The 101,868-nt window shown below is 40.6% G+C and overlaps 3 protein-coding genes and 1 long non-coding RNA gene across 5 annotated transcripts; 1 reads left to right on the top strand and 3 right to left on the bottom strand.

Moving 5' to 3' along the window:
• Positions 1–2,440: 2,440 nt before the first annotated feature.
• Positions 2,441–37,504, bottom strand: pld7 (phospholipase D family, member 7). The gene is made up of 12 exons (XM_034181054.1): positions 37,263–37,504; positions 36,779–36,889; positions 34,976–35,956; positions 34,595–34,782; positions 30,393–30,573; positions 30,158–30,272; positions 29,562–29,689; positions 24,985–25,188; positions 17,524–17,663; positions 16,275–16,440; positions 16,039–16,138; positions 2,441–3,833 (listed from the first exon to the last, which is right to left on the bottom strand). The coding sequence occupies exons 1-12, from the start codon at positions 37,374–37,376 to the stop codon at positions 3,631–3,633; spliced, it is 2,631 nt and encodes an 876-aa protein (XP_034036945.1). The 5' UTR covers positions 37,377–37,504; the 3' UTR covers positions 2,441–3,630.
• Positions 37,505–37,653: 149 nt separating this feature from the next.
• Positions 37,654–58,569, top strand: gpr137 (G protein-coupled receptor 137). The gene is made up of 8 exons (XM_034181057.1): positions 37,654–37,900; positions 45,316–45,747; positions 48,377–48,426; positions 48,516–48,753; positions 48,849–48,998; positions 53,248–53,373; positions 53,464–53,576; positions 57,543–58,569. The coding sequence occupies exons 2-8, from the start codon at positions 45,343–45,345 to the stop codon at positions 57,637–57,639; spliced, it is 1,179 nt and encodes a 392-aa protein (XP_034036948.1). The 5' UTR covers positions 37,654–37,900; positions 45,316–45,342; the 3' UTR covers positions 57,640–58,569.
• A 3,090-nt stretch (positions 58,570–61,659) lies between these two features.
• On the bottom strand, positions 61,660–68,638 carry LOC117519814. Its single transcript, XR_004563435.1, has 3 exons — positions 68,628–68,638; positions 67,632–67,634; positions 61,660–61,803 (listed from the first exon to the last, which is right to left on the bottom strand). It is a non-coding gene; the product is annotated as an uncharacterized LOC117519814 (long non-coding RNA).
• A 2,407-nt stretch (positions 68,639–71,045) lies between these two features.
• Positions 71,046–97,343, bottom strand: syvn1 (synovial apoptosis inhibitor 1, synoviolin). 2 transcript variants are annotated; one of them, XM_034181055.1, is made up of 16 exons: positions 97,166–97,343; positions 95,530–95,681; positions 94,204–94,296; positions 93,884–94,036; positions 92,714–92,762; positions 89,947–90,050; positions 84,293–84,419; positions 84,083–84,182; positions 81,875–81,940; positions 81,547–81,663; positions 79,212–79,369; positions 78,466–78,612; positions 78,081–78,236; positions 76,001–76,184; positions 72,184–72,296; positions 71,046–72,047 (listed from the first exon to the last, which is right to left on the bottom strand). In XM_034181055.1, exons 2-16 carry the CDS (start codon positions 95,659–95,661, stop codon positions 71,851–71,853), a joined length of 1,896 nt encoding a protein of 631 aa, XP_034036946.1. In that variant the 5' UTR covers positions 95,662–95,681; positions 97,166–97,343; the 3' UTR covers positions 71,046–71,850. The 2 variants fall into 2 exon arrangements, with proteins under 2 accessions (XP_034036946.1, XP_034036947.1); XM_034181056.1 differs by having other exon boundaries at positions 78,466–78,609.
• Positions 97,344–101,868: the final 4,525 nt, after the last annotated feature.

The following is a 101,868-nucleotide window of genomic DNA, read 5'->3' as shown; positions in this document are numbered from 1 at the left end:
ATGAGTGATTGCGTGACCCTTTTGGCTGCTCCAGGTCACCACAGTGGATGCAGTCTGAATAAACATGATTTGGCACAAGTTTTATGCTGGATGTGCTTCCTGGTGCAGCACCAACTGTACAGGAGAGTTGAGGAACAGGTGGGCACCTCTGGTTTAAAGCAACCACTGGTGCCTCACTATGCTCATAGGGCTTAAAAAAAAAAAAACAAACAAAAAACAAAACAGCAGCAAATCCAAGATCACCAAGCAGCCTGCAATCCACAGAGGATTCATTTATGCTGAAGCAGTAACTGCTGTTTGTCACAGTTCACAGACACGTTTCCACACAGACTGTAAATAAAGCTGGAGAAGTGAAGCTTTCAGTTTCTGACCCGTCTCCCCCGTGCACGTCAGGGAGACGTGGCTCAAAAACACTGTTTGGTGAGGTGTTTTTTTCTGAGAACTGACAGCTGCTCTGTTTGCTGCACCTGTGTGTTCTGTTACTGTCCCACCTCAGATTTTGATAAAACTAACTAGGACTAAAAATGAAAGTTTGACAGACATTTGCACAAATTCTATGAATTTCATATTTTGTCAGTCATCTTTTGTTCTAAGGACTTTATTCAAAATATGTTTTCCTGAGGATAGCGTAGTTGACTCCATCTTCGCTGCCGACACCACAATGTTTGATTTTGGACAAACTTATGGACCTGAGCAGCGACAGACTGAGATGTAACAAGTACAGCAAACCACTGTTTACCAGAAGTGGAAATAAACAAAAAGAAAATAGTGAAGAGAAAAGAAAACCCAGCAAAACCCTCGGACTGATCCTGCTTGCAGTTTTTTTTCCCCTCTCCAAATACTCCATGAATTGTACTACCTGATAGATTCAGAGATCTATTTTTCCCTCCCTCCATTTACACTCAACAAAAATATAAACGCAACACTTTTGGTTTTGCTCCCATTTTGTATGAGATGAACTCAAAGATCTAAAACTTTTTCCACATACACAATATCACCATTTCCCTCAAATATTGTTCACAAACCAGTCGAAATCTGTGATAGTGAGCACTTCTCCTTTGCTGAGATAATCCATCCCACCTCACAGGTGTGCCATATCAAGATGCTGATTAGACACCATGATTAGTGCACAGGTGTGCCTTAGACTGCCCACAATAAAAGGCCACTCTGAAAGGTGCAGTTTTGTTTTATTGGGGGGGGGGGGGGGGGGATACCAGTCAGTATCTGGTCTGACCACCATTTGCCTCATGCAGTGCAACACATCTCCTTTGCATCATCCGTGAAGAGAACACCTCTCCAACGTGCCAAACGCCAGCGAATGTGAGCATTTGCCCACTCAAGTCGGTTACGACAACGAACTGGAGTCAGGTTGAGACCCCGATGAGGATGACGAGCATGCAGATGAGCTTCCCTGAGATGGTTTCTGACAGTTTGTGCAGAAATTCTTTGGTTATGCAAACTGATTGTTTCAGCAGCTGTCCGAGTGGCTGGTCTCAGACGATCTTGGAGGTGAACATGCTGGATGTGGAGGTCCTGGGCTGGTGTGGTTACACGTGGTCTGCGGTTGTGAGGCTGGTTGGATGTACTGCCAAATTCTGTGAAACGCCTTTGGAGACGGCTTATGGTAGAGACATGAACATTCAATACACGAGCAACAGCTCTGGTTGACATTCCTGCTGTCAGCATGCCAATTGCACGCTCCCTCAAATCTTGTGACATCTGTGGCATTGTGCTGTGTGATAAAACTGCACCTTTCAGAGTGGCCTTTTATTGTGGGCAGTCTAAGGCACACCTGTGCACTAATCATGGTGTCTAATCAGCATCTTGATATGGCACACCTGTGAGGTGGGATGGATTATCTCAGCAAAGGAGAAGTGCTCACTATCACAGATTTAGACTGGTTTGTGAACAATATTTGAGGGAAATGGTGATATTGTGTATGTGGAAAAAGTTTTAGATCTTTTGAGTTCATCTCATACAAAATGGGAGCAAAACCAAAAGTGTTGCATTTATATTTTTGTTGAGTATACTATTGAGGCCACATCAAGATGAACACCGACAGCTTCCAGTTGATTCTGGATTGATTTTTCCTTAGTGTCCATTTTATTTATGTCCCACTTTAAAAGCAGTTTGAGCAAACAGACATAAACACATGAAGAATGAAGATTTATGAGAATGAAGCCCTCACAATATCATCCTTTAGATAAAACCGCTCACGAAAATGTTCAGCAAACACCACTCACATGACGATGGTGAGCTTTCCCGGAATTAACACTTTGACAGTTAAAGGAGTTCTCGTGACGTTACAGCAACATTTTAAATCATTTGTGAATCTGCAATGGTGTTTACTGTAAAACAAATGAACACATTTGATTGTTTCAGACACACCAACTTCACCTCCTGCCCGAGACTTTGGTCAAGCTCTGTAAAATCAACTATCGGAAATCATACAAAACGCTCCAAGTAAAGCATAAAACTGACTATACAACGCATCAGCTCATGTCAGAAAACGCCAAAATATCCCCAAAAGAGAAAGATTAACTCGGGTGGGTAATCCCAGCTTCCATGAGTAAAATCATACGATGCATAGTTTCTACGACAGATGATGTCACTGATCAGCTCTCGAGCTGGCTGGGCAGCGCCTCCTCCGATAGGGCAGAAAAGGAGGCAGGCACACAAAACCTGGCACAAGTTTTACACTGGATGCCCTTCTTGACACAACTCCACATTACATGGAGAAATGTGGCGGGGGTGGGGTTTGAACCGAGAACCTTCCGCACTGAAGCCAAGTGCACCAACAACTTGGCCACCACCTCTGCCTGAGTGGGGACATTTATTTATTATTATTTTTGCTTATTTCGGCTTCATTTTCCACATCTTATCTGTACAATACAGACCTCTGTTGCCCATTTTGATCCAAGTCAGACCGATTATAGATCAAAGTATGCACTTTATACATGTTATGTTGCCTAAAATGTTTGTATTGCAATTCAAGTTTAGTGAAATCATACGTTTATTATTATTATAGCTGCACTTTCTAAATTAGTTTTTCTTAACAGCTGCCAAATTCAAGATGATGTATATTACTTGCCTTCAATTACAATGGAGTCACACTTTTATTGCAACAAATGTTTTTTTGTGTGTCAGTGAAAAAACACTTAACACTTGGGCTAAAAAACTGTTTCTGAATAGAATTTTATGCAATGAAAAATAAACATGCATAAAAACGAGTACAGTGGCAAACTAAATAATTCCACCAGAGGAGGAGGCAAGAAGCAGCCACTGAAATGAAGCAACTCGCTGCTGATTACCAGCCTCCTGTTTCACCCTGCAGGCAGGAACCAGTCAGCCTCAGGAGTTGAACTAATTAGAATTAGCTGGTAAAGGGGGTGGACGGAACAAATAAGTAGTAGGATTTTTACTCACTGAGGCTGAGATTACCCAGCTCTGGATTAAGTGCATCTGTACACAAAAACTTTATATACAGAAAAATGGCTGCTGCAGTCCAGAAACCAACAAAACACACTGTGTAAAAAAAAATATTTCTGCACACAAAAGATAAACTTCAAGTAGCAACAGCAGCAAGCAAGATGCCTATCTACCACATAATATCTGTTACATGACAAACCATCAGTGCCGTCCACGAGGGCAGATGTCCAGGTCGTCAGCCGTCAGCAGGCGGGCATACTCAGACGTCCAGTCCCTGAGGAACAGCTCCTCTGCTTGGCCCTGCAGAGTCCTCTGGTCTTTTCCAACCACAGATCCAGTCTGATTCACCACCAAACCCACACCAGCTGTCTGGGTGAAGTAGTTCTCAGACCAGTTTGACGTCCCTGAGGAGAGAGAAACACATACTTCACAGGAACTGATGCCAACATCCTATCAAGAGCCTAGAAGCTCAAAATTCCCATCAGTCACAAGATGAAAAGGTACATGTTGTCCCATTAATCCAGTGGTGTCCAAAGACATTCCAGAAAGGGCCAAGAGGCTCCATATTTCCTCTGCAGCCACGGACTCCAGCAGGTGATTTCACTGATGAACTCATCTCACCTGCTCAAAGTGATGTTAGGAAACATGGAGCCTCTTGGCCCTTTCTGGAATGTCTTTGGACACAACTGCTTAACCAGTCACAGCCTGGTTCACATTCTCACCATCACAGTTCCAAGTGGATAAAGGTAATGGATCGTGTTGAGCTGTGGGACTTAAAGCTTATAACACCAGAATTACTCAAGTGTTTTGGTTCTGTGACATTATGAGAAGACTACTTCAGTTCCACCATTATGTACAGATCTGCCGCTCAAACCCTGGAATATTTGTTTTCAGTTGAACTGATGTAAACTGTTTCATCCCATCAGCTGATTTTAAAGTCCAACTGAAAGAACAACCTTCATTTTGTGATATCAAAGACAATACTCCTCCTAAACTGTACCCAGAGCCTAACCACAGAACCTTTACAGCAAGTCTTAGCACAATCCATCAATACTTTGTGAAGTTCTCGCATATAGTCCTAGGTTTCAGATATGGTGTCTTGTGGACCATGTTTCATCTTGATACACAAAGGCTTTTTCAAGATATTGTGTTGACAACATTTCAGAGATTCTGTTCCCCGATGGCCAAAATTTTAATCAAAATGCACATTTTAAACTTGTCCAAAGTCTTAGTGAGGTGACACTGTATTCCCAGTTTAACTTTGTTATATGAAGCCTTTAATAAACACATCACAGACAAGGTTTCTCAGACTCAGGCCCCTGGTGGCCACAATGACATTTGAAACACGCCCAATCCAACAATCGTAAATTGCACACTTGTATTTGCCACAACCTCTTTGGCAGTAAACTGTGCTCCTGGTATGTAATTTTAGGGTAAAGTTACAACCCGAAATCAGAAAAAGTCAGGACAGTATGGAAAATGGAATTTAAAAAAGAAAGAAAGAAAAGAAACCCTGACATGTTTCACTGCAGAGACAGTATGTACCCAAGAGATTTCATGTTTTGTTGTCAACTTAATGTCATTTGTTAATATACAACCATAAACTGTATTTCAGAGGTGCAACACATTCCAAAAATGGAACACGAAAGCATTGTTTTGTCCCATTGTTCTCATAAACATGTCTTTAAGGCAGTGCTTACCAGAGTTCTTCGGGGGGGGCGGGCGGGCGGGCGAGGGATGGGTATCATGAACCGATTCTTTTTGAGAATTAAGTTAAGAAATTATTCGATCCACCAACATCAATAGCCTTTTTGCTTAATGATTCCCTAATCGGTCCTTCAGAACAGCTGTTGTTTTTGAGGGTGTTTTATCGGGAAAATGATCATTTCTTTAAGCTGATTACAGACCCTGCAGCGGGTCTGTAATCAACCACTTCTGTAACGGCTCTGCTTTGAAGCTTGAAACAATGACGCAGTGCTTTGATCCACTGCTTCGTTGGTTCATTGCTTAGCTGCTTTCAGAAGCGACAAGTCCGCTCCTTATCCCCTCTCAAAGTCATTTAAAAATGTCAGTCCTGAGTCACTTCTGTGTGGATTAAAGTCAGTAACTGGGACTCTTGTCTTGTTGCAGGCAAGAAACCAGAATCATCCTCTGTTCCATTCACACAGTTCCAAACACTGCTCCGCTATCTGCCGAGTAAAGTTAGAGACTGGCCGGAATTAATAACTTCAAAGTGAATCACCGTTTTAAATCGAATGACATCTCTTTCCAAACAACAGACTAAAACTTTTTCCCCCCTCCCAAAATGAGACGTCCTGCGTTCTTTATGAATGACATTGATGGTGACGTGCAGCTGGCTGTAAGAGCTCAGTTCAGACGTATGGATTTGTGCCATTAATGTCTGAAAGGAAATGCTTTTGAGAAAAACAACAGATTTTGTTTATTTTTATTTATGTCCAGAGATCAAGGATCCAGTGACCAATTTCATATTTATTTACTTTAAGACTCAATAAAATGTTGTTTATATAGAAAACCTGTAAAGCCTACATTTAGTACACAGAAAATTCACAAGAGGCATCGATAAGGGAATTGATAATGGCATAGATAAAATCTTATCCCATCCCTTATTATTTATGTAAAAATGTTAGTTATGCCAAAGACGTTTAAAAACAGATGTTTAAATGTTTAAAAAAATGTTTAGAATATGACAAAAGATAAAAATAGAATAGAACGTTCTTTAAAAATAAGTTTAAAATGTTTACAAAGGCTGTAAAATGTGTAAATGCATAGAGTTCCTTAAAAACAGATACTTTTAAAATGTGTTTAAGACGTGTAAAAGAATAAAAAGAAACACACGAAGATATTGAAATTGTGTGTACGAGGGTAGGCTGAAAAGTTCTAAGGCTCACTATAATGCAGTTAATCAAATCAAATCAATTTTATTTATATAGCGCCAAATCACAACAAACAGTTGCCCCAAGGCGCTTTATATTGTTAAGGCAAGGCCATACAATAATTACAGAAAAAACCCCCAACTGTCAAAACGACCCCCTGTGAGCAAGCACTTGGCGACAGTGGGAAGGAAAAACTCCCTTTTAACAGGAAGAAACCTCCAGCAGAACCAGGCTCAGCGAGGGGCAGTCTTCTGCTGGGACTGGTTGGGGCTGAGGGAGAGAACCAGGAAAAAGACATGCTGTGGAGGGGAGCAGAGATCAATCACTAATGATTAAATGCAGAGTGGTGCATACAGAGCAAAAAGAGAAAGAAACACTCAGTGCATCATGGGAACCCCCCAGCAGTCTAAGTCTATAGCAGCATAACTAAGGGATGGTTCAGGGTCACCTGATCCAGCCCTAACTATAAGCTTTAGCAAAAAGGAAAGTTTTAAGCCTAATCTTAAAAGTAGAGAGGGTGTCTGTCTCCCTGATCTGAATTGGGAGCTGGTTCCACAGGAGAGGAGCCTGAAAGCTGAAGGCTCTGCCTCCCATTCTACTCTTACAAACCCTAGGAACTACAAGTAAGCCTGCAGTCTGAGAACGAAGCGCTCTATTGGGGTGATATGGTACTATGAGGTCCCTAAGATAAGATGGGACCTGATTATTCAAAACCTTATAAGTAAGAAGAAGAATTTTAAATTCTATTCTAGAATTAACAGGAAGCCAATGAAGAGAGGCCAATATGGGTGAGATATGCTCTCTCCTTCTATTCCCTGTCAGTACTCTAGCTGCAGCATTTTGAATTAACTGAAGGCTTTTCAGGGAACTTTTAGGACAACCTGATAATAATGAATTACAATAGTCCAGCCTAGAGGAAATAAATGCATGAATAAGTTTTTCAGCATCACTCTGAGACAAGACCTTTCTAATTTTAGAGATATTGCGCAAATGCAAAAAAGCAGTTCTACATATTTGTTTAATATGCGCATTGAAGGACATATCCTGATCAAAAATGACTCCAAGATTTCTCACAGTATTACTAGAGGTCAGGGTAATGCCATCCAGAGTAAGGATCTGGTTAGACACCATGTTTCTAAGATTTGTGGGGCCAAGTACAATAACTTCAGTTTTATCTGAGTTTAAAAGCAGGAAATTAGAGGTCATCCATGTCTATGTCTGTAAGACAATCCTGCAGTTTAGCTAATTGTTGTGTGTCCTCTGGCTTCATGGATAGATAAAGCTGGGTATCATCTGCGTAACAATGAAAATTTAAGCAACACCGTCTAATAATACTGCCTAAGGGAAGATGTATAAAGTGAATAAAATTGGTCCTAGCACAGAACCTTGTGGAACTCCATAATTAACTTTAGTCTGTGAAGAAGATTCCCCATTTACATGAACAAATTGCAATCTATTAGATAAATATGATTCAAACCACCGCAGTGCAGTGCCTTTAATACCTATGGCATGCTCTAATCTCTGTAATAAAATTTTATGGTCAACAGTATCAAAAGCAGCACTGAGATCTAACAGAACAAGCACAGAGATGAGTCCACTGTCCGAGGCCATAAGAAGATCATTTGTAACCTTCACTAATGCTGTTTCTGTACTATGATGAATTCTAAAACCTGACTGAAACTCTTCAAATAGACCATTCCTCTGCAGATGATCAGTTAGCTGTTTTACAACTACCCTTTCAAGAATTTTTGAGAGAAAAGGAAGGTTGGAGATTGGCCTATAATTAGCTAAGATAGCTGGGTCAAGTGATGGCTTTTTAAGTAATGGTTTAATTACTGCCACCTTAAAAGCCTGTGGTACATAGCCAACTAACAAAGATAGATTGATCATATTTAAGATCGAAGCATTAAATAATGGTAGGGCTTCCTTGAGCAGCCTGGTAGGAATGGGGTCTAATAAACATGTTGATGGTTTGGATGAAGTAACTAATGAAAATAACTCAGACAGAACAATCGGAGAGAAAGAGTCCAACCAAATACCGGCATCACTGAAAGCAGCCAAAGATAACGATACGTCTTTGGGATGGTTATGAGTAATTTTTTCTCTAATAGTTAAAATTTTGTTAGCAAAGAAAGTCATGAACTCATTACTAGTTAAAGATAATGGAATACTCAGCTCAATAGAGCTCTGACTCTTTGTCAGCCTGGCTACAGTGCTGAAAAGAAACCTGGGGTTGTTCTTATTTTCTTCAATTAGTGATGAGTAGAAAGATGTCCTAGCTTTACGGAGGGCTTTTTTATAGAGCAACAGACTCTTTTTCCAGGCTAAGTGAAGATCTTCTAAATTAGTGAGACGCCATTTCCTCTCCAACTTACGGGTTATCTGCTTTAAGCTACGAGTTTGAGAGTTATACCATGGAGCTACAGCATCCAAAGTTGTCTTCAATGAGGATGTAAAACTATTGACGAGATACTCTATCTCCCTTACAGAGTTTAGGTAGCTACTCTGCACTGTGTTGTTATATGGCATTAGAGAACATAAAGAAGGAATCATATCCTTAAACCTAGTTACAGCGCTTTCTGAAAGACTTCTAGTGTAATGAAACTTATTCCCTACTGCTGGGTAGTCCATCAGAGTAAATGTAAATGTTATTAAAAAATGATCAGACAGAAGGGAGTTTTCAGGGAATACTGTTAAGTCTTCTATTTCCATACCATAAGTCAGAACAAGATCTAAGATATGATTAAAGTGGTGGGTGGACTCATTTACTTTTTGAGCAAAGCCAATAGAGTCTAATAATAGATTAAATGCAGTGTTGAGGCTGTCATTCTCAGCATCTGTGTGGATGTTAAAATCGCCCACTATAATTATCTTATCTGAGCTAAGCACTAAGTCAGACAAAAGGTCTGAAAATTCACAGAGAAACTCACAGTAACGACCAGGTGGACGATAGATAATAACAAATAAAACTGGTTTTTGGGACTTCCAATTTGGATGGACAAGACTAAGAGACAAGCTTTCAAATGAATTAAAGCTCTGTCTGGGTTTTTGATTAATTAATAAGCTGGAATGGAAGATTGCTGCTAATCCACCGCCCCGGCCCGTGCTACGAGCATTCTGACAGTTAGTGTGACTCGGGGGTGTTGACTCATTTAAACTAACATATTCATCCTGCTGTAACCAGGTTTCTGTTAGGCAGAATAAATCAATATGTTGATCAATTATTATATCATTTACCAACAGGGACTTAGAAGAGAGAGACCTAATGTTTAATAGACCACATTAACTGTTTTAGTCTGTGGTGCAGTAGAAGGTGCTATATTATTTTTCTTTTTGAATTTTTATGCTTAAATAGATTTTTGCTGGTTATTGGTAGTCTGGGAGCAGGCACCGTCTCTACGGGGATGGGGTAATGAGGGGATGGCAGGGGGAGAGAAGCTGCAGAGAGGTGTGTAAGACTACAACTCTGCTTCCTGGTCCCAACCCTGGATAGTCACGGTTTGGAGGATTTAAGAAAATTAGCCAGATTTCTAGAAATGAGAGCTGCTCCATCCAAAGTGGGATGGATGCCGTCTCTCCTAACAAGACCAGGTTTTCCCCAGAAGCTTTGCCAATTATCTATGAAGCCCACCTCATTTTTTGAAGCATGTATAAAGTGAATAAAATTGGTCCTAGCACAGAACCTTGTGGAACTCCATAATTAACTTTAGTCTGTGAAGAAGATTCCCCATTTACATGAACAAACTGTAATCTATTAGACAAATATGATTCAAACCAACGCAGCGCAATGCCTTTAATACCTATGACATGCTCTAATCTCTGTAATAAAATTTTATGGTCAACAGTATCAAAAGCAGCACTGAGGTCCAACAGAACAAGCACAGAGATAAGTCCACTGTCCGAAGCCATAAGAAGATCATTTGTAACCTTCACTAATGCTGTTTCTGTACTATGATGAATTCTAAAACCTGACTGAAACTCTTCAAATAGACCATTCCTCTGCAGGTGATCAGTTAGCTGTTTTACAACTACCCTCTCAAGAATCTTTGAGAGAAAAGGAAGGTTGGAGATTGGCCTATAATTAGCTAAGATAGCTGGGTCAAGTGATGGCTTTTTAAGTAATGGTTTAATTACTGCCACCTTAAAGGCCTGTGGTACATAACCAACTAACAAAGATAGATTGATCATATTTAAGATTGAAGCATTAAATAATGGTAGGACTTCCTTGAGCAGCCTGGCAGGAATGGGGTCTAATAAGCATGTTGATGGTTTGGATGAAGTAACTAATGAAAATAACTCAGACAGAACAATCGGAGAGAAAGAGTCTAACCAAATACCGGCATCACTGAAAGCAGCCAAAGATAACAATACATCTTTGGGATGGTTATGAGTAATTTTTTCTCTAATAGTCAAAATTTTGTTAGCAAAGAAAGTCATGAAGTCATTACTAGTTAAAGTTAATGGAATACTCAGCTCAATAGAGCTCTGACTCTTTGTCAGCCTGGCTACAGTGCTGAAAAGAAACCTGGGGTTGTTCTTATTTTCTTCAATTAGTGATGAGTAGAAAGATGTCCTAGCTTCACGAAGGGCTTTCTTATAGAGCAACAAACTCTTTTTCCAGGCTAAGTGAAGATCTTCTAAATTAGTGAGACGCCATTTCCTCTCCAACTTACGGGTTATCAGCTTTAAGCTACGAGTTTGTGAGTTATACCACGGAGTCAGACACTTCTGATTTAAAGCTCTCTTTTTCAGAGGAGCTACAGCATCCAAAGTTGTCTTCAATGAGGATGTAAAACTATTGACAAGATACTCTAACTCCCTTACAGAGTTTAGGTAGCTACTCTGCTCTGTGTTGGTATATGACATTAGAGAACATAAAGAAGGAATCATATCCTTAAACCTAGTTACAGCGCTTTCTGAAAGACTTCTAGTGTAATGAAACTTATTCCCCACTGCTGGGTAGTCCATCAGGGTAAATGTAAATGTTATTAAAAAATGATCAGACAAAAGGGAGTTTTCAGGGAATACTGTTAAGTCTTCTATTTCCATACCATAAGTCAGAACAAGATCTAAAATATGATTAAAGTGGTGGGTGGACTCATTTACTTTTTGAGCAAAGCCGATAGAGTCTAATAATAGATTAAATGCAGTGTTGAGGCTGTCATTCTCAGCATCTGTGTGGATGTTAAAATCGCCCACTATAATTATCTTATCTGAGCTAAGCACTAAGTCAGACAAAAGGTCTGAAAATTCACAGAGAAACTCACAGTAACGACCAGGTGGACGATAGATAATAACAAATAAAACTGGTTTTTGGGACTTCCAATTTGGATGGACAAGACTAAGAGACAAGCTTTCAAATGAATTAAAGCTCTGTCTAGGTTTTTGATTAATTAATAAGCTGGAATGGAAGATTGCTGCTAATCCTCCGCCCCGGCCCGTGCTACGAGCATTCTGACAGTTAGTGTGACTCGGGGGTGTTGACTCATTTAAACTAACATATTCATCCTGCTGTAACCAAGTTTCTGTTAGGCAGAATAAATCAATACGTTGATCAATTATTATATCATTTACCAACAGGGACTTAGAAGAAAGAGACCTAATGTTTAATAGACCACATTTAACTGTTTTAGTCTGTGGTGCAATTGAAGGTGCTATATTATTTTTTCTTTTTGAATTTTTATGCTTAAATAGATTTTTGCTGGTTATTGGTGGTCTGGGAGCAGGCACCGTCTCTACGGGGATGGGGTAATAGGGGGATGGCAGGGGGAGAGAAGCTGCAGAGAGGTGTATAAGACCACAGCTCTGCCTCCTGGTCCCAACGCTAGACAGTCACAGTTTGGAGGATCCCAAAAAATTGGCCAGATTTCTAGAAATGAGAGCTGCTCCCTCTAAAGTGGGATGGATGCCGTCTCTCCTAACAAGACCAGGTTTTCCCCAGAAGCTTTGCCAATTATCAATGAAGCCCACCTCATTTTTTGGACACCACTCAGACAGCCAGCAATTCAAGGAGAACATGCGGCTAAACATGTCACTCCCGGTCTGATTGGGGAGGGGCCCAGAGAAAACAACAGAGTCCGACATTGTTTTTGCAAAGTTACACACCGATTCAATGTTAATTTTAGTGACCTCCGATTGGCGTAACCGAGTGTCATTACTGCCGACGTGAATTACAATCTTACCAAATTTACGCTTAGCCTTAGCCAGCAATTTCAAATGTCCTTCGATGTCGCCTGCTCTGGCCCCCGGAAGACAATTGACAATGGTTGCTGGTGTCGCTAACTTCACATTTCTCAAAACAGAGTCGCCAATAACCAGAGTTTGATCCTCGGCGAGTGTATCGTCGAGTGGGGAAAAACGGTTAGAGATGTGAACGGGTTGACGGTGTACACGGGGCTTCTGTTTAGGGCTACGCTTCCTCCTCACAGTCACCCAGTCAGCCTGCCTTCCCGACTGCACGGGGTCTGCCAGGGGGGAACTAACGGCGGCTAAGCTACCTTGGTCCGCACCGACTACAGGGGCCTGGCTAGCTGTAGAATTTTCCACGGTGCGGAGCCGAGCCTCCAATTCGCCCAGCCTGGCCTCCAAAGCTACGAATAAGCTGCACTTATTACAAGTACCGTTACTGCTAAAAGAGGCCGAGGAATAACTAAACATTTCACACCCAGAGCAGAAAAGTACGGGAGAGACAGGAGAAGCCGCCATGCTAAAACGGCTAAGAGCTAGTAGCTACGCTAAGCTAGCGGATTCCCAAACAGGGAATCCGACACTAGACAGGCTGTGGAGCAGCACAGGTAACGCACGACAACAGTGGTAAAATAAAATAAAAATCCACTAGACAGGCTGTGGAGCAGCACAGGTAACGCACAACAACAGTGCTAAAAAATAAAATAAAATAAAAATAAAAATCCACAGGACAGGCTGTGGAGCAGCACAGGCAACGCACGACAACAGTGCTAAAACAAAATAAAAATCCACTAGACAGGCTGTGGAGCAGCACAGGTAACGCACAACAACAGTGCTAAAAAATAAAATAAAAATAAAAATCCACTGGACAGGCTGTGGAGCAGCACAGGCAACGCACGACAACAGTGCTAAAACAAAATAAAAATCCACTAGACAGGCTGTGGAGCAGCACAGGTAACGCACGACAACAGCGCTAAATAAAAATCCACTGGACAGGCTGTGGAGCAGCACAGGTAACACACGACAACAGTGGTAAAAAATAAAATAAAAATCCACTGGACAGGCTGTGGAGCAGCACAGGTAACGCACGACAACAGTGCTAAAACAAAATAAAAATCCACTAGACAGGCTGTGGAGCAGCACAGGTAACGCACAACAACAGTGCTAAAAAATAAAATAAAAATAAAAATCCACTGGTCAGGCTGTGGAGCAGCACAGGCAACGCACGACAACAGTGCTAAAACAAAATAAAAATCCACTAGACAGGCTGTGGAGCAGCACAGGTAACGCACGACAACAGCGCTAAATAAAAATCCACTGGACAGGCTGTGGAGCAGCACAGGTAACACACGACAACAGTGGTAAAAAATAAAATAAAAATCCACTAGACAGGCTGTGGAGCAGCACAGGTAACACACGACAACAGTGCTAAAAAAAATAAAATAAAAAATAAAATAAAATAAAAATCAAAATCCACTGGACAGGCTGTGGAGCAGCACAGGTAACGCACGACAACAGTGCCAAAAAATAAAATAAAAATCCACTGGACAGGCTGTGGAGCAGCACAGGTAACGCACGACAACAGTGCCAAAAAACAAAACAAAAATCCACTGAACAGGCTGTGGAGCAGCGCAGGTAACACACGACAACAGTGCCAAAAAATAAAACAAAAATCCACTGGACAGGCTGTGGAGCAGCACAGGTAACACACGACAACAGTGGTAAAAAATAAAATAAAAATCCACTGGACAGGCTGTGGAACAGCACAGGTAACACACGACAACAGTGCTAAAAAATAAAATAAAAATCCACTGGACAGGCTGTGGAACAGCACAGGTAACACACGACAACAGTGCTAAAAAATAAAATAAAAATCCACTGGACAGGCTGTGGAGCAGCACAGGTAACGCACGACAACAGTGCTAAAAAATAAAATAAAAATCCACTGAACAGGCTGTGGAGCAGCACAGGTAACGCACGACAACAGTGCTAAAAATAAAATAAAAATCCACTGGACAGGCTGTGGAGCAGCACAGGTAACACACGACAACAGTGCCAAAAAATAAAATAAAAATCCACTGGACAGGCTGTGGAGCAGCACAGGTAACGCACGACAACAGTGGTAAAAAATAAAATAAAAATCCACTGAACAGGCTGTGGAGCAGCACAGGTAACGCACGACAACAGTGCTAAAAATAAAATAAAAATCCACTGAACAGGCTGTGGAGCAGCACAGGTAACGCACGACAACAGTGCTAAAAATAAAATAAAAATCCACTGGACAGGCTGTGGAGCAGCACAGGCAACGCACGACAACAGCGCTAAAATAAAATAAGAGATCACCTGCTCTGCATGTTTTCAAACTCTCTATGCTCCAGCCACTAACTACACTGTGAAACCTAACACTCCATTTTAATACAATAATTAAGTTAATGTAACTCAAACTTTGAAAAAAATTTGAGTCACTCATTTCCATGAATTAAACTAACTCAAAAATGAATTGTTGTCATAACAACTCAGTTCCTTTAAGTGCATTTAAGGTTTTGGGGCATTTAAGTGTTGGTGATGTATTTCCAGTGCATTCCATTCACACATTTTAACTGAGTTTATGTAACGGAGGCCAGCAGGTGTCGCTGTGTAGATGTAGTTAGTAAACCTTACTCCCAACAGCTCAAAAGGATTCTCTGGTCACAAGACCAGAACCCTGGGTTTTAGCCTTCTGAGTTCGCGTCCCGAGGGGAGCGAATGGGTGGAGTCACAACAACTCAACGCAGAGTCAACAAGTAAACAAAGAATGCATTTAAAAAAAAAAAAAAAAAAAAAAAAAAAAAATCCAAAATATAATGCAAATTTTTTAGGCAGAAATTTGTCACTTTTTTACTGAAAAACAAACTAGATTTACATAAGTTTAATTAACTATAAATTGTTAAGTTACTAAAACTGTAACAATTAAATTTTTGAAAATTATTTTATTTAAATTGGCAAACTCAAATGGTTTAAGGCAATCGGTTTCCTTAAATGGTTTGAGTTCAACTAACTCACTGAGTTTTACAGTGTACTTTAGGCATGTCGAGCCAATCAAGAGGTAGGAAACAACAGACTTGACTAATCAGCGGTGGCTGCAGGACGTACACGAGAAACATGCAGGTCTGATGCTTGTCCGGATGACTGCACAGTTCCAACTGCAAAATTATGATGAATAAGCCCAAAGAGATGTGGTGCTAAAGCCCCTTTCACACCGGGCCTACTTTGAGTTGAACAGCTGTACTTCCATTATCAATGCCATAAAAGTCTTTCAACCTAAGGGCCCCAGTGACCTCCCCCTTGGTGCTGATTGCTTATTTACCGTGGCTGTGCATAGCGAACACACACACACACAGCTTTAGATATTAGATGATGTTTGGCCATGTATAAAACTTTCAGAGCAACATCATGACGCCAACTGATTTTTAGGCAGGTGGAAAACACAGAACCATCCAAATCTAGCTGGATCGCCCTGAAAAGTCAGCAGGAATGACAAAGACATTACCTATGTAGAGCACTCGGTCTGTGACCATGTACTTGGCATGACTGACTCGTGCAAAGGGAATCTTCTTCTGCTCTGCTGTTGATGGTACTGTAAACACTTTCTGCACAGAAACACAAAAAAACCAAACACCAGTTATCACTAAATTTGTGGGAGACGCTTTATAGCTCTGCTGGATCTATTTTTAGTGAAGCAGGACACTATAGTACAGTTTGACCATTCAGAAAAGCTCAACATACTATTTGCACATCACAGCTCAGCGGATGCCTGTTGAGCACCACCAGGGACTGCAGGAAGATGAACATGGAGGCTGGAGAGTGCTCCCAGCAGCTCACCAGGAGCTTGACCTGCACACCTCTGGTGCAGGCTGCAGCACGCAGAGCCGAGTCGATAGCAGGCCAGAACCTGAGACCAGGAACCAAAACGCACCCTTAACATTACTAAACAGAACTCATTACAAAACCAATCACCAGTGTCACTGTCACAGTGTTAAATGGTGTAGGTGAGTGGAGGACAAAGAAGATGCATGCGTGCCATTGCAAATAAAACAGCTTCCTAATCCAGCAACTTAATTAGAAAGTCTACAGTCAGCAAGTGTACCTCATCTCAGCATCAGACAAATCATGTGGTATAGTTTTCATCATGATCAGAAATGATCGGAACATGTTAAAATTTTGACCCCTGTGTAATTCTTTATTGACCCCTGTAGCTCATTAGAGGTCAGCGCCAGTATGGCCCTATAGCTGAAAATAAATATTAGTTAATTTAGAATGTGTGTGCCACATTTTATGCTTTTATCACAAAATGCACAGTTGTTATGGAAATTTTAGTTAAGCTGCTCCACTACAAGAGCCCGAGACACTTAAACTCCTCCACTGGGGACAATAATTCTCGTGACCCAAAGGGGATAGTCCACCGTTTCCTGACAGGGGACCAAGCTCTCAGATGTGGAGATGCATTTTCACCCAAAGAACCACAGCGGCTCACTGAATGTTTCTTTTTTTTTGGACCATTCTCTGTAGACCCTCGGCATGGTTGTGTGTGAAAATCCCAGTTGTTTCTGAAATACTCAAACCAGCCTGCCTGGCACCAGCAACCACAACATGTTAACAGTCAGTCACCTTTCTTCCACATTCTGATATTTGCATTGAACTCGAGCAGATCCTCTTGACCCAGTCTACATGGCTAAATACACTGTTTGCCTACCACGTGACGGGTTTAATATTTTCATTAATGAGCACCCCGCCTCACACCCCATGACTTTTGGGATCGACTCCAGCCCTCGTGACCCTTAACTGGAATAAGTGGGTATAGAAAATGGATGGACCGATGAACAGTGGAACATGTGTAGCTAATCAAGTGCAAATGCAAATGTGTGCTGTTGTGACTGTAGGTAACGGTGGTCAAACACCATGCAGAATGAGAACAACATGCAAGAAACAGAAGTTCTCAAACAGTGGAGTGTGGAAACAGAGTGTGGCCACTCACCTGAGCGGCTCAACAAACTGTGATAGAGGAAGATAGTCCATAACGGAGACGTAAATGAATTTCTGGGCATCTGCGATTACAGACAAGATGGTGGTGAGATCATCCGAGCGGCCACGTGCTGAAATCTCAGGAGGAGCGCTCTGTGGCAGAGACACAAAGACCGACACTTACGGGTTATCAGCTTTAAGCCGCGTGTTTGTGAGTTATACCACGGAGTCAGGCACTTCAGATTTAAGGCTCTCTTTTTCAGAGGAGCTACAGCATCCAAAGTTGTCCTCAATAAGGATATAAAACTATTGACGAGATAATCTATCTCATTCACAGAGTTTAGGTAGCTACTCTGCCCTGTGTTGGTATATGGCATTGGAGAACATAACAAAGGAATCTTATCCTTAAACCTAGTTACAGCGGTTTCTGAAAGACTTCTACTGTAATGAAACTTATTCCCCACTACTGGGTAGTCCATCAGAGTAAATGTTATTAAGAAATGATCAGACAGAAGGGGGTTTTCAGGGAATACTGTTAAGTCTTCAATTTCCATACCATAAGTCAGAACAAGATCTAAGGTATGATTAAAGTGGTGGGTGGACTCATTTACATTTTGAGCAAAGCCAATCAAGTCTAACAATAGATTAAATGCAGTGTTGAGGCTGTCATTCTCAGCTTCTGTGTGGATGTTAAAATCGCCCACTATAATTATCTTATCTGAGCTAAGCACTAAGTCAGACAAAAGGTCCGAAAATTCATAGAGAAACTCACAGTAACGACCAGGAGGACGATAGATAACAACAAATAAAACTGGTTTTTGGGACTTCCAATTTGGATGGACAAGACTAAGAGTCAAGCTTTCAAATGAATTAAAGCTCTGTCTGGGTTTTTGATTAATTAATAAGCTGGAGTGGAAGATTGCTGCTAGTCCTCCTCCTCCTCGGCCCGTGCTACGAGCATTCTGGCAGTTAGTGTGACTCAGGGGTGTTGACTCATTTAAACTAACATATTCATCCTGCTGTAACCAGGTTTCTGTAAGGCAGAATAAATCAATATGTTGATCCATTATTATATCATTTACCAACAGGGACTTAGAAGAGAGAGACCTAATGTTTAATAGACCACATTTAACTGTTTTCGTCTGTGGTGCAGTTGAAGGTGCTATATTATTTTTTCTTTTTGAATTTTTATGCTTAAATAGATTTTTACTGGTTGTTGGTGGTCTGGGAGCAGGCACCGTCTCTACGGGGATGGGGTAATGAGGGGATGGCAGGGGGAGAGAAGCTGCAGAGAGGTGTGTAAGACTACAACTCTGCTTCCTGGTCCCAACCCTGGATAGTCACGGTTTGGAGGATTTAAGAAAATTGGCCAGATTTCTAGAAATGAGAGCTGCTCCATCCAAAGTGGGATGGATGCCGTCTCTCCTAATAAGACCAGGTTTTCCCCAGAAGCTTTGCCAATTATCTATGAAGCCCACCTCATTTTTTGGACACCACTCAGACAGCCAGCAATTCAAGGAGAACATGCGGCTAAACATGTCACTCCCGGTCTGATTGGGGAGGGGCCCAGAGAAAACTAGAGTCCGACATTGTTTTTGCAAAGTTACACACTGATTCAATGTTAATTTTAGTGACCTCCGATTGGCGTAACCGGGTGTCATTACTGCCGACGTGAATTACAATCTTACCAAATTTATGCTTAGCCTTAGCCAGCAGTTTCAAATTTCCTTCAATGTCGCCTGCTCTGGCCCCCAGAAGACAATTGACTATGGTTGCTGGTTTTGCTAACTTCACATTTCTCAAAACAGTCGCCAATAACCAGAGTTTGATCCTCAGCGGGTGTGTCGCCGAGTGGGGAAAAACGGTTAGAAATGTGAATGGGTTGGCGGTGTACACGGGGCTTCTGTTTAGGACTACGCTTCCTCCTCACAGTCACCCAGTCAGCCTGCTTTCCCGGCTGCTCGGGATCTAACCTAACAACAAACCCTGGGTCACAAAGTCTGTGAGAACCAGTTTACAATCTAAGAGAGAGGCTCATAGATCTGGGTCAGTCATGGAATTACACAACGCTACTAAAGAAGTGAAAATTGTGCTGGAAAAGGCCAAGAGAAATTATGTGGGAAATTAGAGGAAAACATGGCAAATAAAAATCTTGGATCTGCTTGATCGTGTATGAAAACGATAGCTGGGCTTCAGGAGCCCAAGTCCAGATCCATCACCTTGTTGAAGGACTTTCAGACAGATGTTGAATTTGCAAATGCTGTGAGTAGTTTTTACACTAGGTTTGATATCTTAGATCATAGTTCAGAGATTGAGGAAATAAAACAAAGTGAAAGACAGCCAGCACTTTTTTATTTCCCAAAAAGGTGTCAAAAAATCTTTTTGTGCCCTCAAACCAAAAAGTCATGGCCCTGATAATGTTTGCAGTCACCTCTTAAAAAATTGTGCTAAAGAGCTGAGTCCTATTTTCCAATTTATCTTTAATACGTCTCTGAAAATGCAAACTGTGCCAAAAGTGTGGAAAGATGCTGCTGTTGTCACTGCCACCAAAAATTGTACTCCAAAAGTTCTAAATGACTTTAGGCCTATAGCTTTGACGTCCATTGTCATGAAAACCTTTGAGAAATTGGTGAGAACTGAAATTATTAACCAAGTAGGTGCCAACTTGGACCCTATGCAATTTGCCTATAGGCCAAATAGAGGGGTCGAGGATGCCACAGTCACTTTAATGAACTTACTTTTCAGACATCTTGAAGGGAAAGGTGCACATGCCAGACTTTTATTCATTGACTTTTCTTCTGCTTTTAACACAATTCAGCCCCACATTTTAGCCTCAAGACTTTTAGAACATTTTAATCTAAGTTGCAATCTTGTGGGCTGGATTCTGAGCTTCCTCACTAACAGGACACAAAAAGTGAGAGTAAATGGGGTCTTTTCTGATCAGACCCAGTCCTCCACCGGGTCACCACAAGGTAGTGATATCTCTCCACTTTTGAACATTTTATACACTGATCTCTGCAGACGTTGGAGGGATGGGAGGACTATTCTTAAGTATGCAGATGACACTGTTATTGTCAGCCTGTTACAGGACAATGAGGTTTGCCACGGTCCTGTTGTAGATGATTTCTTGGACTGGTGTGAGAAGTCTTTTCTACAGATGAATGTATTGAAGACTAAAAGATCAATTCAATCAATTTCAATTTTTTTTATATAGCGCCAAATCACAACAAACAGTTGCCCCAAGGCGCCTTATATTGTAAGGCAAGGCCATACAATAATTATGTAAAACCCCAAAGGTCAAAACGACCCCCTGTGAGCAAGCACTTGGCTACAGTGGGAAGGAAAAACTCCCTTTTAACAGGAAGAAACCTCCAGCAGAACCAGGCTGAGGGAGGGGCAGTCTTCTGCTGGGACAGTTTGGGGCTGAGGGAGAGAACCAGGAAAAAGACATGCTGTGGAGGGGAGCAGAGATCAATCACTAATGATTAAATGCAGAGTGGTGCATACAGAGCAAAAGAGAAAGAAACAGTGCATCGTGGGAACCCCCCAGCAGTCTACGTCTATAGCAGCATACCTAAGGGATGGTTCAGGGTCACCTGATCCAGCCCTAACTATAAGCTTTAGCAAAAAGGAAAGTTTTAAGCCTAATCTTAAAAGTAGAGAGGGTGTCTGTCTCCCTGATCTGAATTGGGAGCTGGTTCCACAGGAGAGGAGCCTGAAAGCTGAAGGCTCTGCCTCCCATTCTACTCTTACAAACCCTAGGAACTACAAGTAAGCCTGCAGTCTGAGAGCGAAGCGCTCTATTGGGGTGATATGGTACTACGAGGTCCCTAAGATAAGATGGGACCTGATTATTCAAAACCTTATAAGTAAGAAGAAGAATTTTAAATTCTATTCTAGAGTTAACAGGAAGCCAATGAAGAGAGGCCAATATGGGTGAGATATGCTCTCTCCTTCTAGTCCCTGTCAGTACTCTAGCTGCAGCATTTTGAATTAACTGAAGACTTTTTAGGGAACTTTTAGGACAACCTGATAATAATGAATTACAATAGTCCAGCCTAGAGGAAATAAATGCATGAATTAGTTTTTCAGCATCACTCTGAGACAAGACCTTTCTAATTTTAGAGATATTGCGTAAATGCAAAAAAGCAGTCCTACATATTTGTTTAATATGCGCTTTGAATGACATATCCTGATCAAAAATGACTCCAAGATTTCTCACAGTATTACTAGAGGTCAGGGTAATGCCATCCAGAGTAAGGATCTGATTAGACACCATGTTTCTAAGATTTGTGGGGCCAAGTACAATAACTTCAGTTTTATCTGAGTTTAAAAGCAGGAAATTAGAGGTCATCCATGTCTTTATGTCTGTAAGACAATCCTGCAGTTTAGCTAATTGGTGTGTGTCCTCTGGCTTCATGGATAGATAAAGCTGGGTATCATCTGCGTAACAATGAAAATTTAAACAATACCGTCTAATAATACTGCCTAAGGGAAGCATGTATAAAGTGAATAAAATTGGTCCTAGCACAGAACCTTGTGGAACTCCATAATTAACTTTAGTCTGTGAAGAAGATTCCCCATTTACATGAACAAACTGTAATCTATTAGACAAATATGATTCAAACCACCGCAGCGCAGTGCCTTTAATACCTATGGCATGCTCTAATCTCTGTAATAAAATTTTATGGTCAACAGTATCAAAAGCAGCACTGAGGTCTAACAGAACAAGCACAGAGATGAGTCCACTGTCCGAGGCCATAAGAAGATCATTTGTAACCTTCACTAATGCTGTTTCTGTACTATGATGAATTCTAAAACCTGACTGAAACTCTTCAAATAGACCATTCCTCTGCAGATGATCAGTTAGCTGTTTTACAACTACCCTTTCAAGAATTTTCAGAGAGAAAAGGAAGGTTGGAGATTGGCCTATAATTAGCTAAGATAGCTGGGTCAAGTGATGGCTTTTTAAGTAATGGTTTAATTACTGCCACCTTAAAAGCCTGTGGTACATAGCCAACTAACAAAGATAGATTGATCATATTTAAGATCGAAGCATTAAATAATGGTAGGGCTTCCTTGAGCAGCCTGGTAGGAATGGGGTCTAATAAACATGTTGATGGTTTGGATGAAGTAACTAATGAAAATAACTCAGACAGAACAATCGGAGAGAAAGAGTCTAACCAAATACGGGCATCACTGAAAGCAGCCAAAGATAACGATACATCTTTGGGATGGTTATGAGTAATTTTTTCTCTAATAGTTAAAATTTTGTTAGCAAAGAAAGTCATGAAGTCATTACTAGTTAAAGTTAATGGAATACTCAGCTCAATAGAGCTCTGACTCTTTGTCAGCCTGGCTACAGTGCTGAAAAGAAACCTGGGGTTGTTCTTATTTTCTTCAATTAGTGATGAGTAGAAAGATGTCCTAGCTTTACGGAGGGCTTTTGTATAGAGCAACAGACTCTTTTTCCAGGCTAAGTGAAGATCTTCTAAATTAGTGAGACGCCATTTCCTCTCCAACTTACGGGTTATCTGCTTTAAGCTAAGAGTTTGTGAGTTATACCACGGAGTCAGGCACTTCTGATTTAAAGCTCTCTTTTTTAGAGGAGCTACAGCATCCAAAGTTGTCTTCAATGAGGATGTAAAACTATTGACGAGATACTCTATCTCACTTACAGAGTTTAGGTAGCTACTCTGCACTGTGTTGTTATATGGCGTTAGAGAACATAAAGAAGGAATCATATCCTTAAACCTAGTTACAGCGCTTTCTGAAAGACTTCTAGTGTAATGAAACTTATTCCCCACTGCTGGGTAGTCCATCAGAGTAAATGTAAATGTTATTAAGAAATGATCAGACAGAAGGGAGTTTTCAGGGAATACTGTTAAGTCTTCCATTTCCATACCATAAGTCAGAACAAGATCTAAGATATGATTAAAGTGGTGGGTGGACTCATTTACATTTTGAGCAAAGCCAATTGAGTCTAATAATAGATTAAATGCAGTGTTGAGGCTGTCATTCTCAGCATCTGTGTGGATGTTAAAATCGCCCACTATAATTATCTTATCTGAGCTAAGCACTAAGTCAGACAAAAGGTCTGAAAATTCACAGAGAAACTCACAGTAACGACCAGGTGGACGATAGATAATAACAAATAAAACTGGTTTTGGGGACTTCCAATTTGGATGGACAAGACTAAGAGTCAAGCTTTCAAATGAATTAAAGCTCTGTCTGGGTTTTTGATTAATTAATAAGCTGGAATGGAAGATTGCTGCTAATCCTCCGCCCCGGCCCGTGCTACGAGCATTCTGACAGTTAGTGTGACTCGGGGGTGTTGACTCATTTAAACTAACATATTCATCCTGCTGTAACCAGGTTTCTGTAAGGCAGAATAAATCAATATGTTGATCAATTATTATATCATTTACCAACAGGGACTTAGAAGAGAGAGACCTAATGTTTAATAGACCACATTTAACTGTTTTAGTCTGTGGTGCAGTTGAAGGTGCTATATTATTTTTTCTTTTTGAATTTTTATGCTTAAATAGATTTTTGCTGGTTATTGGTGGTCTGGGAGCAGGCACCGTCTCTACGGGGATGGGGTAATGAGGGGATGGCAGGGGGAGAGAAGCTGCAGAGAGGTGTGTAAGACTACAACTCTGCTATGGTCATTGACTTTAGGAAGGGTGCCCACAAACATGGAGCAACTCTCCTAAAAGGTCAGGCTGGAGAAACTGTGAGCACCTATAAATATCTGGGTAGTCATTGATGACAAACTCACCTTTGAGTCTAATTGTGAAGTGGTGTGAGGATACCAGCGCTTGTTCTGTCTTAGAAAACTGGCATCCTTTCGAATTGACAAATCACTGTTAACTATGGTTTATCGTTGTTATATCGAATCTGTTCTATCTTTCTGTCTGGTGTCATGGTTTGGAAATTTGTCAGTTAAAAACAAAAACAGTCTGAATCAGATTGTAAAATGGGTGGGCAAAATCAATGGTGGAGAATCTCAGTTATATCCAGCCTCTCTGTACATGAGGCAGGTCCAGAGATTGGCTGAGGCAGTTCTAAAGGATGCCTCACATCCTCTTTATGATCAGTTTGAACTGCTCCCTTCAGGATGGAGGTATAAAGCTCCTTTCTGCAGAACTAAGCGCTACAAGAGCACTTTTATTCCTGCTGCTATTAGTGCTGTTAACAGATGACTTTGAATGTATATTTAATTAATTTATTTGCTACTTTGCATTGAGATGGCAGGCACATTGTGACTTTCTTCTGGGTGCCATGTTATTGGCCTGTACTTGCATTGCTCACTGCGTTTTTATTATATTTTTTATCGGTATTTATGTATTTATGTGATTGTTATGAATGTAGTGACTCACTGCCAAACCAAATTTACCTTTTGACTGTGAACCTTTAGAAACCCACAGTGATTACCAACAGTTTTAAAAACACTTTTCAGTGCTGAACATACAGACAGGTAGACTTGAGCTGGCACTCCATTGAACTTCAGGTGCAGGGGATGATGGGCGCTGGACAGGGCAGAGAATCGAGCAGGCCAGTAGGGTGGCAGGGAACCGTTCTTTCCCCCACCGATGCTCCAGTACACACCAAAGATTCGAAAGGCATCCTGAGCCAGGCAGCTGCAGTCCTCCACCGACAGACCGACCTCTTTGACCTGATTCAACAAACACCAGGATGTGAAGGTTATTTCCATCCTCACCACTTCATGTTTACATGAAGCAAACACTGAGATCATCTGCTGCCCACTCAACTAGAAACACTTAGTCAGCTGCAACAAAGTATCACACAGAATTGTTTTCATGCATTCGATACTGAAAACTGAAGTGTTTGTCATGTAAAATCAGTATAAACGCCCACTTCACAAAGCTCCAGTCTGAGCACATCACCTGGACTGAAACCACTGTTAGGTATGGTAACATTTGTAAATTCAGTACTGGGTATATGAAGACACACGTTTTGCCCTCAACAATCTCTATTAGTGGTGAACTGATTCATCAATCCACCCTGCCTCCTAAAATTCTGTTATAGTTTATGTAATAGTGTGAAATGCAGATTTATCATCAGGGTGACTTGTTTTTAAAGTAATGACAGCGACATCAAAATGGTTCTTTGGGGGACACAAAAACAACAACTACTGTGCATTCACAAGAATGGAGCCCGACAAAAGCAGCTTCTGACACCCACAGACTCCATATGTACGCTGCTGCTTTGAGGCAATCAAGTTGAAGTGTGATGTACAGTAGTGTTCAGAATAATAGTAGTGCTATGTGACTTAAAAGATTAATCCAGGTTTTGAGTATATTTCTTATTGTTACATGGGAAACATGGTACCAGTAGATTCTCACAAATCCAACAAGACCAAGCGTTCATGATATGCACACTCTTAAGGCTATGAAATTGGGCTATTAGTAAAAAAAAAAGGTAGAAAAGGGGGTGTTCACAATAATAGTAGTGTGGCATTCAGTCAGTGACTTCGTCAGTTTTGTGGAACAAACAGGTGTGAATCAGGTGTCCCCTATTTAAGGATGAAGCCAGCACCTGTTGAACATGCTTTTCTCTTTGAAAGCCTGAGGAAAATGGGACGTTCAAGAAGTTCAGAAGAACAGCATAGTTTGATTAAAAAGTTGACTGGAGAGGGGAAAACTTATACGCAGGTGCAAAATTTATAGGCTGTTCATCTACAATGATCTACAATGCTTTAAAATGGACAAAAAAACAGAGATGCGTGGAAGAAAATGGAAAACAACCATCAAAATGGATAGAAGAATAACCAGAATGGCAAAGGCTCACCCACTAATCAGCTCCAGGATGATCAAAGACAGTCTGGAGTTACCTGTAAGTGCTGTGACAGTTAGAAGACGCCTGTGTGAAACTAATTTATTTGCAAGAATCCCCGCAAAGTCCCTCTGTTAAATAAAAGACATGTGCAGAAGAGGTTACAGTTTGTCAAAGAACACATCAACTGGCCTAAAGAGAAATGGAGGAATATTTTGTGGACTGATGAAAGTAAAATTGTTCTTTTTGGGTCCAAGGGCTGCAGACAGTTTGTGAGACGACCCCCAAACTCTGAATTCAAGCCACAGTTAACATTGAAGACAGTGAAGCATGGTGGTGCAAGCATCATGATATGGGCATGTTTCTCCTACTATGGTGTTGGGCCTATATATCGCATACCAGGTATCATGGATCAGTTTGGATATGTCAAAATACTTGAAGAGGTCATGTTGCCTTATGCTGAAGAGGACATGCCCTTGAAATGGGTGTTTCAACAAGACAATGACCCCAAGCACACTAGTAAACAAGCAAAATCTTGGTTCCAACCCAACAAAATTAATGTTTTGGAGTGGCCTGCCCAATCCCTGGACCTAAATCCAATTGAAAACTTGTGGGGTGACATCAAAAAAGCTGTTTCTGAAGCAAAACCAAGAAATGTGAATGAATTGTGCAATGTTGTTAAAGAATCTTGGAGTGGAATAACAGCTGAAAGGTGCCACAAGTTGGTTGACTCCATGCCTCGCAGATGTGAAGAAATCATGAAAAACTGTGATTATACAACTAAATATTACTTTAGTGATTCACAGGCTTGCTAAAAAAAAGCAGTTTGAACATAACAGTTTAGAGTTTGTAGCTTCAACAGCAGATGCTACTATTATTGTCAACACCCCCTTTTCTACTTTTTTTTTTTTACTAATAGCCCAATTTCATAGCCTTAAGAGTGTGCATATCATGAATGCTTGGTCTTGTTGGATTTGTGAGAATCTACTGGTACCTTGTTTCCAATGTAACAATAAGAAATATACTCAAAACCTGGATTAATCTTTTTAGTCACATAGCACACTATTATTCTGAACACTACTTTACTTCCTCCCAACCACAGAAATAATTGCTCCTAAATATCAGAGGCAAATGACGGAGTGTTTGCACTTATCTCATTGAGATCATTCAGATCAGTGAGCTTGAGTTGTGTCTTTCTTGTGCCATCCTGATACAATGGTTAGGGTGGGGAAAAGGTGGATTTATCCAATGTTTGCAAGTGCTGTGATTGTTTTGGGAATTATTAATGGATCATGAAAGTGGTACATAAAGTTATTATTTTGGTCTTCCTGCAGCACTTCTGTAGGAATGTACCTAAAGAGGGAACTAGGAGATGTCATGGCATGATTTTAGACCAAAGTACAGTTTTCAGTGTCTTCCCTAAAGGCGGCAGCCAACAGATTCACCATGTGTGCACATAAAGCCATCAGCTATTATGTCTAAAGTGTTGAAAATAAATAAGCAAACAAATAAATAAATAATAGTCATAATTGGCTGTTGTCCTGTGTGTGTGTGTGTGTGTGCGCGCAGCATCCATACTCTCTGCGTCTCAGTGCACTCTCATGGTCACTGTTACCCCTGTCTGATGTAATTCCCTGAAAATTATCGCACACTTGTGTTCCAGTTACTTTCTGTGTACTTTGTGAATGTCACATTATAGAAGCAAAGGTCAAGAAGCATTCAACTCTTCAAAGTCTACTTCAGAGCTTTGAATCATCCTTACCGGAAACCAACTTCAACAGCGTCTAAGCATGCTGCGATACCTAGCAATTAATTGATAATGTAGTGGTAACGTCAGATAATCCACTGTGTTAGTACACATCTACAGTGGTGGGCACAGATAACCAAAAAATTAACTTTGATAATAGATAATCAGATAACTGAAAAGTTATCTTTGATAAAGATAAAATGATAAACCTCCCAAAAATGTATCGGAAGTTACAGATAAGCGATAAATTCCAGTACGGTTTCTTCTTGAAGCAGCTCTTCTCTGTTTTGCAGAGGGTAGAACTACACATCCGCTACGAAACATTTAACAGGTAGGTGCTCAACTGATTTAAAATTTTATAAATGTTTGTAGCTGTTCAGCTTTATTTACCACGTTATCGGGCTAAAAATTATCGGACAAAAATGTATCGCAAGATAATTAGTCCGATAATGGTTTTTAAAGTTATCTAAAAAGATAATCCGATAATGAAAACATTATCTTCGATAATTATCGGTTGATGGATTATTGTAACTGTGCCCACCACTGCACATCTGTGCTTTAAAGTGAAAACAGAACAGTGGTAGTCTTCTACTGCGAAGCACTCTTCGAAGCAAGTATTGCAGACTGAAATCAAATCAAGAAGCAGTCCAAAGTTGGATACAATACCTAGTTACTGATTGATAACGTTCGATATCAAGAGAACATTAGGTAATCTACTGTGTTAGAAGACAGCTGTGCTTAAATCGTGCTGCTAACCAGCAAGTAAACTTTGTCAAACAGTAATTTTTTGGGAGGGGTGGGGGCTGTCCCCAAATACCCTAAATTTGATGTATGTTCGTTGCACCTGTCACCACTTACTCATTTCAAATTTCTACCTATTATGTAATTTGTGGAGCGACCTGTAATTTAACAATGAATGACATTAAAAATGGTCTAAAATCTATACTGAACTTCAGATACACATTGATTAAATTAACTGATTTCAGATTCATTTGTGTCCTTTTTGAGTGAATAAATCAGCTACTGAATCTCCTATATTTTAATTTAGTTCATCATTAAATCCAGAAGTATGCTTAAAAAAAAAAAAAAAAAAAAATACAAAAAACCTATTTCATTCATACACCTACAGAAATAAAGTCATAATGTGAATACAGGTTTTCAGGATTGGGATTAGAAAGTTTTGACTGGGCGAGCATTTACATATATAATATATATACACATATAAAAGTAAAAATTACAGCACTAGATTCTTGGTAATAAGAGCAACACAATATTTTTGTAATTCATAAGTACAATATAATAGCATTCATTCTTATTTTTGTCCTGAAAAGGCACCAGAAGCGATCTCCAAACACATAAAAATTCTAAATTTTCCTCACCTATTCACCCTGGTGACAAGACAAAGTGTGCAACTGTTAGGGTTTTCATTTCAACTTCTACTTCCTTCCTTAATGAAACCCATGATGTTGTCATACAGGAGGTGTGCTTCTGTGGAACAGCCATACCTGAGTCAGAGAGCGCCAGTCCATGTTGGCACTGCCCAAATAGAGGTGTTTTTGATCAACCACCCACAGTTTAGTGTGGATGATACCACCAGTTACAGAGTGGAGATCAACCTCTTTGACATCAGCACCTGTAACACACACACACACACACACACACACACACACACACACACACACACACACACACACACACACACACACACACACACACACACACTATAAATGGACTGCAGTTACATAGCTTTGCCCCAAGTCTTTATTCCTTTGATCTTGGTGATTTTGTGGTCTGACATGGATATGAACAGAAAGTGTGCATAGTCTGCCATCTGTCAGAAATTCTACTTGAAAATTCTGATATAGATTCCCAATGGTGAAGAATGGACGTGCTTTGTAACTTCATGTGGAGGTGACAAACTTGGCATTCAGGTCAAACCCATGGCTAATTGTTAAAGGGGAATTATGCAAGATTTTTAGCTTAACTGTACAGTTTGGCAGTAACTGTAATCTCCAAATTGCTTACTTTGGGTAGAATGGGGCTTGGTTTATAGTGCAGCACAAAGCCTGTGTACTCCATGTGATCGAATCATGTACAGTACCTGTTGCAGCCAATTCTGCTGTGTCTTGAGTTGAAGTCTGAGGGGCGTTGACAGCAATCTGGAGAGTCACGCCTTTGGACTCAAGTTGCTTTAACTGCTCAAAGACCTTTCTTCCCTACAAAAAGCATGTAGGAACAATATGATACATATAGTGGAAAAATATAAAATAATTATTTCAAGAGAATAATCAAGAGAAATCCAAATCAATGACAGCAGGATGTATCCCTGCATGCACCTGAGAGTCTGAGGACTCAGAGAAACCTAGATCAGTGGCCCGCAGCGTCAAGTAGAAGGCAGAAATATGGACAGAGTTGTGGGCCTTGTCCAGCAGACTAAGCCAGCGGTCTGCAATACTTTGCAGGTACGGAGGACCAGATGGATGGAGACCATCAGGGATGCTCTCCACCAGCTGCACTCTGAACAAGTGAGAGGAAACTTAAAAAAAACTACTTAAACAACATTCAACACAGCAAACATCTCAAATTATAATGCGTCATGAATTTAAAATTAAGATTGGATCCAACACTATTCCACAGTGCACCTAAGAGCCATAAACAGAACACAATAGAAGAATAGATTAAATATCCATGACCTGGAAATCACTAAATAATAAGCATGTCCCATGTCAGTTTATGAAATACAACAGCAAAACAAAGTTCAGTTTCTCTATTCAACTTCAAATCACCCGTTTCGAAAGACTCACACATATTCAGTGTTTTGACTAAATTTATGCCATACAATAATCAAACCATGTTCAAATGCTAAACCCAATTAAGAATGGAGTCAACAATTAATACTTTGGTTATCTGATCTAGAAATAATAGTCATTACTTATAACAATAATTTTTAAACCTTATATTCTGGCATTTTCTCATAATTTCTCTCATATTTTACAAATAAAAAAAATTCCCAACATAAAAAGAACAAATTGTTAAAAATTACACAGCTATCATGTATGGAGAAATAACAACTTGCATCCAACTTGGCTTCATCATGAGGCATTTCTCAACTCTGGTTAAGAGACCATGCAGGAAGACCCAACACTTTCAGTGAGGTTAGGTCTGGTAGCATCCAGTCAAGATGTTCAATCCCATACCCATCCCCTCACAGAAATACTTTGGGTCTCAACTGCCAAACACTTGGACAGACCTGCAGCTCAGTCAGATGTTACATGAGGACACTTATACCCCCCGTCACACATAGCCAGAATGAGGCCGAATGGCATCAGAATGACGGTGCTGACAGCCATCTGCGACAGTCCACACAGTTGGTCCCAATCGGCCGGCGGCCCCGAGTGCGTTGCACATGTTCAAAATCCTCTGGGCGCCATCGAGATGGGACACCTATCCGACGGCGGTGCATGTGCAATCTGAGCACCGCCTGACCGCAATTTACATAGTCTGATGGCAGTAAAACAGGAACCAAAACAATCTGAGCGCGTATGAGGGAACCTCTAGATGGATCTGGCACGGCAAAGCCTGTCAGTATGACCTGCATGTGCCATGTATAATAATGTCTACCTCCAATGCCCCCCCCGGATTGCAAAGGAACTGTTGATATATACAGTGAGGAAAATAAGTATTTGAACACCCTGGGATTTTGCAAGTTCTCCCACTTAGAAATCATGGAGGGGTCTGAAACTTTCATCTTAGGTGTATGTCCACTGTGAGAGACATAATCTAAAAAAATCCGGAAATCACAATGTATGATTTTTTAATAATTTATTTGTATGTTACTGCTGCAAATAAGTATTTGAACACCTGTGAAAATCAATGTTAATATTTGGTACAGTAGCCTTTGTTTGCAGTTACAGAGGTCAACTGTTTCCTGTAGTTTTTCACCAGGTTTGCACACTGCAGCAGGGATTTTGGTCCACTCCTTCATACAGATCTTCTCTAGATCTTTCAGGTTTGGAGTTTCAGGTCCCTCCAAAGATTTTCTATTGAGTTCAGGTCTGGAGACTGGCCAGGCCACTCCAGGACCTTGAAATGCTTCTTATGGAGCCCATCTTTAGTTGCCCTGGCTGTGTGTTTGGGGTCATTGTCATGCTGGAAGACCCAGCCATGACCCATCTTCAATGCTCTTACTGAGGGAAGGAGGTTGTTTGCCAAAATCTCATGATACATGACCCCATCCATCCTCCCTTCAATACGGTGCAGTCGCCCTGTCCCCTTTGCAGAAGAGCACCGCCAGAGTATGATGTTTCCACCCCCATGCTTCACGGTTGGGATGGTTTTCTTGGGGTTGTTCTCATCCTCTAAACATGGTAGGTGGAGTTGATTCCAAAAAGCTCTATTCTGGTCTCATCTGACCACATGACCGTTCTCCCATGCCTCCTCTGGATCATCCAGATGGTCACTGGTGAACTTCAAACGGGCCTGGACATGTGCTGGCTTGAGCAGGGGGACCTTGCTGTCCTGCAGGATTTTAAACCATGACAGCATCATGTGTTACTAATGTAATCTTTGTGACTGTGGTCCCAACTCTCTTCAGGTCATCGACCAGGTCCTCCTGTGTAGTTCTGAGCTTTCTCAGAATCATCCTTACCCCACAAAGTGAGATCTTGCATGGAATCCCAGACCGAGGGAGATTGACAGTCATCTTGTGTTTCTTCCACTTTCTAATAAATAATCATAACAGTTGTTGTCTTCTACCAAGCTGCTTGCCTGTTGTCCTGTAGTCCATCCCAGCCTTGTGCAGGTCTAGTTTTGTCCCTGGTGTCCTTAGACAGCTCTGTGGTCTTGGCTATGGTAGACAGGTTGGAGTGTGATTGACTGAGTGTGTGAACAGGTGTCTTTTATACAGGTTCAAACAGGTGCAATTAATACAGGTAAAGAGTGCAGAATAAGAGGGTTTCTTAAAGAAAAATTAACAGGTCTGTGTGAGCCAGAATTCTTGCTGGTTGGTAGGTGTTCAAATACTTATTTGCAGCAGTAACATACAATTAAATTATTAAAAAAAATAAATAAATAAATCATACATTGTGATTTCCGGATTTTTTTTTTTAGTTTATGTCTCTCACAGTGGACATGCACCTAAGATGAAAATTTCAGACCCCTCCATGATTTCTAAGTGGGAGAACTTGCAAAATTGCAGGGTGTTCAAATACTTATTTTCCTCACTGTATGTGGCTCGCCTTCATTATGTACAGTGAAAGTGAACAGCGGCTATCAAAACGAAACCACCCTGCTCTACTGTGTGCATGCCACCACAAATCTGAACAGACCAGTACAGATATTTGTCCATTCCTTCCCATGGGCGACTTAAATAATGTGAACTATATATTACGGGCAGCTGCGACTCTGTGCTGTGCAATAACACATCATTGCACGTGTCAGGCTTGGAGCTGAACACATCTCACCACTGTAATATAGGATCACTTTCTAACTCTGTAGGAGATATGACATGGAACTGTTGTGTCAGGCTGTGACAACATTAATAAATATGAATCTCACCTCCAGCAGCAGCCCAGGAGTGTTTCACAGCACAGGGTGGACATGGAGCCGGAACACAGCCTGTGGTTAAAATCCTCTCACTCTGCTGCTGTGTGCTGGAATCAACCACGCAAAAATAAATCCCATGTGATAATCCAACCATCGCACTGTCCAGAGTTGCATTGTACTGCTGAAGTGAGCCAAAACACACACACACAAAAAAGAAACAAAAGTTCCCTGGAAAGGCTGCGTCTGAGGCATGGGACGGCATGGCTCACTGCCAGCAGTGTCCAGCAGCAGGCAATGGCGTGCACATGCCCCCCCCCCGCACACATAGGAGCTCATTCAGCTTTTATAAACACACACATACACCCAGCGATCATGTCATCAGTCCAGCACCTACTCTACGCACACGCACATGAGGTCAGTAGCACTGTGAAGGGGAGGACAAGCGCAGATGTGACTGCATGACTGAGTGACTGCACCATGCCGTCTTTGACACATGTGGCGTGAGTCCGGTCCATACGTTGGTTATACTGCGATGTTCAGTACCAGCAGGGACTGTGCAAAGGGAGGAACACAGCGCTCCAGTCCCGTGTTTACCATCCAGACATCTGGACATCGGGTAGTCTTCAGCACCTTTAATGGCCGTATGACCACAGTCTGTGTCATCTACCTGTTGTCTACATACGCTTTGGATGCCATCGTGCAGGTGTGGACAAGGTAATCTTGTTGCGTTCTGACACTGCTGACCACACCTCTTTCCCTCCCAACTGTGTCTGATTATGGCAATATTTGCCGTGTCGGGCCGATTCCTACTCGCTATGTGTGACGGGAGCTTTAACCTCAAGCAGCTCATGCAGATAGACAACTGGAATCCTGTCTCTCACTTGTAAAAACAACGGTTTTAAAATGACCCATCTCACAATCTACAATAATGTTTAATGGCACCTCCATGTTTCGTAGGCATGCCACAAAACGTACCGATGTATCAAATTCTTACCGACAATCCGAGCTGCAAGGCTCCATTACAAAGCCAAATCCCTCCAGCCAGTGCAGCTGCAGGTGATCTGTGAACTGGGCCACAGACAGCGGAAGACCATAGTGCCAAACATGCTGACCAAACCCACCTAAAAGCAGAAAGGTGGTGGGCAAGAACCAGAAGTAGGCAAAACTCCAGCATGATGATCTCTGCAAAACAATGACAAAAATCTCTACAAGCCCATGTGACAAATGACAGACTGAGAAACAAGTCGGGCATAGCATCACATTCCAAAGCTGCTACTGTATGAGGTGGAGAAATTCCATCACAATTCACAAAGTCAGACAGAAAACAGGAGTCAGTAAAATGTACTATCAGCTAAGCAGGGAGAACATAACTGACCTTTGTAGATTTGGCTTCAAGAGGTGTCATTGGTCTTGCGGGTGAGGTGGATTCCTCCATGCTGGTACTTTCTTCTACAGGATCTGAGAAATCTGACTGAATTTTTCCTTTACTTGCATGAGGTTCAAGAAGGTGACAACCACCTGAATCAACACCAGACTGTTCAACCATCAAATCATCTTCTGACTGAGAATCTGATGACGATCCATTGTCCTCCTTAAGCTCGGGTTCATTTAATGGATCAGTCTTCCAAGGTGGTTCCTCATCCATAATGGCCTTCAACTGGAAAGGCTCCTCATTCTTCTCAACAATCTCAAGAAACTCTGTTTTCCCACCTGCTCCTGAGCCACCGAGGCTGATGCCGCAGTCAACATCGGCATCAAACTTTTCTCCTGCATCGTCATGTGGCTTCTGCCAAATAGATCCATCAACTGAATGATGAGATATGGGGTCATCTAGTGTTTTATCAACTTCTCTTTGTGTAGAACTGCTTTGGTGTTTCTCTGTTAAATATTGGTCTGATCCTTGCTCTGGTCTGAGGGCAGGTCTGGGTGTTACTGCCATAAAATAGTGCTGTGCAGACTCTGACTCATCGGACTTGCTTTTAGGTGTAGAAGCGAGGCCATAGGCCGTCATACCAGTTTGCTCCATAATACTGAAGGGTGAGGAAGCATCAAAGCTAATTTTGGGGACACGTACTGATGGCAGAGGAAGAGCAGTTTCTCTGACTGACGGTTTGGACTTCAAAACATCTTCACTTCCACCCATTTCAGGAGGCTGACCTGCTGTGAGGAGGGCATCTCTTTTGAAAACGGGTATCTCTGAGGTGTGGGTTCCAAGTGGAATTCGTTTTTGAAAAGTAGGAATTCGAGAGACAGATTTCCCTCCTTTATGACTCATGTCTTCTTTGTCCTCAAGCTCTTTTGATGTATCCTCTTTAGATTCCAGACAGTGTAGCACAACTGTACAATCCTTCAGTTCCTGTGGAAAACAGACTTTTAAAGTTACACAATTTTTTTTTAGTAAAAAAACATCTCTTGAATCTGTCTGCATGCATCTCAGATATATACGTATTTCAAAACAATAATTTCCTTCAAGGTAACACTTGAAGGTACCGTAATCACTTTTGGGGCACATAAGAACTGCAACAACTCAAATGCTACAAACTAAAGCTCATGGGACATTTTCAAATCCCTAGATTTTAGCAGTTTAGTCTTGATACTAGTCATCACACACTAGAAAGTGCAACAACAGGCCAACTACATGAACACAAAGCGTACAGCAACAAGGTAAAGACAGCCATCCCCTCCCATTACAGAAATTCACTGCATGTCAAACTCTATCAACGGCCAACAAACAGAGGATGGTTTGCTGGCCACTGACAGAATTTGACATGCAGTGAATTTCTGTAATTGGAGTGATTGCTGTCTTTGCCTTGTTGTTGCAGGCTAAATTGCCGTGTGCCACCCAAGACACTATCTGGTTTTGACCATCTTGGATGGGTGGTTGGAGAGCCATCTTGTCTAGGGTGGAACAGCGGATGGTTTGTTGGCCATTGACACAGTTTGACATGCAGTGAATTTCTGTAATTCGAGCGATTGCCGTCTTTGCATTGTTGTTGCAGGCTAAGCTGCCACTATGCCACCCAAGACACAGCTGTACTTTATGTCACCTGAGGACCTACTGCTGCACAGAGCCATAAAGAATTCATTGTGCCACGCGGCTGCCACACCCAGGGAGGCTTCTTATGTGGTATCTAATCTAATAAAGACAGGCTGCTGTTGCAGGTGGATTATATCTTACCGGGACACGTATCTCAGCCACGTCCTCCTCCTCTTGCTGCTCAGCCGGGAGGCTCCGAAGTGTCTCCATCACGGTGCTTTGCGCAACCTCAGAATCCGACCCATCTGTGTCCTGGCAGGGTCAAATCAATAACGTCAGTAATAAGGAAGCATCGGTTCCCGATTACGAACACGGTGCGAGCGCACGGCAGACCAGAGCCGAATTTACCATGACATAGCAAAAAAAAAAACAAACAAAAAAAAACACAACAAAACTTACTGCAATGCCGCAAAGAACACGACAAGGTTACCGCAAGAAATACGCTTTAAAATATCTAAAACGATTTAAGATAACAATAACACACCGCAGCTAAAAGCAAGCGGGTTTCGAAGTGTTATTTTCTTTGAGGTTTGTTTCTCTTCGGGCTCAGCCAGCTAATGGTGCTAACGTTAGCGAGCTACGTGGCTGCGGAGGAAGAGGAGGCGGAAAAACTGAGCAAACCCACCTCAGCCTCGTATTCTACTTTCCCGTGCGGGCGGTGTGTCCTGCTCCGTGGCCGTGGCTCCTCGGCGCTCTCGCCCGCAGTTCGGGATTTTCTGGAGCGCAGCACCATGGGCATTTTGGCTCACTTTAAGACGAACTCAGCTGCTTCGGCTCACAAAAGATTGACGTTTTAATGCGGACTGTCCACTGTGTCGAACCGGGAACATCTACAAAAGTAACACTAATACTCCGTGTCGGTTATAAATCGTCTATTTGCGTTTCCATGTTCGTGTCTTCTCAAAATTAGTAAACAACAAATTGAAGAAACCGCGATTTCCTGCCGTCGCTGATTGGCGGGTGGAATCAAAGTTGTGGCTCCGCCTATCAGGTGTTACGCAGCAGGTCACGCAACGCGGAAGTGGAGGAGATTATCATCAAAACACTGCTAATCCCGAAAATTCTCTCAAAATAAATCTGTTTTCAGTGTCGAGTCGTTATAAACGCCGCCGATATTTCATGTTTTTTTTCCCCCCCGGGAAATCCTTGTATTACCGAGTGGTTTTGTGATGTAGTCGTTGTAAACGAAAGAAAAACTGAGTGTTTATTTGTTGTTCCCACCGTAGAGTCTGGTTATATTTTTCAGAGCTGCTTCTCATACAGGTATGTACAGATTCAGCCACAATCGGTTAAATATGAGATTATATGCGCCTGTATCGCTGTTTGAAGTATTTATGTATTTTTATCTGGCAGCAAATGGAAGATTTACGTTAAAAGGGAACTGACATTTTCTCCCATTTCTGTCAAGTTTTCCGGCATTGCAGTTATGTCTTCAATGTTTTGTAACTGAGAATGTTTTTGTTTGATTTAATTTTATCCAGAATATTATGAATAATACAAATAAAATTGGGCACATGAGCACGTGATTTAATATTTACCCATGAATATTTTTAATTTCCAGTGATAAGGCTTTGCTTTCTGTTGTGTAGAAAATCTGATAACCAGTTTAATAATGTGCCACATATACTGTAGGATTTAATTCAGTCTTTCTGAATATCAATAGTTTCTGCTTATCAAATAGGGATGGACATTTGCTTGGCAAAAATTATGGAATCACTGGCCTCGGAGGATGTTCATTCAGTTGTTTAATTTTATAGAAAAAAAGCAGATCACAGACATGACACAAAACTAAAGTCATTTCAAATGGCAACTTTCTGGCTTTAAGAAACACTGTAAGAAATCAGGAAAAAAAATTGTGGCAGTTAGTAACAGTTACTTTTTTAGACCAAGCAGAGGGAAAAAAAATATGGAATCACTCAATTCTGAGGAAAAAATTATGGAATCATGAAAAACAAAAGAATGCTCCAACACATCACTAGTATTTTATTGCACCACCTCTGGCTTTTATAACAGCTTGCAGTCTCTGAGGCATGGACTTAATGAGTGACAAACAGTACTCTTAATCAATCTGGCTCCAACTTTCTCTGATTGCTGTTGCCAGATCAGCTTTGCAGGTTGGAGCCTTGGCATGGACCATTTTCTTCAACTTCCACCAAAGAGTTTCAATTGGATTAAGATCCGGACTATTTGCAGGCCATGACATTGACCCTATGTGTCTTTTTGCAAGGAATGTTTTCACAGTTTTTGCTCTATGGCAAGATGCATTATCATCTTGAAAAATGATTTCATCATCCCCAAACATCCTTTCAATTGATGGGATAAGAAAAGTGTTCAAAATATCAACGTAAACTTGTGCATTTATTGATGATGTAATGACAGCCATCTCCCCAGTGCCTTTACCTGACATGCAGCCCCATATCATCAATGACGGTGGAAATTTACATGTTCTCTTCAGGCAGTCATCTTTATAAATCTCATTGGAACGGCACCAAACAAAAGTTCCAGCATCATCACCTTGCCCAATGCAGATTTGAGATTCATATGACTTTCATCCAGTCATCCACAGTCCACGATTGCTTTTCCTTAACCCATTGTAATGTTGTTTTTTTTCTGTTTAGGTGTTAATGATGGCTTTCGTTTAGCTTTTCTGTATGTAAATCCCATTTCCTTTAGGCGGTTTCTTACAGTTCGGTCACAGACGTTGACTCCAGTTTCCTCCCATTCATTCCTCATTTCTTTTTTTGTGCATTTTCGATTTTTGCGACATATTGCTTTACGTTTTCTGTCTTGACGCTTTGATGTCTTCCTTGGTCTACCAGTATGTTTGCCTTTAACAACCCTCCCATGTTGTTTGTATTTGGTCCAGAGTTTAGACACAGCTGACTGTGAACAACCAACATCTTTTGCAACATTGCGTGATGATTTACCCTCTTTTAAGAGTTTGATAATCCTCTCCTTTGTTTCAATTGACATCTCTCGTGTTGGAGCCATGATTCATGTCAGTCCACTTGGTGCAACAGCTCTCCAAGGTGTGATCACTCCTTTTTAGATGCAGACTAATGAGCAGATCTGATTTGATGCAGGTGTTAGTTTTGGGGATGAAAATTTACAGGGTGATTCCATAATTTATTCCTCAGAATTGAGTGAGTCCATATTTTTTTCCCTCTGCTTGGTCTAAAAAAGTAACCGTTACTGACTGCCACAATTTTTTTTCTTGATTACTTATAGTGTTTCTTAAAGCCAGAAAGTTGCCATTTGAAATGACTTTAGTTTTGTGTCATGTCTGTGATCTGCTTTTTTTTCTACAAAATTAAACAACTGTATGAACATCCTCCGAGGCTGGTGATTCCATAATTATTGCCAGGGGTTGTAGATCCTATAGACCGGATTCCAGGAAGGGCCGACAGGGTGCAGGTTTCTTGGGGCCTAGTTCAAAAATAATGAAGCCTAACTGCTGATTTGCATTGCATTTGTCATGAACAAGCCATTATTTTATTTAGCACCATCCAGATTTATCTGTGAGTTGCCTATAGTCTCTTTGACAGGTACTGAAAATTTCATGGAAAAATTCTGCACGGTTCCAGAGATATGCACGAAATTTACCCAAAAAATAGCACTTTTTTTCATCAATTTTGTGTGACATTGATATTTAGCATTATCGTTTAAAGTTGAATGTTAAAGAAATAACCTTGTATTGTTGTATTGTTTGTTTGTGCTTCATACTAACACACAGTAATACATTTTTGTAAAGGTAGAAATGTCATTTCCTAGAAAAAAACATCATGCTTCTAAAGCAAGGTAAAACTGTCGCAAGCGTAACGCTGAGAATAAGTCCTTGATTTATTTGTGTCAAAACCTTAGCTATATCTCCTACTCTGCTTCAATAGAATAATTATATTACTTGTTCAATAATACCAGGAACTAATGGACACACTTTGGCTTCATTATTTTTGAACTAGGCCTCGGGTGTTACTTCAGTCCAACGTATGTTACTTCCTCAGGCAAGACCGGTACCCATTTACATCTTGGTGGACTGAGACAATGTGTCCTGGTCCTAGGATATAGAAAACATGAGTGGGATTCAAACCCAGGTCAACATATTGGTAGGCTAGCTCCTTATCTACTGAGTTGCCAACTCTGCTTTCATGGGAATGGCTGCAAAATTGTTCTTTCTTGAACAAACATGCACTTAATGTTCAATAAAATGAATTATGTGCAGGAGAGGAAAATTTATTTTACAACTTTTTAGCCACGGTTGTATGTAAACGTATGTCCACAACTGTAGCCACCATCTAATGTATTATTATTTTTATATAACTATATATGGAAATAAAGTAGACATTATAGCTAACATATTGTTTGACAAAATGTAATATGTGCCCTCGGAGAAAATTCAGTTTGAATTTTAATTTATTTTTTCCTTTATATAGCGCCAAATCAAATCGATTTTATTTATGTAACGCCAAATCAAATCGATTTTATTTATGTAGTGCCAAATCAAATCGATTTTATTTATGTAGCGCCAAATCACAACAAACAGTCGCCCCAAGGCGCTTTATATTGTAAGGCAAAAGCCATACAATAATTACAGAAAAACCCCAACGGTCAAAACGACCCCCTATGAGCAAGCACTTGGCGACAGTGGGAAGGAAACCTCCAGCAGAACCAGGCTCAGGGAGGGGCAGTCTTCTGCTGGGACTGGTTGGGGCTGAGGGGAGAGAGTCAGGAAAAAGACATGCAGTGGAAGAGAGCAGCGATCAATCACTAATGATTAAATGCAGAGTTGCCTCAAGGCGCTTCACACAGGTAAGGTCTAACCTTACCAACCCCCAGAGCAACAGTGGTAAGGAAAAACTCCTTCTGAGGAAGAAACCTCAAGTAGACCAGACTCAAATGGGTGACCCTCTGCTTGGGCCATGCTACAAACATAAATTACAGAACAATTCACGGACGAATTGCTGTTGGTGCACAGGACAGGAGGGTCACCAACACAAATACAACAGACAAAAAATACTGTATAATTTGCCAGTATTAAACAACAAGAAGAACAGAAGAAATACTAAGGTGATCGCCGAATGTTTTTAGCAAAGGTGTACGTAAACATATGTCTGCGACTGTATAACTTATGTATGACTGTATATCAACATATTGATTTATTCTGCCTTACAGAAACATGGTTACAGCAGGACGAATATGTTAGTTTAAATGAGTCACCACCCCTGAGTCACACTAACTGCCAGAACGCTCGTAGCACGGGCCGAGGCGGTGGATTAGCAGCAATCTTCCACTCCAGCTTATTAATTAATCAAAAACCCAGACAGAGCTTTAATTCATTTGAAAGCTTGACTCTTAGTCTTGTCCATCCAAATTGGAAGTCCCAAAAACCAGTTTTATTTGTTGTTATCTATCGTCCACCTGGTCGTTACTGTGAGTTTCTCTGTGAATTTTCGGACCTTTTGTCTGACTTAGTGCTTAGCTCAGATAAGATAATTATAGTGGGCGATTTTAACATCCACACAGATGCTGAGAATGACAGCCTCAACACTGCATTTAATCTATTGTTAGATTCGATTGGCTTTGCTCAAAATGTAAATGAGTCCACCCACCACTTTAATCATACCTTAGATCTTGTTCTGACTTATGGTATGGAAATTGAAGACTTGACAGTATTCCCTGAAAACCCCCTTCTGTCTGATCATTTCTTAATAACATTTACATTTACTCTGATGGACTACCCAGCAGTGGGGAATAAGTTTCATTACAGTAGAAGTCTTTCGATTCTGACCTCTACTGGTGGTTGGCTCTCACTGCGGTATTGTATCACTTCCTGTTCCGGAGCACAGTGGTGTTTTGCTGTATCTGTTAGCTATTTAATCTGCGCAGTTAGATTGATCTAGATAACGATTTGTTTCACAGTGTAATCTTCACGTGCCTTAACTAAAGCACTCCCTCTGCTGAATCACCTCTAAATTATTTACACATTATTCACTTTGTGTGTTTTTAGGAATCCGCTAGCATAGCACAGCTACTAGCTCTTAGCCGATTTAGCATGGCGGCTTCTCCTTTCTCTCCCGCACTTTTCTGCTCTGGGTGTGAAATGTTTAGTTATTCCTCGGCCTCCTTTAGCAGTAATGGTACTTGTAATAAGTGTAGCTTATTCGTAGCTTTGGAGGCCAGGCTGGGCGAATTGGAGACTCGGCTCCGCACCGTGGAAAATTCTACAGCTAGCCAGGCCCCTGAAGTCGGTGCGGACCAAGGTAGCTTAGCCGCCGTTAGTTCCCTTCCAGCAGATCCCGAGCAGCCGGGAAAGCAGGCTGACTGGGTGACTGTGAGGAGGAAGCGTAGCCCTAAACAGAAGCCCTGTGTACACCGCCAACCCGTTCACATCTCTAATCGTTTTTCTCCACTTGGCGACACACCTGCCGAGGAAAAACAAATGCAAATGCAAAAACAATGTCGGACTCTGTAGTTTTCTCTGGGCCCCTCCCCAGTCGGACCGGGAGTGACGTGTTTAGCCGCATGTTCTCCTTGAATTGCTGGCTGTCTGAGTGGTGTCCAAAAAATGAGGTGGGATTCATAGATAATTTGCAAAGCTTCTGGGGAAAACCTGGTCTTGTTTTGGAGAGACGGCATCCATCCCACTTTGGATGGAGCAGCTCTCATTTCTAGGAATCTGGCCAATTTTCTTAAATCCTCCAAACCGTGACTATCCAGGGTTGGGACCAGGAAGCAGAGTTGTAGTCTTACACACCTCTCTGCAGCTTCTCTCCCCCTGCCATCCCCTCATTACCCCATCCCTGTAGAGACGGTGCCTGCTCCCAGACCACCAATAACCAGCAAAAATCTATTTAAGCATAAAAATTCAAAAAGAAAAAATAATATAGCACCTTCAACTGCACCACAGACTAAAACAGTTAAATGTGGTCTATTAAACATTAGGTCTCTCTCTCCTAAGTCCCTGTTAGTAAATTATATAATAATTGATCAACATATTGATTTATTCTGCCTTACAGAAACCTGGTTACAGCAGGATGAATATGTTAGTTTAAATGAGTCAACACCCCCGAGTCACACTAACTGCCAGAACGCTCGTAGCATGGGCCGAGGCGGAGGATTAGCAGCAATCTTCCATTCCAGCTTATTAATTAATCAAAAACCCAGACAGAGCTTTAATTAATTTGAAAGCTTGACTCTTAGTCTTGTCCATCCAAATTGGAAGTCCCAAAAAACAGTTTTATTTGTTATTATCTATCGTCCACCTGGTCGTTACTGTGAGTTTCTCTGTGAATTTTCAGACCTTTTGTCTGACTTAGTGCTTAGCTCAGATAAGATAATTATAGTGGGCGATTTTAACATCCACACAGATGCTGAGAATGACAGCCTCAACACTGCATTTAATCTATTATTAGACTCAATTGGCTTTGCTCAAAATGTAAATGAGTCCACCCACCACTTTAATCATATCTTAGAGCTTGTTCTGACTTATGGTATGGAAATTGAAGACTTAACAGTATTCCCTGAAAACTCCCTTCTGTCTGATCATTTCTTAATAACATTTACATTTACTCTGATGGACTACCCAGCAGTGGGGAATACGTTTCATTACACTAGAAGTCTTTCAGAAAGCACTGTAACTAGGTTTAAGGATATGATTCAGTTAATTCAAAATGCTGCAGCTAGAGTACTGACGGGGACTAGAAGGAGAGAGCATATCTCACCCATATTGGCCTCTCTTCATTGGCTTCCTGTTAATTCTAGAATAGAATTTAAAATTCTTCTTCTTACTTATAAGGTCTTGAATAATCAGGTCCCATCTTATCTTAGGGACCTCATAGTACTATATCACCCCAATAGAGCGCTTCGCTCTCAGACTGCAGGCTTACTTGTAGTTCCTAGGGTTTGAAGAGTAGAATGGGAGGCAGAGCCTTCAGCTTTCAGGCTCCTCTCCTGTGGAACCAGCTCCCAATTCAGATCAGGGAGACAGACACCCTCTCTACTTTTAAGATTAGGCTTAAAACTTTCCTTTTTGTTAAAGCTTATAGTTAGGGCTGGATCAGGTGACCCTGAACCATCCCTTAGTTATGCTGCTATAGATTTAGACTGCTGGGGGGTTCCCATGATGCACTGAGTGTTTCTTTCTCTTTTTGCTCTGTATGCACCACTCTGCATTTAATCATTAGTGATTGATCTCTGCTCCCCTCCACAGCATGTCTTTTTCCTGGTTCTCTCCCTCAGCCCCAACCAGTCCCAGCAGAAGACTGCCCCTCCCTGAGCCTGTTTCTGCTGGAGGTTTCTTCCTGTTAAAAGGGAGTTTTTCCTTCACACTGTCGCCAAGTGCTTGCTCACAGGGGGTCGTTTTGACCGTTGGAGTTTTTACATAATTATTGTATGGCTTTGCCTTACAATATAAAGCGTCTTGGGGCAACTGTTTGTTGTGATTTGGCGCTATATAAATAAAATTGATTTGATTTGATTTGATAACTTAAATTAGTTACACAATCATATGAGCACTGGGGAGTATTCCAGTATGAAGTATGGGAGATTTTAGGACTTTTTGGGACATGTTGAGATTAATCTTTGGTAATTTTACAAGAGTATTTAGCCCTTTTTTTTTTACCTCAAGCTCAGAATGTTTTGTAGATAACCTGCTGACCTTGTGGATTTGTTGTGATCTTCAGGTTTCTCAGGCTGTAAACAGACTATGGATGTTTATTCACATTGACACCCCAATGGAAGCTCCAGTCGCAGCTGCAGCTCCTTCCAACTTCTCTGCTGGTGCTACTCCGGTTCCCCTGCACCCAGCTGTTGCTCCATCTGTCCAAGTTGGCTTCACTATCCTTTACACCTGCCTCTACGCTGGCCTGTTCCTCGTGGTGTATCTCCAGCTCTGGCTTCTGTTCATTTACCGACACAAAAGATGGAGTTACCAAAGTGTGTTTCTGTTCCTCTGTCTGCTCTGGGCCGGCCTCCGCACCACATTGTTCTCCTTTTACTTCCATAATGCTCTGGAAGCCAACCACTTGCCTGTGGCCATCTACTGGCTGTTGTACTGTTTCCCCGTGTGTCTGCAGTTCTTCACCTTCAGCCTTATTAACCTGTATTTCACTCAGGTAAAACCACCAACAATGATACACGGCTTATTTTATGATCAGAAATGTGGATTATGTGGAAACACTTGAGTCAGCAGCAACAGGAATTGAGGGAACAGTTAGTCAGGTACATAAGTATTTGGACAGAGCACAGTTGTTTGTAATTTTGCCTCTGTACACCACAACAATAGAGTTGAAATGACACTGTGAAGATGAGCAAGTAGTGTAGACTATTCAGTTTTAATTCAAGGGGTTTAATAAAAATAACAAACATTTTTCTTTTGACATGTTAACAGATGGATACATGAACATTTTAAAGTCACTGCAGTCTTTGCCTTTATTTCCAGCAATCATTAAGAATAAATTTGCAAAACAAAAAAATTATGGGGTTTTTATGAGTAGAATTTTGAGGGGAAAAATTAATTTATTCCATTTTGAAATAAGGCTATAACCAGTGGTGGGCACACTTCCGATAACAGATAATTATCGAAGATAATGTTTTCATTATTGGATTATCTTTTTAGATAAATTTAAAAACCATCATCGGACTAATTATCTTCCGATGAATTACCGTCTGATAACTTTTAGACCGATAACATACTAAACTAAGATGAACAGTGAAAAACATTTTTAAAACTGTTAAAGCTGTTGAGACTTACCTGTTAAAAGTTTCCTAATAAGCATGTTGTTCTACCCTCTGCAATCAGAAACCACTCTATCATCTGTAAGCAAAGGAGAACTGGTGACCAAAAAAAAAGTCATTTCTTTTAACACCACACTAATATAATCGCAATGTCACCAAGTCATCCAGAGGCATACATGTTTAACTTATGGTTCAAATTTTGACCACTCATTTTAGACAAGTTATTTAAAATTATTGTCATGTCTGAAGTTTATAAAGTGAAAATATCAGATATATGTTTTCGTTTTAAAGTAATGTGCTAATTTTTAAGGTTTTGTGAGCACATGCTGTGCCAGGCAGCAATGCATTATGGGTAGCATAAGGTAATCTCAGACGTTCACGACAGGACAAATGCATTTCAGACACTCTGTTCAGGGTCCACAGATAACAACATTAAACTCTAGTGCCTAAAACTCTCGTGAATATATTCTCTGGGTTTATAGACCTTAGTGTATTTGCGTTTGTTAAATTCCACGCATCTTAAATGTAGCAGACAGGGATTATCTGGAATTTTGTTTGACATTTTTTCAAGGCCGCTACTGCCATCTACTGGCCAGGAGTGTTCATGGCAGTATTAAACGTCTGGGTACATGGCTGCTCTCTCAAAGTGTTGGTATTGTCCATTGTCCAGGCGCTTTTTGTGTGCATATATGTTAACTTTGTATTCTAAAACTACGGTTAGAAGTAATTCCGACTCCTTATCGGTCCACACGAACGAGGTTGGCGCCGTTTTTAGTTTTTGTGGAAGTGACGACAAGAGAATAAGGCTCCTGATTGGATAGAATTTTAATCAGTACCGCCACCCAAAGGTTTGGCAGACTAATTACAACACATTTATACGGTTCGATGTGGATGGATTTTTTTTTTTTAAACGACATAGTGGGATGAAGTTTTTTCCCCAAACTGAAAGGGTAAGATATTCGGTTTTACAAATACCCGACAACGTGTGTACATGGCCTTATGTCTGTGAAAGGCACTATATAAATAAATTTACTTACTTACTTACTAATATTGAGTGCACGTTTTACAACATCATAAAAGTTTTAAAACATGCAATTGCGATGACACTTCCAGGGCTCCGTAAAAATGCCTGTTTTTACAAATAAAAATGGAATATTTTACAAAAGCACATTTATCTTCAAACCAACACATGACACACGTCACATTAACGTGTTGGTTTACATAATGGATTACTGAACCAATCACTGTTTAGCACTTTTACCCAGAATGCTTTGCGGTCTGTGTTTGTTACAAAACCTCAGAATTAGTGCCTTATTCAACATTAAAAGATATATGTTATATTTTAACTTTGTACAAATGGCAGAATTGACATTAATGGAGTTATTCTATCAGTATTTTCAAAAAAACCATAAGTTAGTATGACTTTATTTTCAAGACCTCTGCCTGACCGGAGTTTTGAAATTGATAGAGAGCTGGCCTTATAGCTGCTCTCGGTGTGTCTCTGTGGTGGGAGCGCTGTTGTAAACAAGAGCTTCCAGCAGGAGCAGAATGTTGAAAGAAAAATGATTATGATTAGTAAAGAGTTGATTTCGTGGGTGCTTTCAGGATTTGTCTGTGCTGCTTCCTGCAGGGGGCAGCATGGTCAAACATTCTTGCTTATTCTTTAGGTTTTTTACCGCTTTTGATGCTTTCAAAAGCGATTGTGTTAAAAATCAGTTTCAGCTCTTTAGTAACTGCAAATGTCCCATAGACAACACCGGAATTTATCGGTTATTGATTATCTGTAACTTCCGATACATTTTTTTGGTGGTTTATCGGTTTATCTTTATCAAAGATAACTTTTCAGTTATCTTATTATCTGTTATCGAAGTTAATTTTTTGGTTATCTGTGCTATAACACAAAATGTGGAAAAAGTGAAGCGCTGTGAATACATTCAGGATACACTGTATTTTTATTCTCTGATTGTTGTTTTTAATCTCTCCTATTATTTCTAATTTCTGTCACAGGTGTTGCTTAAAGTAAAAGAGATCTACAGCACCAATGTGGACAGAGGATTGTATGTTTCACTTTTTGTTTTGTTTTTTATATCAATTTTGAACCTTGGTTTTGTTAATATTGTCTCATTGTTTTCTCTCTTCCGGTAAGGTGGCTGGCACGCTGCACGTATGCAGTGTTGAGCTCCATCTTCCTCTGTGTCAATGTGGTTTGTGCAGTTCTTGGGGACCTAGATGACAGCAGGTCAGGGGAACGAACCTGGAATCTGGTCCTGGTTCGAGTTCTAGTCAACGACTTGCTTTTCATCCTGAATGCAGTGTTCCTGGCCGCCTTGCTTTTGCTTCTTGCCCGTCACTCGCGCTCCATTAGCCCCTACCTGAACAGTAAGGTGTGGTGTTTAATTCATTCTGCAGTGGAAGCACGGCACAGCTTCACCTGTTTCAGCTACTAATGAAACTAACTGTGTGGTTTGTTCCTGACCAGGGCACCACAGTGTGCCGTACAGCAGCACTGGGAGCAGCAGTGATCCTTTTGTTTACCAGTCGGGCCTGTTACAACCTGGCCGTTCTGGTTCTGTCCCAGAGCCAGCGGGTGGAGTCGTTCAACTTCAGCTGGTACAATGTCTCTGATCAGGTATGTCAGCGGTTGGATTAGTGAAAAATATCTGCTGTCATGTTTTGACATCAAGCCACGACCATAGTGAGACCGATCTCTCTCTCTCTCTCTCCAACTTTTTTCTGCATCGCTGAAGGCAGAGCAGCTGTAGGAACTGACGCGTGTCTGTGTGATAGATTTGTCAGCCATGTGAAATTCTGTACAAAAGGTCACCTCTCTCAAACCTCACATAAGTTCTGCATTAAGCACGTTTCGATCCTAAAGGCACCTTGACACGTGCACAAATTTGATCCCTGCACTGCCGTGCAATTCATCGTGCCAATGCATCTTGCTTTGTCCCGCTTGATGCCCCTATTGATGTCCCTTATTGCTCCCGGTGTGTAGTGAGCGCCTTGTATGGCAGCACCCTGACATCGGGGTGAATGTGAGGCATTATTGTAAAGCGCTTTGAGCGTCTGATGCAGATGGAAAAGCGCGATATAAATGTAGTCCATTTTTACCATGATGCCACTCTATATAAAATAATCATTTCGTGGCCGATGACAAATTTGCTCTCAGAACTTGGCTGATGAAACCATTCTCTCATTGCTCCCAGAATCACAGAGAAATTTTCTACAGCTGCAGGTTGTCTCGTGCGTGTTGTGCGGTGGAGAACGCGTTTGGAATCTTGTCTCAAAGTTAATTATTTCTAATGTATATTTTGTCATGGATTGGTAAAACAGTTGCATTTTCCTTCTTATGAGTTATATAATGTATCTGTAAAATTATGTTTATTAAAGATCTAACATCCTGTCATAATCGTTCAGATGCATTGTGTGCCATGAAACCCATTGGCGTGCAGGGAGAAGAGTGTCTGCAACCTTGTATATGTAATATCTTGACATGGTTTCAGACCCCTGTGATAGACTGGTGTCCTGTCCAGGGGGTACCCTGCCTCATGTCCTATGACTGCTGGGATAGGCTCAGGAATCCCCCCACACACCCCCGGCTCTTAATTGGTGTAAGTGGCTGTATAGCAAATGGATGGATGGTTTGAGATACTCTGCACTCTGGTGGCTGCAACACACCAGATGTTGAACTCTTAGGTCTAAGTGAATAATAATGCAGTATCTTGACAAGGACTTCATGTATCAATGTGAAACACAGTACTCAAGGTTATCCACTTGGCTTATTTATCTTGCCACTAGCAAGTTCAATGTTGGGAGTGTTCCAATTGTAGCCAGAAGGTGACAGAGACTCTGAAACCTTGTGCACACTATATCCTGAAATTTTGTGCAAAAGATCAGTTCATTAAGACCTCATGGAAGTTTGATGTTGGACTCAGTCATGTAGATGAAGGTACTAGTAAGTATTGCCCTTTTTTTTTTGTTTGTTTGATTGTTTGTTTTTTTTTTAAGTTCTGAGCAACACCCACTTACACATCTCAGATCCCCTCTCTAGTATTCCTGAAACGGCTGCTCCCTTGTTTGCACTCGGGGTCGCCACAGCAAATCCAAGGCGGATCTGCATGTTGAATTGGCACAAGTTTTACGCCGGATGCCCTTCCTGAGGCAACTCCACATTACATAGAGAAATGTGGCAGGGGTGGGATTTGAACCTGGAACCTTCCGCACTGAAACCAAGCGCACTAACCACTTGGCCACCACCTCCTTATCCTGAAACGCTTTGCTTAAACAGTTTGGGCAAGTATCTGGTTACAAAGTTAATCTTCAGAAAAGCGAGCTTATGTCTGTGACTTCTTCAAATGCAAAACTTGAGGGTAATAAAAATTACAATTAGCCCCCAAAAATTTAAATACCTTGGCATTTGGGTAACACATGATTTTAGCAAGCTTTATAAGGCTAACTATTTACCTCTGTTAGCAAATCTCAAACATGACATTACCAGGTGAAAACTCTTGCTCTTTCTCTTGGGGGTAGAATGAATTAAATTAAAATTACAATATTACCTACATTTTTGTATTTGTTTCATAGTTTGCCAATATTTTTGGCAAAATCGTTCTTTTCTAATTTGAATAGCCAGCTGTCCACTTTCATTTGGATCAAAAAACACCCCTGAATTGGTAAAAAGATGTTACAGCTGCCTCTGTGGCGTGTCACTGCCTAGTTTCATATTTTATGACTCGATAATAGAGCCTGACTATGTTGATTAAAAACAGACAGTCTCCCCAGTTGGGTGGCTCTGGAAAAGACCTCGATTACATCCAGCTCTTCATCTGCTTTACTCTGCTCTCACTTACCATTTACAAATCCACTTTCAAGCTGTAGCTATGACCCTGTTGTTACTCACACACTGAAGATCTGGAGTCAGTTTAGGAGCTTATGTCATTTTGCAGATCTACTGTTTTCTGCTCCAGTGTCAAATAATCACGTTTGTCCCTTCCTGGACTGACAGCCTTTAATATTTGGGCTCTTAAAGGTGTACATTCTTAGATAATACTTTTGCTTCAGATGAACAGCTCATACAGAAATTTGTTCTCCAGTCTTCACATTTTTTTCAAATATCTCCAGGTTAGACATTTCGTGAGGTCAAACTCTGCTAGCTTTCCTCTGTGCCCCTCTAAAAACCTGGTGGATTTGATTCTGGAGTGTAAAACGTCTTCAAAACGGACACTCAGCAGGATTTCAGCTTTCAGGCTCCTCTCCTGTGGAACCAGCTCCCAATTCAGATCAGGGAGACAGACACCCTCTCTACTTTTAAGATTAGGCTTAAAACTTTCCTTTTTGCTAAAGCTTATAGTTAGGGCTGGATCAGGTGACCCTGAACCATCCCTTAGTTATGCTGCTATAGACGTAGACTGCTGGGGGATTCCCATGATGCACTGAGTGTTTCTTTCTCTTTTGCTCTGTATGCACCACTCTGTATTTAATCATTAGTGATCGATCTCTGCTCCCCTCCACAGCATGTCTTTTTCCTGGTTCTCTCCCTCAGCCCCAACCAGTCCCAGCAGAAGACTGCCCCTCCCTGAGCCTGGTTCTGCTGGAGGTTTCTTCCTGTTAAAAGGGAGTTTTTCCTTCCCACTGTAGCCAAGTGCTTGCTCACAGGGGGTCGTTTTGACCGTTGGGGTTTTACATAATTATTGTATGGCCTTGCCTTGCAGTATAAGGCGCCTTGGGGCAACTGTTTGTTGTGATTTGGCGCTATATACAAAAAAAATTGATTGAATTGATTGATTGATTTACTCACTACTGAGCCGTCGCCATGAGAGAAGTTTGGACTCCCTCAAACACAAATGGGAACTGGATATGGATGAATCCATATCAGACTCATTGTGGGGAAACATCATCAAGAACATTTATTCATCTTCGGTATTGATTCAATATGGGACGTAAATTGTTCTTTATTTTCGTCAGTGTCCCACACACACTCCTCAAAACTGAATAATGAACAAAATATAACACAGGAAATACTGAGGGCTGCCAGTGTCATCTGTGTACCTTGCGTCAGGTCCTTGGTACAGCGGATAGACCTCAGACTTTCACATCTGCATCTCCATGTGCCCACCTTTCTGGGTTGCCTGGTTGCCTGGCATGTCTACACCCGAAACTGCACCACATCCAAAGAAGCAAAAACATTTGCAAATGTGCAGATGTGAGTGAGAAGAGTCGAACCCCTGGCTTGACAGCGTTTGTGGCGATGGTTACAAGGCAAACTGTAGGCAAACAAGTATTTTTATTTTTTATTTCCTCTTACAGTAAACATGTCCTGACTTTAAAGATTAAAATTATTGGTCTGTTTTCCTTCATATTTATGTTTATTGTTGCACACTTCAGTGCCTGTACAGTTTATCATTAATAGTTTTGTGTTAATAAAGCACTTAAAGCTTTAAGTATGACTAAATTCTTTTTTCAAAATGAAATGTATCACTTCTTGGGTGGTGGTGTCGTGGCCCCAAGGAGCCGTGGTGGCATCCTTTATTTTTATTTCTGAAAGGTGGGAATCCTAACTCAGTTTGACAGTGCTGTCAAAGGGCTGATTATTGTTATATCTTCAGGGAGGCACAGTTTGCTAAATATGACATACAAATTAAAAAGTTATTGTTTAATCTTCTCATTTTGCCAGAAAATGAGAATATATAAATAGTTAAATTTTCAACCAAATTTAATAATAAACATGGAATTATGAAATGATCTGTCATGGGTTCATAGCTTGAGCTTCCTGCTGTTGATCAGGATTGTGTTTTGTGTTGGTTTGTTTCTCTGCGTTCTGGGGTGATTGACAGGTGAGTCTGTCCACCAGTGACAACCTTAACTGATGCTGTTTGCAGGCTGACCTGCGTAACGAGCTGGGTGACAGCGGGTACCTGGCCTTTGGTGCCATCCTCTTCATATGGGAGCTGCTCCCAACCAGTCTGCTAATCCTCATATTCAGGGTTCGCCGGCCTACTCAAGAGGTGGTTAGCATGACACTGAACTCAAATCTATAAAAGAAATATTGTTACTCGGACTGTCACGTCAACCTGTGCTGTGTGTGGTTGTCACAGGTCAGCAGCGGAGCCGTCAACAACAGAATTCTACCTCGTCCATATTTCTTCGATGACCCTCAGGGGAGCGAGGAGGACTCACCTGTCCCGTGGGCCCACAGTTCATTTTCAAGGTACTATATATATACACTCAACAAAAATATAAATGCAACACTTTTGGTTTTGCTCCCATTTTGTATGAGATGAACTCAAAGATCTAAAACTTTTTCCACATACACAATATCACCATTTCCCTCAAATATTGTTCACAAACCAGTCGAAATCTGTGATAGTGAGCACTTCTCCTTTGCTGAGATAATCCATCCCACCTCACAGGTGTGCCATATCAAGATGCTGATTAGACACCATGATTAGTGCACAGGTGTGCCTTAGACTGCCCACAATAAAAGGCCACTCTGAAAGGTGCAGTTTTGTTTTATTGGGGGGGATACCAGTCAGTATCTGGTGTGACCACCATTTGCCTCATGCAGTGCAACACATCTCCTTCACATAGAGTTGATCAGGTTGTCAATTGTGGCCTGTGGAATGTTGGTCCACTCCTCTTCAATGGCTGTGTGAAGTTGCTGGATATTGGCAGGAACTGGTACACACTGTCGTATACGCCGGTCCAGAGCAACCCAAACATGCTCATTGGGTGACATGTCCGGTGAGTATGCCGGCCATGCAAGAACTGGGACATTTTCAGCTTCCAAGAATTGTGTACAGATCCTTGCAACATGGGGCCGTGCATTATCCTGCTGCAACATGAGGTGCTGTTCTTGGATGTATGGCACAACAATGGGCCTCAGGATCTCGTCACGGTATCTCTGTGCATTCAAAATGCCATCAGTAAAATGCACCTGTGTTCTTCGTCCATAACAGACGCCTACCCATACCATAACCCCACCGCCACCATGGGCCACTCGATCCACAACACTGACATCAGAAAACCGCTCACCCACACGACGCCACACACGCTGTCTGCCATCTGCCCTGAACAGTGTGAACCGGGATTCATCCGTGAAGAGAACACCTCTCCAACGTGCCAAACGCCAGCAAATGTGAGCATTTGCCCACTCAAGTCGGTTACGACGAACTGTAGTCAGGTCGAGACCCCAATGAGGACGACGAGCATGCAGATGAGCTTCCCTGAGACGGTTTCTGACAGTTTGTGCAGAAATTCTTTGGTTATGTAAACCGATTGTTTCAGCAGCTGTCCGAGTGGCTGGTCTCAGACGATCTTGGAGGTGAACATGCTGGATGTGGAGGTCCTGGGCTGGTGTGGTTACACGTGGTCTGCGGTTGTGAAGCTGATTGGATGTACTGCCAAATTTTCTGAAATGCCTTTGGAGACGGCTTATGGTAGAGATGTTTCTGTGTAGGCTCTCAGTTGTCCAGGTGGTTTCCATAGTAGAGAAGCTTGAATCTTCGACTGGACTGGGTTGCTTGACGCGAGGACGTTTCGCTTCAAATCGCAGAAGCTTCCTCAGCTAAAATTCTTGCTCTGGTGGTCTGACTTCTGTCTTGACTCTTGTAGAGAAGAATAATCAAGAAGTCACAAAAGCTGGAGTTTTAAACCTAACCAGACCCCTCCTACCAAGAGGCAGACTGCTATAGGCTGGTGACTAAACAATAGCTCTAATTAGCACCTATTGTGCTCTAGTTAACACCCTCCTAATGACAGGGCAGCTGTCCCTCTCCTGATGGCTCCCTTGACGACTCTGCTGATGACGTGAATGACTCATTACCATGAACAAAAGACTGAAACTGCTTTGACCTGAGTACCCCATTGTAAACAGGGGATAAAGCGTGTCTCAGACCCCCTCCCCGGTTAAGGCTAGGTTTCAAACGTTTCACAAAGAATGCCTCCTTGACCCCTCTCTCAAACCATTTCTTCTCTCTGGCTAATATTTTAACTTCCTTGTCCTCAAATGTGTGGTTAGTGTCTTTAAGGTGGAGATGAACTGCAGACTGAGGTCCACTGGCGCCCTATATATATATAGGTGATTCTTAGACTATGGGCACTTATTATGTCCTTTGATCATATTGTATGAAAAACAGAAAAAAGGGGAAATTTCACACTTTTATAGTTATCTTTACAATGAAAGTGTGTTAAGAAATTTGTTCTAGTAGTCTATGATGACTTTTTCACCTTTTTTCAACATCGTTATATGCAAATATTGCTGTTTTGTGCTTGTCCCACACCCAGACTTTTGATCTTCAATGATAAAAATGAATGGTAAAGAAATGTTTTTTTCTAATGTTTTAAAATATCTCTGAATAAAATATCAGTAAAATAATCAAAACATAATTGGGGTATTCAATGTCATACAACTGTTGTGATTTTTTTAAACAAAATGTAGTTGTCCCACACTATTGCCGTAATTTCCACCACAACACTGTAATGTCCCTTTAAACAGTTTGTATGAAAGATTGTTTGGGTAGTTTCTATGGAGATAAACAGTGACATCAGAGCACATGTATATAGCACCAAATCACAACAAACAGTTGCCTCAAGGTGCTTTATATTGTAAGGCAATGATGTGGTGGAAATTACATTTACAAGGCCAATAGTGGCCGTAGTTAAAGAATCACCTATATATATATATTTACTATTATTTTGGGTGTTTTCTTATCAAACTGTGTTGGTTTTATACAGTAAGTCTGACACATGAGCTGATGAGCTGCATTGTGTTTTTGTTTACTTAATATTTTGCCTCTTTGACTACTGAATTTTTTCAGTGAGTAATAATTGAAAAATATCAAGTTATTTCCCTCAATTAATTTTGAGGTTGTCAAAATTAGACGTGCACATTTAAAATATATAATTAAATGTTAAAATTTTATAATTATAAAAACAAACGAGAATGGATTTGGGGTGTGTGTGTGTGTTGGAGGGGCTGCTCAGCCATTCCTACATACAAGCAGGGGAATTTCAGTCAAAAAAGGTTGGCAGCCAAAACTCTCAGGCACAGGTGCCTCAGTGTTGAGGACCCCAACAACAGGAACAGGCCAGGAGTGACCCACGTATCACCTGGCAGATATATGGCTATTTTTCAGGGGGATGGACGTGGTGATGGACCAGTTGCCTGCCTGAGTGGTTGCCACCCGGGACCTGGGGTGGTTGTGTACTGTGGTGGATACGAGGATGTGTTGACCTGATGTTAGATCTTGCCTTTTTTCTGAAGTAACTTCCTTTGTTTGGCTTTACATGAGAGATTCAAAGTGGGAGCAGCGAGAAGCTGCAGAGTGTGTTCGAGTCAACAGCAGGAAGTCACAAATCAAGTCATTGCAAAGCAGCACAGTAACGTGCTTTGAAACTGTGCTCTAGTATTCAGAGGTACTGGCTGAAATTGAGCTGTGGGCATGTTGGTTAACCCACTCGTATTTCCCCAATCAAGCTTTTCAGTCCTCTATATTTATGGATCTTCTCTTAATCAACTGGTCTGCACCTGCCACCCGTGACAGAATAAGCTCAGGCACTGATGGATTCCTGGAATTCCGGAGTGTGAAGCATTTAGAGTTTGCAAGGTGCAGGTTTTCTTTGCAGCCACTGTGGCTGCAAAAGAAAACCTGCACCCTCTTGGCCCTTTCTGGAATACTTTGGACACCAGTGTGTCCGACTCCCCCTGGACGGAACACCAGTCTAACGCAGCCAGGACTGGAACCCATTTACAGCTGGGTGAACTGGGAGGATTCAGATGAAGTGTTTTGTCCAAAAACACACATAGGTAGTGTGATTGGGAATTGAACCTACGTATTGTTAGCCTGACTCATTATCCCACTGACCTACCTGCTGTTTCCACTCATCATGTAGCAGGAAGTCTCACTAAATACCTCGGAGATGTTTTGTCTAAGGAAGGTCGTGTCTCCCACACGCAGCCACAACCGTTGTGTTGTTGTCGTGCTGCCGGTGGATGTCTTTTGTCCACAGTTCCTCGTAATGTGATGTTTTTGCTTTAACATAGTTTACTGTTTCTTATCTGTCAGGACCCTCAATGGGCTCACTGAAGGAAGTTAGAAGGATTTTTATTATGAAGGCATCACAAGACGGTAGAGTTGATATTTGTGTTGTTTCTGGTGTTCACTTTGTCTTCCAGCTGGTACAGATCCGAGACAACTCCTCTCCTGTTTGCCAACAATCCTCAGGACCAGAATCACCTGCACCACTCCTTCTACTCCACACCACAGAACTGACCCCGTGTCCGAACCGCCGTCCTCGAGGACAAACGGCAGCCAGTCAGGAGTGCCTCCCTCTGTGGACACAGTTTTTGCACTGCAAACCTCAGGAAATCACCTGTACATTGTCATTTTTTAATAGAACTACAGATATTATATTTTCAGTGAGCTGACTTTTCAAAGATCAAAGGGAAGATGCGCTGCAGGTCATGAGCGCTGCACTCGGTGACGTCTTTAAGAGGTGAAGCTGAGGTTTTCTTAAAGTTTGTCTAGGATGTGTTTAATCAGTTCTCCTTATACACACAACTGCTGCATAAACAGTAACATGTTGGGGTTCTCCAGCACACAGTCTGAAGTTAGTCAGCGCACATCCAGCTAGGGGGGTGTCCGCATCCTTGCCTTCATCTCATGGGATACATAAACAGTGCAAAGGTGGGAGCTGTGCACCAACAGGTTGGATTTATTTGGTCCATTATTCATGGATTTTCTTCTAATTATAGCTTGAAACCAACCAATCAGAGCATGACCTGGAAAACTCGGGTGCAAGGTGCACGGGACTGTGCTATAGAAAGATATAAGTGAAAGGCCTGGAGAGGTTTCTGTTGAGGAAAGAGTTCCGAGTGCATTGGGTGAGTGAGAATCATCTGGCAGAAAGACACAATGCTGGAAGTTGCCATGACAGTTGGATTACCACCTTTTAGGCCACGGGCCAAGCAGGCTTTCTTTCAGTACCATTTAAGGGGACTAAGCAACACGTTCAATCCAGCCTCAGTGTGTCATGGCCTACACAAAAATGTACAGTGACCATCCCAATGTGGCAGCTATAACCAGTGAGGGGTCAGTGAAGTATCACACAGGGGTCACCATTTAAAAAAAAAAAAAATGCTACAGACATTTTGAAAAAGTATACCACCTTATCTGACTGATCATAAAGATTCCCAAAACGGTCTACGGCTGTTGGACTGTCTATGCCTGAATTTTATGGGGTAAAAACAGCAAAAATGTTGACAAAGGTCAGTTTCAGTTTGTACAGGAGTGAAAATTTAAAGTGCCTGCACTTTTCCATCTGCATCAGACACTCAAATCACTTTACAATGATGCCTCACATTCACCGTGATGTCAGGGTGCTGCCATGCAAGGCACTCACTACACACCGGAAGCAACTCAGGGATTAAGGACCTTGCCCAAGGGCCCTTAGTGATTTTTCCGGTCAGGCTGGGGTTTGAACCGAGGATCCTCTGATTTCAAGCCCAGTGCTTATCCACAAGACCATCACCTCTCTGTGAACTAATGGGGTTTTAAAACTGAATAATTTGTGCTGTTGGTTATGCTTACTTGCCATGTTACAGGGTATGTCATTGAATCCAGTGGATGTTGACCTTGTTTGACCTTTACTTTTAGAGACCAAGCATTCAACACAGTCAAATCTAGAGTGCAAACCCCTGCCAACACTAGTTCCACAAATTTTTACCTTGGAAAAAATTTTCAAGGTCAAAATCTTGTTAGAAGTGGCTTTTCATAATCTAAAATATACTCAACCTTTATTTTTAAAGCATGTTTAACATGACAGCAGTCGACCAAAGTGCTGTACATAATAAAAAAAAAAAAAGGGCACCAAGTTACCCCCAATAGTAAATTAATAAATAAATAAAAAATAACAATAAAATTGTAGTACGCAATAAAACAAATAAAAAACAAAGTTAAATAAAGAGTAAAAAGTAACAGGAAACCAAGATGTGATCCCTCATTTAGGAAACACCAGAGAAAAGAAATAGGTTTTTAAAGAGGCTTTTAAAGTCTCTAGAGACAGAGATGATCTAATATTAAAGGGGAGACTGTTCGAGAGCCTGGGGGCAGCGGCTGTAACGTCTCTGTCACCTCTCGTCTTTAATCAGGCAACTCCAGCAACAGGTTGGCAGAAGACCTTAAGGCTGTGGTTGGGGTGTGAGGAAAAAGAAGCTCTGAAAGATACACCGGGGCCACTGAGGGCTTTAAAAACAAAAGAAGTTTAAAATCAACACGGTAATGGACCGGAAGCCGGTGAAGAGAGGCCAGGACCAGCTAATGTGGTTGTACTTTTTCTGAAGGTGGTTTAAAGAGGACTGATACAAGCCAACGTACAGAGAGTCACAATAATCTAGTCTACTTGTGACGAAAGCGTGGATAACCTTCACAAGGTCAATCCTAGAGAAATATGGCTTGGACTTGGTTAAGAGACAGTTGGAAGAAACAGCACTGATCTGCTTATCACATTTAAAATGGCTTTCAAAAATCACCCCAAGGTTCCTCATGCAGGACTGAATGTTGGAACCCAGGACATAATATAAAAAACAAAATACATATAGATCAAAACACAATCTGGATTACATCCAGATCAAACTTTGTCACGTGATAAGTGTCAGTCTGCACCTCACTTTCAAATATGAGAGTGATTGGGGCACGTTTGATTAAGATATAATGTAAAATATACATTAAATGGGGTTTTCAATATTAAATTTAAATGTCCACAAAATCTGTAAAACGGATCAAACTTTGTCAATCAATAAAGGATACCAGCCTACATAATGCTCTCAAATATGAAAGAAATTTGATCTTTTTCACAGTTATGAATTTTTGAAAATTTGTTCATTGTTAAAGGATAGGGATTTTTTCCAAGATTTTTCTTGACTTTGACCTATGACCTTGAAAAATTGAATCAGTTCTTGCCAGTCAGGATCCTCTGTTTAAAAAAAAAAAAAGAAAGAAAAAAAAAATCATCATGATATATGAAAAATTGTGGGTTCCAGGCTGTTCACAAACAAACAGGAGCGAAAACATAACCTCTAACTTTATTGGTGGCAGTAACTATTCCAATATATTAATCCTATTAGCTCAACCACTAAACTGAATAAGTTTTTCTTTTTACCAAAATTGGACAAACTTTACTTTTGGCCCCTATAAAACTGAAATCGATCTTTGTCACTTTTTTTTTTTTTTGGTGTTTTTACCACATAGATGGTCCAAACTATACCTTTTTGGAATCTGTATGATCAAATAATGTGGTATACTTTTCAGTATGACTGGAGTATTTTTATATGTTGCCCCTGTGTAGTCCTTCACAGACCCCCTCCCTGGCTATAGTCACTATCGTGTGATGGCCACCATACATTCTTTTGCGTAGGCCATGTTATATACTAAGACTGGATGGTGTCATTCAACCCCCTTAATTGTTACCTCTTAGGTCAAAGTTGTCTTTTGGCTCATGTAGGCCAAGTGTTTAGTGTGCTTGGTTCCAGTGCTGAAGATCCCTGGTTCAAACCCCACCCATAACACATGTAATGTTGAGTTGCATCAGGAAGGGCATCCAGTGTGAAAGCTGTGCCAAGGGAGCAGCCGAATGGACTTTCTTACTGTATGGGAGTATTATGCATTACTCTGTTGTGTGGATCGTGTCCATGTCCATCATGTATGAGGCACGTGCATAAGGTGTTGTAGCTGTATTTTGAGGTGGACCTCATCCATGCAGATGGACCAGTTACATGTTGTCCTTTTTAAGGTAATTTCAGAGTTGTTCATCTGTTGTACGCTTCATCTGTGCTCTGTGATGTTGGAGTGATCCTTCTTTGTCTGTTATAAGGTTGGAGTATGTGATTAGTGTTTGTAAAGTGCTGTGGAATCAAAGCACAGGTCGCTCTGCACTTTAATTATGTATTATCAGGATACAGCGAGTGCTCATCTCAATAATGCACTTTGTTTTTCATGCCATTCTAGTTTTTCTGTTTCATGCTTCTTCAGCTTGCTAAAAACCTTGTAACTGTTAGAATGGCCTCAGCAGTGGGTCACCCCTCTGAGTCTGGTCTGCTTGAGGTTTCTTCCTCAACATCATCAGAGGGAGTTTTTCCTTAACACTGTCACCTGTGTGCTTGCTCTGGGGCAGTGGTGTCCCAAAGTATTCCAGAAAGGGCCAAGAGGGGGCAGGTTTTCTTTACAGCCACTGACTCCAGCAGGTGATTCACTGATGAACATCACTTTAGAGCAGATGAGTTCATCAGTGAAATCACCTGCTGGGTACAGTTAGCTTTTCCTCATGTGAAGCACCTTGTGGCAGCTTTGTTGTGATTTGGCGCGATACAAATAAAATAAATTGAATTGAAATACTACATGGTTTAGTTTGTGTTTAACAGCTGTGAAAACTGAATCCTCCTTGTTCTTCCGTATGACCTCCACACAGCTCCAGTTATAAGAAGTGGCATTTGTTCTTAAAGTTGGCGGATTTTACCCTTCAGCCTGTTGTTTGTCACCCCAGCGGCTAAGCGGTGTCAGTAATTGGCATGTTAGCATGGTTGCTCTTAAACGGAGAGGCCTAGAGTCACCAGACCTACAGGAAAGGTATATCACATCAAGACCTCAGTCAAGTTGAGACCAAGGTCTTGCTAACGCCACAGGAATTTTGCCACCCAGGGATTTCACTGCCATGGAGACTGAGGGGTAGCACTGGCAGCTGCTAGTTTTTTTTTATTTTATTTTTTTTATTTTATTAGTTACACCAGGTGTCAACTCAGTGTTGTGTTTGTATTTTGCACTATTTACTGTGAGTGTGCCACTGTGAGTGTGCCACTGTGAGTGTGCCAGTGTGGCACAACCGGCATATGTAAGGCATGTCTGAGTGCTCCACTCATAAAACACAATGTCACTGGCTTTAGACGTGCTTTTAGGTTTTCACAAATGCCCACGGCTACACAGTGAGTCCTGGGTGTGAAAATAATAAACGTGTCAGGTTGAAACTAGCAGTGACATTTGTGCTGTGTGCCACTTTGCACATGGTAAAAGACAGAGCCAGAGGACTTTTATCTAAAGTTAATGCAGATAACTATTCACTTACAATTTTATTAGCAGAAATGTAAAATCCAGTCCCCTTCTGCAATGATTTTTTGATTTTATAGTCACTAATGTGTAGAACAGCTTATTTTCTAACCTGAAATCTACACACATCTGCAGCTTTTCACTGTTGCACTGTTCATTTTTTCTAACCATTGATCACATTTGTAAAAATAGCTGCATTGCTTCAAACTTTCAGTGTTTGATTTTTGATATTTTGACAGTTTAACGTGTTAGTTTTGTCTTTCTTTGTAACCATGGACCAAATGTTTTCTTCTTCCTGACTTTCCTTCTTTTCACTCTTCTGTGGTTTCTTTTTTCTACCTGACTGATCTTTACTTTGTAAACAGGTAACCAATAAAAACATAAAAATTAATTTGTTCAGTTCCTGATCACACTGCAAATAGTTGTTGTGTAGCATGTGGGGAAAGGCGTCACAGAAAAATTATATTTTATATTTATAAATGGAAAAGTTAGAGCTATACTCCATACATGGTGCTTGAAAGTTTGTGAATTTTATACATTTTAATTTTATACTTTATAATATGTTTATGTCACGGACATGAACGAGCAAAACTCTTCAGCAGCTCACCATGTCATTTAGGTCCTTCAGACTTTTTTTTTTTTTTTTTTTTTTTTTTGAGTAAATGCTTTAGGGCAGCATTAGCATGGCTAAAACCTTTCAGCTTCTGGGACGTGCTCTGGCATCCCCCCGACCCCCCACCTTTTTATTCAAAGTTTTCAGCTAGTTCACAGTAGGGCTGCACATTATGGCCAAATCGTATCTCAATATTGTCATATCAATATGATATACGATAAGACTATGATTTGACACAAAGTGCAGCAACAGTGAAAATTAAACATTCTTAAACAAAACAGTAATAATACCACACTCATTTTGCACTCATCATAAGGTTAGGACACTGTGCCCTCCAAAAGTATTGGAACACTTGGAATTTCACACATTTTTATTTGTTTATGCCACTTCAAATACAAGAAATACAAAAAAGATAAAAAATTCTAAAATGATCGTCCTCAAACTCAAACAAAGCAAATCTTTAAACTTGATACAATCTGCAAATAATAGTCTTTTTTTCTTTTTTTTGCCAGTTTTTTCAGACAAGTCAAGGGATGAAAACATGAACATTTTCATTTTCTTTCACCAAAACATCAAATCTTGTCTTTCATCTCAAATGTACTTTCTGGGAAATTGTAGATGAAGTATCAGGTCTATAGTTCACCAGGAAGCTGGTTTTTTATATTTTTCATTAATTTATATCAAGTTGTAGAGATTTCCTTTCAGTTTGAGTTTAAGGAAGATAACTTTAGATTTATTTATCTAAAGTTGTGTCACTCAGACAGCAAAATTAAGAGGTTATTTAAAAAAAATAAGTCCTCCAGAGAGCAAAATTAAGAGGTTACACAGGTTTTATACAGAAGAGAGGAGGAGTAAATTACCTGTATTTCTTTCAGCCTGAGTGTCTTCACGTTATAGCTCACAAATCAACAGCTGCCTGCTCTTTTAAAAATCACTGGAAAAACATATATATATGGCAATGATCCGGAACTGGGCAAGTGACTGTACCAGTAGATTCTCACAAATCCAACAAGACCAAACATTCATGATATGCACACTCTTAAGGCTATGAAATTGGGCTATTAGTAAAAAAAAGTAGAAAAGGAGGTGTTCACAGTAATAGTAGTGTGGCATTCAGTCAGTGAGTTTGTCAATTTTGTGGAACAAACAGGTGTGAATCAGGTGTCCCCTATTTAAGGATGAAGCCAGCACCTGTTGAACATGCTTTTCTCTTTGAAAGCCTGAGGAAAATGGGACGTTCAAGACATTGTTCAGAAGAACAGCGTAGTTTGATTAAAAAGTTGATTGGAGAGGGGAAAACTTATACGCAGGTGCAAAAAATTATAGGCTGTTCATCTACAATGATCTCCAATGCTTTAAAATGGACAAAAAAAAAAAAAAAAAACCAGACACATGGAAGAAAGTGGAAAACAACCATCAAAATGGATAGAAGAATAACCAGAATGGCAAAGGTTCACCCATTGATCAGCTCCAGGATGATCAAAGACAGTCTGGAGTTACCTGTAAGTGCTGTGACAGTTAGAAGACGCCTGTGTGAAGCAAATTTATTTGCAAGAATCCCCCGCAAAGTCCCTCTGTTAAATAAAAGACGTGCAGAAGAGGTTAAAATTTGCCAAAGAACACATCAATCAATCAATTCAATCAATTTTATTTATATAGCGCCAAATCACAACAAACAGTTGCCCCAAGGCGCTTTATATTGTAAGGCAAAGCCATACAATAATTACGTAAAAACCCCAACGGTCAAAACGACCCCCTGTGAGTAAGCACTTGGCGATAGTGGGAAGGAAAAACTCCCTTTTAACAGGAAGAAACCTCCAGTAGAACCAGGCTCAGGGAGGGGCAGTCTTCTGCTGGGACTGGTTGGGGCTGAGGGAGAGAACCAGGAAAAAGACATGCTGTGGAGGGGAGCAGAGATCGATCACTAATGATTAAATGCAGAGTGGTGCATACAGAGCAAAATATGCGCATTGAATGACATATCCTGATCAAAAATGACTCCAAGATTTCTCACAGTATTACTAGAGGTCAGGGTAATGCCATCCAGAGTAAGGATCTGGTTAGACACCATGTTTCTAAGATTTGTGGGGCCAAGTACAATAACTTCAGTTTTATCTGAGTTTAAAAGCAGGAAATTAGAGGTCATCCATGTCTTTATGTCTGTAAGACAATCCTGCAGTTTAGCTAATTGGTGTGTGTCCTCTGGCTTCATGGATAGATAAAGCTGGGTATCATCTGTGTAACAATGAAAATTTAAGCAATGCCGTCTAATAATACTGCCTAAGGGAAGATGTATAAAGTGAATAAAATTGGTCCTAGCACAGAACCTTGTGGAACTCCATAATTAACTTTAGTCTGTGAAGAAGATTCCCCATTTACATGAACAAATTGCAATCTATTAGATAAATATGATTCAAACCACCGCAGTGCAGTGCCTTTAATACCTATGGCATGCTCTAATCTCTGTAATAAAATTTTATGGTCAACAGTATCAAAAGCAGCACTGAGGTCTAACAGAACAAGCACAGAGATGAGTCCACTGTCTGAGGCCATAAGAAGATCATTTGTAACCTTCACTAATGCTGTTTCTGTACTATGATGAATTCTAAAACCTGACTGAAACTCTTCAAATAGACCATTCATCTGCAGATGATCAGTTAGCTGTTTTACAACTACCCTTTCAAGAATTTTTGAGAGAAAAGGAAGGTTGGAGATTGGCCTATAATTAGCTAAGATTGCTGGGTCAAGTGATGGCTTTTTAAGTAATGGTTTAATTACTGCCACCTTAAAAGCCTGTGGTACATAGCCAACTAACAAAGATAGATTGATCATATTTAAGATCGAAGCATTAAATAATGGTAGGGCTTCCTTGAGCAGCCTGGTAGGAATGGGGTCTAATAGACATGTTGATGGTTTGGAGGAAGTTACTAATGAAAATAACTCAGACAGAACAATCGGAGAGAAAGAGTCTAACCAAATACCGGCATCACTGAAAGCAGCCAATGATAACAATACGTCTTTGGGATGGTTATGAGTAATTTTTTCTCTAATAGTTAAAATTTTATTAGCAAAGAAAGTCATGAAGTCATTACTAGTTAAAGTTAAAGGAATACTCGGCTCAATAGAGCTCTGACTCTTTGTCAGCCTGGCTACAGTGCTGAAAAGAAACCTGGGGTTGTTCTTATTTTCTTCAATTAGTGATGAGTAGTAAGATGTCCTAGCTTTACGGAGGGCTTTTTTTTATAGAGCAACAGACTCTTTTTCCAGGCTAAGTGAAGATCTTCTAAATTAGTGAGACGCCATTTCCTCTCCAACTTACGGGTTATCTGCTTTAAGCTGCGAGTTTGTGAGTTATACCACGGAGTCAGGCACTTCTGATTTAAGGCTCTGTTTTTCAGAGGAGCTACAGCATCCAAAGTTGTCTTCAATAAGGATGTAAAACTATTGACGAGATACTCTATCTCACTTACAGAGTTTAGGTAGCTACTCTGCACTGTGTTGGTCTATGGCATTAGAGAACATAAAGAAGGAATCATATCCTTAAACCTAGTTACAGCGCTTTCTGAAAGACTTCTACTGTAATGAAACTTATTCCCCACTGCTGGGTAGTCCATCAGAGTAAATGTAAATGTTATTAAGAAATGATCAGACAGAAGGGAGTTTTCAGGGAATACTGTTAAGTCTTCAATTTCCATACCATAAGTCAGAACAAGATCTAAGATATGATTAAAGTGGTGGGTGGACTCATTTACATTTTGAGCAAAGCCAATTGAGTCTAATAATAGATTAAATGCAGTGTTGAGGCTGTCATTCTCAGCATCTGTGTGGATGTTAAAATCGCCCACTATAATTATCTTATCTGAGCTAAGCACTAAGTCAGACAAAAGGTCTGAAAATTCACAGAGAAACTCACAGTAACAACCAGGTGGACGATAGATAATAACAAATAAAACTGGTTTTTGGGACTTCCAATTTGGATGGACAAGACTAAGATTCAAGCTTTCAAATTAATTAAAGCTCTGTCTGGGTTTAACTGGCCTAAAGAGAAATGGAGGAATATTTTGTGGACTGATGAGAGTAAAATTGTTCTTTTTGGGTTCAAGGGCCGCAGACAGTTTGTGAGACGACCCCCAAACTCTGAATTCAAGCCACAGTTCACAGTGAAGACAGTGAAGCATGGTCGTGCAAGCATCATGATATGGGCATGTTTCTCCTACTATGGTGTTTGGCCTATATATCACATACCAGGTATCATGGATCAGTTTGGATATGTCAAAATACTTGAAGAGGTCATGTTGCCTTATGCTGAAGAGGACATGCCCTTGAAATGGGTGTTTCAACAAGACAATGACCCCAAGCACACTACTAAACCAGCAAAATCTTGGTTCCAAACCAACAAAATTAATGCTTCACAGATGTGAAGAAATCATGAAAAACTGTGGTTATACAACTAAATACTAGTTTAGTGATTCACAGGATTGCTAAAAAAGCAGTTTGAACATAATAGTTTTGAGTTTGTAGCGTCAACAGCAGATGCTACTATTATTGTGAACACCCCCTTTTCTACTTTTTTTTACTAATAGCCCAATTTCATAGCCTTAAGAGTGTGCATATCATGAATGCTTGGTCTTGTTGGATTTGTGAGAATCTACTGAATCTACTGGTTCCTTGTTTCCCATGTAACAATAAGAAATAGACTCAAAACCTGGATTAATCTTTTTAGTCACATAGCATTACTATTATTCTGAACACTACTGTACAAGTCGAGAACTAAATCAATACTTTGGATGGATACATGAACATTTCCACTGACTTCATTTACGCCGATCTTTCAGAAATGCAAACAGGATGGTAAATCTGTCTAAAACAAGGCAGTTCTCAAAGCCTAGTGAGGAAAACCACCAAGACAGTTATTTCTTCCTGTGGCTGTGATTGGTGAAGTGGTGCAACTTTTGTCTGTTGCATCACCACTCAGTTTCATGGAGTGGAGCAGAGGTTATATACAACATAATGGATCAAATCTAGGCTTTCTCCCACGTGCTTTCTGGCAAAGTGTAGTTGAAATTTCACATCTTTGTTTTGAAAGGAAATTCTTCTCTGTACCAGTCCACCATGAAGCTGTATTAAGTGGTGATGCAACAGACAAAAGTTGCACAATGCACAATTTTTCCAATCGCAGCTGCCTATAACTTCTTCAGAGTTGTCTGGGTGTCTTGGTGGCTTTCCTCAGTCATTTCCTTCTTGCACGCTTAATTTTGCCTCCCCCAGACAGGTTTACCACACAGTACGATACCAACTGTATTACAACCCCTGGCAAAAATGATGGAATCACCAGCCTCAGAGGATGTTCATTCAGTTGTTTAATTTTGTAGAAAAAAGCAGATCACAGACATGACACAAAACTAAAGTCATTTCAAATGGCAACTTTCTGGCTTTCAGGAAAAAAAATTGTGTCAGTAACGGTTACTTTTTTAGACCAAGCAGAGGGAAAAAAATATGGACTCACTCAAATCTGAGGAATAAATTATGGAATCATGAAAAACAAAAGAACGCTCCAACACATCACTAGTATTTTGTTGCACCACCTCTGGCTTTTATAAGAGCTTGCAGTCTCTGAGTCATGGTCTTAATGAGTGACAAACAGTACTCTTCATCAATCTGGCTCCAACTTTCTCTGATTGCTGTTGCCAGATCAGCTTTGCAGGTTGGAGCCTTGTCATGGACCATTTTCTTCAACTTCCACCAAAGATTTTCAATTGGATTAAGATCCGGACTATTTGCAGGCCATGACATTGACCCTATGTGTCTTTTTGAAAGGAATGTTTTCACAGTTTTTGCTCTATGGCAAGATGTATTATCATCTTGAAAAATGATTTCATCATCCCCAAACATCCTTTCAATTGATGGGATAAGAAAAGTGTCCAAAATATCAACATAAACTTGTGCATTTATTGATGATGTAATGACAGCCATCTCCCCAGTGCCTTTACCTGACATGCAGCCCCATATCATCAATGACTGTGGAAATTTACATGTTCTCTTCAGGCAGTCATCTTTATAACTCTCATTGGAACGGCATCAAACAAAAGTTCCAGCATCATCACCTTGCCCAATGCAGATTCGAGATTCATCACTGAATATGACTTTCATCCAGTCATCCACAGTCCACGATTGCTTTTCCTTAGCCCATTGTAACCTTGTTTTTTTTCTGTTTAGGTGTTCATGATGGCTTTCGTTTAGCTTTTCTATATGTAAATCCCATTTCCTTTAGGCGGTTTCTTACAGTTCGGTCACAGACGTTGACTCCAGTTTCCTCCCATTCGTTCCTCATTTGTTTTGTTGTGCATTTTCAATTTTTGAGACATATTGCTTTAAGTTTTCTGTCTTGACGCTTTGATGTCTTCCTTGGTCTACCAGTATGTTTGCCTTTAACAATCTTCCCATGTTGTTTGTATTTGGTCCAGAGTTTAGACACAGCTGACTGTGAACAACCAACATCTTTTGCGTCATTGTGTGATGATTTACCCTCTTTTAAGAGTTTGATAATCGTCTCCTTTGTTTCAATTGACATCTCTTGTGTTGGAGCCATGATTCATGTCAGTCCACTTGGTGCAACAGCTCTCCAAGGTGTGATCACTCCTTTTTAGATGCAGACTAACGAGCAGATCTGATTTGATGCAGGTGTTAGTTTTGGGGATGAAAATTTACAGGGTGATTCCATAATTTATTCCTCAGAATTGAGTGATTCCATATTTTTTTCCCCTCTGCTTGGTCTAAAAAAGTAACCGTTACTGACTGCCACAATTATTTTTCCTGATTTCTTAGTGTTTCTTAAAGCCAGAAAGTTGCCATTTGAAATTAGTTTTCTGTCATGTCTGTGATCTGCTTTGTTTCTACAAAATTAAACAACTGAATGAACATCCTCCGAGGCCGGTGATTCCATAATTATTGCCAGGAGTTGTAGAACAGAAACGTCCTCATTGTGTGTGTATATACGAGTGTATATATATATATATATATATATATATATATATATATATATACGTACACACACACAATGAAACTTGTCCTCTACATTTAACCCATCCTAGTTAGACACATTCCAACCACTAGGAGCAGTGGACAGCCACAGCCCAGCATCCAGGGACCAACTCCAGATGTAAACGCTGCCTTGGTGAGGGGCAGAGAAAGGAGCAGCCACTAAAAAAAGCATGTTTTTGATTGTGGGAGGAAACTGGAACCCCCAAAAGAAACCCACACTGATATGGGGAGAACATGCAAACTCCACACAGAAAGGCTGGGAATCAATCCCATGGCCACCTTGCTGTGAGGCACAAGTCTTAACCTATAAGCCACTGTGCTGCCCCCATTTCTTAAAGATTAATGAAAATGACAGTCAGTGAATTGGGAATGTTCATGTATCCATCCCCTGACTTGTCTAAAGAAAACTGGCTGTAAAAGTGATGATTTACAGTAAATTCAAAGGGTGCCAATAATTGTATCCAGCAAACATTTTCTGTCAGGATTTTTTGTTTCGCTTTATGAAAGCATTTTGTTTCTAAATAAATTTGGACATTTTTAAAAATATTTTCATTCAATAAAATTGCTGTAACATAAAATTTAGGGGTAACAACAATTTTGTCCATGTGTGTCAATCAGAAACGTCAGAACAGTTTTGAACAGCGCAGACGTCCGAAACCGTAATGTAGATTCTGTCCAAATATCACCTGACAAAAACTAAAGTCATCTACAGTCCTAACTGTTCTTTGTAAAGACCCGACGAGCTCTCAGTTATTAATAATAACTAATAACAGCAGTAAGAGCTCAGACATGGAGGTGAACTGAACTCGATAAAACAAGCAGAACCTCAACAGAACGGCCATCTTTCCATGAAAGTCACATCGAGCTTTTAATTCGATCAATCTGCTCACTGCAAAAACATTCCAGCTGGACACACATGCAGGGCCACGGCCAGTTCAAAGTGTTTATTCAGCAGTATGTACATGTCCTAGTAAAACTTTATACAGTATGTACACATTCAAATAATCCATTAATATGTTACATCTGCAGTGGCAAAATGTGGACAAACAGGAGCGAGTGATGAATGCTGAGAGGAGAAACTAAACAGCTGCAAGCAAACGTGCCTTCGTGGGAACTCGCAGCATATGAAGCTGGTCTGTGCGACATGAAACAAGAAGCAAAAATAAAACAATCACTGTCTCTCACACTGAACAAACAAGAAGATGTGACTAATGATTGCTCCTGCACCTAATTTAAGACACCATGATGGAGTAACTTCAATGCTTCCATCCTGCAGCTGCAGACATGAACACGTAATAAGAAAAGCCATCGTGAATAATCCAGTTGGCTCAGCTCAAACCGCGGCCGTCTCCATGCAGTTATGCTTCTGAATGATTCCTCGCAGTCTTCTGACACTCCACAGTCCTGCTTCGACAATAGTTACGTCGTATTGAAGTAACATGGCGGTTTCACCTGCAGCTTACTTATTGCAGCAGCTATTGGGGGGTGGGGGGGGGGGGGTGGGTGTCTTGCTATTACTTTCAGAACCGTCCAGAAGCAGTAAAGATCGCAGCAGTTAACATCTCCTGTCAGTCTGAGTCCACCTTGAAGTAGAACCCTGAGCTGGCGGCGGGCACAAGCCACAAGAAAGAGAGGCAGCGAAGAAACAATGCATCCATCCGTCAGTAGGTTATCCATCTCTGTAGTTACCGCTGGCTCACACGGACACGTCTGAGGGAGAACACGCCGATTAGTTAGTTGTCTGGCGGCGGGGGCGCTGACAATGAGGACGTCTCGAGTTTGCGAAGACGACGGCGTCGCAGCTCTGCGGCGTTTGGCTCGCCGTCCTCCTCCCCGTCTCCGTCTATCTGATCTCTTCTCTCGACGTCTGAGGCAGCGGAGGTGGAGTCAGCAGGTAGAGAGGACACCACAGCTCCGTTCACGCACTCCGCTGGAAACAAATGATTACATTTGATCAATTCTGGTGCAACACAGTCGCGTGATGACCTGCTGCAGATCATCATGTGACCCTCACTGGTTACCGTAAGGCTCGACACAGTTATGTTTAAACAGAGTCTGAAACTTACAGCTGAGCGAGTTCTCCTGGTCCGGAGTCTCTGAACCCCCCTCAGCTGTGGTGGAAGACGCCGAGTGGTTTGTAGCGCTGGTTTCTCCGGGACTGGCCTGAGGCCGAGGAGGACTGTAGAGGAAACAGCAGCACACGGACACTGAGCGGGAACCACAGCGTGTCAAAAATGAACAAATACATTCACAGCTGCTTTCCTGATAGATCGTCACTGAGTGTCATTCATTAAACACTAATCACTTTCATTTAATTCAACACAATGAGTAGATAAATGTGTCTTTACACATGACAGTAAAGAGTCATAAAAGTGTTGAGACCACTTGTTAGGCTGTGATTAGAATATCAGTGAGATATGGGGGCGATGGAGAGCAACTCAGACAAGCTGTCACACTAATTTTTTTTTATGAAACCTTGATATGAGATGGGTGTGACTACTCGATACACAGGCCAGACACACTGCTGTCACTCCTCCAAAAAAAAAAAAAAACAAACTTCTGCTCAAGAGCAGAAAAAAAAAGAAAAAGATTTTGTTTCCAGCTCTGAAAGAATGGATTCATGACTACAGTCACTTATTTTCTAGCTTCAAATTATTCCTTCGTTGGCTTTTTTTTTTTTTGCTGTATGCACTCAGAGGTGCGCACTTCTTGTGCCCAAACCACAGCAGGTGGCCTGAACACCTCTCATAAAGGCACAAACATGCTTTAGGTAAAACTGTGGAAAACTCATTTTACACAGAAGCTTCTGTTCACACAGAATTAATATAACCTGAGGGCATTCCTATGGATCATTTTGTCATGGACATGCGCAGTTTGCACGGAGTCTATGTTGCAAAATACTGAGGATTTCTGGTCATAATTACTTCATGTTACCTCCACATATAAAACCTGTCCCATCTGAATAAAGCATACAATAAGGGATTTATCAATCAATCATACTGTAAAATGGTAAATGGACTGTATTTATATAGCACTTTTCCATCTGCATCAGATGCTCAAAGCACTTTACAGTAACGCCTCACATTCACCCCGATGTCAGGGTGCTGCCATACAAGGCGCTCACTGCACACCGGGAGCAATATTTATATAAATATCATGCATACAGTATAATATATACTGTGTGCATGATATGATTTTTTGTTTTACCGAGGCAGCAGATGAACTGTGCTCAGTGAACCACAAGTCACATTCAATAGTAAGAGGAAATACTAGACAGTTTGTTAACCCAAAATCTTTTAAATGAATTGAAGACTGTATTGTCAAAGTAGTAATCATAATATTAGGAGTAATAGTTACATTGAATGGTTGTGTCAGCAACGTGACATCTGTCTTGTGTTGTTTGTGCTCACACTACATGCAACCAGTGGTGGGCACAGCTAACCAAGAAGTTAGCTTCGATAACAGCTAATCAGCTAACTGAAAAGTTATCTTTTATAAAGCTAAGCCCATAAACCACCCAAAAATTTATCAGAAGCTACAGCGAACCGATAACTTTTTTTTTTTTTTTTTTTTTTTTTTTTTTTTTTTTTTTTTAAACACCACGATCACAAACCCAAACAATGAGTCACCACTTCTGTCTTTGTGCACCCTGCCCACTTCTGGAAGCTCTTGTTTGCTACGTATTTTGCAGTTGTGAAACAGTTGAGGTGTTAAACTCAATTCTACCACAGCAAAAGAGCCTGACCGCCAGGTTGCCACAAAAAAAAAAAGAAGAAAAAAGCCATTACTTAACAGCATACAGCAGTCCCTCTGTGAGGCAGAGGTCTTGGAAAATGAAGCAGTTTTGATTTATAAATAAAATTAATCCAGATAGAATAACTACATTAATGACAATTCTGTCATTTGTACAAAGTTAAAATATAACATATCTTAATTTTACATAATACACTAATTCTGAAGTTTTGTAACAAACACATACAGATGCCAAAGGGATTATGGGTAAAATTAGCCTCCGCTAACACTGGTTGACTCAATTGTATGTAAAAACCAACACGTTAATGTGAGGTGTGTGTGTTTACATATAAATGTGCTTTTGTAAAATATGCCATTTTTTCATATGTAAAAAAAAAAAAAGCCATTTGCAAAAGCCAAAAGTCAAGATGTGATGAGACAACCGTCTGATATAACCAGGGTCAAAATACATAGAACATTGCCATCTACTGGCGCCCAGACCCTAACCCTTAATCCTTTGCATGCCAGAGAGTTGCTGTGGTTTAAACAGCACAGAGAGAATCCACGATACCAATTGTAAATGAACATTATACAACCAAAATGTACATTTTTATTTCTTTTCATCAACTGCAACAACTCTCTGGCATGCAAAGGATTATGAGATATCTCAATACTTAGGGCAAATACTGCCATGAACACCACTGGCCAATAGATGGCAGTAGAGACTGTGAAAACTTGCTAAAACAAATATTCCAAATAAATAATCTGTGTCTGCTACGTTTAATCTGTGTGGAATTTAATAAACAAACCAAATTTTAGACATCTTATAGATATTACTCTGGAACAAAGATGACAAACAGTGTAGGACATAAGCAGGATGTTAAAGAGCAAACAGGAAGTGATTGCAGCTCACAATGATTCCAACTGAAAATAATGGAGAAGCAACCTGAGCTTCTTCTGGCATTTTTACATAAACACAATAACAACGTCTATAAACCCAGAGAATATATTCCCGAGAGTTTTAGGCACAATATACAAAAGGTTTAATACTGTTTTCTGTGTGGAGCCTGATCAGAGCATCTCAAAAGCATTTCTCCTGTTGTGAACTTTTATCCATAATGCACTGCTGAGACAGCATGTCTACACTTAAAACCTTCAAAATGAGTGCATTACTTTAAAACTAAAAGATATAGCTGATATTTTCACTTTATAAAACTTCAGACATGATGTTAATTTAAATAACATGTCTGAAATTAGTTTGGTTAAAATTTTAACCATAAGTTAAAACTGTATGCCTTTGGACGACTTGGGTCATATTGACAGCGAATTAGTATGGGGTGAAAAAAAAAAAAGAAGCTTTTTTTTCCCTCTTGCTTTCTTTCTCTTCTGTGACCAGTTCTTCTCTGACTGCAGAGGATAGAACCGTATGTCTGCTACAAAAGATTTAACAGGTAGGCAATAAAATCTTTGATATCAGACTTCACAAATGTTTAACTATAAAAGCTTTATTCACTATGCCTGCAAAAATGTTAGCGGTCTAAAAATTATTGGAAGATAATTGGTCTGCTGATGGTTTTCAGTTATCTGAAAAGCTAATCCGATAATGAAAACATTAGCTTTGATAATTTGTGGTTAGCAGAACTGTGCCCACCACTGCATGTTACTAAGGCCCAGTCCTGCTGGATTGTACCCCAGTATACCTCTGCAAGGTGGCTAGACCAATGCCAGTGGGACATACATGGCCCAGGGCACTCACACTAGTCAAACCAACCGGAGATTGTGGGTGAAACGCACTTGAGCGCAGTTCAGAGAGTAGACCTGAAATGGCCATCTGTAGGGGATACAAGTCGTTATTAAGTCCTCCACTCACGTCAAAGCTGATCATGTCACCATAATCCCACCTCCACCACAATGTTAAAACTTCATTCAAGACTTCATGCAGAGTGGAAGCTCCATGTGCTTCAGGCCGATATGAAAACATTCCAGATTTGGTAGAGATGGTTTCAAACTTGACCACTTGATTCAGGATCTTTTCAGTTAAAAAAAAAAAAAAAAAAAAAAGTGTGTGTGTGTGTGGTTAGGTTTTTTTGTGCGACATTCTTTGTAAGCAGAAAGACAGTGATGTGCCTGAACTAACGGCGGCTCAGTTACTTCAGTGTGGCGACGGTGCTGAGGTAGTGGTGGATGTTGAGCATGGCAGCGTCCAACAGGGTGTGGATGTTTTGGAGACACTGGAGCCTGGCCTCCAGGCCCCGCCGGCCTTCTGCCTCCAACTCCCTCAGCTCTTCCTCCGACAGCCTGGACAGAGACGGAGGAGGCGGCGGCATTGATGACACTGCAGGAGAGGAGAGCCATTAGGTGCCATCCAGAAACATCAACCACAAACTGTGCTGGGTGACACATTCATCTATATATCTATATAAAGGCATTGCGCTGCGGTGGTTTGAATCATATTTGTCTAATAGATTACAGTTTGTTCATGTAAATGGGGAATCTTCTTCACAGACTAAAGTTAATTATGGAGTTCCACAAGGTTCTGTGCTAGGACCAATTTTATTCACTTTATACATGCTTCCCTTGGGCAGTATTATTAGACGGTATTGCTTAAATTTTCATTGTTACGCAGATGATACCCAGCTTTATCTATCCATGAAGCCAGAGGATACTCACCAATTAGCTAAACTGCAGGATTGTCTTACAGACATAAAGACATGGATGACCTCTAATTTCCTGCTTTTAAACTCAGATAAAACTGAAGTTATTGTACTTGGCCCCACAAATCTTAGAAGCATGGTGTCTAACCAGATCGTTACTCTGGATGGCATTTCCCTGATCTCTGGTAATACTGTGAGAAATCTTGGAGTTATTTTTGATCAGGATATGTCATTCAAAGCGCATATTAAACAAATATGTAGGACTGCATTTTTGCATTTACGCAATATCTCTAAAATCAGAAAGGTCTTGTCTCAGAGTGATGCTGAAAAACTAATTCATGCATTTGTTTCCTCTAGGCTGGACTATTGTAATTCATTATTATCAGGTTGTCCTAAAAGTTCCCTAAAAAGCCTTCAGTTGGTTCAGAATGCTGCAGCTAGAGTACTGACGGGGACTAGCAGGAGAGAGCATATCTCACCCGTGTTGGCCTCCCTTCATTGGCTTCCTGTTAATGCTAGAATAGAATTTAAAATTCTTCTTCTTACTTATAAGGTTTTGAATAATCAGGTCCCATCTTATCTTAGGGACCTCATAGTACCATATTACCCCATTAGAGCGCTTCGCTCTCAGACTGCGGGCTTACTTGTAGTTCCTAGGGTTTGTAAGAGTAGAATGGGAGGCAGAGCCTTCAGCTTTCAGGCTCCTCTCCTGTGGAACCAGCTCCCAATTCAGATCAGGGAGACAGATACCCTCTCTACTTTTAAGATTAGGCTTAAAACTTTCCTTTTCGCTAAGGCTTATAGTTAGGGCTGGATCGGGTGACCCTGGACCATCCCTTGGTTATGTTGCTTTAGACGTAGACTGTGTTTCATAATTATTGTATGGCCTTGCCTTGCAATGTGGAGCGCCTTGGGGTAACTGTTTGTTGTGATTTGGCGCTATACAAGAAAAAAGTTGATTGATTGATTGATTGATTCAGCACTGTGTGAGTGTGTGTGTGGTGTAAGACGCTGTTCATACAACAATAATCAGTACATCTATCAGTCTATAAAAAGCCACCATAACGTTCCACTCACTTAACATTATGCAAAATTATCAAATCAGCTTCAGTTTCCACTCTGGTTTACCAATATGAAGGTCAGATTTGACTGGACTAAAAACTACATTATTATTATTAATAATAACCAATATTTATCTTCCATTCATTCAAAACTATTTTTGGGGGGGGGCTGCTCCTGTTTTGTGCTCAGGGCCACCACAGAGGACCCAGTATGGATCTGCATGTTGGTTTGGCACAAATTTTACAACGGATGTCCATGAAGAATGTGGTACAGGCGGATCTGAATCAGCGACATTCTTGCTGGGAGAGTAGTGTACTAAACCTCCACCATGCTGTCCAACGATTCATTAAAATAGTTAATTTCTTAATAATCTTGGAGTCTAACGGACTGATCAATAATATCCTTGGTCGTAGTAATAATGTATCAGTCAGGCTCTGAGACTGGGGCTGTGTTCTGAAGTTCTAGCTCATACACCTGACCCAACGGTAGTATTTTAAAAAGTTCTTGGTACTTACTAAAGGGAGGAGGTGGTGGCATAGGTAGCCATGGTGCAGTAGGGAATGGAGGAGGAGGAGGTGGGAAGGAAAATGGGAAGGCTGGGATTGCTGATGCTGGAGGAACAGCTGCTGTTGCTGTATCTGCAGTAGATGAGGCGGGTTGGCTGGCACCGGCTGGAAACATACATTTAACATTTTCATAGCCTGATCTGATGCACAGTCACAACACATCACAAACGACACAATCTGTCAGCTCAGACAGCTGCAAAAGAAGAAGAATGTGGTTCCATTCAGTGACCACCAACACTGAGATTCTACCTCTTATTTTGTTTACCAAGTAAGATTATTCATGCATTTTATTAAAATAGCTATTTTTTTTGCAGTCTCCCCCCCACCACCATACCAGTTGCCTGGGCAGCATCTGAGCTGCCTTGCGGTGCATCGGTAGCACCAGGGACTGCTGCCGCTGCACCAGGAGGCGGAACTGCAGGAAAAGGACCCCAGAAGGGGAAGACCCCAGGAGGAAAGCCGGGTAACATGCCTGGAGCTGCTGGAAAGCCAAAAAAAAAAAAAAAAAGACGACACATTAAGTGTGGATATCTACATTTTCCCTCCTTTCTATATAAAGCATTTACGAACCATGTATGAAATGTCGTGAGAGATACAGGAATCTCTTAGGAATGAAAATCTGCACCTTCTCAGCTCTTTCTGGAGCGAGTTTGAAAACCCCGACCAGGATAATAAAATGTCATGGTGAAAGGATTCGTGTGTGTGGGAGTCTGGATGTACTTGTTCATGTTTTATCACATGAATTAAATTAGCACATGATAAGACTCTGATCAGTATCAAAGCAAAGTTCTCTCATCAATATGGAGGCAACATATATGTAACTCCAGTACTTATCTCATTGTCTACCAGTGAAAAACAGACTCCAAAACTCTGCAAGCACACACAATTTAAAAAAAATAAAAATCACCTAAAACCTCAGTTCACTGCAAGGACAGTATGTTTGTGCAAAACATGACCGCAGCTTCGTAGTCATGTTTTGTATTGTAGCAAAGACAGGTGTAAAACATGCTAAATGTGTCACGTTTCTGCCCAAAGAAACAGGACAACAGGGGTTAGTGTCCACGTGGCTGAGGCTCACACCATTTGCAGGTGGGGCTGCAGGGGCATTGGCTGGTGCTGCTTGAGCAGGAGGTGGAGCCTGGGCTGGAGCTGGGGTCTGATTATTGTTGGTTACTCGGAGAACATCCATGCGACAGGTAGGACACGTCTGCTGCCTCTGAAACCAGGACCGCAGGCAGCTGCAGGCAAGGAAAGGCTACATGACATCATTTAACAACACTATAGACACACAAATAACAAGACTTGAAGCAACAGTGTTTGTATTGTGGAATTTGAAGTCACAGCAGTCTGACACACTTAGTGGTTAGCACTGTTGCCTCACAGCGAGAAGGTCGTGGGTTCAATTCCCGCCTGTGGCCTTTTTGTGTGGAGTTTGCATGTTCTCCCCATGTTTGCGTGGGTTTCCTCCCACATCCAAAGACATGCAGGTTAGGTGGATTGAAATCTTTAAATTGTCTGTAGGTGTGCGAGTGGGTCTGAATGTTTGTTTGTGGCCGTGTGACAGACTGGCGTCCTGTCCTGGGTGTACCCCGCCTCGCGCTCTATGACTGCTGGGACAGGCTCCAGCCCCCACGACCCTTAATTGGACTAAGCGGTTGATAAGTGTGTGTGTGTGTGTGTGTGTGTGTGAGTAGTCTCACACATCAGACATTCTCTCACTCCAATAGTAGAACCTGGCTGTGTGTGATGCAGTTGTATGTAAAAGTTTGGGCCCCCCTGATGATTTCCATGATTTTCCTTTAGAAATCATTGGTTGGTTGGATCAGCAATTTCAGTTAAATATATCATATAGCAGACAAACAGTGATATTTGAGAAGTGAAATGAAGTTTATAGGATTTACAGAAAGTGTGCAATAATACTTTAAACAAAATTAGCCAGGCACATAAATTTGGGCACCCCAACAGAAAAAAAAAAAAAAAAAAATACATCAATATTTAGTAGATCCTCCTTTTGCAGAAATAACAGCCTCTAAATGCTTCCTATAGCTTCCAGTGAGATCCTGGATTCTGGTTAAAGGTATTTTGGACCATTCTTCTTTACAAAACATCTCAGGTTTGTTGGTTTCCGAGCATGGACAGCCCACTTAAAAATCACACCACAGATTTTCAATAATATTCAGGTCTGGAGACTGAAATGGCCATTCCAGAACGTTGTACTTGTTCCTCTGCATGAATGCCTTAGTAGATTTTGAGCAGTGTTTAGGGTCGTCTTGTTGAAAGATCCAGCCCCGGCACAACTTCAGCTTTGTCACTGATTCATGAAAATTGTTCTCAAGAACCTGCTGATATTGATTGGAATCCATGTGACCCTCAACTTTAACAAGATTCCCAGTACCTGCACTGGCCACACAGCATGATAGAACCACCTCCAAATTTTACTGTAGGTAGCAAGTGTTTTTCTTGGGATGCTGTGTTCTTTTTCAGCCATGCATACCGCCCCTTGTTATGTCCAAATAACTCAATTTTACTTTCATCAGTCCACAGCACCTTATTCCAAAATGAAGCTGGCTTGTCCAAATGTCCTTTAGCATACCTCAAGCGACTCTGTTTGTGGCATGTACGCAGAAAAGGCTTCTTCTGCATTACAGCATCACACAGCATCTCTTTGTGCAAAGTGCGCTGTATAGTTGAACGATGCACAGAGACACTATCTGCAGCAAGATCATGTTGTAGGTCTTTGGAGCAGGTCTGTGGGTTGACTATGACTGTTCTCCTTTGCTTCAGCTTATCTGAAATTTTTCTTGGCCTGCCACGTCGGGCCTTAACTAGTACTGTGCCTGCGGTCTTCCATTTCCTCACTGTTCCTCACAGTGGAAACTGACAGCTGAAATCTCTGAGATAGCTTTTTGTATCCTTCCCCTAAACTATGATCTTGAACAATCTTTGTTTTCAGGTCATTTGAGAGTTGTTTAGAGGCTCCCATGCTGCCACTCATTACAAGAGATGCAAAGAGGGGAGACATTTGTAAACGGCCACCTTAAATACCCTTTTTCATGATTGGATTCACCTGTGTAAGGAGGTCAAGGGTCAATGATCTTACAAACCAATTTTGTGTTCCAATAAATAGTTCTAAATGTATTCAAATCAATAAAATGACAAGGGTGCCCAAATTTATGCACCTGCCCAACTTCGTTTAAATAATTATTGCACACTTTCTGTAAATCCTATAAACTTCATTTCACTTCTCAAATATCATTGTGTTTGTCTGTTATATGATATATTTCACTGAAATTCCTGATCCAAACAACCAATGATTTATAAAGAAGAATCATGGAAATCAGGGGTGCCCAAACATTTGCATACAAATGTAGCTGAGTGGGACTGAATGTGGCAGACAGCTCACTACAAGACATACCTCGAGTGAAAAATGTGATTACATGGTAGTTTTTTAGCTCCAGTGACCATTTCCTCACGGCAGATGATGCAGACGTTGTCAGAGGCTTGCAGATCTTCAGGCGTAGCATCGGGGTATCTGCAACCAAGGGGCGGAGGAAAACGAGAAAAATTAACAATTTTATAACCCAAAAAATTCCATTTAACAACGATATACTAGTTTGTATGCAAAGCATTTAATTCCCACAGTGACAATGACAGACACTGCATAAATTAATACAAAAAGGTACTGCAAATTTGGCAAGTTCACAAACACAAAACCCTACATTCAACAAATCAACATTACTTACAGTGTATTCATATTGCGGATCGCCCTCCGAGACATAATGGCATCGGTTACAGCTTTTTTGAACTGCCTGAGAAGGGAGGGAAACGGGGGAAAAAAAAAAAAAGCTTGAATATGAACTCTAAACATTGTGTAAATACACACACACAAAAAACAAAAACTGCAAAATCCTTTACATTTCTTTCTCATTAATACGGACAGGTGTCGCTAAAATTAACAGTTCTGCTACACTTAGTGGCACCATTTGTCAGTCTGGTACTTTAACAGTACTTTTTGAAGACAGAGAGAAAAAAAAAAAAAAAGAATCAAGTTAACAACAGAATTAAGACCAGTTTATTTTCTATATACAATTTAAATAATCAAATGCAAGCACTCTTTTGAGCATTTAATTCTCTCCTTTTTTCGGTTCTACGAGAGAGAGAAAGACCTAAAACTGCTTCAATTTCTCCAGTACCAAAAGCAGCACCATTAAAGGGCGGCATTTATCAAAATAAGTCTTTCATAATTTTGCCCCAGCATAATTAACACCAGGTTTCAGTAGCCATCATAATTAAAACTAAACTACAAGGGACATTCAGTGACTTAGGAATTTTTGAGCATCATCTTGACTTTGTTAAAGCAAACTGAATGGAAAAGTGATTAATTATTTGTTATATTCATGGATTTCTTATACTTTCCACACTATAAGTCGTGTGTTTTTTTTTTTGTTTTTTTTAAACTTAGTTGATCCTGCAACTTCTGTTTCACAGCAACTTATGTCAAAAATGGTCTACAGCCACAAAGTGGCACCAACTACATGCATGATTGTGGAACACTGCTCCTGTACACTGATGTAAATCAGAAGGAGAAGCTGGTCATAGAGGAGCCCCCACTCAGCACGAGACTTATTTACACTTTGTGGGGCAGCTACAAACTTTAACTGAAGATGATGGCTAGGCTAAGGTAAGGCTAACTGTATAGTCTGATTCAGTGAGGTAAAGTGCACAATTTTAGCTCTCCTTTGAAGCGGCCCTGTTTTCTTTTTGCCTTGTATGATAACATTAGCCTGTTCTGTTTGCGTTATAAGCAAATAATGCACCAATTAAATACAACTGATTTTTGTAGCATGAAGTGATAGCACTTTGTTTCAAAAATAAATGTGACTTATACAACCCCAATTCCAATGAAGTTGGGACGTTGTGTAAAATGTAAATAAAAACAGAATACAATGATCTGCAAATCCTCTTCAACCTATATTCAATTGAATACACCACAAATACAAGATATTTAATGTTCAAACTGATAAACTTTGTTTTTGTACAAATATTTGCTTAAATGGATGCCTGCAACACATTTCAAAAAAGCTGGGACAGTGGTATGTCCCAACTTCATTAGAATTGGGGTTGTATATCAGCTCAATAATACTTCAAGATAGAGACATCATATTTAGAAGATGTGTATTATGGTGTCACAAATGGGATCAGATTTACAAATTACATCACGATTAATCCCAGCTGTCCCAGCTTTTTTGAAACGTGTTGCAGGCATCCATTTCAAAGTGAGCAAATATTTGCACAAAACAAAGTTTCAGTTTGACCATTAAATATCTTGTCTTTCAATTGAATATAGGTTGAAGAGGATTTGCAAGTCACTGTATTCTGTTTTTATTTACATTTTACACAAAGTGCTAACCTCATTGGAATTGGGGTTGTAGACCAACGTGACTTACATTTAACACTTCAAGACATTTTTTGACAGATGTGACCAACACTCCTATGTGACATACAGTTTGGGAAATATGGTACTTATGCAATCCATTAATTAGAATTTTACATTTTGATTTTATTCACATCATTTTGTTGAAATTTGTGTCCTTTAGACTTTCAAACAATTGTTTTGTATAAAGAAGCTTGATACTTTAGTCTGACATAAAAAAAGCTACTAAACATGTAGAGAACAATTTAGAATATTGATGTTATAATCCAGCTTTTAAAAGCAATATTAGAAAATGATTTGCACAAATAATGTAATTTGTACAAAGATACACCAATGTTTTAACTGTATAGCTGGATTATTTAAGACAAGTAAAGTATGAGTGATACCATTAATTGTAAAATTTGCCAGACTAACAAAATAAACAACACATACAAATCCTATAACCTTTGATATGTCTGTCTGTCTGTCTTTCTGCTGTATCAGAAACACCAGCTACCAAACAAATAAAGGCATTCACCTCATAGCCAGATACATGGGACGGATGGCAAACAAGGGGAAAGTATGGACTTTAATCATGATGGTCATGAAGGCAATATACAGCAGTACTTTGATAAAACCTGCAGGTAAATAAAACAGCAAACATTATTTGATTTCCAGCTGCCTTTTCTTTTCCGATAGAATTGCTGTTGGAGCAAAATGGCAGGAAAAACAATGCTGACTACTGTACCAGTGAAGAGCTCGGTGTAGAGCATGTAGACAGCCTTGTTGTCCCAGGGATTTTCACTCTGCAGGTCGATGGTATGCAGAATGTACTTGATGAAGGTTGTCAACACCATTGTTAGCAGTATGGCATACTGAACAACATAAAGACATGTTTTTCAGCACTGTAGTACATACATAGCTATACATTAGCGTGTCCACTGTTACTGAGAATCGTAATTTTAAGTAAGAAGTGCACACCTCCAAATGGCAGGAAGGAAGAAAAATGAAGTAGCCAATAAGTAGCGACTGAAATGAATTTCTGCAAGAAAGCTATTATGTTTTATCACAAACTTTTTAAAGTGACATCACAGGAGGGATTTTTAATCAATTGTAAGGCTGCTCTTGTATAATCTCTTGAAAAGTAAACCCTTACAATTCAATGAAAAGATGCTAAAATTTGTAACTGATCAATACACTCATTATTCAACCACCTTTGAAAATTTCTAAACACAATTTTAAGCAAAGAAATGCAAATAACATGAATTTAATACATAAAAAAAAACAGAACAAGGTTTAATTTATTTTGGGTTTCTGAACTCAGCATAGGTTCAGAATCAGAATCACCTTTATTGTCATCACACAGTAAAACAGCACAATGAAATTTCCTTGTGCATCATCAAACACAATGCTTGCACTCACACATAACTTACCCACATCCACACCTCGGTAAATATTAAGAACATCAGGAGATTTGGGGGGGGGGGGGGGGGGGGGGGGGGGGGGTTGGTGTAAATGAGGCGAGCTCAGAAACCCCCAAATTACACCATTCCAGTCAGACATATGTCTCATTATTCTCAGTATTAAAACCACATTTTTCCAATGTGGTTTTAATACTGCAAATGGCAAATAACCCTGAACTTATATTGCACTGATCCCACATCGTCTTCATTCTATATTGCACATGTCCCCCACCTTGATCTGATGAGAGCAATGCATTATTTCTGACTGGAACTTGGGCATGTCTGTTCAGTTCAGTAATGGCTACAGGTAAGAAGCTGTTTTTCAGCCTTGTGTTCTTTGAAGGCCCGAGAACACCTGCTGGATGGAAGCAAAGAGAAGAGGTGGTGTGAGGGGTGTGTTCCGTCCTGCAGAATACTGCTCGTGCAGTGGAGGCTGCAGGTCCTGAAAATATCATCCAATGAGGGCAGAGGGAGACCAATGATTTTTTTTTTTGCCCTTCTTATGACTCGCTTGTTGGATTTCTTATTGTTTTCAGAGCAGATAGCAAACCTTGCTGTGATACAATAAGTTAAAACACTCTCGACGGAGCAGTGATAAAAGGCCTTGAGCAGCTCAGCAGACAGGCTGTTCTTAAGTGTGTGTAAAAAATAAAGCCTTGAATGCAGAACTATAATCTATAAAAAAAAAGCATTCTCACACTTGTCCCTTTGTTGTTCAGGTGCGTTAAAGTTGTGTGGAGAGCCGTGATGAGAGCATCCTTTGTGGATCTGTTTGCTGGTCCAGACTGGGGGGGAAGGACAGATTTTAAATGCTTCATCACCAGCCTCTCAAAGCACTCGGCCACAATAGGAGTCAGCTCCACAGGTCTGTAGTCATTCAGGGTGCTGATGATGCTTTGCTTGGGCACTGAAATGATGGTGGCTGTTTTGAAACAAGTCAGTACGGTAGCTCTGGACAGAGATCTGTTAAAAATGTCCACAAAGACATCTGCCAGCTGGTGGGTGCAGTCTTTGACCACCTTCCCTGGAATTCCATCAGACCGCTCTGCTTTTCTGGTGTTCACAGACAAAGATGTGTCTCACCTCCTCTGCCGGAACAGTGAGTGGCCAGTCTGTGTCAGCAGAGGGGTGGGGAATAACTCCGTTAAGCCTTGTTGTTTCAAAACGGGCATAAAAATGATTGAGCTCCTCAGCCAAGGAGACATTGATGTTTGCAGGTGGTTCACGGCTGCCTCTGTGATTTCTGATCTGCTGGATGTCCTGCCACACGCATGTCGGATCCCTGTTGATAAAGTGGTCTTCAATCTTTGCCTTGTATACAGTTTTAGCCTGCCTAATGCCTTTTTCCCCCAAATTGTGCCTGACTGAGCTGTACAATACTGTGCTACCTGATTAAGAAGCTGTATCATGGTAGAGCCGTGGACCTCCATATTCATCCAGGGTTTCCTGTTAGGGAATGTCCGCACGTGTGTATTGATGGCAATATTTTCAGTACAGGTTCTGATGTAACAGAGCACAGTGAAGGCAAAGTTGTTTATGTCATTAAAAAACAGAGTCCAGTTAGTCCGTTCAAAACAATCCTGTAGCTGCATAGATGCGTCCACAGGCCACCTCTGAACAGTTCTGATGGTAGGTTTCTGCCTTTTAACAATGGGGTGATATGCAGGAATCAGGGGTAGCGACAGGTGATCAGACCGGCCCAGATGTGCGAGCACAGAGGCTCTGTATTCCTTTGTGATGTTAGAGTAGACACAGTCCAGTGTATTATTCCACTTATAATATTAAATGTAGTGGTGCTCAAAGTTCCAAGATATTTTAACTTGTCAAGGCCTTTTTCTAAACATTCATATAGCAGCCAACAACATTTTTCTGTGAGGATTTAGTGGCGCAGTGCATTCTGTGCACAGAATGAAGCAGCACGTCATCTGTGTTTTTCTTTCTGAGGCTTTCTGTTCAATGTTTTCCAAACCAGGACAGCTGCACATCTTGTGCATGAGATCTCTGCATGTGCATGTTCAGAAGATGTACGTCCCACCCTGTGAAACTGTTGCCCCCTCCATGTTTATATAGACACAGCAGGACTCTATATGTATCACATAACTGTTGCATTTATTTACAGGGTGGCCATTAAAGTCTTTCTATATGCTACCATATACCATAGTGTATGAGGTCTGTCCATAAAGTATCATACCTTTTTATTATTTTTTTAACTATATGGATTTGATTCATGTTTTCACGTCAGACAAGCTTGAACCCTTGTGCGCATGCGTGAGTTTTTCCACGCCTGTCGGTGACGCCATTCGCCTGTGAGCACGCCTTGTGGAAGGAGTGGTCCCGCCCCGTCGTCGGATTTTCATTGTCTGGAAATGGCGGAATGATTTGGGGGTTTTTTCCCCATCAGAATTTTTTCAGAAGCTGTTAGAGACAGGCACCTGGAAACTACAACCCCTGGCAAAAATTATGGAATCACTGGCCTCTGAGGATGTTCATTCAGTTGTTTAATTTTGCAGGAAAAAAGCAGATCACAGACATGACACAAAACTAAAGTAATTTCAAATGGCAACTTTCTGGCTTTAAGAAACACTATAAGAAATCAAGAAAAAAAAATTGTGGCAGTCAGTAACTTACTTTTTTAGACCAAGCAGAGGGAAAAAAAATATGGACTCACTCAATTCTGAGGAATAAATTATGGAATCACCCTGTAAATTTTCATCCCAAAAACTAACACCTGCATCAAATCAGATCTGCTCGTTAGTCTGCATCTAAAAAGGAGTGATCACACCTTGGACAGCTGTTGCACCAAGTGGACTGACATGAATCATGGCTCCAACATGAGAGATGTCAATTGAAACAAAGGAGAGGATTATCAAACTCTTAAAAGAGTACCCTCTTTTAAGAGCAATATGTCTCAAAAATCGAAAATGCACAACAAAACAAATGAGGAACGAATGGGAGGAAACTGGAGTCAACGTCTGTGACCGAACTGTAAGAAACCGCCTAAAGGAAATGGGATTTACATACAGAAAAGCTAAACGAAAGCCATCATTAACACCTAAACAGAAAAAAACAAGGTTACAATGGGCTAAGGAAAAGCAATCGTGGACTGTGGATGACTGGATGAAAGTCATATTCAGTGATGAATCTCGAATCTGCATTGGGCAAGGTGATGATGCTGGAACTTTTGTTTGGTGCCGTTCCAATGAGATTTATAAAGATGACTGCCTGAAGAGAACAAGTAAATTTTCACAGTCATTGATGATATGGGGCTGCATGTCAGGTAAAGGCACTGGGGAGATGGCTGTCATTACATCATCAATAAATGCACAAGTTTACGTTGATATTTTGGACACTTTTCTTATCCCATCAATTGAAAGGATGTTTGGGGATGATGAAATCATTTTTCAAGATGATAATGCATTTTGCCATAGAGCAAAAATTGAAAACATTCCTTGCAAAAAGACACATAGGGTCAATGTCATGGCCTGCAAATAGTCCAGATCTTAATCCAATTGAAAATCTTTGGTGGAAGTTGAAGAAAATGGTCCATGACAAGGCTCCAACTTGCAAAGCTGATCTGGCAACAGCAATCAGAGAAAGTTGGAGCCAGATTGATGAAGAGTACTGTTTGTCACTCATTAAGACCATGCCTCAAAGACTCATGCGGTTATAAAAGCCAGAGGTGGTGCAACAAAATACTAGTGATGTGTTGGAGCGTTCTTTTGTTTTTCATGATTCCATAATTTATTCCTCAGAATTGAGTGATTCCATATTTTTTCCCTCTGCTTGGTCTAAAAAAGTAACCGTTACTGACTGCCACAATTTTTTTTCCTGATTTCTTATAGTGTTTCTTAAAGCCAGAAAGTTGCCATTTGAAATGACTTTAGTTTTGTGTCATGTCTGTGATCTGCTTTTTTTCTACAAAATTAAACAACTGAATGAACATCCTCCGAGGCCGGTGATTCCATAATTTTTGCCAGGGGTTGTATTCGAAAAATTTTACGGGCTTCACAGAGAATAAGGTCTGGTAGTACAGCTTTAAGGACCCCTTTAAGGACGCTCAGCGCGCCGCGCTCCGAGCTGCGACGACACGGCACAAGCCACCGGACCATTTCTGAGCTGATGGCTCTGTGGATACGAGACCGTCGTGTGCTCTTTCTCTGGTTATCACAAGAGCTGGACATCAGCCATTTTCCGGCAGATTTCACTTTTAACAAGAGATTTTGTGTCGTCGCAGCTCGGCGCGCGGCACACTGAGCGTCCTTAAAGCTGTACTACCAGATCTTATTCTCTGTGAAGCCCGTAAAATTTTCACCGAAAGCCAGATACATTTTTCAAATAGTTTCCAGGTGCCAGTCTCTAACAGCTTCTGAAAAAATTCTGATGGAAAAAAACCCCAAATCATTCCGCCATTTCCAGACAATGAAAATCCGACGACGGGGCGGGACCACTCCTTCCACAAGGCGTGCTCACAGGCGAATGACGTCCCCGACAGGCGTGGAAAAACTCACGCATGCGCACAAGGGTTCAAGCATGTCTGACGTGAAAACATGAACCAAATCCATATAGTTTAAAAAAAGAATAAAAAGGTACGATACTTTATGGACAGACCTCGTATAGTTATCAACATCCTTCTAGAAATTTCTGCACAGTGCTTGCTGATGAGTTCCACAAGAGTCTGATCAAGGTGGAACATATTAAAGAATGTTCAACCAAATTTTAGGTGTGCTCAGTATATGTATAATTTTGACACAAATTTGTGGTCAGAAAACCCTGAATACATTACAACCAGTATTTTCCCTGTCCCTCCCACACACGGTCTCATACAGCATCCAACTGTTTTCTTAGTGTGGGACTTAAACCTATAAGGAGCAATAACGGATTCAGCTATTAAAATGACATGAAAGAAGCTCATCATCAGCTTTACTGTGTGACAGTTTACCTCAAATCCAAAAACAAGCTGGACAGAAGCTCCTCTGGTGACGATGCTGTGACAGGCATGGTTGACAAACAGAAAGTCCAAGACTCCCAACAGTGCCATGAGAACTGCAAGACATAAGGAAAATAAAAATTAGTCCCCAATAATGCTTCATTTTCCACCTATTTAAAACTGTATGGCCTTTCAAATTTCCCAAACCGACAAAATTTAATTTCTACCAAAATCTAAGCATTTAACGTTAGTCTATTTTTGTAAAGTGCTCCAAAATTACAGCTCATTGTAATTAAGAGAACATATTTACTTAGGGGAATTAAAAAACAAATATTTTATTTTCCTTTTAACGTGTCTACAGGAGGAAGTGCATTTGTGAATGCATGAAGTTTTGAAATCACCTTTGATCTTGTGTAATAAGCTTTCCCTGGGCGTGCTCGCTAACATCAGTAAGGTGTCTTATACAGTGCATCTGGAAAGCATTCACAGCGCTTCACAATTTCCACATTTTACTATGTTACAGCCTTATTCCAAAATGGAGTGAATTCATTTTCCCCCTCAAAATTCTACTCACAACACCCCATAATGACAAAATGAAAAAAAAAGTTTTTTTTTTTAGTTTTTGCAAAATTATACATATATAAATAAATCACATGTACTCATGTATTCACACCCTTTGCTCAATACTTTGTTACTGCACCTTTGGTAGCAATTCCAGACTCAAGTCTCCTTGAATATGATGTCACAATGTCCTGTCCAGGCCCTGAGGGCCATTGGGCTGTGTTTATCTCCAGGTAGACAATGCTGCATCAAAAATAACAGGATTTTTTTTTTTTTTTTTTACTGTTGCTATGATTAACTAGTCACCCAGAAACAGTGGTACTGAATCATAGCGATGCCTTTGTGTAGCAGGGCAAATCAATATTATCTGTCTTTCATAGGCCAAAAGTAGAAAGTTACAAAACATCCCGCTTTTCACCACTGCCAAACACACCTTCATCTTTGCCATGTCTGAGACACTACTTGCTAACACACGCATATATAAAATTGTAAAGCATCTGTGTAATTGTGAAACTTAATCCCATAGCTACTAACAATGTGACCAAGAGGAGTCACAAAAAGTGAGAATACAAGTGGACTAAGACCAGAACCCTGTGGTACACCATACTTCAATTTGGAAAATTGAGAGGTAGCACCATATATAAAACACATCAAGATCAACCTGATAAGTAGGATCCTCAACCATGAGAATACTTAAATAACTTTATTTAACCAGGCTAGTCCCATTGAGAAAGAGTCTCCAATTCACCAAACCTGCATGTCTTTAAATGTCTTCCAATTCACCAAACCTGCATGTCTTTAAATGTGGGAGGAAACTGGAGCACCCAGAGGAAACCCACGCAAACACGGGGAGAACATGCAAACTCCACAAAGAAAGACCACAGGTGGGAATCAATCCCATGACCTTCTTGTTGTGAGGCAACAGTGCTAACCACTAAGGCACCGTGCTGCCAAGGTCTAATAATAACACTGACATGGATTACTCATCAACATAGCCAGCAAAAAATCATTCACATTACTGAGTAGTTTATGTGGAATAATGTGATGTTAATGCTGAGTGTTAAGGTTCAAAGTTTGATTTCTCTGTCTGTAGTGCAACTTTGGTGAGATTCTGTGAAGTAGCTTTCATGTAATCCTCCAAAGCCTATATAAAGTGAAATCTTGATTCAGAATTCGGATCCAGATCACCTCCAAAATTCAGTGGAGTCTTCCATGCCCTTGTATGTGTCTGTAGTACAAATCTGGTGAGAATCTGTGAAGCAGTTTTGCCATAATTCCTCAAAGCGTATATAAAGTGAAATGTTGATCCAGAATCCGGATTTGGATCCAGATCACCTCCAAAATTTCATGGAGTCTTCCATGGCCTAATATGTATGTGTTGAATATTTAGTCAAAATCCGTGACGTAGTTTTGACGTCATCCTGCCATCAGTAATCCTTCAAAGCCTATATAAAGTGAAACTTGATCCAGACTCCAGATCCATGACAAAATTTAATGGATTATTCCACGGTTTAATATCTATCTGTGGTGAAAATTTCATCAAAATCTGGGCAGTAGTTTTGATGTAATCCTGCTAACAGATAGACAAATAAATGCAGGTGATTTTATTACGTCCTTGGTGCACATAAAAGTGTATTATATGTATACTTAATGGTATGAATCAGGTGTGACATATACCGGGGGGGGGGGGGGGGGGGGTATTAATAAAAAAGGGCCTCAAAAATACACTATTTTAGTAATAAATAAATAAGTATTTGATAAATTACACGTTATGGAGACACACCCAACCTGGGTGTTGGCTCACTGTATCACTGTCAGAAATTTTGTTCAAGCTCATTACTTCACCCCCTGGTGGGTGAGTGAAGTATTGTTTTTAGTGGGTCGATGTGTGTGTGGGTGTTTCTGCAACTGACAATACCTACAACGGAGTGTAATTGATGAACTTAACAGATCTTCATGACCAGGTCACTAGCCCAAGTGGTTAGTGAGCCTGGTTTCAGTGCGGAAGGTTCCGGGCAGGAGATAAAAAGACATTTAAATTGTATGGAGAAAGAAGAAGACAGCCCTGGCTGTACACAGAGTGATTTACATACAGTTCAATAAGCCAACGGGATTGTTTCAAAAATACCATGAGTGTAACAGGAAAAGAGGTGAAAGATGATCTTAATAAAATTCAGAACTGTAATCATAACAGTATTTGCTGACATTACATACTTACATAATACTCTGAGGTGAAAAATCCAGGATATGTTTGGACTCCTTTCCATCTGACAGAAAAATGATTAAAAACAGAACAGTTCATGAATAAACTGTCACTTGCATTGTCACTAGTGATGCACCGAGCCACAATTTTTTACTTCCGATACCTGAATTTGGATATGGAGCTCTGTTTGCTTTAATATTATTATTACTAGTATTGATTTTATATGAGGATTTTCTTAAAAAGGAGACCTGAAAGTTGCTACAATTTTCCAGAAGGTGCATCTAAGATGAAAGCCTAGATTTGATGTTTTGGTGAAAGAATCAAGTACTTTTATTTTTTATAGACTTATAGCCTTATTTTTATAGGCTTAAAGAGAAAAAACAGCACTGTCTGTCTGTCTCTCACTCGTTTTCTCTCTCCCTGTTTTTGTGCTGTGAAAACACGAAGGCTTTCAACTGTAAAATAAATGTATCATTATCGATGCTCACGCGCAGGATTTTAATGGAGACTTTTTCCCCTTTCAGCGGACAGAATCTCTGTTTGTTGTCCTCCTCTACAGCACGCTGAGCTGGCATTTCACAGCCTCGGGACAAAAGAAGTGGCTAATGCTTTAGCACACATTTTCAGCAACAATTCAGTTAATTTTTTGGAAAATCCGTGCTCGACGAACAGAAAATTTGAACCCGAGAGCCGGACAGAAACTTCAAAAACCTCCCCCTCTCCTCCTCCCACTCGGCAGCAAACAAGCAGAGAGCAAACAACAACAGTTAAGAGGATTCACAGTGGCTGTTCTCTGGTATTGGAAAATGTCACGTGTTGGATCAGTATTTTCCTATACGTGAATCGATATCGGAACCCGATATCAATCCAGGATCGGATTGGCCCCATCACTAATCGTCACTGACGTCTGTTAAATTTTGCACTTCCTGAACCATTTATCTGTACAGCAAAAGCAAAACCATCTGGGCATCAAGCTTCAGTTTTATTATAAAATCAAAACACCTTCAACTCACAGCAAAGTAAAACCTGTTGTGCCACATTTATTATCTAATGCAAAAATGTCTAGCAGCCATGTACGTGTAACCCTCTTCCTTTGTTCCAACATGCTGTACCTTGTGTAAACAATGTGATGAGTATAATTTGGGCAGTACAGGAAGAACAAACTGTTTCTGTGTCGTCACTCACAAAGTCCACACGGTCTTCGGCCAGCCAGTGGAAGCACTTAAGAAACAGCAGAAGAGTGAACAGTGCGACAAAGCGAGGGGAGAAATCATCCCTGAAAACAGTGAAGGCCAAGCACGTCTCAGTCACAGCATACCAGGAGCGCTCGATAAGGTGCTGATGGCAAACAAAGATCAGAAATTACAGGCAAGATTAATGACACAGCAAGATGTATTTACTACAAACTACATAGAAATGTAACATTTATAAGGTACATTAAAGTAACAATTTCCCAGAAAATAATGAATGGAAGTGATACAGCAAGTAAACCAAACAACTCTAACCTCCATTTCTGCTGCTCTTAACTGTCCAAAAAAGACTTTCCTCATGAACTTTCCCAGGAGAAACACCAGCACAAAGGCCTGAATGTACAGCACCTGACAGGAGAAAGGAGAAAAATTAAATGCTGATTTGATGTCCAGTAGGGCTTGAGCAACAGGAACTAAAATAAATATCACTGTATTCTTCATGGGCAGCACAGTGGAATAGTGGTTAGCACTGTTGCCTCACAACAAGAAGGTCTAGGTTTGATTCCCATCTGTGACCTTTCTGTGTGGAGATTCCAAGTTTGCATGGGTTCCAAGCAGGTGCTCCGGCTTCCTCCCACATCCAAAGACATGCAGGTTAAGTGAATTGGAAATTTTAAATTGTCTGTAGGTGTGCGTGCGGTGTGAGTGTGTTTGTTTTTCTGTGTGGGCCCTGCGACAGACTGGCATACTATTCAGGGTGTACCCTGCCTCACGTCCCGTGGCTGCTGGGATAGGCTCCATCACCCCGTGACCCTATCTCGGATAAGCAGTCAAAGATGAGTGTGTGTGTGTTCTTCACTCTTATTGGGGCAGTGGCTATATTATGTCACAGAATACTGTGTTAAATATTATCATCATCACCATCAGAAAAGACAAAAAAATGATTACCCATTAAGTGTCAATTAGCAGAAAATAGCAAAATTTCAATTATTTTGAGCTACCTCTAAAAATTCATTCATACAAACAAAACTTTACACAGCATCGTTTTCTCATCAATTGGAACCTATTCAGGGGTCAGTGTATTAAATTTCAAAACTCTGCAAAATGACCACCCTAGTGCACATGCACACACCCTAAACAGGTGGATTCACTCCATTTTTATTAATGTAAAAAATATAAATATGCAGGTAGCACATGCAGTTAAGAAACAAAACATTTAATGATAAACAAAAAAATAAACAAATAAATAAATACTTGAGTCAAAGAAAAAAATTTGTTGCAAAATGCAACCATTTGAGGGCAGTCTGGAGCCCTGAAGTGACAACAGGATCAAGTTTCAGTAAAAGGTGCAACATAATTTCAGGTTCAACTGCTGATATTACACCTGTGTAAGAGGCTAGCAGCATAATACCACATACTTTCACAGGAGTAGAAAACATTTTACACAATATACGTAAATATGCATGTATGAGTCATGGATCGCACAATGAAACAGGTGAACACTTCTCAAACACTGAGAAATGTGTTAGATGACTGCTTAAAAACTTTCCAAATCTGAAGGACATGTATATTGACAGAATATCTGAATGAAACCAAATTTTATTCTTTTAGTAATGTCACAGCAGAGCTGTGGCTACTTACCGCCATGCTGGGGCTGCTTTTGGTTAGGTAGACCACCGTTGGGTAAAACTGATGTTTAAGGAAATAAGCATGTGCCACCACAGCCCCAGTCAGTATCAGACTGGTGGCCGTCACCAAGGCTGCTCGCACCATTGTGGCTACAGTAAGAGAAACTGTGAAGAGGAAACAGATGAACAGACGTTACTGAATGAGAAAGCTGACTGACTGAGCACAGAAACATGCAAATCAAACTGATGATTCCAAATAAAAATGTTCATGACTTGAAAGAGTAAGTAATGTACTCACCACAGGAAACATTTAAACCACGCAAATAAGGATTACATGAAAGTTGGGCACATAAGCCATATTATCTGATAAGTTTAAGTTCTGGTCTACTGCCTGGAACCAGGTCTGCTTTACTCCTCAATTATGGGCTTCCATTGGAAAAACCTGATATCTCATACCTCATCAAGTAATATTTTTGCCCTTACCTCCGTTGCTGGTCCACGTGAGCTCAGATGATGTGAAAGTGCTGCAGACTACTGATTTGTCCTGGAAAATTATCATTACCACTGTATCATCACACGAGGCGTGACATTCTGAAAAACAACCAGCCACCGTAGCCACTTGCAGCCGAGCGTAGCCTCCACTATTTGACACATTAGATGACAACCCGCAAAACCATATACCACTCAAAAAAGGAGGTGCACATGTGCTGTTGTAGAATAGTTGACTCAAACCGGAACCAGGCAGTGGAAAAGACTGAAATGGTTTAATTTTACGTGGTGGTTATCTGTGATTTGTGCAGGTGGTGCAGCTGCAACGTTTTCAAAAACTACATTGGAACTTATCTTTTCAGTTTCTTGTCATGGCCTTCCTTTGCATACAGCTTATCAAATAGCCTCCCTTCTAACAACTGATCAGACTTGGTTGGGCTGTCTGTCACATGATGCAATTCAGTCCTCATTGGGACATCTGTAGATGTGTCTGTGAAGGCTCTCAGTTGTCCAGGTGGTTTCCATAGTAGAGAAGATTCAAGCTTCTCTACTATCTGTAGATGTGGTTTTAAAAAGATTTGCTGAGTTCATCGCCTCTTTTAAAAAAATAATACACAGCAAGGTGGATTTATTTGCCATTAACAGCTAAACTATGTAGGTGTTTATGCATTCAAATTTACATGTTAAGTGTTCAAAAGTAAAGTTTGAAATCTCGCGCGGTGGTTGGTTGTCTTCTAACATCAAGATTAGAAGTTCAAATTTCTCTTTTTTTCTTTTTTGGTTTCCTGACTTGTAGGTCAATTAATAAAAAGGCATCAATGCACACATGTAGTGAGAACAGAAAATGAGTTTATGTGCCGTAAAATAGCTGGTTAGCAAACGAAAATAGGAAACTAATTTGTGTGGTGTAAAAATAGCTGGTTAGCGACACATCCGGACATCGAGCAACAGCCCGTAGTTATGGTTAAGATTAATTAGATATTAACTAGTAACTACCACAGCAGAAAGTTTGTTAATTTAGATAAGTTGAATCGCTAACCTTAGAGCTAAGGTGGAAAATTTCGTAAGCCAACTGGCGAAGGTGAAGTTGTTTTGAGTAAGTAGGCTGCTAATAATTGACGACTATGTAGGTTAGTTAGCCGCTGCTAGTAGCTACTCACCGACACTGTGCTGTTTTCTGCGGAGGTCTGGCTCTTTAATCGGTGTGCGGGGTGATTCCTTAACTGTCAAAATGTCCGTAAAATAGCAGGTTAATCCATTTCAGTTGTTTCTCCAGAGTATTTGTAATAAATTTACCCTGCTCGTCTGGCTACGTGTTTATCTTTGGCTTGCTCCTTTGCAGCCACCTCATATCCGGTTTTACGGTAACAAAACGCATCAATAATGACATCTATATTCCATTGAAATTTCTTTGGTGCTAACCGAACTTTAAAAGTACAATTGGACGAATTTATTTGATGTAACATTTGCATTTAACTGGCCGCCTTTGAATAAGTGTGTTTACAAATTTAAGTGTAAATGCGGTCTTTACAAATGTTTGCTACGCATGTTAAAAGGTTTACGGTAAAATACCAACGTGGACCAATAAGTCGAATGTTGCGTTCACTAATATTCAGAGTGTGGGAATAAAGTGTTTTGTGGAAAATAATGGCACTGGAACTTGACGTCGCTAGCGTTCGTTTGATATTGAATGTTGGATATTCGTCACATAAAAAGGGAAGGAAAACAATATTGCAGTGAGTGGTGAATTTGTCAGACTACTGGTGATGTGTTCATACAAGTACAGGTCACGTGTTACATGGCCTTATATTGTAAAAATAAAGTGTAGCAATTAGTCATTTTTAATGATTTAAACAACAAATCCATTTCTTCTTTGCTTTAAGGCCTTTTGAGGTCAAGTTGACTGATAAATCCAAACTAATGTATCTGACATATCACAATACCTTTTTGTGAAACACCTTTGGCTTGATTTTCTAGTTTTATAAATAAATAAATGTTAAACCTTTGCAGTTTCATGTCAAACACGTGATGCACCTTGTATCCTCCATGTGACACAACGCCGTTTCTGCAAAATACCTACTCCATGATTTTATATAAAAAAAAATTAAATACACCCCCAAATCAAAGATCCTTTTGTACATTTATTTACTTTGACTTCAATTTCACTGCAAACATTATGAACCAAGCATATTTAATTTTTGTGTGATAATTTCATCCATTCCTTCATTTAAAACCTGCAACACATTTTAAAAAAAGTTGTGATGGGAGAATTTTATTCTGATTGTAAGGATTACATCAATCTTTAAGAAATACAAACAGTATGGTAAATCGGTGCCAAGTTTTGAAAAGTTGAGTAATCATGCTAGAAGGAGAGTAGTGAGGGAAGACATCAAGACACCCATTATCAGCTCTGAAAGAATAATACGCTTCTGTGGATGTGAGTGGAGAAGCTGGAAATGGTGCAACATCTGCCTGCTGCATCACCATTCATAGCTTCACATTGGCATGGAGCACAGGATTTTAAAACAGGAAAACTGATCAAATCTAGGCTGTTTCCCATGAGCCTCTTGGCAAACTAGAATTGACATCTTGAATGTTCTTTTAAAGAAAAGCCATATCACATAATCATCAAACTGTGTAACTGGTGATGCAATAGACAAAAGCTGCAATGTGCAGTTTCACCAACCATAATTACACATAAGCCTGTAGCTCTTTCAGAGTTGTCTAGGTGGCTTCCCTCACTGGTACCCTTTATAGGGATGGTCACTCAATTTTTGAGAACTGTCTACTTAACAGATTCACATAGATTTATCATACTGTTTGCATTTCTTAATGAATAATGTAAATGAGGTCCAAGATATAATCAGTGACTTGAAAAGGTTCATGAATTCCATCCCCCGGAGGTAAAGGTAATGATTTAATATTTATATTTACAATAAATTGCCCCCATACTAACCGTTTTTGGAATGTGCTCCAGTCCTGAAATGCATTAATGGCTGTATACAACCCCTGGCAAAAATTATGGAATTACCGGCCTAAAAAAAGTCATTTCAAATGGCAACTTTCTGGCTTTAAGAAACATTATAAGAAATCAGGAAAAAAAAATGTGGCAGTCAGTAACATCACTAGTATTTTGTTGCACCACCTCTGGCTTTTATAACAGCTTGCAGTCTCTGAGGCATGGACTTAATGAGTGACAAACAGTACTCTTCATCAATCTGGCTCCAACTTTCTCTGATTGCTGTTGCCAGATCAGCTTTGCAGGTTGGAGCCTTGTCATGGACCATTTTCTTCAACTTCCGCCAAAGATTTTCAATTGGATTAAGATCCGGACTATTTGCAGGCCATGACATTGACCCTATGTGTCTTTTTTGCAAGGAATGTTTTCACAGTTTTTGCTCTATGGCAAGATGCATTATCATCTTGAAAAATGATTTCATCATCCCCAAACATCCTTTCAATTGATGGGATAAGAAAAGTGTCCAAAATATCAACGTAAACTTGTGCATTTATTGATGATGTAATGACAGCCATCTCCCCAGTGCCTTTACCTGACATGCAGCCCCGTATCATCAATGACTGTGGAAATTTACATGTTCTCTTCAGGAAGTCATCTTTATAAATCTCATTGAAACGGCACCAAACAAAAGTTCCAGCATCATCACCTTGCCCAATGCAGATTCGAGATTCATCACTGAATATGACTTTCATCCAGTCATCCACAGTCGATTGCTTTTCCTTAGCCCATTGTAACCTTGTTTTTTTCTGTTTAGGTGTTAATGATGGCTTTTGTTTAGCTTTTCTGTATGTAAATCCCATTTCCTTTAGGCGGTTTCTTACAGTTCGGTCACAGACGTCGACTCCAGTTTCCTCCCATTCGTTCATTTGTTTTGTTGTACATTTTTCGATTTTTGAGACATATTGCTTTAAGTTTTCTGTCTTGATGCTTTGATGTCTTCCTTGGTCTACCAGTATGTTTGCCTTTAACAACCTTCCCATGTTGTTTGTATTTGGTCCAGAGTTTAGACACAGCTGACTGTGAACAACCAACATCTTTTGCAACATTGCGTGATGATTTACCCTCTTTTAAGAGTTTGATAATCCTCTCCTTTGTTTCAATTGACATCTCTTGTGTTGGAGCCATGATTCATGTCAGTCCACTTGGTGCAACAGCTCTCCAAGGTGTGATCACTCCTTTTTAGATGCAGACTAACGAGCAGATCTGATCTGATACAGGTGTTAGTTTTGGGGATGAAAATTTACAGGGTGATTCCATACTTTTTTCCTCAGAATTGAGTGATTCCATATTTTTTTCCTCTGCTTGGGCTAAAAAAAGTAACCGTTACTGACTGCCACAATTATTTTTCCTGATTTCTTATAGTGTTTCTTAAAGCCAGAAAGTTGCCATTTGAAATGACTTTAGTTTTGTGTCATGTCTGATCTGCTTTTTTTCTACAAAATTAAACAACTGAATGAACATCCTCTGAGGCCGGTGATTCCATAATTTTTGCCAGGGGTTGCATGAAGACATGTTTGTCTGCTGGAACAGAGAAAGAACATCTCACAGCTGCCTTTGAGAGAGGTGTGGAAGAGCTCAAGGCAGAGCAGAACAGACAGCAAGCATCTGAGCGGCAGGACATTTACCAGAGGGTGAAGAAATGATCCAAAACACGAAGAATAAGGTCAAAATCACCACAGACGAGCTCAGCACCCAAAGAAAACAGCACTGAGTCCATGCTCCAGCTCAGGACAAGCAGACTGAACTTGAGCAGATATAGAGTGGCAAGATAAATTCAACACTCTGGAAGAGAGGTTCAAGAGAGAGCTGATTGAGGGAGAAGTGGAAGAAGAGAGACAGAGATGGAAGAAAGGTGGATGGAATCGGAAGAACTGTGGTAGCAAAGAATCAACCTTATGATCACAACTAACAGTAAAAAGAGGATTCAGCTGCAAAACATAAAAATAGAACTGAAGGTCTGAGCGTGCTGACTGCAGTGTGGAGCAGATTACTGGCTGTGAAGCACTTCTTTGGTACCGGGGCTCCGTTGGGGCTGTGGGACTTTGCTCTCTGGAGGCAGGTTCCTGCTCAGCCACAGGAACATCAGTTCTTGACGGTTTTCCAATTCCTCCAGTTTTCTTCAACCCTTCTTTGATCCTGCAAAGCCAAACATGTTTGTATGTTTGTCTTTGCTTGTTTGTAACCTCCCCTCTTTGGCAGCAGGACTGTTTGCTGTAATTTTTTTTTTTTTTTTTACAATGTTCATGTGTTCTCATGCACCCAGAAAACTCATTCAAATGTGACAAGAACAGAAATGACCATGATCAAATAAAGTGTTTATTTCACTGAGCTAATGAAGTAAGTCTATCCACGACGCCTTGGTACCCACAAAACAGTTTATGTGCCTCCAAAATCCATGAATGCACAATAGTGTTAATAAAGTGAGTATGGAAACAGTTTTGATTTAAGTCCAGAGTACAAAGAATCCATCAAGACGGCGCCCACTGTCTGATTATACTGTAAGTGACTACTTCTATTGTAACAGATGTAACATTCACAATGTTGTTAGCTTATGGCATGTTAAACTTGTTCAATCGCCGCCCCCTCCCTCAAAAAAATTCAGATTGGCACACAAATGTTATTTAAAAGCAGTAGCTCAGTGTTTAGTTTCTAGCAGTAGAGACTGCTAGAATGAAAGCTTTTGTTACGTTTCAGCCTAATGGTAAACATGGTCGTGCCTATATCTTAAACTGTAAATATGTTGATACTGAGACCCCGTGTCCACATAGTGTTATGTTTCCAGAGCTCCAGAGTCTTTTTCCAATTACTCTAAATGAGAATGAAGCATTAAAAGAAATGCTGAAC

Source organism: Thalassophryne amazonica, chromosome 11, assembly GCF_902500255.1.
Source record: "Thalassophryne amazonica chromosome 11, fThaAma1.1, whole genome shotgun sequence".
NCBI lineage: Eukaryota > Metazoa > Chordata > Actinopteri > Batrachoidiformes > Batrachoididae > Thalassophryne > Thalassophryne amazonica.
Note: the sequence above shows the minus strand (reverse complement) of the source record. Positions and strands in the feature narration are given on the sequence as shown.

Excerpts from the sequence above, each read along its gene's own strand:
- syvn1 (XM_034181055.1), bottom strand. The coding sequence starts at position 95,661 with ATGGTGCGAGCAGCCTTGGTGACGGCCACCAGTCTGATACTGACTGGG. Across the intron at positions 78,237-78,465 it reads AGATGCTGCCCAGGCAACTG|CCGGTGCCAGCCAACCCGCC; the intron begins GTATGGTGGTGG and ends GTATGTTTCCAG. Across the intron at positions 76,185-78,080 it reads GCCACCACCTCCTCCCTTTA|TGTCATCAATGCCGCCGCCT; the intron begins GTAAGTACCAAG and ends CCTCTCCTGCAG.
- pld7 (XM_034181054.1), bottom strand. The coding sequence starts at position 37,376 with ATGCCCATGGTGCTGCGCTCCAGAAAATCCCGAACTGCGGGCGAGAGC. Across the intron at positions 25,189-29,561 it reads ACTGGCGCTCTCTGACTCAG|GTCAAAGAGGTCGGTCTGTC; the intron begins GTATGGCTGTTC and ends TTGTTGAATCAG. Across the intron at positions 16,139-16,274 it reads TGAGCTGTGATGTGCAAATA|AAAGTGTTTACAGTACCATC; the intron begins GTATGTTGAGCT and ends GTTTCTGTGCAG.
- gpr137 (XM_034181057.1), top strand. The coding sequence starts at position 45,343 with ATGTTTATTCACATTGACACCCCAATGGAAGCTCCAGTCGCAGCTGCA. Across the intron at positions 48,999-53,247 it reads GGTACAATGTCTCTGATCAG|GCTGACCTGCGTAACGAGCT; the intron begins GTATGTCAGCGG and ends TGCTGTTTGCAG. Across the intron at positions 53,374-53,463 it reads TTCGCCGGCCTACTCAAGAG|GTCAGCAGCGGAGCCGTCAA; the intron begins GTGGTTAGCATG and ends TGGTTGTCACAG.